At 40.5% G+C, this 106,988-nt stretch overlaps 3 protein-coding genes across 7 annotated transcripts; 2 read left to right on the forward strand and 1 right to left on the reverse strand.

Annotated features, from left to right (window-relative positions):
• Window positions 1-280: 280 nt before the first annotated feature.
• On the forward strand, window positions 281-20,140 carry LGI2 (leucine rich repeat LGI family member 2). Of its 2 annotated transcripts, XM_039551269.1 has the most exons (9): window positions 281-511; window positions 604-675; window positions 3,529-3,600; window positions 6,772-6,843; window positions 7,411-7,482; window positions 8,550-8,719; window positions 9,427-9,468; window positions 13,469-13,633; window positions 16,143-20,140. In XM_039551269.1, the coding sequence occupies exons 1-9, from the start codon at window positions 324-326 to the stop codon at window positions 16,958-16,960; spliced, it is 1,671 nt and encodes a 556-aa protein (XP_039407203.1). In that variant the 5' UTR covers window positions 281-323; the 3' UTR covers window positions 16,961-20,140. The 2 variants fall into 2 exon arrangements, with proteins under 2 accessions (XP_039407203.1, XP_039407204.1); XM_039551270.1 differs by lacking the exon at window positions 9,427-9,468.
• Window positions 20,141-46,265: 26,125 nt separating this feature from the next.
• On the forward strand, window positions 46,266-98,636 carry CCDC149 (coiled-coil domain containing 149). 4 transcript variants are annotated; one of them, XM_039550954.1, is made up of 14 exons: window positions 46,266-46,435; window positions 55,082-55,243; window positions 55,773-55,811; window positions 66,655-66,762; window positions 72,263-72,379; window positions 73,736-73,908; window positions 75,371-75,443; window positions 76,727-76,811; window positions 78,045-78,189; window positions 84,981-85,057; window positions 86,387-86,419; window positions 90,091-90,198; window positions 94,484-95,071; window positions 95,697-98,636. In XM_039550954.1, the coding sequence occupies exons 1-13, from the start codon at window positions 46,388-46,390 to the stop codon at window positions 95,068-95,070; spliced, it is 1,755 nt and encodes a 584-aa protein (XP_039406888.1). In that variant the 5' UTR covers window positions 46,266-46,387; the 3' UTR covers window position 95,071; window positions 95,697-98,636. The 4 variants fall into 4 exon arrangements, with proteins under 4 accessions (XP_039406888.1, XP_039406889.1, XP_039406891.1 ...); XM_039550955.1 differs by having other exon boundaries at window positions 94,487-95,071; XM_010401833.4 differs by lacking the exon at window positions 46,266-46,435 and adding an exon at window positions 50,008-50,968.
• A 683-nt stretch (window positions 98,637-99,319) lies between these two features.
• On the reverse strand, window positions 99,320-100,833 carry SOD3 (superoxide dismutase 3). The gene is made up of 2 exons (XM_010401838.4): window positions 100,686-100,833; window positions 99,320-100,238 (listed from the first exon to the last, which is right to left on the reverse strand). The coding sequence occupies exon 2, from the start codon at window positions 100,219-100,221 to the stop codon at window positions 99,496-99,498; it is 726 nt and encodes a 241-aa protein (XP_010400140.1). The 5' UTR covers window positions 100,222-100,238; window positions 100,686-100,833; the 3' UTR covers window positions 99,320-99,495.
• Between the last annotated feature and the right edge of the window lie 6,155 nt (window positions 100,834-106,988).

The raw sequence follows: 106,988 nt of genomic DNA on the forward strand, positions 1-106,988 counted from the left end.
TCGGAGGACGTGTACTCCGAAACCTTCACCAGCTCCGTTGTCCTCTGGACACGCTTCAGCACCTCAATGATCCCCTCCATTTTTTGGGGCAGCATCACTCTGGAGCGACCAGCGGGAGCCACCCACGCTCTCCGCCTCCCGCGGGGCTTTTGGCTTTTGTCCCGCCGGGAGGCGGAGGGCGAGGTGGCCCCGCCGCGCCTCGCCTCGCCCCGCCCGCCGGGACCCCCCCTCCGCGTCCCGGCGCCGCAGCGGAGGCGGCGCCGCGCTGATGTCAGGGCGCGGGAGGCGGCGGGGAGCGGCCGGCGGGCAGCGGCGGTGCCGGGATGGCGCTCCCGCTGCGGCTCCTGCCCGCGCTCTGCGCCGCCGCCGCCGCCGCCCTGCTGGCGCTGCCGCCCGCCGCCCCGCGCAGGGCCCCGCGCTGCGGGCCGCCCTGCAGCTGCTGGCGGGAGTCGGCGCTGTGCGTGGGGGCGGCGGGGGCGCCGCGCAGCCTGCCCGCCGGCCTGGGCTCCCTGTGAGTGCGGGACCGCGCGGGGCGGGATGAGCAGGAGGGCGCGGAAGGGATGCGGGGCGGTCCCGCCTGATGGGTGGCATCTCTTTTTCCAGGAGCCTGGTCAACGGGACCTTCTCCGAAGTCAAGGACAGGATGTTTTCCCACCTGCCCTCCCTGCAGCTGCTGTAAGTATGGCACTGGGAAGGAGCACGGCCAAGTAGCACTTCGCCCCTTCCTCCTGAATAGAGTCCCTTTAAGCATAGAGCCTCCCAGTTTCTCCTGAATAGAGTTCCCTTTCCCTTGTAGAAAGGGAGAAAACGGGTAAATCCCCAGCTTGCACAGTCCCCCGATGTAGCTGCCGTTTCATAACAGGGGATGCATTTTCTGCTCAGAAACCACTTCATAAAATGTGTATTTAGTTACTAAAGGAGGGCAAAATGTTTTATGATGCCCTAAGTTCCTCTTTTTTAAACTTCAGCTTTAGTAAGTTTAAGGCTAAGTTTTGTCCCCCAGAGTCATGTGGTGGTGGCTCTCATTCCTGTTCACTTTGTGCCCGGCAGTCTGGCACTGGCTTTGTGACGTTGTGGGCACAATAGGGTCAGCAGAGGCTGCCAGGACACACTTCAGAGGGAATCCTCTGTGTGTGGAGAGCTGGTGTTGTCTGCAGCATGACTCCGTGCTTCAGCGTGTGGCTTGGAGGGTGGGCCCTTAGATGCCTTCTGACCCCGCAGTCCTCTGTCCCAGGAGAGAGTGGTCTAGCTCCTAGCACTTTGCAAGCTATCCCTACTTACTGACCCTCGGCAAGCTGCTTGGTCGTGCCCATGTTGCAGTTAGGTATGTTCCTCCTGCTCCAGGAGCTTACCCAAACTTGCTTAATTTAGCTGTCCTGGGAGGCAGCAGGGAAGATACAGACAGAGACTGCGGTACAACCCCCCCGGGGAGCCTGGATACTAATTTCTCTGGTAGTCTGCAGCGAAGCTGAGCAGCAGCCTGCATCCTGCCTCACCCAGTGCAGCCTGTCCTGATACCAACCAGGCCCTCCACCCCATAAGGACTGACTAACCCTCTCCCCAGGAAAAGATACACTGCAAAGAAAAATCCAGCAAAAAGACCCAAGGCCAGCCAGAAACCCAGGCTGCGTGCTTGCCACAGAGCTAGATGTTAAAACTGGTCTTAGCAAGAGGTAGTCTCTAAAGGCATTTGGTAGCTGATGGCCAGGCTCCTCTCCTTGGGCACCCCACCTCCTTTGACTCAAAGGCCTGTCTTCCTACTGGGACGAGCAGCACTCCATGCAAAATGCTGGGGAGAAGTGGGCAAAGCAAGGGGTGGAAGCTCTCACCTGCTTTAATGTGAAACTGGCCCCAAAACCAAGTTTTTGTGAGAGTTGGGGGTCAGTACAGAGCCCCCAGCAGAGGGACGAGGACCTTGCCCACCAATAAATGGCTGCAAACAGCGGACTGGGAAGGAAAGGGAGGAATCCATGGGTGAGAAACTGTGGGTGGAAAATTAGAGATGGGGGAATCTGGCTTGTTTTGGATGGTGGTAGTAGGAAAAGGGAAGAAGACCAGATGAAGGTTGTCCCTTTTCCTTAGCTGTAGTAGATTTCGTGGAGATGCTGGGGTGTGTAGGGTGCTGGGGAAGAGATGGGTTGTTGAGGAAGGCAGAAGTTGCTCATGACACTTTATGTGGTAAGTCAGATGTGGGAGCACCACACCTTGGGCACTGACAAATTCTGTTATTTAGTGTAATTTGTGACTTTTTCCTTAAAACATGAGAAAAAGTAATGATTAAATGACAAAGAGCTGCATGCATAATTCTGCACATGGACACCCCAGGACGATGTTGTCTCTGGCAGTACTCATGGTAAAATAGTAGTGCAAGGATTTTGTTTTGGTGGTCTGCATCTTTGTCAGATTTCTTTGGGATAATTTAAGGAGCATTTGTCTAGTATTAGCATAATATCCAGGGATCACAAGGAAAGTTTGCATTTCATGTTCATTAGTCTTCTAAATTAATTTTAGTAAAATGCCTAAAACCATACAAAAGGAAGATTAATCAGTTGCTCTAATAAAGCAATTCGTGCAGACATATTCATTCATAGGGGAAAATTCTGAGATTTTCCAAAAATTATTTCTTTTGAGTAGTGTTCATTTTTTAGACCAAATAAGAAATTTTGCTATTTTTTTGAAAGGAGATTGCCCTCTCTGCCTTTGAACATCAACATTTTGAGATGTCCACTGTTGTGCTTTGATACAGCAAGGAATGAACTTTGCTGGCAAAGCCTCCTTAACATCCTTCTCCCTGGTGGCCTTGTCCTGGCTCAGGTGACAGCTTCTCTGGTGCAGCTCTAACATGTTTTGTCCCTGAAGTTCACACGCGAGGAGGGCAGGGCAGTGCCTGGAGGAGGCAGCACTGCAGCTCTTCCTCACCACCTGTGGACACAGGGCTTTGCTTTATAAAAGGAGCAGGATTCTATCTTGGTGTTTTGGATATGTCTGCGTTTCCAGCTGACAAACTGGCTGCTGTCCTCCCACACTGCAGGCTGTACCCCATCTGCAGGTCAGGCTTGGAGCATTGCCCTGGGAGCATGGAATGAGTGAGCACTGGCCCACTGTGACTGCATAGATGAGAGCTGGTGCTTGGGAGCTTAGGATTGGTGCTGAGGTGGACTCTTAAAAGTTGTCAGTGCAGCCGGTGGGTGGTGAGCGAATGGGGCCCACACTCAGCAGACCTGCTATCTAATGATGGCTTGTTCTGCTCAGTGGACCACAGAGTTGAGGACCAGGTTACATTTAGCCAAGGTCAATGGCACAGCAAGCATTTTTCCTGGGGAGTAGTGGACATTAACTACCATCATGTAATGCCTTTGATTTTTTTTTCAGTAGACCATTCCACAGTATTTTATGTGTGCTGCATTGGTGGGGCAACATGGGCTCAAGTCAGTAAGATTAGTTTGGTCACGGGCAATAAACAGAACAGGCATAATCCAGTGTGTCAAGTTTTAATATGCTTTCCTAATGCCCGCTCTCCATTTTCAGCTTGCTGAACTCCAACTCCTTCACTGTTATACGAGATGATGCCTTTGCTGGTCTCTTCCATCTAGAATACTTGTAAGTTTGGTATTTTATGTCCTTTATAAATAAAGACGTTTTGATAAGTTGCCACGACTCCTGCTGCAGAGCCTTGGTCTTTACTGTGATTCCTAGGAGCAGGGGAACTGAAGGATTTATGTTCCACTCCTGTGCAAATGTTCTTTACGATGGCTGACGATTTTTCAGGGGTTACAGTGCATTTTTAAAAGATACAGTGAATGCAAGGTGTCTCTGTGCAATTCCAGCACACCAAAAAGGCATTGCTTAGCAAGAGCTTGTCTTGGCTTTCCAGAACAGTGCCATCCCTGTTAAGGGGATTTTAACCTCAGGCAAGAGGTGGGGAAGCCTGTCCTGACCTGTGGGCAGCCTGAGGAGGAATTGCAGAGTGCTGGTATACTGCCCAGAACAACCCTAATTCTTCTTCTCTTTTCCCAACTTTTGTCTCCTACTTTGCCTTTTTTCTGATACACTATTTAATGTTCATAGCATTTATCTTGATGTAATTAATTATAAATACATAAATATATATATACATATATTTCATATAACATAAATTATTGCAATTATTTATATTACTATTTAAATTTATTTAACTCTCCTTTTGTTTACATCATTCACTTAGTTGATTTTTGCAATCCTTTCTTTTTCTGATCCTTATTTTTGTTTATTTTTAGTTCACCCTTTTTTCTTTTAAAAAAAAGTATTAGCCCTGGTACAAGGTTGTCTTCCCTTCACACTCCAAAGGACTGGCATTTCTCTGTGTTACTCAATATGAGCTGGTGTATTTGACCTATGAATAAAGCCTGAAAAAATTCCTCATTCCACCCACCTTTCTGAGCTGAAATGCAGCTGTGGAAAACATTTGTCCTTTTCTATAGGAAGACCAATGCTCATAAAACTGAGTCTTGCTAAAATCTTGAAGGCAAATAGATATTATGGTGGGGTATATTCAGGGTTAATAGTCTGGTACATATGGAGTAGCCAACAATGGAATTTGCAGATAATGGTAAATGGTATACGCTAAAATCCGTGATTCTGCTACATCTGGATTTTTCAGAGATAGCAAGTTATCTAAGCACTCTCTTTTCCTCATATCTACAGGGAAAAATTATTTGCATCATGTTTGTAAAAAGGAAGAAAACCATTTTTTGTTGTATCATTAGTGACCTGCTTTCAGGTGCTGATGAGCTTGTCCCAGCAGCATAGCATACATCGTGGTAGTTGTACTGGTCACTGCAGCCAGACCCCTGTCTGAATTAAACACCCTGCTCTCCTCAGCTGCTCAAAGGGCAAATCTCTGTCCCTGACCACCAGCTGCAAGCCAGGGAGCAGGATGGAGAGTGGTAAACCCTTACAGTTTCAAATTCTTTTAGCAGCTGAACAAGTGGTCTCAGTTAATGGTTGTGGTTGCCTTTCTTGCCAGTTTCCTCTTCCCAGCAAATCACCCCTCCACCTTTTGGGAACTGGCTGTGAGTGGCCTTTCTCTGTGATTTGTTTTTTTGGCCATGCAGCCAGTAAAACCAGTACAGCTTCCATAAGTCATGTCTCTTAGTTACGAGGGATCAGATTTTGTAGAGAAGAAGGAAACCTCACTGACAAACAGGAATGACAAGTGTCTGTGTGTACAAAGCAAAGTCTCTGGCTGAAGAGCAGCTGGGGAGCACCCACAGCTGGTACTTGTATATATGTGTAATATATCTCCAGCTGTGTCCTGCTGCACTTGCAGCACTCATAATAGCATTCAATGCACCCTTAAGCTGACTCTGTGTACAGAGTCTGGGTAAGACAGGTCTGATAAAGACGGGAGCTTTGCTGGTGAACAGACTGGAATTCCTAGGGTAGCATCTGTTGGAGGCCAGGTTTGGTGATTCAAGGATCCAGCAAATTACTGAGTCCCAGCTTTTTGCAGTATGTGCAGTGAAGCCCTGTTTATTTGCATGGACCAGTGAGCTGGTGCTGTGCAGGGATGCCAGGTGCCAGTGAGGGTGCCAGGAGGCAGGGTGGCTTTCTGCTCTTGCAGATTGAATTTGTGGCCCCACACAGCCTGGAAAGGGGCTGATCTGCCTCTGACATCTCCCATGTAGACACAACACTTTCTGATCTGCACCCTTTGCCTGCAGTCAGGGTCCCAGTCACTTCATGAAGGATTTTTTCTACACCTAAACTGCAAAACCAAGACCACTTGTCATCTCCTGCGTTCCCATCTTGACTCTGTTGAGAAGAGACCTTGTCTCATAGCATTTTTCCTCTAACTTCTCTGGAGGGCAGGCAGAGCTGCTTAGGAATAAGGGAGGCACCTTTATCTCACAAACTTTTTATAAAATCAGCATACAGTTGTCTTCATCCAGGTATAGCTGTATCATGCAATATCTTGATGGCCACCTGGCTGCAATCACTTTGCAGGGATGATGGTGTACTTAGGGATGCGTCCTCAAGTGCTCAGGGGTCAAGATGCTCAAATATCAGCTCTTTCTTTAAATGCTGACATGCAGTCAGGAGGAGCAGCATGCTGCTGGAATCGATATGTGCCTGTCATTATTCCCCCAGTGCACGGGGCCGTGACTTGTGTGCAGCCGGCACCCTGCAGAGATGTCCTGGCTGGAGAGAGCTGAACTGTGGCAGCCAGAACCAAACCAAGGCAGCAGTCTTGCCATCTGTGCAGATGTCAAATGTGGGGAGTTCTAGTGTGGGTACGGAGGTGGCACTGTGTGTGTGTGCAGCCACGGGAGCTCCCCATCAGAGCAGGCCTGCAGCCTGGGCTGCCCTGGCACCGCTGTGCTGCCCCTGGTTTGAAAACGCTGGTGATTTGTGAGAGGGGAAGGTAGGACTTTAGCTTCTAAAGTCTGTCTCAGGAGCCTCTCCTATGCAGGTCTCTTGCCTCACACAACACATCCTGAGAGGATTACCAAGAGAGGAATAATTTTTTTTGCCTTGTTCGCTTTGTTCCTTTTCTGCTGGACATTTGTGTCATGTGCCATCCCTTGTGCTGCCAGGTACTTGCATTGTTCCTTGCAGTCCACCCAAGGAAAGGGAAAAAGGAACGTGAGCAGCTCCACTGAGACTTCCCACTTTTCAGTCTGAAGGAGCTGCCCAGAAACATGCTGAATCTGGCAAGCATAGCTTAAAGCACTATGATGTTAATAATAATGTTTCTTAAAGTATTTAAAAATATATTTTTTTTTTGCCTAGATTTATTGAAGGAAACAAAATTGAAACCATTTCAAGAAATGCATTTCGTGGCCTTCGTGACCTGACTCACCTGTAAGTTATTTAACACTTGGTAGAGTGATTTCTACTTGAACAAAACTCTCCTGGGAGACCACTGTTTTTTCTGCTACACAGAAAACTTCTCTTCCCTCTGTGTCAGCTTCCTCCTGATGTCAACAATATGCCTTCTGTAAATTAAAAACCAGCCTTAGAGCAATTCCTGCCTGGGCAGCACTGCCACATGTTGGGCTGCCTGTGTGCAGGCACAGCTGGGACTGGGATGACACTGGTACCCCCAGTGCTCACTGGTACCACCACCACCACGCTGCCTACGCATGATTAACATTCCTCCTGCTTTTCAGCGTGCTCAGTGATTGCTCTGTGGGTTACATTTGCACCTGGGCAAAAAAAAAAAAAAGCTTTAAATATTTTACTTTCATGTGAACTTCAAGCAATCTCCATTCTTGAATGAGAATAATTAATGCCTGTTCCTGGTAACTTCTAAAAGTGCCAGTGGCTGGACAGTACCAGATAATTAACAACCTGTAAGTGAGTTCAGACTTGAGAAGAATTGCAAGATAAGAGGCAGCAATGATATTAAGCTCTAACTTTCTTTTTTAGTTCTTTGGCCAATAACCATCTCAAAGCTCTGCCAAGGGATGTCTTCAGCGATTTAGATTCTCTAATTGAACTGTAAGTAATGAGGATCTTTCTATTGGCCGCCTGCTTCTGTTGCTCTTGCTCTCAGTTTTGGGTTCCGAGTGTGTGGTGCTGTATCTGGTATCTACACAGAAAAAAAAAGTGTATTTTTTTTGTTCTATCTTTTTTTCATTTTGTAATTATTTGCTTGATAGACTCCTTTAAAGTAATTGCTGTTTCTTAAATCACTGTTGCTTCTTGTGATGCTGTACATAGCTTGTGTTATTGTACTTCTTTCTGATGTCTCATGTAAATTGTGTTTTAGGGAAAGGGAGACAATTAATTTTAAAACTACAGTTTCTCTGAACATTTTTCCCTGTTATTATTACATGTATTCCCTGAGATTATTTTAGTAAAAGGGACTAGTTAAAAATTAAGCTATTTTTCCTTGTTTTTGAGCAGTTGTAGTACATTGCTGACATTCTGTCAGTATTTCCTTGTACAATTAGGATTCCCCTATTTTTGGCCTGGCTCTTCCAAACAGCAAAGTAAAATTGTAAGCCACAGAAACTGCCAAAGGATCAAAGAACAAGTACAGTGCTGAAATTGCATATACATTAGTAGGAAGAAGTTAAATTGACTCTTCACCAGCAGCGACTCAAAAAATACAAGTCTTATATCTGTATTTCACATCTGCAAGGTTGCTCTGTCAACCAGCAGTACTGGAACAGTTTAGGGAAGGAACGAGAATTGTCTGTGTCAGCGGTCAATGGTGCAAAGGAGGCTTGCAGCAGACAACCTGAGGGTCAGGATGTATTACATTACAGTCCTCATCCTGTGAAAACTTACCAAAAAAGTAACTTTACACATGGATCGCAGTGCTCCATTACTATGATTATATATGACCACAGACTGCAACCGTTTTCTGAAAAACTTAGTGAAAGAGAGTTCATAATAAAGGAGTCCAAATAAAACTTAAGAAACTTCCCTGTCATCAGATCAGAATAATTCAAGGATACTCATATATTTTGAAATTCAGCATGTCGAGGTAATAACAGTTCTGTAGTACTCATATTGCTATCAACCTTTTCAAATATGTTTATTTCTGTGTGTTTTTTTAGAGATTTAAGGGGAAATAAATTTGAGTGTGACTGCAAAGCCAAGTGGTTGTTTTTGTGGTTAAAGATGACAAATTCCACTGTTTCTGATGTCCTGTGTATTGGTCCAGCAGAATATCAGGATAAGAAGTTAAATGATGTGACAAGTTTTGATTATGAATGCACCACTACAGGTATTCAGAATGTATATTTCTAAGCACACTACAAATGGTTAAATATCAGAAGTTTAGATGATACCCTTTTGCTTCTATGAGCATGACTTGGGGGGAGGAAAGGGTTACTTACATACAAAGCACTTCCAAGTACTAGAACAAGTACAAAATGGGAAAATTACATTTAGAAGCCAAAGTGAGTACTGAGTTTTTATTTGGATTAAGTGATAATGGGAGAAGAGCTCTGACTATTCATATTCCAAAAGACTTGATTATGACTCAATTCGTGGCTTAATTTTCATCACAGAATGCTTTCTATTATCTGGAATGAAACCATATAGTTATGGCAGATGAGCTTCCTAAAACCTCTGTATTTCACAGAAAGCAATGAACATAAGTTCCAAAATGTGGCTATAGCTGTTATCTTTATTTGATAAGTCATGATTTATTAGCCTCAAAGGTGGTGGCAGTAGTGCCAGCAGTTCTTCATGGAACTCCATCAAGTTGAAGAGAAAAGTCCAGTAATATTCTGCCTACTGTCTTGCTTAGGATCTCGATTTTTTTTTTTTTTTTAGGTAATGTAAAGCATGCTGAAGGGAGTGAAGAGGAATTTGCATGTGGTTATGCTTATATTTTATGACCAAACTGCTGCAGTTATGTATCTTTAAATGTAGCCATATAACTGAAAATATCAGCTGCAAGCATTGTTTTTCATCTTTTTTGAATAGGATGTCAGCGCTCTGCCTTTCTTCTAGACAGTAATATCAAAGGTGTGCAAGTTCTCATCTGTCATCAAGTTAGTCATTATTATTAAAAGACAACAGAAAAGTTGATTACTAGTAATGTAAAATGAAATTTCAGTGAAATGAAAAGGAAAAGATATGAAAGGTGCTTCGATGGCAATATGTGAAGGAAAAGAGAATGAACTCAGAATTCAAAATAATGTCAGAAGAGAAGCAGAGGTAAAGTGCAATAATCTGCTGCATAAAAGGATGTCAAACACAGGAGAGCAATGAAGTTTAGAACAGTACCAAAGTTATAGTCTCATGTCTGCTGAATCACCGAGAGGCAGAAATGCAAAGTAAAAGCAGGCTTTATTTCATTGCTATCTGGTTTAAGCAATTGTGTAGCACTAACAGTGCACAAGAGGAAGCCTTACGTGGTCCTCAAACCTATCCTGACCTACCGGCCCTCTGTCACCTTTCTGTACCTAGACACTGTAAAGTTGCTACAGGTAAAATTCACCCTTAACATTGTCCCTTTGTCCGCTATAAGCGAAATCACACCAAGCATAAATCTAATTTCATGCAGAGTTTTTGAGGGCCAAAGGCATTCCATGAGGCAAGGATTGCCCAGCTGAATATTTGTTCAAATGCCCTCAGAGAGGTGCTCCCACAGCACAGCATTTAGCTGTCACACAGTTCTGCATGACCTTGACAGTCTGTGGTGCCAGGCCACTGCTCCTTTCTCCTTCTCTGCCATTGCCTCCCCCAGATCCAAAGGGAGTGTAAATATGCCCATATTGCTTCCTTGAGGATTGATTAGTCACAGGCTTAGAACACATACTGTATTCTGAAGTAAAGCAACATACCCCACAGGTGTATTCTCCTTTCCCAGTCAGTGGTGGGCAGGGCTCTGCAAAACTCTTTCATTTGTGTTAGTTTTTAGTATAGTATTTCCCTCCTTTGCCAGGTGGGATCAGACTTTCCATCATTTCTGGTCTCCAGTACTCTGTGTCGAGCATGACTGGATGCAGGATGTGGTAACAAAGCAGTTTGCTTGGTAAAATGTGTGTCTTGTTGGCCCAGTCAGCTCATTGCCTCAGCTGAACTGCTAACAGTGGTAACAGGAGAGATGGAAAGAGGTGCTGCCAAATTTAAAATAAAAAGGCAAGGAACAAAATGATCCTGTTGGTTCTTCACAGAGAAAGTGATTGACAGTATTGGTGACCTGCACTTTTAACCCTTTTTGTGATAGCATCTGTCTTTTCCATTTCTCAGTGCTTGCATCATGGAAGCAGATTAAGCCATTTCACTTCATTTCTTGTCCTTCTTCCTCAACAGTGTGTGAGGGGCCTGTGCTGTGGTTGTGAGCACCACAGGGGAACATGTAACTCACTTTCAGGAGACTGGAAAACAGGCCTTGGGCTCCCACAGCCGCTGGAAACAGACTGTGTGCATGCCTGGGACCTGCTTTGCCCAGACTTGCAGGAAGGGATCATCTCACTGAGATTTGGAAGCTTGTTTTCCCCTTTCTTTACCTGAAAGAGAGGTAGTCCTCTCTTTCCCCACGGTCTGGAAGGGAGGTAGTTTGCAAATTAATAGATGCTGCTCCATTCTTGCTCCTGTGCTGGAGATCTTCTGCAGTGGGAGAAGGGAAAGGATGGTTAACGCTCACTGCTGGCACAGCCAGGTCCCTTTTACTCTTCACCTGGAGTAGAAGTATCCCTGCAGGGAAGAAGGGATGTGAGGAGAGTGGGGCTGAATTGCAGGATACAGTTTTGGAGCAGCTGCCCAAACAGATCATCACTGGTATTTTTCCTTACCATCCTCCAGTGTTCCCTGCACTCTCCTCCTCTTCTGTGCTGGCATCAGTGCTCCTGTGTGCTGGGATCAGCCAGAGCAAGGGCTCCCAGAAGGAAAATCAGCCCAATAAAATTGTTGGGTCCCTCACCCATGATGCTATGGTGCCAGTTCAACCACAGAGGGAACAGAGGTGGAATAAGTGACTGGAGGACAGGGTGACATCCCCACTCTCAGCCAGCTGAAAACAGCGTGAAAACCACGTGTCTTGAGACAGGGAGAGCAAAACTGTGTGTGGGGTTGGAGGGAGAGAGGGACAGCTCATGCAGCCAGCATGGCAGGTGGAAAGCATGGGCTGTGTCCTCTTCCCTTTCCCATCCAGGGGATCCAGCTTAAAAGAGAAAAATGTTAGAAAAGGGCTCCTCCCCAGTCCTGTATTTACTGTATTAGCTCCTTCTAGCATTACAGCAAGGTACATAGAACTAAATCAAGCCCCCAAGGCCTAAATTTTTTGCAAGCCTGACGTGGCAGCCACTTTTTACTGTGTAACCCTGTTCTACATTACCGTCTGGTATTCCCAGCTGGTGCTAAAATCATCATTTACTGCTTTTTACTGATCACAAATGATTCTCCTACCCATTTTCACGTACAGACTGGTTTGTTTCAATTCACAGATTCCCCCAAAGTGTTTCACAATTCTTCAGATTTCAAGAGATGTCTTTTCAAGATTAGGTTTTTTTGTTTTTTCCTCAATATTTAAAAAAATATTGTTATTTTCTGTGACTCTATCTGCTGTTGCTCCATCCTTTAGCTACCTTTTATAACTGGTCAGTTACTTTTGCTTTCTCCATACTTCAGTGTCAGCCCTTTTAGTTTACCAGTGAGAATGAAGATAACTTTCTTGTTTGCCTACCAGCATTTATGAACCAAGCCCGAGCTCTATTTATAATAGTCCCTCAAAGAATGAAGACTGTCATTTCTTTCACAGCTGTGGAATCTGCTCTGTTTGTTTAATGGTAGTCATCTATCTTTATTCTCCAGAAGTGCAACTCCTCAAGGGCAAGGCTTTCAAGCATGCAGAAACAGAGGGTTCTTCATTCAGAAGCAATTATTTCATAATGCACCAAAATGAGGGACTCGAGTGAGGACTTAATTACCATTTCACCAAAATCCCTGGATGCTCAGGCCCTTCCAATGTAGGAGTGCATGGTGAAGACGTGTAGCAAATGGAGCTTAAAACAGAGCAGTGTGTGGTTCTGCAGAGAAATGCCGTCATAGGGAAGATGCCTTTCCTTTTCTACATATCTGTATCCACATATTCCTTCAATGCAGGCCTCCTGCCACATTTTAGACCTGAGTGCTTTGTCAGCTCTGCTACACCATGTGTTTTTTCTGATAATAGTGATCTTGCACAGCTGTTCTGGTCAAAGATGAAATTCAGACCCAAGTTTCCTCACTTTGCCCCAGACTGGTTCTGTGGTGACTGCTGACTTATCCCAGGGTGAATTTTCAAATCAAGTCTACAAAGGCACTTAACTTTTGAGAAACAAACTCTTAAATTCTAGAGTTACACTCCTAATCTTTAAAGGTTGCTCCAATTCCTCAGTCTGGTTGTCTAGGACAAATTTTCCACTGGATAGTAATTTTCAGGTTGGTTGTATTTTATGCCTAAACTACATTATAATGCCCCATAAAACATTATGTTAACTGAGTTTTTGATTACACCACTTTGTCTATGGTCTAGGCAGAACGGGGTTATCCCCAGGCAAACTTCAGATATCATTTCACTTTCTGCCTGGTTTAGCATAACACAAATTGCTAGTGATTAAATTTGCATGACTTAAGAAGTTATTGGACTTCAGCTGGTAGTTGCTGTCTCTCAGCTTGAATGTGATTCTAGCAAGGCCATTTCACTTGACGGGAAAGCAACTTCCAGCTGTGGGGAAAAAGACTTGTCTCTCTATTTCACTGATAGTAGCCAGCCTAGCTGGAAAATCTGAATTATTTAACTATTTGCATATTTGATCTCCTTGACAAATACATTTCCAGAGGACAGTTCATGATACCTAAAGGAGGAGACGCTTTCCCTGTTGCTGCATGCCTAACATGAGCACTGATACTTCCATTATAGCATTATACAAAATCCAGAGTATTTCACGCATTTTTCAGTGTAAATCATTCTAGTCACACACTTACTCTGTGTTTCCAGCAAGAATGTATCCTAACTGTTGTAAATGTGTGTTTCTAGATTTTGTTGTTCACCAGATTTTGCCCTACCAGTCCGTTTCAGTGGATACGTTCAACTCAAAGAATGATGTGTTTGTAGCCATTGCACAGCCCAGCATGGAGAACTGCATGGTGCTGGAGTGGGATCACATTGAAATGAATTTCAGGAGTTATGACAATATCACAGGTATATGAACACTGGGACTGCAGTCACTGATGAACTGTTGGCATTTCACGAGGATAAGATTTGTAGATGGGACCGGTTTGTTGGGTTTTGTCCTGAATCTTTGTTGAATTTGGCTGATTGAAGTCACTCATGTTTGGACATGAGTGACTCCATGGAGTAATGCATCATTTAACATGTGCATTTAACCTTACTGTAGCTTTTTTTTCCCATTCTTTTTTTGTCCATTCTTGTAAATTGTTCTGAAGGCACAAACACTTGCCATAAATGTCACATCATAGGCCAGCTTAGCGCTCACTGCCTCAATCATACAGCAAGTTAAAGCAGAAGCTGAAGGAGCACATGGTCTTGCCAAACTACCTGCAAAACAGAATATAAAAAGAATCTATTGTATGTAGAAGGAAACAGGTCTGAAGGATGCTTTCAGGGTGAGCTGACCAGGAAGCCAGTTGAAAATGACAGAAATACTTAAACTCTGGTTGTTACCTAAAGAGATGTGCTGTAAAGCTTCCACACTTACTTTCAATTTACAAACATGCTTACTTAACATCTTGGCCTGATCATACAAAGAGCCTGTGTGGATGCCAGATGATGTTCTAATGCTGATTTTCTAGTAACTGTTCTGTCCCTAACCAACACTTGTGGTGCTCAGTCACACCATGACAGCAGAGACAGACTCTTAAGAGTTGTTATCTGCTGCCTGGTTTCCCAGATACTCCAAGCCAGAGGTTTTGAAGACTCAGGAGCTAAATTTATCCATGGAGCATCTTTCCGTCCTGTTGCTTGTTGTGTATTATAGATTATTTTTTACCTTACATTTTGGGAGACATAGAGTATGTTGCATCCTCATCTGATGTTGAATTCTACAAAGGCAGCAAGCACTTACCTCCTCAGATCAGCTGTGTGTGTAACTAATGAAAGTTTACAAGAACCTACCCCTCTGTCAGGAAAATTTGGAAATGAAAAATGTTACTTTTTTAGGTTTCATTGTGTTCTGGTAGATTAGGATAAAATGGGATGTAACCTGAGAAGTCAACAGCCCAGAGAGAGCTAGGTGAGCCCTAGAAAAACTGCAGAAATGAAACTGAGAGTTTGAGTCATTTGCAAAGACAGCTGCCTTTCAGGGTGTCTCACCTTCCTCTGAATGACTTGATTTCTGCCAGGGACTTGTGTCCTAGCTGCAAACCCAGAGTTTGTTCCTGGAAGGTCTGAGCTCGAGCTCTGGACTGAAATGTACGTGAGCCTGAGATTTTTGCCAGAGGACACAGGCACATAAAGAGCCTCCTGCAGAGCCTGAAGAGTGTTTTGTAGAGCTCTGGAGCCAGCTCTACAGAGAATTTCACTACTTACCTGTGCTTGGCATTTGGATATCTAAATTTAGGCTTCTACAACATGGGCTTATGGAGCTGAGCTAGTTGTCAAAGTTGCCTTTACAGTGAACATGCAGAGAAAGGCATTGCTGTCCTCTGCAGAACGAGGCAGGGGACAGGTGAAAGCTCTTCTAGAGTGTGTTTTGACTAAGTTAGATCAGAAGGAGCCTGGATGATCAGCTCAAGCATTCATACTTGTGCTGCAGATACCTTGCTGTACTTGAGAGGAAGGTACGCCCAGCTCTCCTGCCCTGGGAGGGTGGCAGATCATCCCAAGCCAGCTCTGAAAGCCATGGGTAGGGGACCAGCAGAGGAGCCAGGTCAAATCTCCTGTGGTGACTGACCAAGCATGCATTGGGGAACTTGTGCAACTATAGTTCTACTTAAACTGTGCTTCACAGAGGAACTCCTCTCTGCTTCCAACAACACCCATTATAATAGTCTTGTTGTTACTTTTTTGATGTGGTTCTTGTATAGTGTAACTTGACATTCTCAAAACAGATCATAACCTGATCTGATCTATCTGGCAACTGCAGTATTTCTAAATATTTCTAGTTTATGAAATCTCAAGAATACCTAAAAGAAACAAAAGAGTTAGATTTATCTTTTCATCCTGCTGTCAGGTGATATATCCACAAGATGCATCTATATTTCTATGTACAGTAGCAAAAAGCTGACTCTAACCCTTCTGGAGCAAGAAAAATATACTATACTTCATTCTTCTAGTTAAGATGGAAAGATAGACATTACAAGAATAAGAGAATTTCAGATGCCTGATGAATGGCAAGATAAAAATTCTTGTCATTTTAAAATAATAAAATATAGCTTAAATAATTGTTTTGGATATTAGGGGCCATCTGTTTGAACAAACAGAGAAATAGAAAGTATTTTGCATAAAAAGAATTAGCATTTTATGGTACATCATACTTGCACACCTTGCAGGGTGGGACAAGTCATCTCTCCAGTTACTGGGAAGCAAAAGCTTGAAGAGACACTCTGATGGCATGCAGCAGAAGACAAAATTATGAGATGGTGCAGGTTTAAAAAAGGGGGGAGAGGTGATTTGGTAACATCTGTGGTGTAAAGGTGCTTTGTGCTGTGCTAATATATGTGTTGTTTTGTTTTCTTTCTTTGGGCAATAGGTCAGTCTATAGTGGGATGTAAAGCCATTCTTGTTGGTGACCAAGTCTTTGTGGTAGTGGCACAGCTCTTTGGTGGCTCACACATTTACAAGTTTGATGAAAGCTGGACGAAGTTTGTCAAATTCCAGGATATTGAAGTATCTCGCATTTCCAAGCCAAATGATATAGAGCTTTTTGAGATAGACAACGAAATGTTTTTTGTCATAGCAGATAGCTCTAAAGCAGGTTTGTCAACAGTGTATAAGTGGAATAACAAAGGATTTTATTCATATCAGTCTCTCCACGAGTGGTTCAGGGACACTGATGCTGAGTTTCTTGATATAGATGGGAAATCACATTTAATCCTCTCTAGCCGTGCCCAGGTGCCCATTATACTCCAGTGGAACAAAGCCTCCAAAAAGTTTGTCCCACACAGTGAAATCCCCAACATGGAAGATGTCTTGGCTGTGAAGAGTTTCAGGATGCAAGATGACCTTTACATCACTCTCACAAGATTCATTGGTGACTCCAGAGTTATGAAATGGAATAGCAAACAGTTTGTGGAGATACAGGCTCTTCCATCCCGAGGAGCCATGACACTGCAGCCTTTCTCCTTCAAGAACAATTACTACCTAGCCTTGGGAAGTGACTATACCTTCTCCCAGATTTACCAGTGGGATGGTGAAAAGAAGATATTCAGATTATTTAAAGAAATCTACGTGCAAGCACCACGGTCTTTCACAGCTGTGTCAACAGATCGAAGAGATTTTTTCTTTGCCTCTAGTTTTAAAGGAAACACTCAAATATTTGAACATATCAAAATTGACTTGAGTTTATGAAAAGCTGCTGGAGTGAAATTTATGTAGAATGACATTTATACACGAACAAAGCAAAAAGAGACCTTTCCATAAACAGGGTGCACCTATGGAGTATGATGACATTTTCTGAACTTTTCAAACTTGCATATTAATCAGGGACTGCATTTACTTGGTTAATGCATGACATGTCCATTTTATCCTTTTTCAAAGACACTTTGCAATTTGTAGTCATTCAAAGAGGAGTGCAGTGCATTAGGATTAATGTTGACATCTAAGAGAATGATCTAAATTTTATCCAGCAAACTACCTTGAGTTGAACATCTCATAAAGAAAGTGAAGAGTGAGCCATGCAAAACATAAAAATGATCTTGACTCCTAAATGAACAGTAATGTACGTTTTAATATTAGAGCCAGTTCTTCATGGTTGCTGATGAATTGTAAAAGCAAATGGGAACATTCCAGAATACTCTTGAGTTCTCTCTTCAAAATCTGTCTTTCTGGTTCACAGTAAATCCAAGGCATCACTTAAATTCATTGCAGACTGAAGGGAGAGTCAAAATCTATTGCCACTTTTCTTCCATTATTCACTTTTTTCAGCAACAAATTGTGCATAACAAGTAGCCCAGCCCACAGTAACTGGCTAGCCAGGAAAAGAAGTGTGTGTCTTCAGGACTGTGAGATCTTATCAAGTTAACATAGACAGAAAATACCAGAGGTCTGCATGATGCCATGAACAAATCAACTACAAATCCTACCCACTTTCTGTTTTAATAGGTATTCCAGAAATACATCCCATTTTGCCCGAACTCAAAATTTTGCTGATGATTCCCAGTAGATTCTGTGTGTTTAACGTGTTACTCTGTTGTGAACCCTCATTCCAGAAGGCAGAGCTTAAGCTTTGCCTGAAACACATATCTACATCGATGCACTCCATGTTGTAGCTCTGTACGCAATGAGGTGATTTATTGTCTAGCGTTTCCCCTCTAGCACATCTCATAAGCAATAAATTCAGGTTTGGGACATCAAAGTTGTATTTGGGGAATTCTCCTTCTAACTAAAGTCTGTGACTTCAGGATCACTAAGTCATCTGAAACCAAGCAGCTGGAGCTGTTTCAGACTAGAGCTAATCCTGTCTCCAAGAAGGATTTCCACTGGGTGAGTCCAGGCTGTTGCCAGGCTGCCAATCCATTGAAGGCTGAACAGCAGGATGTGGACAGACTGTACTGCATTGGTGTTTTGGGTGGTTACAGACCAAGGCATTCAATCATCCTAAATAGGGCAATCCTGGCATGCAGAGCCTCCCTCCGGGTAACAGCAAGGGACTGTTTTCCTGGAAAGGTTCTTTGCTACCCTTACCCAACAAAATTGTGTATCAGAGCTCCTGTTTGTTCACTTACACAACATATTTCTTTAAGTTTTCATACCACTTATCCTACTAGGTTTTTTATCATGTCTTGCTGCTGCACTGCTGCCTTGGATAATAGGGAGGCTTTGCATAAAGCAGGAGGAGCAAAGGAAACTGTCCTTTATATTTAGGGCTATTTCACCATCCTTCTGCTGAGTGAGTTTCACATTTTTCCCCTGGACATGTGAGACATGGCCTGTGATCACAAACAGAGATGTTCTCATAGGCTTTACAATATCCAGGGTGTGAAGCATGCTGCAGAAGAGGATTATGCATAAGGACTCCTGTGAGGAGTCATAACCTACCAGTGACCTGGCATATCACAGTCTTCCCCAACTTTAACCTCTCTGCTATGAAATGAAGTTATTACTGGCCTGTCAGAGACATAACTCTGATTTTCAACTATGAGTTAGGGTTTTTTTCCCCCCTACAGAAGTGTTCAACCTGGTTTTATTTTTAACTACGCTGGCAACCTGGCCCATCCCACCCTCTGAAGGACTGAGTGCTGCCCTCCAAATCCCAGTGCGGTGTCAGTCCCAGTGGTTCAAGACCAGTAGATGCAAACCAACGTTCTGCAATAGGATTTAGCAATACCTCTCCTAGGATTAAGCTAACAAATCTGACAAAACAAAGAGATTCATGTTTTGCAGTGAATGCAATTTCTTACCATGTTACCAGTTTACTTTTTAAAATGGATATGACTGGCAAGCAACATTTATTTAGCTTGTGTTGGGACTAGCATTTCAAGCATGGAAGTTTAACTAGAATTAGATATTCTGATGAGGGTGGCATTTCTTAGTGCACTGGCACTTTCTTCTAGGGCTCGACTGTGGTGAGTACTGGTCACTCAGGAAGGGGCATGAGTCACAGTGAAAAGCTAGTTTAGAGAGATTGGATCCTTGAAGGGAAGCAAGAGGATGCTGGAAAAAGGCTTGTGTATTGAATACCAGGAGATTGTACTGTTTCAAGAGCCAAGGGGATTTTGAGGCTTGACTATAAAGTTGAATTAAATTAAAATGGTCTCTGCAGAGACAGGCTTAATAAACAGGATTAAGTCATCCACAGGAGTCTAGCTCATTCACATGGGACCAGAAGAAGAGAGTGAAGGAAATGAATTCTGCAGGCAGGCTGCCACTTCTGCTGAGTAGCTGTGTTGGTTGGTCAGAAAGCCCAGCTCAGCATCCCTCCCAGCTTCAGGAAGAGTCTGGAGTCAGACACTGGCCTGCCTGTTCTGCTGAGTTCATGCACTGGAGGTCAAAGCAGCTGTGAGGGAGGACAAAAAGCACCAGTTGATTAAGAAAAGGTTATGGTACTTTTCACAGGATTAAACATAGGCAATATCTCAAAAAGAACCTTGTTCTGTTCTTCCTGCTCCCAAGGAAAAGCAGCAGGATGCAGCCATAAAAACAGAAATCACTAATAATTGAAAATATTTTCTGCCTTTCCAAATGCAACCATGGGTTTGTCTCCATGGCCTATATTCTGTAATAAGAATTGTTTTGAATAGTAAATAAAATACGCATATCCATAATTCATTGCAAATGTTAGACCATCAGGACAGTGAAAAAGGATAACAGAACATGCCACCAATAATTTTTAATGTATTCTAAAATACATAAGTCTGTGTAAAGAACATTAATTTATATAAGCATCGATTTAATATGCACTAGCTACAGCAGGAGCATTTTAAGGTTGTATATACACTGAGCTTTTTTTAGTAAAGAGGAGCTGATGCAATCTATGCTACTGACTTGTATGTACTCTTTCATTGTATGAATAAAATGTAGTTAATGTGACTAATAGTGGTGCGTCATGCTTGTTAAAATATCCATGTTGCAAGGATCCACACTGCCAGAGGAATGGACAGGGTGGGCAAACGGGTCCCTGTCTATTTATGATCGGGTTTGGCTTTTGACAAGGTGGAGAAAGCCATGCTCAGATTAGTTACATCTTCCTTCTGTGCCTGAGATAGTTTGGACCTCCAAGGTTTTGCTGTTCCCTGATTTTCCCCTTCACTCTTTCCTTACACCCCATCTAGTGTTAGCAGGATGTAACGCAGCTACTGCTGTGAGTTTTACTCATGAGTTCGGTTCTTTCTTACCACAAAGTAAAGAGATCTTAATTTTCAAAATAATTAAAAAAAAAAAATTAAGATACTTAAGTGAATTTCTTACATGCTGAGTAAATAGGAACCAAGCCCTAAAATTACTCCCAAGACTTTCAGATCTTTGCTCTGGGGTCTTTTAAGATTTGTTAAATTTTACTGAATCATTGACATTTACCCTGAAATTGAAAAAAATAAATCAATCAGCAGTGAATACACTTTATTTAAAGCAATCCTTGAGTTTTATCCACTGATCCTGCTAGTCACTAACACAGGGAATAATTATTTTGTTTCCTCTTAGTTCTTCAGAAACAGCACAACTCTCTGTAACTAATTACAGGCTTGTGCAATCAAAGACGTGTCTGACATACCATAATGGGATGCAATTGCTGGGATCATTGCTTTCCTTTTGGGTATTCCACCTTTTTATGAGTCACCAGCCCTTGTGGTGTGGTTCACAAACTCCATCATAGCTCAAACATCAGTTGCAAATCAGCACTGTTTCCCCACCTACCTTCCCCTGCTTTCTTTGTCCTTTCTAGGTGAATAATTTTTTTCCACCTATTGCCACATTCTTCAGCTCTTCCTTGGGAAGTATCTATTACTCCTTGAAAGTCATAGCAAGATACCAAGAGAAAAGCATTCCTAAAGAGCAACACGAGATGGTCACTCCTCTGCAAATTTCAAGGGGAAGACAGAGCAGGGTGTTTTTGAAAGGTCAAGCTAAAGGCAGATGTGTAAGAACAGCTGTAAGAGTCCGACTCATCCCCTCAGTCCCACTCACCCTTGGCCCACAGAGATGAGCTGCTACCACTGCTCCCTCTTGGCAGCACTGCTCATAGCCAGCAATTACTGAGACTTCTTTTTCACACCCTATCCCAGAAGCAATGGAGCTGAGCTGCTAACACCAGTTGGGTTTCTTTTTTTACTTCCTAGCAAACCAGGCACTTGACAACTCCTGCATTCCCCACACAGCCTCCTTTTTGAGAAACTTCAGGCTTGGTGATCTAATGGATTTCAAAACTGACCTTCACAGTCTGACAAAACCAGCTGGCCACAAGATGTTAGATCCCCCACAAAATAAGAGACTTGATACTGTGAAAGCAGCTCAAATAGCAACTACAAAAACCCCATCTATTCCCCAGTACCAATTCCCCAATAAGCCAGCGCCATTCTTGCCCCGGAATTGTGTGATGAGGAGTCCAACACGCCCACCCTTAACAGGGACATCTTCAACTACATCAAGTTGCTCAGAGCCCTGTCCAACCTGACCTTGAATGTTTCCAAGAATGGAACATCCATTACCTCTCTGGGCAACCTGGTCCAGTGTTATACCACCCTTATCTTAAAAAATTTCTTCCATCTACTCTGAATTTATGCTCTTTTAGTTTAAGACCATTACCCCTTGTCCTGTTGCTACAGGCCCTTCTAAAAAGTCTGTCCCCATCTTTCCTACAGGCCTCCTTTAGTTACTGAAAGGACACAATGAGGTCTCCCTGCAGCCTTCTCTTCTCCAGGCTGAGCAACACCAACTCTCTCACTGTCTTCATAGGAGAGGTGTTCCATCCCTCTGATCATTTGTGGCCCTCCCTTGGATTTGCTCCAACAGGTCAATGTCCTTCCTGTGCTGGGGACCACATAGCTGGTGAGGTCTCACTGGAACAGAGTGGAGGGGGAGAATCACCTCCCTCAGCCTGCTGGCCACATTTCTTTTGATGCAGCCCAGGATGCAGTTTGCTTTCTAGGCTTCATGTACACACTATTGGCTCATGTCCAGATTTCCAACCTCCAGGAACCCCTAGTCCTCTGCAACGCTGGTTTCAATCCCTCCGTCCCCCAGCCTGTATTTATTCTGGGGGTTGCCATGACCAAGGTGCAGCACCTTGCATTTGGTCTTCAATCTCATGGGATTTCCTTGAGCCTGCATCTTGAGCTCTGCATAGCATTCTGTCCTTCAGTTCTGTCAACAGCACCACTCAGCTTGGTGTTGTTGGCAAATTTGCTGGGGGTGCACTCGATGCTTTAATCTATGTCATTAATGAAGATATTAAACTGTACTGGCCCCAGTATAGACTCCTGAGGGACACCACTTCTCACTGATCTCCATCCAGACATGGAATCATTGTCTGCTACCCTCTGGATGTGACCACACAACCAGCTCCTCATCCACCAAACAAAACAGTCCACTCATCAAATCCATCTCCCTCCAATTTAGAGAGAAGGATGTAGTGGGGAACCATGTCAAAGGCTTTACGGAAGTCCAGATAGATGGCACCTGTAGCTCTTTCTTAGTCCATTGATGGCACCTGTAGCTCTTTCTTAGTCCATTGACACAGTCATTCCATCAGAGAAGGCCACTAGGTTGCTCTTGGAAAGATTGGATGAGAAATTTCTATAGGTATCTTCATATTCCAGTTTTGCCATGTCATTGAGGTAGCCTAGGTAGAATTTGGTGGAAATCAAGGAAAGCAGGTGCCAGAAGTTTAATATAAGTAATATTGAAGTAGAGATTAGAAAACTAGAGATGGTGAGGCTGTAGACAAATGTTTAGTTACCTTGAGGGAAATAAATCACATTTTCTAAGCACAGAGATAAATCAATGTGAGATCAGGGAATCTGAGAGAACAAAAAATATCTTTCTAAATAAAGGAAAGGAATAGGAGTGATGGCATATGAAGTGTGAGTTTACTTAATTGCCGTGCAGAGAAAGTTCTAAGTGCCTTTCCAAGGTCACTCACAGAATGCAATCCACATCATTTTCCTTTCAAGAGTCACCCTAGTTTATGCTTAATTAAACGATGCAAGCTCTGCACACTCTAGAAAATGCCCTTTTTATTACATTGTAGGCAATTTGCATTTCTGAAGGGCATTTGGGGACCATGACATCACCAGAATGAAGGGCTACTGGTAGCATTGCTCCCATTTTTATTCATTTGTAATTGTTGACTTCTCCAAAGTTCATTTCTATTTCCTGTTTGGACATTAGCACTGGATTGTACAAGAATGCTCATTTTCCAACTTCAATGGCTGTTTCAGTTCTTCTGACTCAGCAGCCCCTTGGGGCTGACTCATCCTCCAGTTGCAGGTGTGCCCTGACACTTCATTCTTCATTTTAGTCCCATGAATTAAAGGCCAGTGGGTCAAGAAAGTACTCACTACCCAGAGCTGGTGGGGTCAATGTGGATGGAGCCTGGGCTAGCACATGGAAGGAGAGAGCTGCATGTGGATTAATCTCTCTCTTCCGTTACTTTCTTTTTGGTATTTCCAGTATGGAAAAAAGTTTTTCCAGAGTTTTACAGAAAACAATGAGGCCAGAATGGTGTAGGTTTATTTGGGATGCTTCTGAGAGTAAGCTAGAAATAGACATAGGAAACAGAAGTTAAATCAGCAACCCTGGTTAATAGCATCTGCCTACTATTTGTTTGCAAACCCTGAAGCCCAGGGGTCTCCTTGGATCCCCATTTTCTCCTGGTTCCTGCTGACAGCATTTTCTGACTCTGCTTTGTGCCATTAGCATCTAGGGAGAAAACTGCAGGCCTTTCATTTCAGAGGAAGGTTCATTACAATTATCTGTGCCTCTGTCACCTCAGGATCTGATTATGGTGCTGGGGTTGCACCTTGCGATAGTTACAATTAAGACTTAATGAAGTGAGTAACTACAGAGTCCTGCAGTTACTCCCCACAAACTTACTGCAGCTACCTGTACCTGAGGAATATTTACCACCCAACTTACATGATTTGTAATATTTGGAGCTTGTCCTATAAAACCCCACAGAGCTGGGACTGTGAAAGCCTGGGCAGCTCTCCTTCTCTGTCACAACACAGACTGCATGAGCTCGGAGCGTATTGCTGGCTGAAGATGGGTGCAGGTAGAATAAAAAAACCCCTACAAACAACAACATTCACTGCTTTTTGAGCTGGAAAATGATAAAGACATCCTTGATGACAACTGTGTGGAGAGGGCTGTGCTCACATCTACACTGAATTCCAGTTCCACCCCCTATGATAGAGCAGGTACAGAGGTGCAGGCAGCGGGTGTGCCTGAGCCAGCCCACTCCAGCATTGCAGGAGATACATGGCTCCCACATGGTTTGTTTCAATGTGCATTAAGGATGTACCTGACCTAAGCCAATGGAATAAAGTGAAATAACAGAACAAACTGACACTTTAATACCTTTTTGCCAGCCTTGGCTTAAAACAGAATGCACATATGTTCAGGCACACTTGCCAATCCTGTGCTGCCTTGCTAGTAACAAATAGTGATTGGTCTCTTTGCTTTTCTCAGACACGGATGAAGACAGATTTGGGGGTAAAAAGGAAGGTAATAGAGGGTTTATCTCCTTTCAGTTTTCTTTCTTTGCCTCTGTCTTCATAATTGCTGGGAGATTATTATGTCTGAATCATCAGACTTGAAGAACCATATGCCATTTCCCCTTAAATGACAGCTGAGATATTTATCTTTATTGTTGTAGGGTGTCTGGTAGCAACATCTGCAGGTCAGCTGAGGATAATTTGTCTTTTGATATTTTTGATAGACTATCAATGAGGGCCAGCTGGAGCCAATCATGGCCCTTTGGTGTGGTGGGCAGAGGAGAACAAAGAGGTTCTTGTAGCTTGGCACCAGTTACTTGCTGATGTGCTAACAGCTGTAGGGGTAGAGGGATGAGAATTACCTTTTGAATTTGGGAGTTTATGAAGATGCTGAAAGCTCAAGGCTGCCAAATGGAGCTGTACGTATCTTTGTCATCTGGCCACAGGCACTGGGACTTTTCAGGGGGATCCACTTCAGTGAGCACTGAGAGGGAAGAATCCATTTGCAGTATGTGGACTGTAGAGAGAGCTGTGCAAATCAAAAAGAGCTCTCTGCAGTGAGAAATACCGCACATTTGCTGCAGTCATCAGTAGAGGCACACTAGATTCCTTAGGAAAAAATGCAGGAATTTTCACATTTTCAGCTGCTATTCAATTCCTTACTGGTGTTGTCTTTAGTGTTTGCTTTACTGAGACTCCTCTCCAGGTTTTAGTTAGTGAGCTGAATATTAATTGTGTCTTCTACCTTCGTTGTCCATGTTGGTCAGACCTGTGATAGGAAGGATCATCAGAGACAAGGCATCGTACAGATTAAATCAATTCCATGTCATTTGCAGCACCAAAGTGTTCCTAAGTATAGATTTAGCTTAGTGACCTTGTAGTGAATGTCAGCAGTCAGTTAAGTCACCACTCAGCACTGACACTGGAGCTATTTAGGAAGTAATGAGTTGGCACAGCACACTAACTTCTGGAATTACTGGGAGCTTGCTAATGTCTGATGCATGCCCCACATAGCGGTATAATTTAGGGAAGAGGGTGAGTCACTTGTACTGCTCCCAAGTGCAGCCCAAGGCACGAAGTTTGTCTTCACTAAAAACATCTCAGGTTCATCTATGAGTACCCTGCTGTACTTTGCCTTCACTTGTCTACACTGATAGCTAGCTCAGGATTTATCCTTTAAGCTGAAGAACACCAGCTACCTGTAGTTATCCATGAACACTGACACTGAGGTATACATTGTAGAAATTATCTAGAGTGATAACAACCGTGACAAAATGGTCTTTCACGAGCCCTTTGATCTGAGGTAAGTCATGAGTTGCTGACAGTTTTCTCCCCATGGATGGGCTAAAGAGAAAGCTTATCAGGCTCTCTATTATTAGTACCAGCTTGAGTGATGGGAAAGCTAAACCCTACCCAATCCCAAGGGGAGACAGGGTCTGGATCCCAGTCCTAGTGCTCCCCAGAGCCCACACTTGGAAATGAGAATAGATAAGCAACCCCCGTTTTTTCTTGGAAGCTATGGGTGGTTATTTGACACAGGCAGCATCCAAGGGTTCCCAGGTCTTTGGGGGAAAGACAGAATGTTATAAGCAGTGGATTTAAATTCTTCCAAGCAATAGAAAATTGGAATAGGAACTCCTTGGGGAGCCACTGCTCCCACCTGGGGAGGGCACCAGCATGTGGCAACTGCTCCTCTAGCTTATTTTGTACAAAGCAAATTTCAGTCAGAAACACCTGATTTACATGAACAATTCAGAAAGATAAACTGGGAGGAAGATTGTTCCAGTTGGTGCAAACCCCAAGGGATGGGGTTTGGGCCTTCTCTTCCTTTACGTGGTGAAACCTGGTAATTGTTGTCACCAATAAACCAAGGCACAGCACAGTTACAAACTATTTTGTGTGGGAAAGCAGAAAGGATGCCTGGATGGTCACAGCACCTTTCCACACTCCCTGCTTTTTGCAGCATGATCTTGAGTAGGTACTGAAACGTGCCATCTCGGTGTGCTGGGTGACCCTCCAGTTACAGGCATGACCTCCAGTAGGTATCAATCCTGCATAGTTCTGTATTTTTGTTTTGTGCTCTCAAATCAAAATACAGCTTCAGTCTGAGGTAGCTTCTGAGTAAGACAGACTACTTCTTTCACTGAGTATGTCAACAAATCAAATCTGAATTTGCTCAGTTTAAATATATTTTCAGAAAAATTCACTGTTGGATACATCCTATTACACAAGTGTCTGAAAATCAAAGGAAAAATGATTAGGAAAGGATCCTATCTTCTGGTTTCTTACTGTTTCTTTTCTCTGAAATCTTTCACATGCAGATGCTGATGGTTTGTCAAGCACACAAAAAACAGCTCAGTTTCTGCAGATGCAAGGAAATAGAATATCTAAAGAAATTGCAAAGAGTAGAAGCAAATGAAAGATCTTTTTCAATAATGTGCAAGGTTACAGAAAACAAAGATATTCATGAATCCTCTAAAACTGAATGCGAAGTAGTGAGATTGTATTTAACAAGAGAGCTTTCTTTTGTCTCTTTGTATTTAACCCCAAATTATTTATGTTCTCTCTCATGGTAGCAAATTCAATCCTTTGGAAACATATTTGCCTTTAGCACATAATATCCATCACAATAAAATATATGACATTTGTTGTCAAGACCTGTATGAGTGTTATAGATAGAAATTGAAGGTAAAAAAGAGCTGGTTTATTATACCATGAGTTCAGCACACCAAACTACTTAACCTCTTGTCTTTAGTCTTTCGTTCTTCAGGTCAGCACACTTTTGAAGTGTTGCCAAGATTACATACTCCTTTTGCATGGACTAGAGATTGCCCAGTAGTGGCCTCTGTGCCCAGTTAAAGTCTGGACTGAAAAATGACTGCATGTTGCTAGGGATTTCTGCCTCATCCTGCTTGGCTGCCTACAGAGAAAGACCATGCAGGTAGTGATTACTAACAGGTTGTTAAACACCTTTCAAGAAATCATATGCAAGAACAACTTCAAGTGGTGCACACTGCGGTTGGTTTTCCTCCAGGCTGATGGTTAGGTAGGTAAGACAAGCACCAAGAGCAACACGTTTGATCCATGTGATTGCAACACTGCTGGGGACCAAGAGGATTGGGAGACCAGGGAAATTTGCCTACCTGACAGGGGCTCATGGCTGAGGCAAAGTACTGCATTAACATTTCTGGACTGTTAGATCCTCAGGTCTCCACCCTGCACATGGCTTTTTTGGGCTGGGCATCATTGCACCGCTCACTGATGCAGGTGTGCCACCATGCTTCACTGACTGTAAATTTGGTGTCCTTGGCAGAAGTTTCAAAAGTAAAGAGGTCCTCCTTTTTGCTTTCTGACTCTTTGGGATGAAAAGATTATTTTAAAGATTTTTCCTTCCCTAGTTCTCAGTTCCTCTGTTGGCACTTCAGATTTATGATAAGCAACATGGGGTCATGAGCAGCTCAGGTAGTGGACGGAGCCCTGTTCCAGAGACAGAGGTGGTTTCTGAGCAGGCAGACCACACAGTGTGCTCAGCTGTCTCCACTTCTCTCTTGATGAAGCTCAGACCCAGAGAGAGAGTGGAGTAACCACGCAGATGTGAACCTCTGCAGAGATGGTGCTGGCTGGGCAGGACAGCAGAGCTGGACTTCAGTAAGTTCTCAGCTGTTTAACTTCATAATAAATTGCGTAATTATGGTAGTTCAAGAAGTGACTTGGGGTTCTTCAGGTGGGAAACAGACCTGCAAATACCAAAGGACTACTGCTGCAAATAGTGAGGAGGGAAGAGTGGATGGGGACGGATAGTGGCCTAAGAGCTATTGTCACATGGATGGGAAGGAATCTAAACCAGATATTAAAGAGGGGGAATGGATGTTTTCTTCCTGTGTATTTGTACATGCTTTCCTGCTGAGCTTCTGAGCTTTCTGAGCTTCTGACTCTATTCACTTCTGTCAGGCAAGATATCTGTCTTCGTAAACAGCTTCAGGGAATACAGTCAGATGTTTTGGACACCCACAATGGGTGCATTCAGTCTTCTGGGGCTTCAGGATGCAGGTTTAGCCCATTCTGTTACTCATTTTGTTGCTGTAAGTACCCCAAACCATAACAATCTGACATCATGGCAATGTAGTCAAATATTCCCAAAACAGTAGTGGAATACACAGCAGATTTCAGGCACTGCATCTTTCCACCTAAGACTTACATCTTACCCCCTTGTGTGGTTGAGGATAATGGAAATTTGAGACAATATTTTCAGGCAGTTTCTCTTCTAGTACTGCTGTGCAGTTCTGAAAGGTCTTTCACTCTGAACCCTGAATTATCTATGCCCCCAGAACTGCAAGAAAAATATGCTTAAGAAAACCACAAAAAAGTAAACATTGGACTTTTTCCCTTGTGATTTTCCTCACTATTGGTCTAGTTTATGCTTCCAAAGACCACCCATTTATTTCTTCCTGGCTGTTAAAGCTCCTTTTCTCTTTTATTCCCTCTTCCTACAGGTCTTTCACCCTACAGCTGGTGTGGACAGCTAAGATCAGAGAAAGAAAAAATGAATGGAAGAGAAAAAGGTGAAAGACCTCTACCAGGCATCTCTTGCAAAAGGGAATTTGAGGTACCTCTGTGGTATGAGGGTAAGAAGGTGTTTCAAGAGGTCTTCTTGTCTTTGTCTTTGTTGTCTGTCATAAGTATTACTGCAGGGGAGTGAAGCAAAGTTGAAGAGGTAGTCTGAAATCATTCCTGGGACTACATCTCTCGAGCCTTTATGGGGTAGTAGCATTCAAATGGGGCTGGCTTTTCCCAGTCTCTGGTAGCCCCATTTGAACGGGAACCTCTCATCCCATTCCCAACTGCAGGCTGAGCCACGTGAGCATTTTTCAGCAAAGTAACTCCCATGGGCACTTCTTGCCCCCTCTGTGTTGATTTGATTACTAGGCTGGACTGAGCAACATCATCTTCTCAGAGCAACCTGACATCACTGGGAGGGTGCAGTGGCTGGTTTCCAAACCCTGCAGCAGGGAGCACTGGGGCATAAGAGCTGACTTACAGAATCGTCCTGATACACAGTGACAAAGGAAGCAAGGACATCAGTCACAAAAAGACCAGGGCTTTGACAGTGACAGCTGATGATCTACAGCAGCTGCATTTGGTTTGCAGTCAGTTCATGCTACACTTCAGATGTTTATGTGTCTTTTTGGGATTTTTTCTCTTTTTATCACATCCACGGAATTATGCACATTGTTCCAGTTGCTGTGTATATTCCAGCCTGAAAAATTGTTCTCTTTCAAATCCCTGGTGGCCTGCTAAAGCCCCAAAACAAGCTGCAAGGATTAATTCCTCCCCAGATAAGATTTTCCTAAACCCTAACAGATAATTTATTTGAAGTTTAATTTTAGTCTGTTATTACACGCACGGCCCTTATCTTCATTCAGAGTCGTTAGCAAAATTAAACAAGCCTCTGCAAACAGGAAAGGGAAGCATAAAAGAGCCCTAGCACATAAGTGACACAGAGTTAAAGGCACTAATGGTAGGCTTATGCAGTGCTGGCAAGTCTGAGCCCTCAAGGAACTTGAGATTTGTCATGTTCTTCATGACCCCTGAAGCAGGGATACATCCTGCCCTCTGGGATCTCATGATGCTCAAGTTCCCTCTGCCATGATCCATGATAGGGTACCTAAGCCCTGCCCCTCCTTCTAGTTCACAGGATGCCTCACTCCACGGTTTCCCAACTCTTGTCCTTCTCCCTACATTGCAGCAGCTCTGCGTTTGCTCCCTTAGATGCCAAAGAAATTACAGCAGCTGTGCTCAGCGGAACAAAGAGAAGAAAAAGCAAGGCCACATCACATCTTGTGTAATCCATGAAATGGAATCCTTGAAATGTTCACTGTATCAGTGGTACCACTGGTTGAAGTCTGTCCTAACTGCTTTGCACGGTGGATCCATATCCCCACCAGGGAGCTGAACTCTTCCCTTCTACCCATCATGACACAGGAGCGGGGGGGAAGATCATCTCCCTTTTGCATCACTCTGTAAATAGGATTTGGACCCTCAGTCTCAAGGTATAGAAGGGTGCCTGAACATGTTAGCACTGCAGTGTATTCCTGATCAGGGTGATGTTTAAGGCAGTATCTAGACAGCTGCCACATTTGTGCTATTTCACCTCAGCCAACAATGGCTGAACCAGAGCTTAGCTGAGAATGTTGTACTTCATATATAGTCTTGTCATTACAAAAAGCAATAGTCTTTTCAGGAAGTGCTCTGAAAGTCTCCCTTCTCCAATTGCAGTTGTATAAAAATTCCAGACCTAGAAAGAGAAAAGGGACTGCTATTACTAGTGACTTTAACCAATCTGGAAAAGGAACAATGGTGCTGGTCTCTGTCTTTAAATCAGTTTCTTTCTTCTTTAGCACCACTATGACCACCTAGGTCCCTCTAGAGAGTACATGACTAATTCTGCTGTGCTGGAGCTGAAAGGGTTACTTGGAGCTCTTCAACTTAGGAATATGCTTAGGCCTCAGGACAGGATGCTGAAGACCTGAGTTGCATTTTCTACTCTTCAGCAAGTCCATAGGTCCATGATAAAGTCACTTAGGGCTAGACTGAGAGGAATGTCAGGAGAACTCCAATATGTTCCTTAAGCATGCAGCCAAACAGCCTGAGGGCTGCCCTGACCTCTTCCATGGCTCATAGGTAGAAGCAGGCACCTCAGAAGAGACGAGAAATTGTGGTGGCCATGATCATATTTCCTAATCATCCACACATATCATCAATGTAGTCATCTAATTTAATATTTACCTATGGGTATAAAAAATAATTATGATTAATAGAATTGCTAATTTTTAAAGAAAATACCATAATTCAGACTCTCTTTGTAAATCAGTTCAACAAAAATTAAGCAAGCCAGTCTAGATTAAGCTAGTACCGTAATCTCCCATCCACACACTCTACCTATATGTAATAATATATATCCATTTATAAATGCATTTATAACTGTTAACTAGCTATTTCAGTGGTTACAGGTCTGCCACATATGTTTTAAGGACAAAGTAAAAGAGAGTGAATATCACTAGGTCCTCATATTTCTCATAAACATGAAAAATCTAGTGCATTTCTACCACAGAAATGAAGAATTGTAAATCCTTGTAAAGGCAGCCTTGTGGCATGGGAAATCCTGTATCTGAACGCCAATGTGATGCATCAATAAAAACCATTGAATTCAGCTATTACTTTTGTTGATGGAGAATTGACTGTGTAATTTCATTTAGGGCAGCCTGCAAAAAGAAGCTCTAATAGCCAGAAAATGTCTTCATTTTCCCTGCCTTGTAATATGGATAGGTCTGTGTAGAGTTAGATGGAACAGAGAAAAATATTTCTCCTGATTAAGTATTACACAGCAAAAGAACAAGAGTCAACAGACACAAGTTGCTGTAATGGACATTCTGGTTAGATAGAATCACAGAACACGTAATGTTGGGAGGACCCCATTGGGTCATCACTTTCTTCTATCATCAGGTAAAAGGAAATAAATTCATTCAGTGTGGTGAAACACTGCACCATGTTGCCCAAGGAGGTTGTAGGATCTCTGTCCTTGGAGACTCAGAACTAGACTTTACAAAGCCTTGCTAACCTGACCTAACTTTGACATCACCCGTGCTTTGAGCAAGATGTTGGACCAAATGAGCTCCAGAGGTCATTTTTATAGTTCTATGATTTTATGATAGCCACAAAAGTGCTTTTGACGCATTAGTTGACAAGACTTTTTATATTACCGAGAGGGAACAGCATGTTTTAGCTCATGTACATGAATACACACACTATGCTGGAGGTCTAAAGGCAGCACAAAAAATACCATATGGACTTCAAATACCTACATGCAATTTCACAAATTCAGAGAGCAGCCTCCTGCTGCTCTGTCATGAGTGTGGCTGTTCCCTAGAGGTTAGACCACGTCTTTGTAGAGCATCTCACAGACTGAGTTCTATAGGTACTGGAAGTACCTATAGAAAATTGGAAGTAATTTAATAAGAATTATATTTTCTGGCTTTCTCCTTGCACTAATTTTTAGAGCTTCCCCGCCCCCCCCCCTCCCCCTTTTTTTTCCCCTGGAAAGTATATACTACCGCCAAACAGGCTAGGTAGCATTATGTTCCTCTAAGAGGTCACTGAAATTGGTCCAGTTCTTAAGAGATTATTAGCAGCAGGTCACATTTCCAAATAATTTATTTCCACAATATTTTCCACAAATAATTTGGAGGGTTTTTTCTTTTCATTAACAATATGAGCTATTTTAATAGCAAAACTATTAAGAAATAGTATATATTCAAGTTGTTGTGAAAGCATTACAGCAAATCTACCACTGCATGTGTGTTCCTCCTTAGCTTGCACAGTCATGCCAGCTTGTTTGCTGTAAACAGTAACAGCATGTTGTAACTTCATACTGGGAAAAGGAAAAAAGCATTTTCAACAGCAATCTGAGTAAGACTGTAAACAACATAACAAGCTGTGGAAAGACTAAAGTGTTGCTCTCCTGCTGAACAAAGACCACTAAACACAGATAAGCAAGGTAAGGTACCTGGGTACCAATATGGCTAGTGAAGATAGGGGCTGAGTCTGCATTTCTCTGCTATGGAACTACACATACCCTGTGAGATGCAAAGCATGCCTTTCATAGACTGAAAGACATTCTGATTCAAACTAAACATTGTAACTCATTCTCATTAGAAGCAAGTTAGGTAATTTAGATTAGTCTCAGGTAATTTTAGGTCTCCAAATCCAAGGTTCAAGGGACCAAGGAAAAGTCTTCCTCCATTTCAGCATCTTGCTTTCTTTCATATGCCTCTAAACACTTGGAAAATGTGATCTAGTGGAAACTCAGGATTCAGAGACAAGGAGGCAGAAAACCCTGCAATGTTGTGACTCTGGTAAGCAGATGACAGGGCAGCAGGGAAATACCAGATATTTGGATTGCCAATGATGTTGATACCAAGACTGATTTCTCTTTACTGCAATAACTTTTTATATAATTGAAACCTTTTTTCTTCTTTTTACTTCTGTACTAGTCATTTAGAATCTCAGCTAAGCTGTTAGTTTTTGTGGGGAATCTAGTCCTCATGGTGGTAGCACTGGACAGTCAACTATGTGAAAGCACACTTCAATAAATCTTTATGCCAACAGAGCTCTGGGATCAATCAAAACTTCACATGCTGTCCAAATAAACCATATTTGCAGACCTTTTGGGCTTGATCCAAAAGAAAAACAGTGCTTCAAACACCTCAGACATTTTGGGAGGTAAGTTCAAACTCTCACTCTAACGTGGGGTCACCTTTAACAACTTTATTTTTGGAAAAAAAATTCTCTCTGATCAGGAGCCTGGTCCTGAAATCTATAATGGGATCTGATTTGTGTGGTTTGATTTCATCTGGGGTTTTAAGACTGTTGGTTCTTATTTTCTCATGTGCTATTGATTTGTGTTCCCTGACTGAATAAGCACAAGATTAATTTACATGAATAACCCCTGAGGCTTGAAATGCCCCAATACTCTAACAGAACACCTAATTTTTATTTATTTTTTTGTGGCAGTGTATTTTCCCCCACTGGTTACTAACTGCTCTCATCCTAACATTATGCCAGTGTAAAACCTGGGAGCTGATTTAAATCTCCACCTTAAAAAGAAAAGACAAATGGTAGCTGTACTAGCAAGCATGAACCCAACAGGAGATGCTATAGGGGGGTTCACTTCCACATGGCCTCTTGCTGGTGTGGTACACACGGTCCAGGTCAGACACACCAACACAGCCTCGCTGCCCACAAGATGTCTGTGGGAGAACATCTCAGGTGCAGCCTGAGTGGGACAGGACAGCTCTTTGCCCCTTACGTAGATAAGCCATAGGGTAAATGGTATCCTGCGGACTGCTCAACTTCAAGAAGGTTTTCCATCCTTTCATCATAAATTGCTTTTCCCTGTATCTTCTGCTACTATGCTAAGTTATTGTAAATTTCAGAAAAAGTATGCTATATGTGGAATGGAGCCTTGAACAGGGAATGTTTAATAGAATTGGCAATACTACTGCTGCTCACTCGGAGCCCAAAAATTATGAATCAGACCCCTGAAAAGTCACAAAATCCTGCCATTTTTTACGTACATGTAGGATCATGTAACACCCCTGATTCTGTGCGTTGTTTGCACAGTGTGCAGCTTGCTCTTCTATGCCAGGACCACTCCACATGGGCTGGGAGCTGAGCAGCTTGGTCTCCATCATTCTGAGAATCTCTCTCTCCTCAGCTTTCCTCTGCTGCTTTCTCCTGTTGCTTGTGAGGTGTTTAGTGCCTGTACTCAGACTTGCTTGCTGGCAGGTAATGCCCTAGTGCTTTGACTCTGCCACGGGAACAAGATTTCAGCTCAGCTTGGTGTTGTCCAAGTTGCTTCTGCACCCTTTGTAAGTTATTAAGAGGCTACTTCTTTTACCTGTCAGCCTCTGTTTGGCTGCCTTTTAGTCTCTGAAAGGATTAAAACCACCATTACTCTCCCTCTTGCTCTGCATTGTGCCTGTCCTTCATCACTTGTGCTACTTGGCGAGGAGGCATTCCCTACTGAGCCATTCTGGAGCTGCACACCAGCACCACTGCCTGACCTGCTCTGTGTGCTTGGACTGGCCATGCTTTGTATCACATGCTTGAACACATCTCCTGCTGCTGTGAAAAGAGGGCAGTCCAGCTCCCACAGCCAGAACATAACACACCACCAATAACACACATCCTGGTGTATGAGGGCAAGAACCACCCTCTGGCTTTATCCCAAGTAATAGCTTCCTTTCCTTTTTAGCTTTTTAATTTTCTTTTTTTGTCTCTCGAGGTGGAGCCAGTATTGTCTTCATATGTTAAACTGTTCCCATTGTGTTCTCAGAGGGATGTTCAATGCACTTGGCTTAGCTCAAGCCTATACTTTCCACATCCCTGGCTTTTTATGGTAGGTATTCATCTTGTTTGGTCAATTCTTGCACTGACATTAGCTGACATTTTTTGAAGTCCTGCCTCATACACCCAACCCACACTCATAGGGAGCAGAGTGAATTCTCTGTGAGAGCCACAGATTGATCTGAGGGACCCAGCTCTTGTGTATCGCTCCTGGGAAAGGTGATGGTCCAACAGCACCCTGACAGACCCATGTTTGTCACACACAGCCTGTGCTTGCGCCTCGGTCTGAGCGTGAGGCTCAGGCTGCTGCCAGTAGTTACTTTTGTGGTCTGACTTTATCCTTGGCTTGTGTTACTGGAGGCTCATGTAGGATGTGCTGTAGTGCCTCGCAAGTGCTCTGCAGTGGCTTCTGATCCAGCTGCACATGTAGCTCATGCCCAAAAGAAACCGTCAGACTTACACAAGAGACAATGGTCCTCACTGCCCTCGTTTGCCAATGAGATTGGAACCACAGACTGGCCAGTGGCAGATCTGGGGATTCAGGCAAGGAAAGCCTCTCCAGTCTGGAGTTTTATAGTTACGAACTAGTTCCTCAGTCACACCCTGCTCAAAGGCAGACACATGAAGTCAGATAGAAAAAGGGCCCATCTAGAGTCAAAGAGCAGAAAGAAAAATAGATACAAAGAAGAGGAGAAAGATACAGTGCAACAAAACAAGGGAGATTTAGAGTAGATTCATTGTAAAGAGGAAGAGGATGGGAAAGGGAAGCCGAAATCTAGAAAATTACTCAGTAGGCTAATAAAGAGCATGTTCTCAGATTTCAATTGTCCTTCAGTTCAACTTTTATGCTTTTATTTACAGTTAAGACAAGGAAGGTGGACTTGTCGGCATATAGCAAGCTATTTTTTTGTGCTTTTCTCTTATCTTGCAGATGTAGGGATAATATTTTCTGTATTACTTGTGGGCTATCTCTACTCAATTCTGATGTAACCATGCCACAGAATGCAAAAACTTCAATAACTCCTGTCTCAAAAAGAAGGATTGAAACCTTGGCTAAGGCCAATGAATAACTCTATTTCACTTCAGTGAAAATTCAGGATTTCATCTCAGACATGAAGGTTGTTCAATATTGAGAGTTCTGTGAACTTCAGGTCATCACCAAAGCCAGATCTTGGGATTCAGGTGTTTTTTTCCCTAGAAACTAATGTAAGTTGGCAGGAGTTTCTCCCATTCCTCATAAAGCAGGGAGGCTGTTCCAGGGTTAGTAAAAAATAAGCTGCAATTCTTCTTATTTTGAAGAATTTCTCTGTGTGGTGTAGCAGGGGTAGGTTTCACAAAGGTGATTAGAAAACAAGCATTTGTACACAGGACTTTCAATGAGGACGTTATCTCCTCTAATCCGAGAATTCTCTTTTTTCCTGGCTTGGGGGCGAAGCACTTTATAGACAAACACAAAGGCAAAACAGCCGTGTGCTCTGAATAACTCACATTCAAATTAGACTGACAACATAATGAAAGCTGAATAATGTTATATTTGGAAGTCATTGATAAAAATCATCCTCAGCTCATATCTTGAGAGGATAGTAGGATGAGTGGTTATCTATGCCTCTGCTACTCTGCTTCTTCTTTCACAGTCATTTTCTTTTCTCATCTTGCCTGGCACTCTTCAAAAATAGCCTCTTTAAGATATGAAATTTATCTTCATTTTTAAAAAAAAAAAAATCCTCCTAACTTTCCTGGATGGAGTCTTATAGTGCTCCGATAATGTTTTAGAGTTGGTGTACTCAAATCCTCACTGATTTCCAGGATGGGTCTTAAATCACACATTATATACTCTTATCCACCAATACTCTGCTCTGGATTTACAGTTCCAGTTAAAGTTAGATCTGTGAAGGAAGATGACATCTTGCTGCTCCCCATCCTTTTAAAATACCAAATCAATTTAAGGGTTTAACTTATTGTTATAGTTTATCCTGAACCGTCTGAATCCGTTCATTGAATTTTAGCTGTAGCTATACAAAATTCTATACAGTGAAATTGTTTGGCCATACTGAGAATGTCTACGCCATGATCCATCACTGCCACTGACTGCCAGCAATAAAGAAATCCTCCTTTATTCTCCATTCATTTAAGTGAATCTCTGAAACTACTATTGAACACCAGGCGTACAGCTTACTAGGCTTTAATTTTTTTCTTCTTCTTTTAAGGAGCACTTAATATTTACCTGAAATGCACTTCATTGTTGAGTGTCTTCAGAGCTGTCAAAAAGAGACATTGGGAAGACCCAACGAAATACAGACTTGTAAGACTGACTGTAGTAGTGAGCAGGATAATGGAAACATTTATAAGGCAGATTACAATTCATTTAGGAATGTGATTTAGTAAAGGGAAAGCTGCCTGGTTCTGCTAAAAGAAGATCATGTATGACAAATGTATTAGGGTCATTTCAAGGCATTGCTGAACTGATAAAGAGGAAATCGTTGACATAATTCATCCAGATTTCAGGAAAGTATTTGTTACACGCTGTACAGGAGATCGATTTACAAGGTCAGAAAGCTGAGCATAGGGGACAACTCTTGAAATGGAATACAAATTGGTTGAGGTGCAAGAAACAGATGGCGTCAGTAAAATGAAACCATTCAGGGTGCGATGAGGTACGGATTTGCCTGAACATGAATACCGAATACCACATGATTCAGGTCTCAAGCCATTTGTAGCGCTAGGAATGTGGACATGGGCAGGTCTTCACTGCTTTGGAATGAAGAGACTTGCAAACCACTCTGGGGAGATTGATTGAAAACAACCATGAAAATGCAAATCATAGTGGAGAAACCCATGCAGTAAATGCATTTCTCAAGTCCTCTATGGACAGGAGAAAAATGCCTAAAATTCACAGGTGATTAACCACTTCTACCTGCTTTTAAACACCATCTGTGCACCTTGTTAAATACCAAATTGAAACAGATACAGTTTCCTGGTTTGTCAGAATCTGCCCAACCACTAAAGTTGAAAAAAATGACATTGTGCTGTTAGTGAAACCCATGCACAGTGCAGAATTGGAAGGCTGGAGAGTGCAGAGCACACTCTTCATCAGCAAAATGTCCAAGCAAGTGCCTTAATAACCAGGCTTTGACTTCTTACTGAGTGGATTTTTTTCTCCTTGATTTAGGAATAGACTGAGAAACAGCCTAGAATTGAGTACAAATATGAGTGAGCACAGCAAACTCAGAGGAGGGTCCTAGAAACTAGCAATGTTCCAATAAAGACTCATTCTCTGTGTACACAGATTGGCTCAAACATGAAATGAGGGGCTAGATAACTCAATACACTCTGTTAGATGATACGTTACTGCTTCTTTTAAAGGAGAAAGGCTAGACATCTTAAAGTTTTGATGGGAATTAGGCACCTCATAGCATTTAAAGTTCCACCATGGGACTCAGCTTCTAGCCGTAAAGTTGCTTGAACAGTGTGATGCTTTTGGACCCCACCTCCAATGATGAAAGCATTACTTAATTTTATTTATTCCACCATTTAAATTATGTATTTCTCAAAAACAAAGATACTTCTACTTAACGAGAATATTGATATAAAACCTTGAAGTCTGTGACAGAGAAAACCCTTCATGAAGGAAATATTTCTGGCAAAAACATGTAGAGTTTGACCTATTCAGCTGAGATCTGAGTGTCTTTGTCTCCTTATTTTTCAATACCATACCAAATTGGTAGTACACACCCACAAAACTACCTCTTGTGCTCTGTTGGCAGATGTAAATGTAGATGTAAACCAGATGGCTAAAGAAAGTACCATAGATATGCGTAGCATATACAAATTAATTGAAATCCATTTTTTCATTCATTTCAATATGCTTGGCATAAAATTGCGATTCAGAAGCTGTTTCATAATTTTTATTTGTCCCTACAAGCTGCTTCTGGAGAACAAGGCAAGGGCCAGGGAGAGACACTTCAGCCTGTGATTGCTGCCCACTGCTAAATACAAGTCAGAGCCCTCAGCCATTATCTTATCTAGTTTTATGGAGTTCTTGGTACTGACTGATGCCTCCACCACTTGTCAGAGAGAATAAGTAAACATACCATCCACATACAACCTCTCACTAGGACCAGGAAATTATATTTTAAATTGATTCAGTGACCAACAAGCATGATGAAAAAAAAATCTTTCTCAGTGAAAGGAAAGAGTTTATTTTTAAAATAAAGAGTAACAAACCAAGAATAAAAAGGAAAAAGGTATGAAATTCAAACAAGCAATTATAAATAAATTAAATGTATAGATCTACTTTCACTGGAATAATAACTTAATAAGATCATAATCTAACCAGTTAAATGGATAAACTAAGTGAAATTCTGGAGTAATCTTACAATTTTTAAATAAAAGCTACATCTTGTCCAGAGCAGTTAAAGGAGAAGCATACGCTTGCAAAATGCTCCTAAGCAACCTGGTAGTACTAGGTATAAGAGCAATTATCTGACACTGAACAATTAGAATTCACACAGGAAAAGAAGCAGGTGGTGTCCCCCATACAAGAAAGCAGCAGTGGCAAAGAAAAGAGGCAGTCACTCTAGAACAACATCTACTCCAATGGCTCTTGTGATAATTAGAAGGTTGTGTTTCTTTCCATTTGATTCAAACCTGGAGCATATAAACAGACCCCTTAATTACTTCTGTTAAACCTGCTGTACTTTTATAACTAAGTATTTATGTGAAGAGAGAGAAGTTATACTCTTTCTATTACAGTCTTATCTAGGATGAGAAATAAAGCTTCAGCTCTTTGATTCAACTGCTTTTACTAATTGGACAAGTTTCTAGGGAGACAAGAGAATGCTCGCCAAACTTCACTTAAAAAAGACTGAGGCTGAAGTCTCAAAAGTCTGTGTAATTTGAACATAAAACAGGCAAACTTAGCTCAGTGCCATTGCCATTCTAAAGCATGCAGTCAGGGTTTGATGAGAAATTTCCTCAAGAACCCAGAGAAACTGCACACCAAAGCTGAGAGATTTTGGGTTTTGCCAGACAGATATTTTCAAATGAAAAATTATTTTGCTATGATATTCTCAATAAGTTTTGTGTCAATCCCATTTTTTTCTCTTTGACAGTGGGTTTTCTTTCTTTATTCTCTCTAAATTGACTAGAAAGAACAGGATCAAGCCAGCTGTACTTTATGTATCCCATCTTGTTCTTTGCTTACAGTCTGCTGAGTATTGACCACAGATGTAAAGTGATGGTCTTTGTGCTGAAGAGTCTGGTATGGTCACAGCAATAAACATCTCTGCAATGGTCTGCCAGTTTTCAGGGATTTGACATACCCCACCCGTTGAAAATTGAACCTACAAGTCTGAAAAATCACTCATATGTCAAATTTGATGGCAGTACTGGGTCACTCTTCAATTTCATAGTAGCAGAAAGTAGTGTGAATTTCCCAGCTGGATTTTTAGTAAAATGAACTATTTTTTATATTTTTCTAGTGCACTCAGAGGAACATAAAATGCAGTACATGTTTCCTTAGTATCCATCAGTTGTGCCTGTCTGAGTCACTTGACAAAATAGTTTCTCTGATCTTATACTTGAGTTTTAGTTACATCAATAACAAGAAAATTTTAAGGAAAATAATAATAATGCAGGAGGGCAGTGAGAGACCTTCACGTCTCTCGAGAGACTGTCTTGACAGGAGGAATTTGATGCCTCTGGGAAAACAGAATTCATTTACACTAACTCTATTCAACTGTAATGACAAGCCGTAAAACAGGCTCTGAGATGTTGTGCTTGGTTTTTTTACTGCTATCTTTTTAGTTCCTACTGAGTTTTTCCTTATTCTTAGGGTGTGGGAAGAGCCACAAATTCTGCTGGTGAACATAACTTGTTATTAATCCCTACATGGTTATTTCCTATCACTAGGAAAGACAAGAGTGCCAAACTTTTCCAATACAGTCTAGATCAAACCTATTAATTTTACAGATGCTTTTAGAGAACTTAGACCCTTCTTGTCCAAGTTGAGTTTGAACTGCCACCAGCATCTTGCAGAGCCTCATCCACAGCCTGGCGTTCCTGGGGGACTTCACTGAAGACCATACTTGGTGCCAAGCTAAGTATGTCCACAAAAGAGAGTGCTTGAACGGAACAGTTCTGTATAATGGGTGTTTGCTAGTGATATCTAGGGGCTGGTTACCTGCTCTAACACCTGTGTCTACCATCCAACACATTTTTTGAGCATTTCAGCCCTAAGCAAACTAGAAAGAAGCCAATCATCTGATTTCCAGTGAAGACTTTGGTAGTTGGAGGCCAAAGGTTTCCCTAGACAGAAGTGTGCCTAAGAGTTAGATGCTGCAACATCATCGGGCTTTGGAGAAACCAGGCTTTAAAACAAAATTATTTAAAGCACTTGCACATGAACTTATGCATAATATATTACTCCTAGAAAATCTATACCACAGAACACTCTTGACTTTGGATTTTAATTCACTCAGAAAATCTCAGAGTTAGGACAGTTCTCTTGGTTATATGTGTTCGTTCATTTCCAAAATAATTTTTGTTTTCAAGCTTGCAGTCTCTCCTCTGCCCCACCATCTTACAGCTTTCCCCTCCATTCTTTCCATGAGCATCCCACCCACTGCCTGCACTCCCTGCTCTTAACTGCTGCTTTGACTTGGTTTTCCCCCCTTCTTGGCCAGACCTCACCACCAAGCTTCATCCTAGAGTTGGTTTGTGCAGATCGTAGTCTGTTCCTGTCTCTTCCCCAAAATTCTCTTTTTTCCACTCTCTCTGTAGAAGAGAGAGATTCTCTGCTCTGAACTCCAGTATTCAGTTGCACCAACTAAGTCATAAGATAGCTCAAAAAAAGCAAAAAATAAGAAGAAAATAAAGACTGCCTCCAATTTTAATGTTACAGGAAGCATCTAACACACAAAGGAAAACAACATATTGAAGGTCTGAAACCATTGAAAAGGAAAAGAGAAACACCATCACCTAGCAATCTTTGTTGTTTGCCTAAGATGTGTCCTTCACGGACTTGACTGGCCACGAAAGGATTCAACACAAATTAATAACTGCTAAACTGCTTCTGATCTGCAGGTCATATTGTCCTACTGACAGATCATGCATGTGAAGTAGAAGAGCTGATACAGAATAGTGAAACCAGCAATGAACCTGAGAAAATCGAGAAGGTGCAGCTGGAATATAAATGGACAAAAAGTAGCCTTTAAAAAAGGAAAGGCAAAAGTAAAGGAAAAAAAACAATTATGGGAACAGACAAAAGCTAGAGGTAACGGTAACCCCAACAAACACAGTATACTTCCTCCAAAATGTGTGCATGAGGTTTTGAGCACGTGGTTATCATCAGATTAGCAAGAACATGAAATAGAATAACGCCAGTATAGAATACCAAGAGTACTAAAATGAATGTTTTTATCTTTGATAGGTTATATCCTCATTCAGAGGTATTTAAACCCTGATTAAATGGAACCCTGAAACATCCATGGAGAGTCAGATTGAATCATCCTTCAGGAGACAAACACTACATGTTTTCATTGTATTTCAATTATGTAGACTATCCAGATCTTAAGGATTTACATTGGGTTTTTATTCATATATTTCCTTAGAGTTGGACATAGATATAATGATGATGTTAGTGCAGCACACAAATGTTGACAAAAAGAGGCAGCAAAATTTGAAGCAATCCATTTATTGGTTTACCTATGGATACAAACCCAGGCAATTTTCTTTCTTAATTTATGACAAAGACACTGATTTCTGAAAGCTGTGTTTTAGAAATGTTGATTAAATCTACAAATGAAAACTGTTGTTTAAATCTCCTACATGTTTACCTGAGTACTTGTATCAATGAGCCACAGTAGCTTAGATCTGATTCTGAATGTGTAATTTTTCCAGGCCAAAAAAAAGTTTTTTAGAAAGTTTGGAGCTTTCTTAATGAAATGTAGAAAATGCTTAGAGAAGTGGAGGGTAATCTGGTAAAAAGACAGATGAAATCAAGATACTAAGGGAAAGATTGATCACAAAGCAGAATTGCAGAGAAAGAAGATGAAACACTAGAAGCAGATAAGTTTATCTAGTGAATGTATAGAGGAAGAAAGCAGAGAAGATAACAGATCTAGAGACAAAGACATCAGGATGGTAGCTGAAGAGGAAGGTTGAGAGATGATTTTTTGTCTCAGGCATTCACTGTGTTCTTCTGATACTGGCAAGGCAATGGTACAAAAGCAGTTACTGCAGCAGGTAGGAAAAGAACCAAGACACCCTGTTAGTTTTGCAATTAAAACAGCCAACACAAAATCTGCAGTTTTCTTCCCGGTTATGTTTGAAACTTCAGTTTTCTTGGGCAAGGCAGTCACTACTCTCTTCAGTTTCCTATTTATAAACTAGGGTGATAGTATTTCTCTTCTGCCATCTTCTTCTTTACTTGGTTGTCTGAGTTATGACAGGAGCTGTATCTCAATCTGTTCCTGCCTAGATGCTGGCAAAGCAGCCTGGTTCCGACTGGGATGGCTACATAGGGGTTTTGCAGTAACCATGGGTAAGTAAGGCAGAGAAGAACAGGAAAGCCAAAGAAACTGACAAAAGCCTTGATATGAGGAACTAAGAGTGATTACTTAAAAATACATATTTGGGTTCTTTTATTTTCTTCCTGATCCTATCAAATGCACTCAAGGCAAATTTCAGCTTATTTTTTATTTATTCCTTTGAATCTTACTTTTACTTCAAAAGAAAGTGGTTATTCGCATACAAGAGCTTGGGCTTTCTGAAAAACACCAGTTCTCATCAGCCTTTTGATAAAATCATGGGAGCTGAAAACATTGAGAGTTCCTTTTGTTTTAATAACCTCTCTTTCATGAATATTTACTTCTCATTTGAATACTTATCATCAATAAAAATTAAAACCTTATGTTTGTGAGGAGTGTGAGTACATTTGGGATTAAAATGAGCGACATCCTTCAAAACTGAGGGCTTTTGAAGGGTTATCTTTCTTAAAGCAGAGCTCTTTCTGCAACAGTATTCTGAGTCCAGCATGCTACACAAGAAAACAAAGGAGAGAAATTCTGTAAATGAGAAGCGGAACTGGGAAAAAGATTCTGTTTGGTTCATCGGGACTAGCAGTTGTATAACTTTAACTATTAACAACACAAGAAAATGATTGAGTTTCTAATATAATTAACAATTCTTTTAAGCAGTGGTTTAAATTATAGTTCTTGTTAATTTAATTTTCATTATTTGCTATTTGCCTGTGCAAATAAGGTGTTGTTTTCAGAAACAGTTTGCTGAGAAGCCTGCAAGGAGATGGAGGATGTACACGACAATGTAAACCACAGAAAAATATGAATAAAGACAAATGTACCCTCTACAGCATTAAAGTTGCAGAATGCCTAGAGATGAGAAACAGCTAATATAGGAGAAAATGGATTAAAAATTGGAGAAAATGTCTAAGTTTGCTTTATAATTTGCAGGTGAAATGTGTGAACTTTGTAACTATCCAACTAAAGTTCCACACTAAAGCTAGCTGCTCTACTGGACTTTTTTTTTTTTTTTTTTAACATGGAGATAACCACAGGCTTTTATTAAAATTTATAATCTTCCATTCAAAGAGAGTTCCTGCTGAGTTTAGATATGGCCTATGTTTCTTTCCATATAAGCCATTAATTAAGCACCTGGAACAGAAATGTTGTCAGTGGCAAGGCTAAGGCATCACCTGCTCAGAGGGAGGTGAAGTTGTCAAACGGGGCTCTCTAACCATTTTAGAGAACAGAAGGACATTGTGCCTAGATGCCAAACCACAAACAAATCTTAACAATGGGTAAATTGTGGTAAGGAATGAGGCATGCATATTTTATCATGTTGTCTTGTACTGTTTGTGGTGTTATTTAAAACAAAGAGTACCTGTGGGTTAAACTGCTTAAATACTCCACGTAGTTACGCTTGGACTCGGCCTGGAAAATGTAAGTCCTGGGGACACTCGCCGTGTTAGGAGTACAACAAAGATCGCACATGATGTGCCTCATGATAGACCTGGTCTATGGAGACGTGTGCCCATGGGAGCCGCGGAGGGTATGGCTGGAGCAGAGGTGTCAAGGAAAGGTGAGCAGCGCTGTGTGGGTGCCGTGCTTGGGTTTCAGTGCTGATGGAGGAGCGTCTGTGCCAAGGGGGAAATGAAGCCAGACCAAGTCCTGGGTCATTAGGTTATTTACACCTCCGTGAATAGGGTAACAGCGGAGATCTATGCCCAAAGTGGGCAGTGTTCCACTACCGTGTTCAGAGAAAATGGTTGCTTTGTCCTCCCGCTGCGTCTTACATTACACACACAACACAAGCGTGTACATAATTTTGTTACACAAATATATAATACCAAAGTCTCCCTGATACTGCTCCCCAGAGCCTGGGATGGCAGCAGTGCCAAGCTGTTATGCAGGAGGCGCACGTACAGAGAGGAGGACCCTTCTCTGGGACACGCACCCCGGACACTCCCGCACAGCCCTCGGCAGGTGCCGCTCGGGCCCCAGCGCTCTGCCCTCCGGCCCGGCCCTCCTGCCCCGGCTCCGCGGCCCAGCCCTGCCGGCAGCTCGGCCGTGCGGCCGGGCCTGAAGGCGCTCGGGGAGCAGGGCGGGCCGGCAGCGGTGGCCGCAGTCCCCGCCTCTCCCGCGGGCTGCTCGGCGAAGGCCGGGCCGGGAGGAGCCGCTCACCGGCGCTGCGGCCCGCCGGAGCCATGAGCTCCCACCGCAGCGAGACCGACTGGCAGGGGTTGCTGAGCGAGGTGAGGCGGCGGGGTGGCCGCGGGGCTGGGGCGCCGGGCACCGAGGCAGAGCGCCGGGCGGGCCCGGCTGCTCCCCGCGCCCCGAGGAAATGCCGGGGAGAGGGGCACAGCCGCCGGCAGGAACCCGGCCCGCGGCCGAGCGGGCGGCAGCGGCGGGCGGGGGGCGCCGAGCTGTGCCGGTCACGGCTGAGCTTTGCAGTCACGTCTGCCGATGGCCCTCCCCTCGTCGGGCTGCCGCCCCAGCGCGCGCGGCTGCGGAGCACCGGCGACAAGGGCCTGCGAACCTCTCCGTGGGTTTTCCGCCCTGGGGCTGCAGAGAGCAGGTTGTAGGCGCTGCTGCGGCTGGTTTGAAACCGCCGAGGATTCCCTGAGCCGCGAGTATGGCCGAGGCCTCGGGCCCGGGGGAGCGGAGCAGCGCAGCGCAGCTGCGGAACCGGCCTGGGTGACCGGGCTGCCCCTGTGCCGTATGCCTTGTGTACTTACTTCCCTTGAATCACACATGAAAGGGTTTTGAGACCCATGGTGACATTTATGCTATGGGAGAAAAGAATGTAATAGTACCATGCACATGAGCCTCAACAGGTGGAGGATTTTCCAATTACATGAATAGAAAGTTAATTGTCCACTGCATCCCCATTAAAAGATCCAGTGTTTACAGGTACACGTTTTCACATAGGGTAAGTTACCAAACTCACACCAACTTGAGGTCAGTATAACTTAAAGGAGTGTTATTGAAGTCAAATCTGTTTATTAGCCAAACTCATGAAGTAAGCTGGCATGCTGATTTTTACATTGCATTACTATAAAAAATAGTATTTTTATGCTTACAGCTAGCAGATAAAACTTCTTTGCAAACAGCATGGGCCTGGATAAACCTGGCTGAGTCTATTGTCCTCCACTATGACGCACACAGGTGAATTCCCCTGTTTTCAGGAGGGCTTTGCCTCCATTATGTTAACTGAGTGTAAGGCCTAAGGCTCTGACCTGTCAAATAGATATTTGAGTTTAGGATGTTGAACCTGTCACTGCTCCTGTTGATTTCAGTGGGAGTTTGTATGGCCGCAGATCTTTGCTAGTACAGTACATCCAGAATTGGGGCCTATCTATGCACACAGTGTTTGCAAAGACACAAAATGATCCCGGAGAAAGTGAACAGTGCGCTTTCAGTAGTATCCTGTTTATGCAGTGTTAAATCTAACATCTCATTTCTCAATTGGAGTTTTATTTGGGGTGGGGATGGTTTCAGATGGAAGGGAAGGGTTAGAGATGAGAGACAAGTCATGAGGTGTGTTCAGAGGAAATGTTGCTATACTGTGCTTTAAAAAGTAATTTAGAATTACTATGGAACTTTTTTACTTTTTATATAGTTTAACCTAAAATCTTGGTCCTGAAATTGAACACTGACTTCAGTTTAGGGGCTTCTTGATTGTAGTGAAGTTTAGTGACTGTGCTAAGCTACATTTTTGTAGATACTTAAATATACATATAATTTCTTTTTTTCAGGAAAAATTAGAGGCATAGTGACTTATATTTCCCCTTTCCTCCCTTTCTCTCTGTTTCTACAGCAGGCTTACAGCCTGTTTTTCTGGGTGAAGTCTGTAGTATGTGCTGTCAAGATACAGGTTTTCCTCTTTTGCCTTCTTCTTCCTTTGGCTGTTGTAATTCACTCCATGTGATTTACTCATTAACTCCAACATCCTAATTGGTATGTGAGAAAGTGGCTCAGACTTCTGAAGTAACTTGTAATAAGGTTTTTGAATTTATCATATCCCTCAGTGGTACAGATTTTCTCAAGGCCTTCTAGCTTCGGTGTCTGCTAGGTAATTTTTTTCCCCTGTCCATTTCATAAACATCTTGAAATGCTTTCAAAATACAAGGTAACAAAAGCAAGAAAAGACATGGTAGCTGTAAACAAACACTGTCCCATTGCTGATGGTAGACAGTTAAAACATAAGATGGGGTTAAAAATCTTGGTGTAAAAGACCAGAAGTTGGTGGGTTCAGATCTGTGGTGACATACTTTCTCATTTGCATAAGCCCAATCCTCCAAATTTGAAAGGTAGGAGTAATTGAAATACTTGTCAAAGCAACTGTAATTTTTAAAACTGTGGTACTACAGGTGTTAAGTGAAGTAGTAGGATGCGCATTTGGTCCTTATGCACAAACACTTGTACACACAGTGTATTTTTGTAGGTTGTCTTTTCATTTTTCTGTAGAGAAGAAGAAATTCTTTTGTCAGTTTCAGTCTTTTTCTATATTTATTCTTCTTTTCCTTTTGACATTTGTTCCATTTTGGTGCCGTTTGCTCTGTACCCTTTCACATATCTTTCTCTGCTTTTATTATGCTCACCACTAACTTTTTGCTTGTTCTTTTGCCTCCCTGTTTATGTATATTTCCACTTATTTTACAGCCGCACACATTTCAGGCCTAGTGTGCACCTGGTACTCTGAACAATCTTTGCACCACCTGTACCTTGAGCATTCTTTAAACTAAATGAATAGGATGACGTGGGTAGGAATACTGGGACACAGCCAACTTAGCAAATACTGAAGGAGTGTAAAAGAGTCATTATTTCCATTGATAATCTCACAAACTGGATACAGAAGAACTCACTTCAGGAGCAAGAATCCACACAAATTTTACCTGTTCTCTAGCTAAGTTCATGTATTGGTGATGGATGCATATATATATATAAGATTTATTACTCTCTTGGGTTACCATGTAATTTTTCTGCCTGGACTCTTGGTTTTTATCTAACGTTTATGTCACTCAATGACCCATGTTTAGAGTATTTAAAAGTCAGTGTAAACTTGTAAGGTGAAGACCTGATCAATAATCAATAATCTTGCTTATTTGACACAAGAGACTGAGCTGTAGCAAGAACTTTCTTGCTGGTGGCCTAAGTCCTCCATAAAACAGTGATCTTCATAAATCTTAAAATACTATCCCAAGAGTACATTCCATTCCTCTTCCGCATCCCTGGAGTTGTTCAAGGCCAGTTTGGATGGGAGTCTGAGCAACTTGGTCTAGTTGAAGGTGTCCCTGCCCATGGCAGCAGGGTTAGAACTAGATGATCTTCAAGGTCCCTCAGATTTGCCAACTTGTAGAATTAAATCCAATGTCAAAATGCTTCTCTTTCGCTTGCACCTCCCACACGTTAGAGTGTTTAGTGTATGCTATTTGCAGCAACTCACATGTGGCGCTGCCTCCTAAAGTTAGTTTGAAGAAATGTAGTTTCTGTTTAATTTGTCATTCACAAGAGGCTATTTCTTGGTTATTGGCTGTGTGTGGTCTTCAGCGGCAAAGAAGGAGGTGATATGCTTGTCTCTTGAGCTCCCTTGCTGAGTAATTTTGGAGCAGTAGTTCTAGTTGAAATAGCTAGATTTCAACATGATTTCAAGACATGAGTTCTGAAGAGTGAGATACCTAGCGTGCTTGTAATTGGCAGAGCGTACCTTTCCCATTGGTTGCACAATTTTTTATGTGGACAAGAGAGAAGAAAAAGGAAAACTGGTGAGATTTTCATGTTCATAATATCTCTATTACATTCTGTCATGTTTTCTTTTCAGACAAAGCGTGAAATGTAATTCACCAAACCTCTATGAGGGGCCAACAGGCTTTGGAGCCACTAGTTTCACAGCTTTTCTTAATGTGGACAAATGCAGTGGCTGTAGGGAAGAACAAAGTGGAGCAGATACTCTGAGGTCCCTGGTTGGTTGGGTTGGCATTGTAACAACTTTGACATTTGGAAAATGAAATGAGAATGCTAAAAGAGCTGGCACTGTGATTTACTGTGCTCCAAAATTCTCAGGAGCTGTGGGAGAGTGCTATGAAGACCTGCATGCTGGACTTCTGGGCAACAAAACAAGTGTTGCTTTTCATGTTTCCTTGTTTCAGGTTGGACTAAGAGACCCACAGGGATGTTGTGAAACAGAGAGAAATTAATAATGTAATTGGAGGCACAGCATACAAAACTTTTAAGGGCTGGGCCACATTGCACAGAAGTGTTAACTACTAAATTGTGGTATTCCTAAATAGCCAATGAAGAGGATGTGGTGTAGTATGGTCATCAAGACAAGACATGATGTTCTGAGGAGCTGCTTATATCACTTCTGTCATCACTGAATGATACCAGCCTGCTTTGTGTTTCAGCAGCCAAGAAGCAGCCAGTGAAGCAAGAACTGGGCAGCAGGAAAAGCAGGGTTGATATGGTGGAATAAAACCAAGGTCACTGCATTGTTTCCGGTTTTATCAGAGAAAAATCACATCAGGAAGGGAGATGGCAAGCAAATGGCCAGTAATTGTGTATTTCTCTGGATCTGAGTGCTTGACTCTTTCAGATAAGTTAACAGTTTAATCTGAAGTCGAGGGGAGCAACGTTATAGAAACACAGTCAACAAATATTCCAAACAGTGAGATTGCAATGCATTTTGGGACCCTTCAGTTTCGACAACAAAATTGTCTCCAAGAGTACAGTTGGGAGAAATTTGATAAAGGCAGTTCAGTAGCAGTTGGATCTCTTATTAAAAGATGGTGAGTAGAGTCCATGGTTTTTCAGAGAGCATGGTAGATGATAGGTGTCAAGGCCCAATGTGATGCCCTTCAGCATTTGAGGACACAAGGCCCTGGAGTGTCAAGAGGAGACAGAATATGATCCACAGTGTTTCCAAAGCACAGATTGGAGATGGTATCTCTGCTTCTACTCTCAGGAAATTAGATGTTTTCCTTGACATTAATTGCCATTAAGTACCAAAATACAGGCCAGTAATTTGTACAAATTAAAAAAAAAAAAAAATCTGATAGGAATTCAGTGTGTTTGTTGGTTTAAAAAAAGAAAGTCTGAAACCTTGACCATGTCCCAGCTTCATCAGATTATTAGACCATGTCTACAGCGTCATTAATGAGATCTACCCAGATTTGTCACTAAAAATAGCAATGGACAAATAGTAAGTGTTTGATGTAGAGGGTCACCTTGGAGCAGTTACACTCTACTGTAATGTCAGTCTCTTTTTACTCAATTTCACTAAAGTAGTCATCTGGCTGTAAAGCAGTTCAGGCAGAAATATAGGATGTCATATTCCTTTAATTACTACGATCTTCCTTGTAGCAATTATAATTTGCTTTATTGCAGATAACAGCACATTGGTAGATAAAAGTCACTAGACAGATATGAAAAGTTGTACATTGTAGCTTTTAGATTGAATGTATAGCAGCTGGTTCTCGTTTAACTTTGTTTTTTAAATTAATAGATTATTTTGTACCAATAATTAAAAACAAAAGACAACAAGAATATTTCATAGTAACTATAGTGCATAATAGAATTCACTTGTTTGTCTCACTGATAGAGAGTACCTGAGATATAGGCTTTCCTTGAGTTGCAGGGGAAGAAATCTCTATATGAGTGAATGCCAGAAGCATCTATTGAATACTTTTTTTCAGACTGTTTGAGAAAATTTGCCTTATTGCTTTCATTGTTCCAAAAAGACTTGTCACACGCCTATGTTCTTTTTGACAGCATACCAATTTTATTGCACTTATTTGTCCATATAAGGGAAATCACTGATGGGACTCAGTTATTTCCCTGTGTAGAACCCATTTCTGGTGTACAGTTGTTGGGTCAGTTTATGGCCATTATTGCTACATTGGCTTTTAACATTCAGAAACATATATATTGAATAACCTCTTTGAGGTCTGTCTTCGTGAAATTTGGTTTTCCTTCAGTAATGGTAATGGGAACTGCAAACAGAGCTCTGTTGAATAATCAGATTCCACAGAAATGCTCTGGCTTTATTGTTTCTTGTACCATAAGCCCATGGAAACAAATTATGATGTTATTACTGGTTTTATTCCATTTATTTGGGAAAGTCAGTGTGTGTAAAAGGCAAAAATTACTCCAAAAAGTCTTTTATGTGGTCATTTTTATAGTAAAATCCAAACAGTGCACTGGGGAGAGATGCCAGCATCATCAGTATATAGTTCATCTAGTTCAAACAGATTTTAAACAAGGAGGCCATCATTATTCCTTTTCATTTAGACCCTGAACATTACCGTCCCCACAATCTGTTTATGGTTCGTTACCCTCAGGCTAATAGGTAGCTGAGAATTCCCCAGCCCCTGCCAGTGCTGCTGTAAAAGGTGAAGCCTGCTCGTGTGCTGAGTGTGTCCTTTGTAGAGGGCTGTGACTCATGGCAGACGCAAGGTTTGTTTGGTGCTAGGTCTGTATTTCCTCCTGGGTAAGTACTGGGTTTTACAGTCTAATCCACATGCTCCGGTTCACTTCTGCCTCTCATACACCGTTCCATCCAGCAGCACTCGAGGCAAGGCTCACCTGCAGATGCTGTGGGTGTATAAGGCAAGATGTTTGGCTTCTTTCCATTCCCACTGTGTGCATGGTATAGGCTGCGCTGCTCCACACAGGTGTTGGCTGGATGGGCCAGCTTCATGCTTCCTGGGATTCTTCCTGTTAAAGAAACAGGACAGGCTCCTTGGTTCAGGGCTTTAGGCTGTTGAGGTTTTTTTAAAGTGATTGTGAGGTTTGCTTTTACTCATTTTTGTTTGCAATTACTCTATCAGATTGTTAATATTTAAAAACAATTTAGCGAAGGCATATTTTAGAATTACTTAGGGGATGAAACAGGGAAAAAAAGAAGAGAGATTGACAAACATTTCACTGTAAGTGAAGGAATTACTTTATCAAGTTTGAAGAAGTTTACCATGTCATTATAATCACTTGCTGACAATATTAAAGTTTAGCTTCTCATACCTTTCAGTCCTTTATCAAGGGATTTGACATTTGTGTAAGGTATCAGTAAGGACATAAGTACATAGGTACACTTGCGTTTGTTGATGCCAAGGCATCATAATCCAGAAAATTTATGGCAGGATTTCAACTTTAGTATTGCCAGAAATAAAATTAATCCAAGGTGGAAGTGTCCTTTTTGAGAGTTCAAATCCTTCTTGGAACTGCTTTTCTCATTCCCTTCCCACTTTTTTGCAACTAAGCATTTACCATTTTTGGAAAAGGTTGGCTGTACTAATATACCAAACTCATTTTTCCCTTTCTCATTGACTTGAAATTGAGGTTAACAATTAAAGTTAATTCCAAGCAAGTAGTACATACAAAGAATGATTTTTGTCCCGAAGAACAGCACTGACTTGAGCGGTATGGAAGTGCTGATGTTCTTGCTTTGTGCAAGAGCCCATAATGACAAAGTATTCTTGTCAGAGGATATAATGAAACTATAAATTGTTTTCATGACTGCTGTGGTATTTGGTCTCTTGTAGAGCATATTCAGAAAGTATTTAGAGCCATGTCTTATGCCAGTAACATCAGAAATAGAAATATATACTTTAGCATGAGCAGTGTCAAGTGATGGGTAATAAGAATCTGCTGATCGAACATCATGTTAAGTGAAAAAAGTTACTTGAAAGTTCTGATAGGTAACATTGAGGATGACATACACGTTACTCTTCCTGTCAATGGGGAAAGGCAATGAAGCAGATCAGACCAATGCAGAACAGCTAAGATTTGCAAGTTCTGCTTTGCTTAGTGCATGAGCCCTTCACATGAGAGGTGGTGGCTGCAGGGGAAGGCTCATCTCTGCCTTCCCTCTCCTTTTAGGTGTTCACAGCATTCCTGCATTATTTCCCATTCTTTTGCCTCAAACGAGCATGTGCTATTACTGCAGTCCTAGGCCCTATCACCGTGTCCTGCAGCCGTAGGGAGGAGGAGAGAAGATCCAGGAGGCAGGAATTGTGCAGCAAGATTGATTTATTTAATTATTTTATAAACTCTTTTATAGACTTTTTTCTTCATAGTCTAATTGGACAAAGGATCAGCCATCCCTTGGGGTGATTGGCTAAAATCCTAAAACATCCATTGTCAAAATATTTTTCTACTATACTATAAACAAGACTTTTCAAGGCTGCAGGTGTTTGGTTGTTTACATAACTCTGCTGCCTCTTCTGTGAGAGAGAAAAGTCTCTCATGGGCTTAGAAAATAGCAAGAAAATCCTTGCTAGCAGCATTTTTGTATCTACAATGTGCCTGTAGTATCACAGAGTAATTTAAGTTTCTTTTACCTGTGCTGTAAGGGCATCACACTAATTGTTTCAGAGTCAAGGTAAATTTTGGTTATCATTCATGCTATGCCTTCTGCTGTAGCATGGTCCCATTTCAGTGTCCAGTTGGGAGGCTGAGCCCAGAGGACATTGCTGGTAGAAGGATGGCAGTGGGAAGCGAAGCAGGAATGATTGGTTGCTACCTGGAAGCTGGATATTTTGAACACATGTAGAAAAGGGAGTTTGCAAATGCTTCTTCCTTCTAGCAGCCTTCCCAGGGATGCTGGGCAAATTGCAAGGTTCCTCATGCTATTGTATATGAGGAAAAGAATGAGAAACTCAAATTGCTAATTTTTCAAAGTCACAGTGGTCAGGTGAACATGTGGCCATATGGATGGATTTCAAGCTTTCTATATGAGATGTCTTCCCTGTGATTGTTATTAATAAGCTAAGATGACTTGTGGCAGACTTTGATCTTGTGCAGTCTTCCTTCAACTTTTCAGAGCAGAACTTGAGACTCTTGTATCCAGTACTGGCTTGGGTAGAAATGGCTTGTTACATGTATGGGTTTTTTCTTTTCTGCAGTATCTGGTGTGCAAAAGGAAGCTCGAAAGTAAAAAGGAGGCATTGCTAATCCTTTCCAAAGAGCTGGACACTTGTCAACAAGAAAGAGACCAGTACAAACTTATGGCCAACCAGCTGCGGGAACGACACCAGTCTCTGAAAAAGAAGTATCGGGAGCTGATTGTAGGTTGTTCTTTATGAAGACTGTTTAACTGGGGGACAAAGGTGAACCTCAAAAAAAAATTAGAAAGAAGTCCATAATGGCTGCTGTAAAAATGTCTAGGTACTTGTTTGCAGGAGTCTGCAGTTGTACAGCCCTGATCATGTTATTACTCATTTGTTCTGCATTGATGAGGCAGTGCCTGTTATATAGGACACAGAAACAGTGCATGCTCTGAGGAAATTAGTTTCAGTGATAATTCCATTTAAAATCTGACTGTGGTATTATTATTCCTCAGCAACTTAATGTACCAGTATGAAAATTAATGCAACACAAATTTGTAATGACCTGCTGTTCTAGAAATGTAAACAAATCCTCAACTTTAAAATTTTTTTTAGGTTGAAGTTAGTATTACTGATATTAATCATTACTATTTAAAAAAATAATTTTATAACAGTTAAAATACATGTTCTGCAATTAGATTCACAGAAGTTAATACAGTTTTTGGTTTCAGAAATAAGCTGCCAATAAAATATGTCTGTTTATTTGTAGGATGGGGATCCATCGCTTCCACCTGAAAAGAGGAAACAGGTAGGATTTATTTTTCATTCTTTGTTATTTATCTGCTACAAGAGTACTTTGCAAAAGAATAAAAATATTAATTAAGAAATCTGATAAAAAAGCAAGCGTTTCGGAATATTAAAGAGCTCAGTCTTTAAACTGTGACTTCTGCTTTGGTCTACACATTTCACTCTGAAATACCTGAACTATCATTATTTAGAATATATGGCTATTGCTTTCCTTTTCACCTGAGACTGAAATTGGTCAGTGTACAGAGACTTGAGATTGTTCTCTTTGTTGTTTATTCTTCTGTATTGAGTCTTAAAATGGATTTGTGACAGGACTTCTCATACTTAGAAGTAAACTGGGAATGCATTGTCTGCATTCCATAATTGTTAATTTATTGTTGTGAGTGCTGTTTTCCATTAAGTATTCTCCCAGGCCACTTGGACTCTATGAGTTATAAATGGTAAAACAATGATAATTGCATTTTATGGTTCCCCTGAAAAACTTTTTGCCTGCTCGCATGCATTTTTGTTCCTAGATATCTACATAGTGTGTCCCTGTTGTGGAATGTTGGTTGTCACATCCTAAAATTACCTTAATTTTTAGAAAAAATGGTACTCAAAACACAATATGTGGAGCAGGGAGATGAGGACAGCCTAAAAGAACAAAAATCATTGCTGTAATTGCTAGTTTTGGAAGTCTTTTAACTATGTTTAAAACATGGTTATTAACATTCTCTTAATGGATCAGAAGTTTTACTCATCACCCTTTCCCTGAGAGTTTGCATGTAGTTCTTGCTATTTGCTTAAAATTTTATGGCTTAGGGTTTTGGTTGCTTTAAACTAAACTTCCAGGGGCAATATAATTACTCCTTCAGGCACTTAAACAAATAGCTGCCAAGAAGTCAGTGGCTCAGTGTAGAATCATTTAACTTCCTCATTATTTAGCATAATTTATTTGCAATTCTGTTATTTCAACAGAATTCTAATAGAAGTTTATGACCAGATACAAGTTTGTGCATTCTGAGTGTTGCTGAGGAATATCCAGTTGAAAAAAAAAAACAAGGCAGTATATGGATCATTACAGAGATAAGTAGGAAGGGAGATTTCCCATCCCATAGCTATTCTAATTCATCTTTCATCTTTCAAAACAAATAAAACTGACACTTGTTTCTAAAATACTAGCCAAATTCAGTCTAAATTCAGAAGCTGTGATGATATTAAGTTTGGCAATTTGTCTTACCAGGGCAAGTGCCTGGAAAACCTTTAATAATCTACCTAGGAGTCTTTTTTTTTTTCCTGAGGAAGCTATGTATTCATGCTAGGTAGCAGTGAAAGAAAGAAAATCTTGTCTTCAAATGGGGTCGTTGATGGGTTCCCCCCAAGAACAATATATACCTTACGTTGTACAGTAATAGACTGTTAGTGTACTTTCTTGAGTTTTCGTTTTCCTGAGAAATGTGTCTGTAACATACAAGGTGGATAACCTAGAGCAGTTAGTGCAACCTTTCTGAAGAAGAGTATAGTTTTGCTTTGAGAAATGCATCAGAGAATAATAAAAGAAAGTAATGAATATCTTTCCGTTATTACCTTACATACATTTTTTAGCATTTTCTCATCTAAGAAAGAGTGAAGTTCTCTTTCCCTTTTGTGCTTCTTCTATTCGCTTTTTTCCTGGAACCCCAGATGCCTGCTGGGAGAAGTTTGTGACCTCAGTCACTTTATAAAAAGAGACCCCAATCCTCCAATGAATTCTGCATGACACAAAAGTGCATACTGTTTTCATGGTCAGAAATGAGATGAAAACATGATATGCTCAACAATTTGCTATCTGTTGCATTGGTTTGCCACAACTGAACAATTATTGCTTATTATTGAAATTTCAATGTAGAACCTTAAATGTAATAGGTTGGTTGGAATTGCTGTCTTCTTCTTCGTGTCTTCATTTCCCCCTTTATTATCAATTATGTTTTGTGACTGCTTAAAATGTCTTGCTTTCCACCATGCCTTCTCATGCTATTTTGTAGCACAGAATTTTCATGGTTTTTATGGAAATGTCATGTAACCAGGTGTTTTCTGTCAGCAGTCAGCTAACTCAAAATCCGTTTTTGTAAAACTGGTACTTAAAGGTATCTTTACATGCAGTGGTAGTGTTTTCCCTCTCAAAGCTGTGTTTGCATCTTGGATCTTTTCCAAACGAAACTATAATTCTGTGATACTATGATGATTCTATCCAAAGATTGTTCTGTGTGTATCGCCTTCTGCCAATCAGCAGAAGCAGGAAATGAGAAACTGTGCTACTGAAATCTCTTTTTCTACTGTAGGTGTTTCACCAGAACTGTTGTTATCATAGCTTGTGAGCTGTCAGTGCTTTCTTTCCTGGCCCATCATGCCTAACACTCTCAAATGGTGTGATTGAAGGTAGTTTTATAATGTCTTATGCTGTCAGGTGTAGAGTAATTTTTGGATAAGTAATGGAGTAGTGAAATGTTTCAGGACAATAGGAATTAGGAAGAGTGTGTTTTATGTTAAAATTCATTCAGACGTGGTTGTAGTGGTTTAATCCCAGCCAGCAGCCAAGGCCCACGCAGCCACTCACTCAACTGCCTCACCAGGGCAATCAGAGAGTGAATTGGAAGGATAAAAGCTAGGGAACTTTTGGGTTGAGATAAAGTCAGTTTTATAGGAAAAGCGAAAGTGGCTCACACAAGCAAAACAAAGCAAGAAATTCAATGCTTCCCATGGGCAGGCAGGTGTTCAGCCACCCCTGGGAGAGCAGGGCCCCAGCACGCATAACGGTGACTTGGGAAGACAAATACCATCACTCCAAATGCCCCACGCTTCCTTCCTCCTTCTTCCCCCACTTTACACACTGACCATGGTGTTGCATGGTCTGGAATATCCCTTTGGTCAGTTTGGGTCACCTGTCCTGACTTTGTCTCCTCCCAGCTTCCCATGTTCCTTGCCAGCACGGCAGTACAAAAAGCAGAAAAGGCCTTGGCTCTGTGTGAGCCCTGCTCAGCAATAACAAAAACATCGCTATATTATATTATTAACTCTACCTTAGCTGAAACCAGCACAATGGTAAACAATAGACACTCCCCATTTTGAAAGACATGTTAAAATATTTCTCTGACTACATAGCCTCTGTTGAGCATCCTATATAAATAGAAATTCTACTGTTCTACAGTTCTGCAATGATATATATTTATATGCATTAACTGTGATACAGGACATTTTAATGGAAGCTTACTAGGTATCTGTTGTCCAGTGTTGCTGCACTGGGAAACTTAAAGAAAAAAACAGAGATGGGATTTCTAACTTGATATATGTTGCCTGTTATTTTCATCTACACTGTTTAAATTTTCAGTATACCTTCAGTTTGGGAGAAGCTTTGCTATTAGAATAACAAATCAGTGAATCCTTCGACCTTCTATATGAAATGGAAGTTCTTTTAATTCAAATGAGATCCTTTGAATAAACAAAGATGAAGTAAAATGCATGGTTAGGAAAATGACTGTATTGAGCCACAGTCCTAAATATGCTTTGCTTAATTTGATCTCAGTGAGACCACTCAGTTGGAGATAATGGGTTTGCGCTGGGGCTGTATGTCAAGAATAAAGCTGCAATGCATATGTCACTGGTGAGGCCTTAGGTTTGTGTTTTAAATGTATAAGGAATCAAATTAAATGGAACTGAACATCACAAGACCACAGAATAGTTGAGGTAGGAACACAGCTCTTGAGGTCAACTAGTCCAGTCTTCTTGCTCAAACATGACCACCTAGAGCAGGTTGCCCAGGGACGATTTTCAGCATGGTGTTGATTGTCTGCAAGTCCGCAGCCTCTCTGGGCAACCTGTTCCAGTGTTTGAGTGCTCTCACAGAAAAAAGGGTGAGGGGGCAAGACCCTTCCTCACCTTCTTGCTGTCCTTTCTAAGGAGCCAGTATCCCTTCATCATAGCGCTCCAGTTGTGTGAGCTATCCCACTGATTCTCCATGATCCCAAAGAGATTGTAACCCTGTAACTGCACACAGTCTTCAAACTCCTCCTGTTTATCCCCCCTGCTGCATGCATTAGAGACCTTGGAGTGGATTCCGAGTGTGCTGGTTCTGTGATACAGGCTTGAGAGCTTTCCTTCAAGACTGTTCTATTGGAACCTCCTTCTCTACCTGCCTATGGTCAAAGGAATTACTCTTCAGCTCAGTTGCTTTGTGAATTGCTATGTCCTGTCTCTTCCCATCATCCCAGCCTCTTGCGTTGCCTACCCTATCCTAAGATTCCTCATTCCCTCCCACATAATTTCAAGAGTAAAGCTCTCCTTTTGAAGTTCTCCAGTCTACTGGCAAAGATACTTTTGCCTCATGTAGTCAAGTGGATCTTGTGTCTTCCAAGCAGCTGTTGAGCCTTAGAGAGGATCCCATGATCATAGAACCATCTTTGAGGTGTCCAATACTGAGTCCCATAATGTAATGATGGCATAGTCCTAGTACAGAAACAGCTTGATGGTTAATCCTTCCTACCAGCCAAAAAGTCCCCTGAGAGAACATAAAGGTCACGGCCCTTAATGCTGTTACAGTTATCCATACGTATCCCAAGGTGATTCATTCAAACCAAGATTCTGACTGCTTCGAGGGTCATTGGTATCGCAGCACCATGATACTCACTCACTGAGATGTTGGTCAGACAGCTTGTCTCCTGCTAATGAATATGTCCATGAGCATGACTTTTTGGAGCAGGCAAAACATCAGAAGGACCAGAGGTTCCAGACAGAATTATGCTGTGACATACCACAAATGGACCCATTTTGATCCTTTCCACTTCTAGCTTCCAGCTCAATGTACTCAGCTATCACAATTCACTTCTGAAACAAATTTCAGGGATTACCTTATGACTGTTCTTGACATCATCATAAATAATAACTAATGTGGTTATTATTTGTTAGTGAATGAATTCAGGAAGTTTTGCTAGCCTTGTGCTAAGGTGCAAAAGCTGTATTCAGAGTCCTGTGAAATAAAATCTGCAGATAAAATACACTACAGGGTAAGCAATAATTTTGTATTATCTCACAGTGGTGCTGTGAAGATTAATGTGATTTCTTCCTCTCTTCAAAGGGTTTGAGGATGAAAAACATTATGCATGTGCCAAACATAGACCAGTGCACTTTGCTTTGGTTTGTAGGTGCATGTGTTTGACTTCCATAGCGTGAGGTAGCAGTTGGAAAACAGTGACGTTGTTTGCCCTTGCAACACATAGAAAGCAATACTCCCATGGATTTCAAAGTGTGCCTGCTCCAAGAACAGAGCCAGTAGACAGATTTTTGTTTCTGAACACTGAAATCTTCTATTCCATTGCTCAGAGCAGGTGGTAGTATGTAAAACTTAGAACTTTTTAGCCACACTAGGAGTCATACTTTGTGAAGTGACACAGTTGTTTCTTCAACAAATAGGTTTTGCTCTAACAAAGAATCATAGAATCATTTAGATTGCAAGAGATCTGTAAGACCGTCGAGTCCAACCATTAACCTAATGCTGCCAAGTCCACCACTGAAGTCTAGGAGAGAAGAAACACTCATCATAATAGATGTGATAGTCCCTCAGGCCTGTTGTGTACAACAACTTCTTTTCCAGTTGCTGTGTCTTACCTTATGGAATAGAGAGACACTTGTGCACACCTCTGCACCTGAGTACTCTCGATAAATAGTCCTTCAATTAATTACAACACTCAAAATATTTAAGGAATTTTGATTTTTTTTGTGCATTATCTCAAAGTTTAAGATGTCTTTAGGAGCTCAGAATATTTAGGAGAGGATTTTCTTCTCCTGTTTTATGTCAAGTGACTGCTTGGCAAAGCTTTGATTTTTGCTGTTGTTTTTCTGCATGAAAATACAACCCATATTAAGTGTATTTTGTTTTGCATACCCAGGATCTGTTTTTTCTGTCTTCTCTGTTTTTTCAACTTAAAGAGAAAAATACAATAATTTTGGAATTTTATTGCAAAGAAGCTAGTGTTAAGGGAGATCATCAGTTCTTCTATCTTGGGAGTGAGCAGTGGTAGTTGATAAGTAAAACAGGTTTTTCTGTATTAATTCAGCCATTGCAATCATGTGAATGCGTTGAAGGAGAAACTGCACTTAAATTTGTGATCAGTCACACCCATCAAGTGTGCTTAGTGTTTCATCAAACTTTTTTCTGTCAGCCCTATAATTCAGTGTTCTTCTCTGTTTGAAGGTGTGGCTGGAACAAACATAAAAGACTGTAAATTGCAATATAGGAATGTTTGTATTTAAAAATACTTTTAAACTGTAAAGGTATGTTGGAAGTCTCCCTCTCTTCCCCCTTCCCAAATTACTTTTTCAGGTAGTACCCTAAGGGCAAAAAGTTCTTTTTTTTTTTTACGTGTCGGATAAGATTTATGTGCAAGAGAATTGAGAACTATATTAAAGACTGTTACTATCCATCATTTTTAAAGTGCTGTGAGGAAAAATAACACAGTGTGTATGTGTAGCTACATTTGCAAAATTGTTAGAGGAGCCAAACTCAAGAGTAGTGCATGATGCCGGGGATGACTATTTGGAGTTACATTACTTTTTTTTACTCATCAGGCCATTGGTCACTAGTGAGCAAAGATCTGTTGCTGCCTGCCAGGTATTTACTGGCTTATATTAATAAGTATTTATAGATATTTTTGTCAGTATTTTTTGACACTCATCTGTAGCTAAAAGTGAAGTTCTTTTCCACCTTCTATCCCAAAAAATGTTCTTGCAAATTTTAACAAAGCCTAAGTGGAAAAGGAGGAGGACTGTGATCCCATCCCATTGAATCTTTCACTCTCTGGTCTCTTCTGATCGATCATGCTTTTTTTCCTTTATGTAATAATGGTAGGCACTTCCCACTCAGCACTCTCAGGTCTGTCTTTTTCTCCTTTCGTCTTAGCTTCTGATGGGATTGTTGGCTGTGGTTGCACTTGCATTTGGTCAGAGGAAAAAGGAGTATGGGGACAGTGTCATATGTCTGGCTTCAGTGGGGTTTAGGCTGTGCTCAGATGATGCTCCACTGAGAAGGTGGTTGGGCACTTGAACAGGCCTTTCCAGGGAAGTGGCCGCAGCACCCAGCCTGCCAGAGTTCAGGCAGCATCTGGACAACACTCTTAGTCCTATGGCTTCGTTTTGGGGTAGTCCTGTGAGGTGGAGGGAGTTGGACTTGATGATCTCTGAGTCCCTTCCAGCTATTCTGTGAGTCTATGATACATGCAGGCTTCCCATAACAGATGCATATAAAACAAATAGCTTGTCGTGCTGCAGAGGCTCCAGAGAACCCGCCAGAAACGGAATGTGGATAGGGCTCTGGAAGCTTCTCTGATAATGGCCAGTTACAGAGATGGGGCTGAAGCAATACTTGTTATTTAGTGTTAGAAACAGTTGCATTGAGAGAGGGTAGGAGAAACAGTTTCCACTACTGTAGGTTGTTGTGGAGGGAAGACAAGATGAGGCAGCAGAAAGGTATAGACCTCTACATCTCTCCCTTCTTTATTCATGGCTCAGAAACCTGTCTTCATCAGTACTTTAAAGTTAGTTCTGTATAATGTGAGTGAAAGAAGTAAAGTCTTTCACAGTTTCAGAAGTCTTCTTAAGGCTTCACCTAAAATCAAAAGAAACTGTCGAAGAAATGGAATCTAGAGAAGCTGAATTTGGCTAATTTACACACGTTGTTCTCTGTTGCATGGGTAAATGATATGAGCTTTATTGTCTGTTGAAGTAACTTGTCTTGGATTTTTGAGTGAATTCTGTGTTTGTTCTATGAATATTGAAAAGAAGTTGCCAAATGTAAAAATGAATTGCCTTTGCCCTTGCATAGATTTCTCCCCTTTCCTCGAAAAATACACGCTTGCAGGTACACGAAGGCAGTGCTCCATTGTTAGTTTTATCATCTTTCAACCATATGGTATGTTTTCTTCTATATGCCAAAGAAATGGTACCAAGTCCAGGTGTCATTCAACATGTCCTCTTGGCTGGCTCTCCTTAAACCTAGTAGAGCACTTTTGAAACTCAAATATTTCTCCTTCTGTCCACATTTAACCATGAGCTTTAATAAGGTCTTGCCAAGACCTTTGAAACTTGTAACAGTCTAAATTATACATTGTGTGGCTAAGCCAGGGAAATGAGTAATTGCTGGAGATTACTTCTGTGACATAGCTTGGTTGTTTCAGTTTAACAGAAGTATAATACAAGGCTTGCAGTAAGGAGCAAATCTATACTTAGCTCATTGTAATGCTCTTGGCATGGTCAAACAAGGCTGGTTTATTTTCGTGTCTAAAATTCTTTGTTTCAAGTTTCTTCCAATATCTCTGTCATGAATATAAAGGTTTTTATCACGTTAAGTCGTTTATATGACTGACAAATAAAATTCAGCATAGAATTGCAATCCCAGAGAAATGGTTTTAAAGGAAATAAATCTGAGCAGGAAGATTTAGTATAGGCATGGTAATAATGCCTTTCCTGCCACTACTGGGAGCCAGGTTTTAACTACAGACTGCTGAAATCCTGGTGTTACGGTTGTAAACACTGATTAGTGAAATTGAGTTCTTTCCAGGTGTTGAAATTACATGTGCTATTGCAGTGTTAGGAGTTGTTCCAATTCATCATAAAAAGGAACTTTATAAATAGAGGTGTTTCAGAGAGATTTGTGCAAATCATGTTCCTTTTAACTAACGCAGGCTTTATTGAAAGTCAGCTTTCTTTAAAAAAAATTAAAAATTGCATCTGAGCAGTAGCCATAGATACTTCAGTTTAAATACAATTTCCTGCAAACATGGATTCTTTGTTTTCTTTCTTTTAAACAGCCATTTAGAAGTACTTCTCAAAACCATTGATTGAATGTGTTCTGAAGCTCCTTGGTTCATTCATTATATGAATGACTATTACACTGTTTGTTTAAGATGTAGGAAAAAAAAAATCAGTCCACCAAAGCATAGATGAGGAGTCTTTTGCATTACTTGAATGGTTCTTGTCTTGAAAATAAAATTAGAAGCAGCTTAATTTTAGTCCTGTAATTGGCTACTTACAGGGTTCTTTTGCTATTACACTCTTCCCCCAAATTATTTATTTTCAGTCTTCAGGTTTGTCAGTAGTTTAAAAAATGCTTTAATCTCTTCCAAAACTGTGTGAAATTTACCTTGCTTTCTTCTGAAATTTTGGTCTCAAAGCATCAGAAATACAGAAGGTGTAGCAGTGACTTAGGCTTTGTGTTCATCAAGTAGGATGTTGTCAGTTTCTCGAGTTATTTTTCCTGTTTAAAAGTTCAAAGTTATTGCTAATTAAGAGCAATTGGAATTTGGAGTTACCTTCTTCAATAGTAATGTACAAAAGTTCTAGTTGATGGTTGCTTAATAGTCTAATACTGCAAATGGTTGTATGCATGCATAGCTATGTTCATGTTACTATTCACATTTATACATTTCTCTTAATAGTTCTCTTAAATGCAAAGCAGGACATGTAGAAATGGCAGTTGTTAGTGAACAAGGAGCAAGATTGCAGTAATGGCTATCAGATACCATGTTGGTTTGATAGTGTATGAGTTGTAAAGATAAAATTAATGAAAACATCCTATGAGACTCAAGTGGTAGTAGAATCACTGGGTAAAAGAGATTGAAAAAGAGAGATGTCAGAATAGAGAAATGGGGGAGTTGAAAGAGAAGCACAGCAAGTAGAGAAACTAAACCTAAAATACCAAGAGAGAACTAGGAACAGTCACTTGATGAATTACAGTCAGTTGATGCATTGGCCTCAAATCCAGGGAGTATGTGTAAGCGTGGCTCAGAGATACTGACTCATGAGGCTTTACTAAGTCATGCTTAGAAGATCCAAAAATTCTTTTTTCATTTCTTTTCATACTCTTGAGATTTATGACAATGGATGACACACCGAGCTGTCCACAGGCAATGTCTTGAAAGGCTGCACCTTAGTCACTGTGATTCTAACTCTCTTAGAAAAGCTGACACTGGTAGGCTTTTCCTGTGTTGAGTCAATGTTTGTGTATTCATGAGACATTTTTAGGGTAAAAATGGAATAAATTTGCCTGTAGTATTTGCTCATTTTCAGATAGCATATATAGAAAAAGAGGAGATTGCATTTATTTTTTGGTTAGTGTTCAAGCGGATGGAATTTAATTGTAAGATTATAGACCAGACTACTTGCCCTGCTAATTTAGCAGGTTAATGTGAATGACTACTTTTGATGTGGATTATTGAGTGGGGAATGGAGTGGTTTGGTTTTAAACTCCAGCTTTCACCTCAATTTTTCCAGAATCTAGGTGATACCTAACAACACAAATCAGGTCATGTTTGAAGTTTTGTGCTAGTAGATATCCATGGTATAGCTCCATATGGGGACATGAACTTTGGCTGACGACCTCTTTACTGGCTGGAAATCTGCTCTAAACACTATTAAGGACTTTAATTGTATCATAATTATTTCTCAGCTGTGCCTTTTGGCTAGTTATATGCAAGTTTAAAACTATTATTTTGGCAGCTTTCTATAAATATTGTCAAAGTATTCTGGACTTAATTCTTCCCACCAGCCACGATACTGGAACTAGTGTAGATGTTTTCACTTTCTCTTGTTTGGGGTTTGTGTGCTTTTCTAGGAGTCTGTATGCACACGTGCTGTATGTATTTTCTACTGTGAAAGATAAAGGAACTCAGGTGACTTTTCTTGTTATCTCTCTAGTGAAGCATGAAGTCTGGGTACCACCAACAATAAAAGTAAAGATCGTTGGCAGATAAGGAGTAATTCAAGGGTTTCTTTTCAATCACTACTTACATTTCTCTCCACAGACACTGACTTCTGGCTGATATTTACTCCTTTTCTAGGCAAATCTTGCTCAACTGCTGAGTGAGGCTCAAGATCGAAATAAACATCTTGGAGAAGAGATTGGAGAGCTCCAACAGAGACTGGGAGAAGTACAAGGGGACAATAAGGTATTACAGACTGCCAGTAAATTGCATGGAATGTGTAAACTGGGCTAGAGTTTTGCATTACTTCTTAAGAAAACAACTAAAATAATGGCTTAAAGAACTTCTAGAATACTTCAATTGCAATAAATGCTTAGAACAGTAGAACTACAGAAGCTGTAAAGGATACCAGTAAGTGCAGCTTATTATATATTTTTGTATGCTGCTTTTGCTCTGATGTCCTTAACTATGTATTTTGTATTTAGCCTTGCTTTAATGCTCTCAGACTTTCTATGTTCCTTTCTTTTTTAAAAAAACCCCATATTTTATTAGTGGTATTTCCTCTTACAAATAAGTACAGATAAGCATGTCTTCTTCATGTGATAATTTTTAGGTTTTTGCACTGAAAAGCAAAACTTTAGTAGATGTCGGAGGAGCATAATTTTTCCTTAAAAAATATGGAGTAGTTGATCAGAAATGTGTATAGTGAGCTTTGTATTAAACCCTCATCCCATTACCCTTACATAACCAATTTATTTCATTGCTAAATTTAGCAAGTTATATGGAACATTGCTCAAAATCTGCCATTTGGTATTAATCAAACTCCTGTTGTCTCCATTAATTGAAATATTTAAACTCAAGCCAAATGTGTGTAACATTCACAGCTGGAGCTTTATGCAAAAGTACATTCAGAGATCAAACTAGTGAGAGGTTGAATTGGAGAGTCGAGGTGGTTAACAAAGTAAAAAATTGAAACAAATAATGATAACTTCCCTCCCTCAACTGCAGTTTTGAAATGATGGGATTTTAAAATGTGAATAAAAATGACATGGCTTTTAATTATTCGGATGGGGTTTGTTTCTTTCAATTTAAGTTTATTTTATTTATTTTCTTTTAAACATAAGTATATTGTGATAATGCAGGTTTTTTCACAGTTTGTCACAAAGACCTCCCTTGAAGGTGTTCAGAGAGCTGGGAAAGGGTCAAGTGAAACCTGAATTTGTAGTATTCATAGCATTCAGCATAACTTGCTCAAGTCTTCAAAGACCAGGTTTCCCACTGTTCATTTTCATTTGCATGTTTCTGTTTGAGCTATATTACAGTGTAGAAGTCAGTGCCTTGCAGTTCTCCAGTACCAATATTATGCCATACAGCCTTTTCCAAGCCAGTCCTGAACAGATAGCAAGGGTTTGTAAGTACAAACAGAAAACAAGGGTAGTAAAACTACAACACGTTTAAATATCAAGGTCATGTACCTATTCTAGTTGCTTATGACAATATATGATCTTGGTAACACAGAGCCTACTTTTTTGTGCTTGAATTGGCACTGTTCAGGTTCACCTTTGTGGGTTAACTTGGTATTAACTGGTCATCTTCGTGACATCTCAGCATGAATTTAAATATGTGCTCCTCAAAATGAATGGAAAAGTACAAAAGGAGTTATTCTGCCCAGTGTGCCTCTCTCTGAAAGGTGCAAAATAGTGCATCACTAAATAAAAAGTGGGAGGAAAGAGCTGCATCAGACATGGATTAATTTAGACTAGGATTTTCATTTTTGGAACACATTCTTCACTTTCCTAGTAAATGAGAAATAGAGCTTATTTTAGAGTCAGGTTGCTGGTTTTCAAAGTGCCTAAAAAAGCATTGCCATCTCTCTGAGGGATTTAGCACTCTCTTCCTGTGTCAGATTTCTCTCCCTACAAGCTTCAGTGATAAAATTCTAGGCTTGTTCACAAAGCCATTCTCTTCTGCTCATCAGTTCTCCTGTACTGGCAGCTGGGCTACCTCAGGCACTGGAGTCCAGACAATGCATGGTATATACAAAACAAAAAACTGTAATAATTTGCTTGTTCTTACATTTTTTCCCTGCATTCTTCTCACTGCTTTTTCCAAAGTGAGGGAGGGCATCCTGCCCAGCTGGTCTACGTCAGCCTTACTTCTGGCAAGAGATGAACAAACAGCTGCTTTTGCAGCAAGTGAAGCTGCTTACGGATGAACAATTCTGCCTGTGTCTGAGCAGGGGTGACTCATGCAGGCTTTGTCACTGAGTGGCAAGAGCTTTGCAGGACTAAAAAAGAAAAAAAAATCTCTTTAAATATCACACATTAGCTCTATTGATAAAGAAGTGTTTTGATGGCTTGACTTGTTTTTCACCACTTTAATGTTTGCTCCAAGTAGGATAAAGTCACTTGGATTAGCAAGAAGACCTTGAACTGGAGATGTTTTACTTGTTGAAATCATGTTAAACATATCATCAGTTAGGCAATAACAAATTACTTGCATTTGGTTTAACTGGAATAATTTTTTCCTCTCATTTCAAGTAGAATTTTGTTGGCACAAATAATAAAACTTCTTCATACAGTCTCTGGAAGGATTTGTTGCTGCAGTTTGAAAAACACAGCAGTAGTTAGACTGCAGCATTCCAGCAACAGATATCTAAGGCTATTTATTTTTATGATTGATCACAGTCTCACAAGTTCTGATACATGAAAGCTCTTCTATGTTTATGGTAGTTACTTGTAAATCTTTTTCCTTCCTAATGTTTTGGCAGCAATGCTTGGAAACAATTACTAAAACATAGAAGGATATAGTTAAGAAATCTAATTCTCTCATGTAAAAGGGTAAAAATGGAAAGCTTAAGACAAACTGGAGACTTCTGCAAGACAAGATGACTCAGTTGCCTTCACCTGAACCCCTACCCACGCAAAGAATTGCTTTTGTAAGCTGCCAAGGGAAGTGCTGAGCGAGAGGAAGGTGCATGGGGAACAATGGCTGCTGTGTTACTGTCGGTTCCTTATTGCCAGGCAGACAATCATTCATGCAGCAACAGGGAGAAGTGTTAAATGTGGCATGTGTGTTTTGGCAGAGCTGGGACTTCAAGTAGCATATTTGCATAGTTCTGGTCCACATTTTAAGATTTTGTAGATAATATGTGAAGGCAGTTGCTGTGACTGTGGCTGAATATGATGGTTTCTGCCTTCCATGAAGAATTGGTTGTGCTTGTTTCCCTTTTCCTTCTGTGTGTTTTATTGATAATCAGGAGTGTCCAGCTTTGGTGCAGGCATTGTCTATGAACTCCTAGCCTGCACAGCAGCTATCCCAGTGATGCTGTTTTTAGGCATTGTGGGGCTGATACACTGTTGCTACTTTGTAAATAATTATCTTAGCTGAAAGTGATACAGGAAAAAGCTGTGATATTAAAATAAAAAGACAGTGCTTGCAGCACTGGATTGTTTTGGTTAACAATTTATGGGTTCTTGACAAACAGGAGTTTTCTCTGGTGAGGTGCCATTAGTTTAAATCCATTCAGCTGTGAATGCTGTCCACAGAATTCTGAGGAGTAGTGTTAACCTATTCTCTAGATGCAAAATGAATTTGAGTGGTCTTTTCCTTAGTGATTTCTGAATGACAGAAACAAAAATACAGCATCTAGAGGGCAAGTGTATAAAGTTTATAACAAAGCACTAATATGTAAGATAAACCCTTAAACCTCTGGCATAACAATGTCTCTTTGGGTCACAGCATTTTCAGGGAAGAATTTTGTAGCAGGTGGTGCTGCCTCATGAGACATTCACAATGCAGAATTAAACGACTTGGCCTGTTCTGCCCTGTCAACTCTCTGATTGGCCAACTGTCTGGAAGAAGCACTCTGTTGTTTTATGGATTGGTATTTTACTGTATTTTGTGTATGTTAATAATGCTGCTTTTACTGGATGAATTTGGATTTCTGAAGCATTCTTTTCATAAGACTCTTCAGGGTTTTGGGGTTTTTTTTTCCTCAAAATTAGTAGTAAATAAAGAGTTCTCCTTTTATTGACAGACTGTTTGACCTTGCAAGTTATAATTGCTTGCAGTTATATCTTATGCCTCACCCCCTCCTGGGCTGGAGGAGAGTTGGTCATAGTGCACAGGTGACAGCTTTGGTCCCGTTCCCAGCCTTGTGCCAAGCGTTATGCAGAAGTTTTGCTCTGCTGCAGGCATTGGAAGCATTAATAAAGTGTGATGCCTCTTTCCATTTCCAGTTTTTTTTGAACAAGATTGAAACCTCAAAATGTTATTACATTTGTTTTGTGTGGTCTTTGTCACTAGAGAGAGATTCTAGAAATTAAATTAATCTGAGTTAAATGACATGACCACCTTTTGTTCATCAGCACTTTAGCATTTTAAAAAAATCCAATAGCTATGAAGCCATTCTAGGATTTGCTAGTTGCCTTTTTGACTTACTTGTTTTGATAAAGAAATTAATAGGAGTTATATCTCTTAGTTTCCACTCAGCCTTACTAACTGTGCAGTGGTTTGCACTTTCCCTGTGGGGATAGGGAAATGTAGTTTGCCAAAACCAGTTGCTTTTGCAGCCACAGCTTCCCCTGAACAAGTGAACTTCTTATCAGCACACATTGTACTAGCTTCAGTGACTTGCACTGAACTGGAGCTGAAATAAGTGGGGAGGATGATTTTGGTAGTCTGTCTTGCATCAGCAGGATTTTAACTGGCACATTGTAGCTATGGTGACAGGCATCCCATAAATACCAAAGATAGATTTTAATGTACAATCTTCTACTTCAGAAGATTGATTTTTTTTTTTTTTCCTAACTCTGCACTATAATAATGTACATTAATTCCTTGGTGCAGTCAAAGATACAGGAAAGTCAGGCTGGTTATTGTGGTGGTTTTCCCTGGTCTGTGGAGCTCCTAAAGATGAGGCCCAGTTGTACTGAGTATAAACAACTGTAAATGCTGAATGCATTATAGATTGGTACTTAATACTCCATGGTCCTTGAAAGGTTGTTGCTTTTTGCTTTGGATATTGAATGGAAATGTGTATTAATTCAAGTCAGACTGTTTTCAGCAATCACAAGCTCTGGAGTTCTTTAGCTGCTTGAGCATTTTGGCTGAGTATTTCTGTTGTTGGCCCATTTCTTTGGTTTTGACATGAATTAGCTTTTGTGAGTAGACTGAAAAAATAATACATAAGCAAATGTATTAGCAGCTGTTAATACAAATTCTGCACTGATGTAGCATGGGGGGGGTTTATGTAGTGTCACTAAAATTAAGCTGGACAAGCCACTTCATTCCTTTTTATTAACTAGGAAGAGTTCTCTGCTGCAGAGAATTTTAATATTTACATATTGACAAAAAGGTTTTCTGATAATTCTCTAGTTTTAGTCTGAGTGGAATTAGTTCCTGTCACTCCTAAAAAACATTGACCATGTCTGTCGTCTTGATCTTTCATCATTTGTATGCTCTGGTGACTGTTGTTGCAGGGTCTGATTCAATTCCTGTGGATGCTTTGACTGTTCAACTGGATTTTTTCACTTAGAACAGGATTGAACCCTCAGCTCAGAAGACTCCCTCTGGTTTAAATAATACCAGCTGGTATTATTTAATAATAATAAATATTATTATTAAATAATAATGGCCTGGAAGAGCTGAAATCTATGACAGCTTTACTCTTTCTAATACAGATGTACTCTGCTGCTACAGCCTATGTTCTCTTGCTTATTGAATTCTGTTTTTGTCATGGCAGCTCCTTCGAATGACCATAGCAAAGCAAAGACTGGGAGATGATGAAGTTGGGGCTCGCCACTTTGCAGCACATGAACGGGAGGACCTTGTTCAACAGTTGGAGAAGGCTCGAGAACAGGTAATAATTAAATGGGCATATAGTGTCATGTTTTACAGAGCTATTGTAGTAGTAAGTAAATAACTTCAGTTCTGTTTGAAGGGCTGGTAGCTGATTGACATTGGAAGTAGTGATTAGAATGAATTCTTAATCTCAGGAATTTCTCCTTTAGATTATTGATTCTCCTTTTCTTTTTAATGTCCAGCAACAACTTGTGACAATTGAATATTATCAGTGAATGTCAATGAAAGGTACTCTTTAGTGAAGGCTGTTACAAGTATTCAACATGGTGTACAGTGGCTGATGTACCTCCTAAAGATACCCTCTGAATCAAATTTTCTGTAGAAGCATTGTTAGTGTCCTCTTCCTCCTGCCTCCAAGCTATTTCTTCTCCTCTTCTGAAAAATTCTCACATCAGACCTATTTCCCCTTCCTCAAGTCTGTTATGAGTGCTCTTTACCATGAAGCATCAGACTTTCTCCCTAATACTGATACATAAATTTCTGGACAGTTTTGCGGGTCTGTGTTCTCAGTTTTTCCCACACTGATTCCTACCCGTGTCAGTTCCAACCTGAATGAACCATTCTGTGATACAGGAGAGGTGTGTATTTCTGGTTTTTCAGTCTTCCTTCAATTGTAGCACCACTGTACTTTACCAGAAAGGCTGTTGGAGTTCTTCCAGTGTGATCCTCTCTGCTAACTCTGTTCCCAAGCTTGTGTTCTTTCTGTTCATCACCTGGCCTCTTTTAAATGGTGGTCTGTTGCCCTTCCTGCCTTATCCATGTTTTCTGGGGTGTGTGTGGAGTCTGTCACTGCAGACTTTTCTCAAACTCAGTTTGATCTCCTTGGAAGTTTGAAGCTCTTTGTCCTTGAGTATCTTTCACACTGGACTTCTTCACTCTTTTGCTTAATAGCAAAGCTCATCCTGTTGCTTCTGTGTTGGCTTATTTTGCACTTTTTCAGTTCTTATTCTGTGGAACTTCATTACTCAAGTCCCATGATTAATATCAATTCCCACTTACAGGCTTTTTGAGAAGTTCTTATTCAGTTGACTTAATTCTTGGAGTCCTAGAAATTATATGATAAAACCACCTTAATATGTTTGCAGCAGAATTACAGTAGGTTTCTTTTGCTGTTACATTTTAGTTGTTTTCTAGAAATTTTGTCAAACAAATCTAACTGGTAAAGTTACTTAACTCCAAATTAATGAAATATTACCAAAATTGAGTAAAAATACCTGCAGTTATGAGCTTTGAAAAGATTTCTAACTGTCCAAAATCAATACTGTTCAAACATGTGCATGTTACTGTTTTCAGGCTGGATGCTATGGTAGCTCTTGTTTAAACTTGTACTGATACAACTCTCCTTTCTTCTCAGATTGAGACTCTGAGATATGATCTTCAGGCTGCACTGGATGAGTTACAGGATGTGAAAGAGGAACGCTCTGTTTACCAAGATAAGTCTGACAGACTAAACCAAGAGTTGAATCATGTCTTAGGAGGGCATGAAAACCGTATCATCGACATAGATGCTCTGTGTATGGAGAACAGGTGAGTGCATTACTGTTTCCCTAAAAAAACCCAGTGTGGTGTTGTAATAGGAGTATCAGGAAGTCTGTCACAACAAAACTTCAAAGGAAATATATCCAAGAATAAAAGCTAAGAGGTTTCAGTAATTTGTTTTGTCTGTTTTGTTTATACTGTAACTAAGCATTAAATAATATTGAGAAAGCTAGGGTGCAGGAAATTACCAGTGTTGTATTTGGCTACATGTCAGTGATGTTCCCAAATCAAGATAAACAAGGAGAAGGAAGAGAAGTGAAGACCTTTTTATTCCCATCACTGTATGGCACCAGAAGCAGGAATATTAAAAATTTGTGTATTCAGAAACTCCCAGAGAGCTGTCTTGGACTAATCTCGAATTGGAAACAGGGACTTTGAGTATCCTGAGTTAACAGTTTCAGACATAATTTTCTCCACAGGGAGAGGTTGTCAGCATGGCGTGATTTGCCAACAAAAGTTGCTGGTGAAATCACCCATGTGGATATTCTTGCTGGTTTCTTGGAAAAAGAATGTGTTTTATGGTCTCCACTAAGGATGACAGAGAGGAGTCACTGATAGGGCCATAGCAGGTATCTCCCTTAATGTCAACAATTACCTTCAAGTGAAATAAAACTTGAAAGACACTATCCATTTACAAAAACTTATGCTTCAGGCAAGAAAGTGTAATACCAAAGGCATTACTTCTTCCCAGCATCTTCAGGGTTTTTTTGTGTTTTGTGGGCCTTCAGAGTTCTGTATCAATTTAAGCCCCTGCTCCCCGACAGTGATGTGAATTTTTCCTGTGAAATAATTAAATTGTCACAAACCCTAATACAGCTGCAGTTGTACTACATGAAAAAGGATATTTTATAAACCCTTTATACATAAAAAAGGTATTTTCCTATTTGGAAATAACTGCCTCATTCAAGTGCATAAACTCTATTAGGAAGAACTGTACTGTTTCATTTAACTGTATATCATTTTTCAACTATACTGTTAAATTTTCTACTTTGTGATTGCTAATGAGAAGTGCCAAGTAAGTGATGGATATTGCAATGCAAAAGTTCTGCATAGTTGAGTCTTGTGTTGACATATATACAAATCTTCATGTGTCCATCTCACAGACCTTCAAGTACAGAGGACACGCGTAAATGCTTCCTATTTCCTCTAGACATAAATATATCCTTTTAGCTTTCTTCCCCAGAAACCAGACGACCAATACAAAATAGTTGTGCAGCATGCTTGACAAATCTAACAGGAGGGCAGCCTCCTGTTCTGATGCAATTTGTTTCCCTACTTAAAGTTTTATGGGGTCAAGAGCAGTAAAATTTTGTTATTTCATCCCTCACAGAGCTGCAGAGGGAAAAGAACTCTCAGTAGTTCAAAGAGAGGACATGCCAAATAGTAAAGAAGACCGCTTGAAGCAGTACTTGAAGGTAACATGAAGTAAAGGATTACATTTCTTTTTCAGGTATCTTCAAGAGAGATTAAAACAACTTCAAGAGGAAGTCAACCTTCTGAAGTCTAGTATTACTAAATATAAGGTAAGATCCTCTCAGTGTATCATCTAAAGTGTGCTTCTTTGTTCATGAAAGTTACTGTTCATTTTCATGTTAAATGTGTTTAAAGAACAAATTTTTTCTTTCAAGAAAAATCCACCATTGACATTCTGACAATATTAGATTGTTTACATGTTGCATGCCCATTCTTCCTAGGCTTCTTAGCTGAGGGATACCTGTTAAGAGTATTTTGAAAAATTAATGAAATACCTTTCTTAAGTTCTATGGGGGAACCATCATCCTGATGGGGGGCAGGTGATCAGCCTTCCAGACAGCTTTTAGGTGAAAAGTAGCAGATCGTGCAGTGGTGAATGACTGCAGCTGTGTTGCCGTCACAAAAAGATCTTGTCTCCCTGTTCTCTGGAGGCTGTGCTATTTCTTCATGTAGCTTAATGATCACTAAGCTTTCGTTGTTCTTCCATTCCTGAGTTAAGGTATTCCTGAGTTATGTTTTACATGAAACCTTCAGGAGTGATATTTGCCCTCCCCAGAAACGGTGCACTCTTATTTCTTTCTGCAAGTGATTTTGGGAAGTGGGAGGGGAGGGCTGCTTGTCAGACCATGAGGAGAGTAATCTTAGGATTGTCAATAGGACTTCTTCATTTAGGTCGCTATAAAGTAGTCACAGCACTGATTGTTTTTTGTGCATGAGCAAAGCTCGTCAAAGTACCAACTTCATTTCAGTGTCTGTTCCTGCTTGCAACTTGGGTCTCTTGGAGTGTGAGTTAGTTTAGTGGTGAGAACTGAGCATCTTGGTGGTCTGGTGGGTTTCACAGAACTGTAATTGAAAGAGCTGAACTTCTGTAGCAGGATCATTCTGCATCTAATTCCTGAAAGTCAGTATTTGTTACTAAAAGGGCTGCTAGAAACTCTGATAGAGGAGTTGGAACTTTCCCTCTGAAACCTATCCAAAGAAATGCTGGGAAAAGTTTGTTTCCAACAGATGTTGTCTACAGGATACTGCAGTATCTTTACTGGCAGTCAGAAGATTATTAAAAAATAGGCAAGTCTTAAATATGCTTTTGGGGTAGTGGGTGGGAGTAAAGTGATTGCAATGAGACAGATGAGTCTTTGTAACATTGCAAAGACTTTAGGCTGGAGAATAATAATCTAGGAGAGTTACACCCTGTAGTTTACTATGGGTGTAAGGTCCACGCCCTGCAGAGTTGCTCTGCAGATTCTTCTCCTAATGTTCCAGATTCTTTCCTCCTAATGACAGGATTTGTTGGCTACTGTTTTTCTAAATAAGATATTTGTTGTTTCCCTAGAATGCACTAGAGAGACGAAAAAATTCAAAGACTCATAGTAGATCCAGTAGCAGTGCTCTGACTGGAGTCCTTTCTGCAAAGCAAGGTATTGCATAAATGCAGCATGGTGTTGCATATCTCATTTAATTCTTTTCATCTAACATCTTAATTTCAGTAACCCTTTCCTTACCAGCCAAACCAAAAGCTCTCTTCTCTTTCCCTGTTCATTATTATATACTAATTCTGTCCTCTTCTCAGTTGACTTGACAATATAAAAGTTGCCTCTGGATTACTGCTTCTTCTTTTGTTAATTCCTTTGCCATTCATTCTCTCCCCCATTAGTTTTATCAAATATTTCCTTACTCTCTAGACCCTGACAAATCACTTCTTTATTCATCTCTTTGCTCTGCTAACAATGGCAGTCACAATTCACATTCCAATGAAAAATAGACTGGGTGGTGGAGGAGGGGCACTAGGTTTTCTGCTACTGTTCTTGGAAGCTTTTACATTCAGATGTTTTACAAGAAATCTTTGTGTCCCATGTTTCTTCATGGGTAGCAAAATGGAATAATCTCTTTTCCCCATTTCAAAGAAAATATCAAGATTAGGAAAGAAAGGGAATGATAAAATTCTTTGAAGCAAGCAGTATACCTTGCCACCCTACTGTTTAAATGTAGGTATATTCATACATGCACATGAGATCAGTAGTAAGTGTCATGGTAAGTTGAAATTAATTTTTCTGGTTTTGATTTCTCTTTTACCCTCTTCTCCATGTACTTGCATACATGTACATATCTATCTATATATATTTAAAGAAGCAGAGCCAGGTTCTAGTTACAAATTTTAATGATACTACTGAACTTCCTAATTTGGCTGAAAGGTACAGACTCTAAGTTGCAGAGGAAGAGTTCGTGGGTGACTGTATTTTCACATCAGTCTTAAATAACCTGAAGGATATAATGGTTCTAAAAATCAATATAAAATATTCCTTGGAGGCTTTGGTTTTAATGACCAGTTTTTACCAAATTTTAGGCCTGTAGAAGAATGATTTTGTATCCTTCTGAGCACAAAGAATTTTCCAAAAGAAGAATCAAGTTAATATAAGATGCATCTGCCTAGACTTGTTCTGGCTATTACTGTGGAATAACAATCAGCTTGGAAAGCCTCCATCTTTATGCCAACTAGAGATTACAGTTCTGGTCTTTTGGATTTGTTTGTTAATTGAAGAAAAAATATATGTATTCATTCAAGTAACTGGAATATTTCCTTAATGCTAAGTGTTTGTGTTGCATCTCTGTGCATGAGAAGCCAGAACTCATTTGTGTTTTTAACATTATAGTCCAAGAGTTGTTGTCGGAGGATCATGGATGTAGCCTACCAGCCACACCACAGTCCATTTCAGATCTCAAATCACTGGCCACTGCATTACTGGAAACCATCCATGAAAAAAACATGGTCATACAACACCAAAGGCAAACCAACAAGTAGGTGGCATGACTTGTAAGTAAAATATCAAGCTATGGAAAAGCTAGTTGGAGAAAATTTAAGGGAAATGGAAAGGAAGATTCATTTTCACAGAAAATTCATTGTCATGGTTAAGTGGTGGATTCTTTAGCTTTTAAGACCAGATATGTGATCTGAGAAAAATTACACTTTTATCTTAAATTCTGGGGTTGACAGAGACCTGTCTGCCTCTGCTAGGCAAGGATTGGTTTGCTGCTCAGGTTTAAGACAAACTCTAATAACACAGAGTGACTTCTAGCAGGAAATCTGTAGGGACAGCTAAAGAAAAGCTGCTGGGAGGAAGGACACCCTTGAACTGGAGAGAATTGGGTGTCAGTGTAGGAATATTCTAATGAACACTCGTGGGGTTAGTGTTGCTCCTAGGAAAGAGTCTGAAAGGGTTAATGTAACATTTGACACACACTCAGTGGCCTGTGTCATACAGGTGATACCTGTTGTTTTTGTAGTTACTTTGGTAAAAATTGAAGGAGATAAACACAGTTGGATTGCTACTGTATAGTTTTTTTATAAAATCTGAACTGAACTTCAAAGGCGAATTTGCTTACTCTTAGCTGTTCTGCTTATCAGTAGAATTCTTTGTGGCTTGTACAGTTCCTATCATGGCAGAATATAAAAATTTTTGACACATTTTCTGACATTCTGATATTATTGTCCTTATACAGTATATAAAAATCAGAGCTAGGAAGTGTTCCTTGATTTTGTGCTCTGTTTCACCTCCTCTCTTTTTTTGTTGGTGGGTTTTTTGTTTTTTGGGTTTTTTAACACTGAGTCACTACTGGTAATCAGAGGTTATTCAGGCTTCTCAAAAACACATCAGGACCAGATGCCAGCAACAGCCAGACATCTTTCCTGAAAAGGTGTAGTACTGAAGTAAACCATATTACACTAGAATGGATGATTCATTTTGAAAATTGATAACTGAGATACTGGGCAGACACCATTGCATAATTCTTAGTGATGTAGCAACAGACGCGGAGGAGCAGTTTATAGCCACTCTTAATACTCTTGAGACAACGAATGCCTAATCTGCTAAAGGGAGAATAAAGTGGTGAAAATGTAGCCCAGATCTAACCTGATGGCAGCTCAGTCAGTTCTTGTCCTATGGTGCAAGAGGAGTTGCTGCACAGAGCAGTGGTAAGGAAGGGCTAACACCTGCTTACTTCCTTCTTATTGCTAATGTAACATCAGAAGGAAAACATCCAGAGAAAAACTTGTTGTTCCAGGTGTAACCAATCTTTGCCGTTTACATCCTGATGCTGTATCACTACCCAGTGTTTTATTTTGCATAATCTTTCTTTTTTTGCAAATTTCTTTCTTAATTTTGTATTTCTCTTTGGTGATATGCAGTCTCTTGCAGCTCTCAAATATCATTGCAATGATTGCTTCATTTTCTGATACTACACTTTCTGCTTTCAACTACAGAGTATGGTTGTCTTGAGATAACCCACACGTTAGCAGATTCTTATCTGATGGCATCTGCATGCCCAACTGGTCACATACAGCCATCAGAGTAGAGATTAAATATATGCAAAAACTACTATTCTTTGGCCAACAGAAGATCAGGTTTTAGAGGGAAATGACAGTCCATACCAGTCCAAGGTCAGGAGTGTTCTCAGAGCTGTAGAGGTGTGTTGCTGTGACCCAGCCCACTGTGGGGCTGGGTCAGCGTGATGCCAATCAATCCCAGCCCATCCCCTGGATCGAAGAGGCAGACTCAGAGGGTGGGTCGAGGGGCGGCTCAGAAGCCTGAGCTGCACCCCCTGGGCGGGTACAAGCCGCCTCCCCCTGTTCGGGAAAATTCTGGGTTACTCGGTTGTTCACTGGTTCTTTGTTGTACCACTTCTCGGTTTCCCCCCGTGGTTCTTGCTAAATTGTATCCTCCCCCTGGCTTTTAACTCATTGGTTGTTTTCCCCTTTCACCGCGGTTTTCAAATTCCCTATAAAACTGAGGACAAGCCTCGGGGAAGCATCCCATCGCATTCCATCCCTTCCCGAGCTTGTTTGGGTTGCGAAACTTCTACTCTATTCCTTTGTCTCCGAGCTAACGTGAGCCGATCCCATCGGCTCCTGCCGTGTTCCCTCTGCAATGAAGCCAGCTAGCGAGCTCAGCCAGCAGCTCCCTTCCTGATGCCGGAGTCGCTTCTGCGACGCACAGAAGTAACGCAGCTGGACTCGCTCTGACCTGGGGCGCGCCAGAGCTTGTGCCTCGAGCTCAAGTACTGTGTTAGGTTGGCGCTGAGGTGTATACAGTTCAGGATGGTTCAGGGGGAAAAGAAAAGAAAGATAAATCCTGATCAAGTTGAGTGAAGAGCCTCAAAAACATTCCTATGTAGTATTCTCATTCTTTTTGTCACTTTTGGCTTTAGGTGAATTAAAGAAGCTGTTAAGGAGCTAGGAGGAATGGGAACCACTACAAGTGGAACACTAAGACATAAAAATTTAAAGTGAAAAAGGGAAATGCAGGTAGGACATCAAGGGAAAACATCCTTTATTTGAGATGCAAATAAATAGGGGCACTTATTTGCCATGTAAAAGGTCTGCTGACTTGTGAAAATGGGGAAGAAACTGCCCACCTGTTGGAGATGGTTAAGTGTGAGAGTATGGTCAGCACACAAGTTAAATGGACTGGTTCATAAACTGCTACTAGTAGATGATGCATTCTTTTGTTGAAGACATTTCTCCATTCAAAATAGGAAGTTGAGAAGGATGTGAGGCTAGAGAAAATTGTAGTGACAAAACGTTTTACTTAAATCGCAAGGTAGAAGTCTTTCCCTGTGCAAAGAGCATGTTTGGAGGACACATTTACCCTTTCAGATTGTTGTTTGAAGAAAGCGAGATTTATTGGGTAAAAAAGATGAGATTTTGGGGTGATTGTTTCATTTCATGGAGGAAATTCTGCATTTAATATTTGATAGGTGAATGACCTAGTAGTGATTCTCTCACTATCAGTAAATGAGATTTTTCAGACCATATGAACTTGCTTTCCTCCATACAGTTAACCTACTCTAAGGTCTAGACCTCTTTGGTTGCTTGCAGATTGAGAATTGACTGTATAAGTTTACAGTAGCAGAATGGTGGATTTGCTTTCTGAATAACTGAAGCAATGACAAGACAATGGATTTTTTTAATGTAGATTAGAATTTGGATATTCTGTTGAAGTTGACTTTCTGTTGTTACACTTGTTAAAAACATCCATTGCCACTTGTTCTTGGAAAAGACACACTACTATTATTGCTACTCTTCTAAAGATGGGCATGATAAAAGGAACTGTGGGAGTATGTGCCCAGGAACAAGTAGGGTAAATCCAGCCTTTATTTTTTTAGCCCTAGTTTTCAGAAAAAAAGAATCGGTTAGGGAAGAAAACAGATCATTTTCCAAGGTGGTTGGTAGCTAGTAATGCTAACTTCAAGTAATGTCCTGTGGTTTTCCTTACAAGCCTGTTAGCTTAATTTGAAAAGGCAGTTGCAAATTAATTCTGTATGCTGTAATGTGTTGCAAGATTAAACAGTTACATAAATGCAAAACCAAATGGTCCTAACTCTCTTAGCAAATGGATAAACCCCCCTTTTTTATTCTACCACCAATAAACCATTTATTAGGTGTTCTTTTTAGTGCAATTTGTTCCTGCAATTGCCAGCACCTGTGCAAGTTGGATCAGCGTAAAAGCTGCTCTGGTGGTTAGACATGTTGCACTAATTTTAACATTTCTTACTTGGGCAAGTTCAGTCATGTTCAAAATTACAAAAATGATTGTGTCAGTCTGTAACTTGAGCACATATTTCCATGTGACATGTAGAGCTAGATATGGGACTGTGACAGACCTATTTACAGGCATTTAGGTGATGGTATCTGTATGAGGGTGTGTGTCTTCTGTAGCAATATCTAAATTAAAGTAAGGCAAAGGGAGCTCAGGTGCTGTAAATCACCACAGCTCCCTTCAGATTATGGCCATGTATGTTGAAAAGCACGAGAGAGCCAGAAAGAAGCTTCTGAAGTCAGGTGGGAGCATTGCTGCTGTTACATGAACAACAGATTTCTGTAAAACCTTTTCCTGGATGGAGGTTTATACTAGCTCCCTTGTTGCATTAGACAGGACCAGAGAACAATGGAAATAACTATCAGCACCTATGTCTGTGACATGATCCTTCTATTTTAGTTGAATGATCTGGTCCACTGTGTGTAGAGATAAAAAAAAGAGATTAGGGAGCTGCATGCTACCAACATGTGCAGCCCCTTTAAAAATACCTACCCGGGTAGGCCTACCCAGGCCACCACAGCTCAGTCTTCCCACAACGTGTGGAGGTGGCAAATTATCTGGAGGTCTCAGGGGAAAGCAAGAAATGTGATAAACCACGTTGTGTTCAGAATAGCTTATGCATTTAATCTTGCAAAAATTATTTCTAACAGAAGTTGCAGCTTTATTTAGGGTTTATTTCTCCCATACCTGTCTTGAAATAATGGGGTTTTTTAAGCAAACTAGACTCATACTCAGCACTGAATATATTTTGGTCTCTTCCTGAATTAAAGGAGTGGGGTTAAATATTGCCCTCTGCTATTGCCAACCATTGTTCCGAGATGCAAAATGATCCCTCTATATGAGAACCTGCAACAAAGGTTAAAAAATAACTCAGTGCCTCTTCTGAGGATTCAGTAGGTATTATCTGGATATATTCCCTCCAAAACCTTTAGAAATAGTGTGAGACAGCTGATAAATAAATTATAAAATTTAAGAGAAGCAAGAGAAAAGTGACTTTGCTTTATTACCTGAATAAAAGGAGCAGTAGCAATAACTGGATACAAAGGGTTGAGTTTTCTTCTGTGGTATGGCTAGCTGGCAGGGAGGGCAGCATCCTTCCCCTGTTTTCTGCCCTGGAACTACTGGTGAACTACTTACGAGAAAAATAAGGATTGGAAGTGCTAAACTTCTGACTCCTTTGTGGTGACATTAGCCAAATCAATATTGTTTTGTCAGTTCCCTGCCAGAATTAACATGATGTGGAAGAAGTCTTACATCATGTCTCTCTTTTCCCTGCCCCTCTAAGCCTGGGGAATTCCATGTTCTTTAGCTGACCCTTGGTGAGGCCCTAGGCAGGAAGGTGGGAATAAGCTCCCAGTGTGCAAGGCGGAGTTTCCTGAAAGCTGCTCTGTGCCTTTTGCTGTCGGCTGTTGTGTTGTACTGCAGAGTGCAATTGCTGGGTGTCAGGGTTATGAAAATAGAGCTATTAAGGCTGTGCTTCTCATACCAGATGGAAACTTTCTGAAAGTGAAATCTAGACTTGAATAATTTTGCTTTTAATTGGAGAAGACAGTAGTAGATCCATCTTAACCTTTTTAACCTACTGGGTTACTGAGTTTCAATGGGGAAATAAACATAACTGCTTTAGAATGTCTTTTCTCCTCTGCTTTTGAATGTGATGGACTGTTCTTTTTAGTTGACACACACCCCTGTAGCTCTCAGTGCTTTCTTTGATATTTATTATAAGCTTTCTCTTTCTGTTTTACATTCTGTCTCTCATCTTGATATTTTTGTAATCTTTAAAATACTTACAGGCTTTTATTGTGTCATAGCAAAGCCTTCACAGTAGAGATTTCAAAAATACTTAGTCCTTGTTAATCAATTTTTCTAGCCCCTTTGATATTTGCTGGGTATGCTATTCTTCACGTCCTTCCCAGAATCTGCCATCTTGTCAGTAATGACATTCCCAGTGTGCTCAAATGTCTGCACATAAAGCCCTTGCTGGAGAGCTCGCAGTGCAGTATTACACAGCTCTGGTGTGCATGGGAAGATCCTATTGCCCTGCTGGGGTGGAATATGCTGCTTCTCAGCATTCAGTTCAAATTTAACTGACTTATCCTGTTGCTGTAATTTGATGAGTAAAACTTGCTGTCTATAATCTCTGCTGTCATGTTTAGAATTGCTGCCTTGTCTAGGTTTCTCACTCTACTGAGTATTGTTTGGGATTTATTTAAAGACTTTTGACTCTAGCAGACTTGCTGTGCCTGTGAAACACTTACAAAAATTCATTGGAGAAAAGAGCTTTCTTTGCAAGATAGAAATCATCTCTCATTTGATCCGGGGAGAGAATTAAGACCAAAAGTTAAATCCTGCAGGAGAGCTAACTGCAAATAGTATTTGTGTATGAAATCAGATACAAAAGAAGAGATGACTGAAGAAATGCAGTGAAAACTAAGAGTGGGTGATAAAGGCACTAAAGACCTTGAAGCTTTTTAGTTAAGTAGAAAGCAGTTCAATGCTTAAAAAGAAAAGGTGTAGTAGAAAAAATATTCTTTGCCATTTTAAGCAATTTTAGTGATAGAGAAAACTCCCTGAATAAAGGACTAGCAAAAATTGTGTCTTGGAACTTCAAAATCAATCTAGATGCTGTCTTGAGTTTTCCATATTTTGTCTTTGTAGCTTTTACTTTCTGGTTTTAGCTATGAAGAAAGTAAAGTGGTATTTGCAGGCAAGAAGATAGAAATATTGTGAGTTGCTTTTCTTTGTCTTTACTGCAAAGGTTGAATGTCCAGTACATCTTAGGCCTTTTGCTTTTTTAAAAGCATGGGATAGATTAGGCAAATATATTTAATTTTCTTTTAACTCTGGGGGAGGTTGTCCATTGTTGTTAGTGAAAAGAGATGACTGTACACAGCTTTACTGCACTAGTTAAGTAACAATTTAAAAATTCAACTGCAGTCATATAAGCAATTGGGCTTTGGTTACCTTGGTATAACAACTATTCTTTTTCCAAAGAATTCTAGGTAATCGAGTGGCCGAACTAGAAAAGAAATTAAGAACTTTGGAAATCGCTGGCTTATGGAGTCTTCCAGGTTAGTAAAAATTCAAGAGAATAGCTTGCATTATTTTGTTTCCAAAGAGAAATTTGGCTGTAATTTTTTTTAATGACAGTTATTTTGTGAATGTTCTATTCAGCACATTTGCAAAATTAGAAAGATCTAATAAATGTTAAGTGGAAAGCAAAAATCACTAGACTTTGTAAACTCTTAAGTCAAATATATGTTGAAAATAACATGAGAAGTGCTGAAAAAGAAATGTTTAAATATTGAAGTAATCAAATTATTTCCATAGACAGCAGGCAAAAAAAAAAGTGAACTATTTTATTTAAACATTGCATAAAATTATGCACAGGTTATTGGCCATTATGTTTTTCAACGAATTTTATTTACTAATTTTGTACTTCTTGTAACTTCCTTTTTTTTTTTTTTAGTGTTTTTAAAATGCTTTTCGGTAGAATCATAAACTCCTAGAAACTGGAAATGTGAAGGGTCCTAAATTTTTTAGTCCATCTGTCCAGAACAGGCTTGTTCCCTGTAGTGTCTTAAGTACTGTATTTGGTCTTGAATTACTCAAGTAATGGGAGATTAATCTGCTTCCTAATAGACGTTGTCATTAGGAAAATGTGCAATATTTAATTTACATTAATTCTTTGCTTTTTTTCTTCCCATTGCACCTAATAGTGTCTTCTGTAACCACTGTAAATTATGCTACTTTGTTGGTGGTGTTTGCATCATTAGGCTTTGTTGTTTCCAGGTTCCTATGAGTGCTAGTAAGAGTGGGAGAAAGTGGTTTAGGCTTCTACTTTTTCGGCTCTGTTTTTTCCACCTAACCTTTACATGTAGAAGAAAACATTTGACAGGGCTGAAGAGCCCTTGTAACAAAGCTATGCTGTTCAGCTGTTTGGGCTGATGTGGTGTGTTTCCACTTCAGCTTGCCTGCTTGGGCACTGTCAGTCCTGCTTGACTCTTTCCAGAACCAGAGGTCCAAATCTGTTTCCATGGATTATTCCACAGTTAGTCACCTAATGTGTAGTGTACTTAGTGCATTTGTCGCTGCCCATGGTCTCCAAGAGATGAAGGTGAAATGTTTGTCTAAGACCTTGCTAATCCAGTTTAGTACATTACTACAAACATGTCTCTCAAACTCACCAGTTCAAGGTACTGTAGGGGTTTGTTTGTTTTGTTTTGTTTTTCAAAACTAGTGTTCCATTAAAATGCAGCATTTCTCATGTTTGCAAAATGTATTTTAAAAAATGGAAATGGGAACTTCTTGCACCGTATTGACCTGTGTAGGTAAAACATCGAATTAATGTTTATACAATAACAACTGTCTCTTTCCTTCCTTTCTTTTGCTGCCTGAAGGCCTGAGCTACAATGTCTCAGTGGGATTTGGGAGTAGGTTCTGCTTAATGTATATTTTTAGTAACTGATCTTAGCAGTATGTTAAATATTATCATTGCATGTAAATAAATGGAAATGTCATCTGAACATTTTTGTATCCAGCAGAATAAGATGTTCAGTCGAATGAGTTAGATGATCACAGGAGAAATAGAGGCTGCTCTACATGAAAGTTCATTTGCATTAAGGGAAATAGTAAGAGAGGATGATCTTTAATATTCCTAAAGGAATTTTACACTGGATTGTGAGTCCTGTTGAGCCCTGAGGTTTTGTTGATTTTTTTCCTTGCCTTTTAAATCAAGAGTGCACTTTGTTTCCAAAGGCACTCTAATCCTGAGGTGGTCAAAAAGAGCCTTGCAACACCTGGTGGGTCACCAGTTTTCTTTTCAGAGCGTGTAAAGCTTCCGCTCCATAAAACAGCAGTGTGGAACAGTGTGGGAATACCACAATGGATTCTGCAGCTGAATGTTGGCTTGGGTGAGGAGCAGAACACGGAGAGTATCTCATCTAGTCAGTCTTAAATCCAGAGTGAAAAGATATTATTTGGTTGTGAGTGGAATTTTTAGTCATTGGAAAAAAAAATGCAGATAAAAGCTGATGTTCATTCTAGCAGTGAAGGAAATGCACATTATAAATTGCAGGGTTTTAATCTGAAGTTAATGTTCCTACTTAGTCATCATTGTTTATATAACATTTATAACATCCACTGTCACCATGATAATAATATCTTCCAAATGCTGTTAATATACTTGATCCTATTGAAGAAAGATCTTGAATGCCTGTGGTTTTTTGCTAGGTGACATATTTGTCATCTACTTTTTGAGAAAGCCAGGAATGAACTAATCAAGAGGAAGTGTGTATTTAGATTTTGAAAAGGTGAAATCAGTAACATAATTCATTTTCTGTGGAAGTTCTGCCTACCAGATTTTATATTGCCCTGCTTAGGAAATGGGCTTTAGTTAAATGAATCTCTTGAGAGATTCGTTTTCATTGCTGAAAAGAAAGCAAGTTTGGGCATAGATTTGACTTTTGAATTTCTTCTTATGATCCTACTTCCCTTGAGAAGGAAGCAGGGAATGTGATGTTCACAAAAGTATTTAATTCTTTGCTTTGTTTTGGCTACATTGTGGTTGAAATATGCACACAAGTTAAATGTATTCAATCATAGTACATAATTAAACACCATCTTATTCTTTTTGCAATTTTATGTCACTAGACATTCAGATAAGTAATTCTGTATTATTTTTAAATCTATCATTTCCTGAAAATTCCAGATTTCCACAGAAAACGTCCAAGAAAGAGCCAACCATGACTCAGCCTTTTTCTGTGTGGGATGATAAGAGAGTTTCGGTGCTGCCTCTTGCCCTGAAGTAATCAGCATGGAGCAGAGGCAAGGCAGAATTAATGGGCTCTGCAGCTGCTGTGGCTGTAGCCAGTTACAGTGGCATAGGGTGCAGCAGAGGTTATAAGAGAATACCCAACCCTGGAGAAGAAAATGAAAAATTTACTACTGAAAATTTATATGTTTTTTGAGATCTGTATACTTTTCACTATAGTCCTTGAAAAATTCATTAGAGGAACATGAAGCTATGTAAGTTATGAAATTGAGCTTACACAGCAGCTAGTTGAAGTTCATTGTGTGTAATCCAGCTTCAGATCACGATTCACATAATGTAGTGCAGCAGTACCCCTATGTGCCTCCTTCATGAATGGATGTGAATCACTGGTAATAAATAAATATACATCAGACTCTTTGGGCCACATCTATTGTTAAGATGTGTGGATACTGAGCTTAGCTTTATTTTCTGTAACCAGGCTGGTTTTCAGAGAAAAATGTGAAAGTAAATGTGTTTACCGTGTAAATGCTGGCTGGAAGTCAAGAAGTATCTATTTTGAAGCTTGTCTTGCAATCTTCAGGGACTTCAGCTCAGGCTTTACTTTTTTTATTAAATAAATAAAAAAGCCTCTGCTTTCTACTTTCATATTAAAACCTCTACCCAATTTTTTTATTCATCATCTTTTTACTTCCTCTGTTGGATTCTTTTGTATCTTTTTGGATATGTGGCTGCTTCTGACTGTGTGTTGGGTGTTTTCACAACATCTGTTGGGTGTTTTCATACCACGAGTCCCCTGTATGATTTAGTTCTTCCAACACAAAATTCCTTCACTGTTACAGGAAAGTACATTCATCTAGGAGCTTTTGCATTTTGAAATACTGGTTGGATTTTTTTATTTTGAAATACTGGTTGTTTTGCCTTTTTTTATGTTTTTAATTAATTTTGTCTTATAGTGGTAGGGTTGTCCTCTGCTGTTAGTTAATACTGGTTTTTGTTACCGGTCTGGCAAAGGCAGAATTCTGATGCTTACTTGACAGGGGGATCAAAGTTTGACAAAATCCATGCTTCAAAAGCATTAATTGCATTCATATTGCTGCAGTGTATTGCCCAACATGGCAAGGGTATAAACACATCATTACTACCTTCAGGATCAAGGTATTTGCAGCCAGTGCCTTTAAAAGGAGTTAGGGATTGGAGTAGTCCAGTTAAACTCCATGGGAACAGCTTGACTTTCATTATTCCTTAGTTTGCACCAGAACTTTCTCAGAGTCAGATTTATTTCGGGTATCTTCTGACCTGGTGCTCTCTTGAAAGTCTTTGTCTTGGATGGGTGATTGGATTTAGGATGTTGCCTTAAGGTGAAACATACAAACAGATTTAGCGGGGCGAAGCAGTTGTTACATAAATGTCGGTTCTCATGGAGATAAATAGAGCAGTATCTTGCTGCCTCCCCAGCCATTACTTATCAGTTGGCACTTGTTCTGGAGGCCACACAAACACCACGCTTAGCTGATCTTGCACATTTCCTGCCGTTTCCACTCTAGGTTTAAGGTAGTGTCAGTCGCTAAAAACATGAGCATCCTGAATAGTGGAGGACTTCCTAAAGGATCTGCAGGTGTTGCTTTCTGCATTGCTTAAATATGTAAAGACTAAGCATCGTACAGCAGAGTCCTCAGATGAAGGGTTTCTTGTACTGTTTTGTCTGCAAAAGAGTTGGAAAATTGCCTTTTTCCATTTGGTTTAAAATGAAAATGTTCAGAAATGTTTTTGGAATTTTCAGATTAAAATCTCTCCTGTTCCCCAGCAATGTGTACTTGTTTGCTCCCTCAGCTCTTAGTTATGCTAAGTTTTTAGGTTTTTTTTAAGGAAGCATTGCAGGATAATATGTAAGTCTGAAGTGTAAAGCTACATAATGATGAACCTGCTTGTATCACATGAGACAGAATAATAGAGAGTAAAGAGTTACTGCTGAACACTTGCTGGTAATAGTATGCAAGTGATCCATTACTTTGGTATGATCTGATTGTTAATATTTTTAATTGTACACTAATTGCTAATACAATTTGCTGCATACAGCACCTGGTCTTTCAAAATCTGGCCTTTACTCAGTACTGCAGATAAAAACATACACCTTTTCTGCCTTTGCCTTGCATATTCTGGCTCCAGTACAGAGTATTTTTTTCCGTGCTGTGAAAGGATCATTTGTGATGCTTTTCCTGTTCTGTACTTTTCAATAACATTGTTAAAAATTTGTAGGGTATGTTTGAATATCATTGGTGCACAATGGTTGTAACTGGTGAACTAGCAGCTCTAACACTGTGATTGTTCCAGGTGGGAAGGATACGATAACATTCAGTGACCCAACCCTGCCTGTGATACAGCGGTCCAGGTCACCGTTGTTAGCGTTCGCTGATAAGCCACAGAGAACTGAAGTACAAGGTGAGCACCTGGAATGTAAGAACATGATGAGAGCTGAGCACTCATTTCTTTCCAAATAAAATGTAATAAATTTTCGTGCTGGGATAGCAGAAGGCAAAGTTTCAGTGGTCACAGAGATTGAATACATCATCCACAAGTAAAACAGATAGATGGTCCCAGTACAAATAGCAAAGAAACAACTGAAAAGTTACTATTGAATAGATTGCACAGGGCTAGGGATCAGGTCTTACACCTCAAAGAATTTTCCTGCCAGATAACTTGATACTCTGAGAAGTTATTCATGCCATCTGTGTTACAGTTAACGGATTCCTGCACTTTTCCCTTCAGTTAAAATGCACAGTAGGAAGCAGTCTGTGGAACTGGTTTAGCACTTTCCTGCATTATAGGTGATGTCTAGATGAATGGCTTCCTGATTGCACAAGATAAATTGAAATACCCAACTCATTTTCCCAGAGAAATTGACTGGTTTTTTTATAGTCTTACATGTGTTTTGTTAAAAATCCTTCTCCAATAGCAAGTGTTAACATCTCTTCAAAGTCAAGCTTAACTTTATTTGACAATTGCTGATAACCTTGATGTTTTTTTCCTTAGTTTTTCATAATGGATGGGAGATGGATTATTTGCTTATTGGCATTTGGATAAGGTTTTAATGGGCATAACATTATGATATGCCTAGATCTTTCTCAGCTAACCATCAAGCATCATAAACAATTTATTTTTTAGTCCTGAAACTAAATAGATTGTGGCTTAATTTTGACTTTATAGTCCATGTCATTTTCTGATAATATGTGACAGCCAGACTGATCTTTTTTATAATCTTGATCAGCTGATATTTTTGCTAAAAATAAGAAGTGAAACTGTAATGAATAGTTCTCTGGTGAGTAATAATAACTCATAAATATTCATTCTTTTACCTACTTAATTGTTGATTTTTAATTAAATCTGCAGTTACTGAAAGTATTTACTCGGTGGCATTATGCTTTTTTGTTTCCATATTTGTCCTAGGTGAGGCTGGTATTACAGTTGTGATTACAGGCTCATCAGACAGGCAGCCTGATCTGCCTGTCACATCTCATCAGACCCTGTTGCTGTTGCGTTGTAACACTGCCAAACCTTAGCTCTCCATGCTGTGTTTTCTACGTCAGCTGAATTTTTTTTTAAGACAGCCAAATAACTTCTTTTTTGTGTTAAATACTGATGACCACGTGGGGTTCTTGGTGGACTTTTTTTGTCTTTTTTATGTTTTAATTTTTTTTGGTTTTTTTTCAAATATGCAAGCATTTACTCTCTAGGAATTTGAAATCTAGGGAAAAGGTTTCCAGCCTGAGGAAACAGTATGGAGTTTCCACCTCATTCTACATGATTCACTTACAAATTATCTACTAAAAACAAACCAATGATTCACAGCCACCAGTGCTGGTAAAACTCTGTATGCACCATTCCTTCGAGATAAAGTAAACTTAGCAGGAACAAAATGTGGAGCAGAGAGGAAAGAAAGGCCAAGATCAGGACTCTCAAGTGGTGGGAACACTAGAGTAGATGGGGATTGACAGAGTCAATGGAAGTCTGAGTGGGAAGGGACCTTCATGTGGCTGAGCAGAGGTCAGAGCACAGGAGTGAGGAATCGGAATGCTGGCAGTGAAAGCAAGATGTGATTAAAAAATATTGAAAGGTGGATGAGAAATGGGCACAGTGAGTGTAGGGACTGGTTAAATAAAGGGATGTAGAGCAGGAGCAGAAAGATAGGCAGGGGAAGAGAAGAGCAGAACAGCCTTGGATAGGGAAAAACAGACAAGGATTAGACTTGTGGCAGTCATAGGAAGAATCAGCTCTCAGAAGGTCATCTCCTCCTTTCCTCCTCTGTCCCATGACCATAATGAGAACCAAGGTTAATCACAGAAATTCTGTCGTTAAACTGGAGTAGGCAAAGAAATTACTGTTCTGCCTGCACAAACAGCTTGGGTTTTCCCTTGTCTGTGTCCCAATATATCTGATAACCTGCAGTGAAAACTGAGACAAAAGTTACCTCTGTGATAATTAAACTGGGCCAACTTTTTGGTGATAGAGATGAGCACATATTTATGATGAGCTGTGCAGGGGATACCATAGTTTCTAGCAGTAGGTGAAGCAACAATAACCTGTTCTGCTGCTCCAGATGCTTTTTCTGAAGGATCTTTGAGGCTGCCATCTTGCCTTCAAAGCCTGGAAAGGAAGCAGTGTGTTTTCAGCTGTGGGGCATATCCCTGTGCTTGAAGTCATACAACTTCTCTGCAGTTGGCATCTGTATGAGAATGATACACTTGTGCCTTTTGTACCGCTCTACACAGAGAATAACTGCTGTTGAGCTTTAGGAACTTGCTGCATACTGCAATTTTTCATCTATACACTATGTACCTCCAAAATCTGGGGGACCTTGGCAACTGGAAAGAACATAGGAGTGTGTTCATCTGCCTTCATTCATCAAACAAGTATGCTCTTGGTTTAAAGTATTACTGAAATAAAAGCAAAAACACTCTTACTTTCCTATTAATTGAATGATCAGTTGAGTGAAAACAGTTGATAATCAGAATAGAAATGAAATTCTTACTTATTGTTATATATTAGGCCTCATGTCACATTGGTCAGTTATGGTCTTAAAGAGTAGTACTGATATTTGGTGCCTGTTTGACCCAAGAAATCTTTTTAGCTTTTAAATGAACATTTATTCTTCATCAGAACTTTTTATAATGCATCAAGTGTTGCTCTATCTAGATCTGTAGACAGTAAGAGGGCTTTTTCAGGCTTTTTTTTATCCAGTCTATCTGCTTACCTTGGTCTCATCAAAGCCTCCTTTAATCTGTACTTGTTATCATTGTTTCAGTTAAGCTGGATGGTGGATGTTTGTAGGATCTACTGCGCAGTTCCTGTGTGAACATGCATAATGACAGAGTACAATCATAGGAATTAAAGCCTGTCTTGTGCCACCAAATCTCACTTTATCCGATGCACAGGGCGGATAGTGTCGTGGAATGGATTCTGCTTGAGCATCACAGCTGCTAATGAACAGCTATTCGGGGTTTTTCTGCTCCATTGTTGAATGCCTTGTCCCTGCTGTATTGCCTGGGAGCTGTTTCAGGCATTCCCTGAAGAAAACAGTGCTGTTCTTCTATGAACTTTTCTCTGGTTATATAGTGCTTTGAGACAATTTATCTTCAGAACATTGCAGCAAGGTTGGAGGTATCCTACTTTAAGAGGGAGGAAACTGAGGCATGCAAAGAGTAACACAGAGTCCCTGCTAATTTCGAGTGCTAGTTTGAGGTACATACATTTTGGCTCATTTGGAGCACTTTGATGTACAGCACAAGCAGAGCAGTACTGCACATCAAGCTCCTAGTTTTCCAGCTGACTTCTTAGATAATGAGTCTTAGATCCAGTGGGTGATCACCTTTTGAAAGTTAATTTTTCCCTGCCTTTTCCACAGACTTAAATTCCAGCTCTTCAGAGTTGAATTCCTAGCTTCATTGATAGCAGTAAAAGTGCCTGTTCCCTTCATGGCAACCCTGCTCTCATTCACTCAGTACCTTCCAAATTCTAAATTATGCAGGTCTGATAGAGACAGTAGGCTGGTCCTCTGCAGCCAGGCAGTCCCATCCTTGTGTGAGGCAGGATTCCTGTGAGAGAATGGAGTAAATTCTTATATACTAAAAGGTAACACATCTGCATGACAAGAGTCATTTTAAGCTTTCAAGGCAGACTTATTTTTAGCATTTCCTAAGTTTTCTTACTTCACTTCGCAAGCTTATTTTCAATTCAAATAATCTTCTATGTTTGGAGAAGTGTTGCAGGACCAATAACAAAACTTCATTATTGGATGAAAGCCTGTGAAAAGCTCCAAATAGATGGAGCTCGTGTTAACCCCTGAAACTGGTAGTGATGGGGGGATTAATGGTAAACCGTGCCAAAAATTTCCATAGCTAAGTACCTTGCTTGGAGTTGATATTCCTCTGAAAAAGTTTGCCTGACCTTGCTGTTCTACAAGCAACTGTACGGTATTGTCTGACTCTTAAAGTTATTGGTATTAGGAAAAGACAGGATCCAAAATAGGGCCAGATCCAGCAAGAAACTTAGTGTTGATTGTTTATTGTCTAAGAAATAGGCCTGGGAGGGATAGGGAAGCACTCTTAAAAATTCCTTATTGAAATAAACATCTCTGTGGTCTAGCACTGGTAGTAATATTCTTCAGACCAGATATTTAACAAATGCCTCCAACTGACTCAAGTATCTTGCTGTTCCATTTCTCTTTCAGCAGAACAGAAGGGAGAACGTGATGAAACTTATGCTGTTGCAAGTGAGTCCCTGGCTCCAGAGGGAACAAACTTAAATAACAGAAACCAAAATAAACATTTTTACCCTTCATTACCCCAGCTACCTTCTGAGGAAGAAGACATAAACAAGCTTGGAAGTCAGATAATTAAACTGGCAGTTGCAGAACTGGAAGGGAAAAGAGAAGGCGCTCCTGTGAGGGAGCAGAATGTGGGAGTTGGAGCAGAGCTTAATGATTCATCAGAGGTAGAGTTCCCACTTTCCAGCCCTGATCCATCTGACCCCACAGATCCCTCAAACTCTGAGAATGAACGAACAGGTGAAACTGAGGCCCTTAAAGACAATGACAAAACCTCAGAGAGAGATTGTGAAACTCCAAATGAAAGAGGGGATCAAAATAACAGCACCATGGATGTGGTGGTGTGTACTGAGGACGCTGGAAGGCACGGAGGGCTCAGTCTTACAACTGCAGACACAAATAACAGCTTTGAGGAGCTTTCTGAATCTGAAAACAAGAAACCATCTGATGCTGCTGAAAACCGTGAATATTTGGATAACAGTTTGGCTTGAGGTATGAAATCCAGGCCCTTGAGCATCTCACTGTAATCCTTGTGCAGTGTCTGTGCTGTTGCAGATATGATCAGTGAAATAGTGTGCTGTAGGGTTGATTATTTTACACTGAAGTGTTAATAATTCTTTAAAAAAGATGGGTTTTTGTTAGTTCTGACTGTAGTGTACCAAAATTGTAAATTACCCAGGGGAAAGAATTAGTGATGCAGTTTAGTGGTGTTGGTTTTTTGTAATGATTTGAAGTTTCTATATGGATTGATGTAATTTACATTAGTGTAGTAAAGAGGCCAGTGATAATGATCTATCTTGTTATCACTAGGCTCCTGTAACATGTATGGTCCTAGTGCTAGACTGTATTGTATTGGTAATAAGTGTCTCTCAAGGATGAAAAATTTGGAGTGATAAATTGAGAAGCATCTTAAGGCTGCAAGCTTTTTCTTCTTTCTCAGACTGTGTTCTGTTTCTCTTTACATATAGTGACTGTAAGTATATCCTTAGAATAAGATCACTATTCCCTTACAGGAAGTTTCTGAAAATCATCCCTGCGTGTATATAGTTCTCTTATTACAAACATTTATACCTTCATATTTTGTCAACTGGACAAAATTTTTCCTTTCCTCTCCCAGCTCATCTCATGAAAATGAAGGGAGTTATTTCACCAGATGCTGAGAGCCCAATTTAATGAAGCTCTGAAGGAAACACCATCAGAGAAGCCAGAAGTCTTACCGTGAGAAACAGCAATGCTGTTCCAAATCAAGGAAAACAGCAAGAGGAGAACCAGTGATGTCCTCACCAGCTACTTGGCTCTGTCAATTTCTGGAATTGCATTCCTCTTCTTACAGGAGTTGGAACGGGCCCTTGGGCTTAGTTAATGGGTGATAGATTTTAGCCTACCCCATCTGTGCTCTCCTTTCTAAAGGAATTTTGTGTCTTTTTTATTTTCTTATTGTTTGGAATTAGGCATAACTCTTCCTTTCCTCCTCATTTCACCAGTCTATGGTATGATAGAGGGATTATTTGCATTGTTGCCACTTTGTTAAACTTCTTCTCTTGAAGAGGTTTCATCACAGAAAAATGTTCCTATAATAACTGGGGAAAAGGGAGCTTCTGTGTCATTCCCTAGCTTGGTCCTGATGCTGGAGCTGTGCCACTCTGCTTCTAGGAAGGCAGCAACGAGGGAATACTTAATGTTGAAGTTAGCAGCTGTTGGGGAAGAGGAGGCAGGTCTTTCCTCTCCTGTTTGTAGCATAAGGAATAGTCTCTGCAGCTGTGAAGCTTCTATGGGCCAGCAGCCGTCAAGGCAATTTTTCTGCTGGCTTGGGACCTAATTGTCTGTAAATGTTCATTTCTCACTCCTAGAACTTAAAACCAATCAGAGAAAATTAAAGCAAATTTAATAAAATACTACTAATAAAAAGGAAAATCTCTCCCAGATTGAGTACTTCTTTGACAAATAACTGCCAGCTGCAAGTTTTTACAGCCCACTTGTCAGCTACTGAATAAAGAGAGTTTATATTACCAGTACTGACAAACTCTCCTGTATGTGTAAGATGAGCTAGCATGTGCTGCCATAATCAAGGTGTTAGAGTCCATGGAGGGTTTGTATTCAGCAGAAGAAAGGCTGTATGTAAATTACTACATAAAAATATAAGCAATGATAGTTGGAAGGTGAAAAGTGTGGCTTGTCTCTGTTCTCGTGTGTTTTCCCTAGCAGGTGCATTCGTGTAACCCTTTTAGTGTCTGTCTGCAGGATATAAAGCCATACTTACAGTGCTCCTCAAATATGTTTACTTTGTGTTTACGGGTAATTGGACATTGCAGCATTCCACTAATGTTAAGCAGCAGTCCTTAGGAATGAAAGCTCTATAAATATTTAAGCATATTAGGGACATGAAGCAGTGAAAAGTTTTTATTTTGTTATCCTGATCACTGTTAAAATTCCTCATTACCTGAAAAAAAACCAAGAAGAGTTTAAGTGTTTGAAAGAGTGTTAAGCTGTTCCCAGTAATTGCAACTGACTGCATTACTGACTCATTTTTGTGACAGTCAGAAGAAAAATAGCTGTAGGAACTAAAATCTCCAGGAGAATGCGCAGGACTTTTTCCCTCTAATGCCTAAATGTCACATGAAGTAGCATTTTATTTGAGATGTATTTTTTCCGTCTTTCACAGACTGATCCTGCACAGAGCTAAATATCAATGCAGTCAGAACTGAGGCAAGCAAGTTAGAAGGTCAAGATTTCATATAGTTGAGCTCAGAAATGTTGAGGGTCTTTTACTATTTCCCTGTCCCGTCTTTCCTGACGCAGAGATGTGCAAATGAGCATTTTTCTCATGCTCCCTTAACAGCCAGTTAATGCTATTAGTTAATGAAGAGCATGGTGTAAGGTTGAAGCATTGCTGCATCATCACCTGTTTAGTGCCTCATTTGCTGATTGTTTTCAGTGTATCTTTTCTGTGAGAGCATACTGATGTACAATCCAACAATTAGGGCATCTTAGTAATTGTCCTCACACCATTCTCCCTCTTAGATGCCATTCTTAAATCTTTGCAATTGCTAAAGTCCAGTAAGATACACAGATCTCAGAAAACGTCATTTCCAGTGTGATGCCACTGCTGCAATACTGCCCCTCTCCTTTCTGCTCTAGCAAATGTGTATCCTAGCTACATTTTTAGCCTTCTCCCAGGAACACAAGACTTCAAAGCAAGGAGACTTGTAAAAGTAAGACATTGTTGCTGCACTAGGTAATAAGTAATTAAATATTGTTGTCAGTATCTTCCTCGGATATTGCTTTAATTGATATTGTTGAGCTATTATAGCAATGATTATTTTTTTCCCAGTAAATTTAACTAGTGGATTTTTGTGGATTCAACACAAACTTAGATTTGGAGGGGTGGTGTTTTTTGTCTTGTGTTTTGTTTTGTTTTTTTTAAAGACCTGTGTTCCCTTTTACTACTACTTTGCCAGTGCAGAAATCACAACCAGACATGCAAGCCATGTTGGTGTTGGGCTTTGGGGAAGCAAACTGGGAAGGGAATTTTGTGGCAGGAGTATGGAGAAGCTGCATTTCACAAACTGATTTTAAGGAGGTTGTCTTACATGAAAGTGAAGTCATGCATTATCTGTGAGAAGGACTTCATTTGAAAGTATGATGTTGTGGTTATTGGAAAAACGATGTTCACTGAATTTGTAAAATAAGTGTGTGAAAATGACAGATTAAGAAGCAGCTTTTAGAATGCTGCTTCTTTTCTAAGTGAGACTATTTTTAAGCATATGGGAATTTGTGTAGGAAAGACAGTGGAAGTTCTTTAATCCCTATGAGCTCAGGAATGTATTTCAAAATCTTAACTGAGATTAAGTTGAAAATCTGCTACATTTCTAAAAGATAGCATTTTGTTTACCAGCTTCTGTTTTGTAGTTTGCTTTCTAAATTATGCAGTTTAATTTATTTGCAAACCACTTTTTTGTTGCTGCCTGGATTAACAGCACAACAGCACAACATGGTTAAACGATATTAATAAATTTTGTCATCTTTAATAAAAACATTTCCTGATATACTTATTCTACCTGCTTGTTTCCTTTTCTCTTCTTAGTATCAGATGAATGATAGCCATGGGGTGGTATTTTAATATTCCCACTGAGATGTGTTAAATTTAAAAAGTAAAGCCTTATTAAGTGAGAATTTTAAGTCTGAAAATAATCTTATTTAAATCTTTTCACTGTCACTTTTCCCAGCCTAAGCTGACTGATTTACTTCCTACAGTTTTGTATGAAATAACACACCCAGTATTTTTTTGCTTTGAAAATATTTCTCTCTGATCTGCTAACTTTACCATCATTGTCTAAGCAGCATTGTAACTGTTGTATATAACTTTGTTACTGACAAGCACAAACTGGAGACTTACACAAGTAGAATAACATAATGGATCTGAAGTTCAACACAGGAATTTCTGTACTTTCCCTTATTTCTAGGGGAAGTCCACTACCAAGGTCTTGCAACACCACACCCAACACCATTAACAGCATAGAGACCTTTCTGCTTTTCAAGTTGGTGCCTAACTACAGAATAGGGTCTAATGAGAGGCAAATTCTTACTTTTTTTCCTTTAGTATCTAATGATCCCTTAAGAGGCCCTTGCAGCACACAGATTCTTTAGCCCATATACCCTATCCATCCGCACTCCTACATGCATTCAACTCCCAAACTGCATAAAAGGGAATCTTTTTTCTTCAAGAAAACACTCATAATGTTGAGTTGATGCTGGTTTTATTGATGGGCTTACAGAAAGAAAGCTCTACAAAAGTGATATGGATTTCATACAGGAGCAAGCAAATGGAAATCCTTTAGCCATATATCTTAGTGGGCAATTGCACAGCCTGAGTTACTTTGGGCTGCGCAGGCTGTAGCTGGTGTTTTGGACTTCACCTAAGCCTGGCTGTATGTTCTTTTGTTGAGCCCTCTCTTCTTCTTGTCCATAACCTCGGGCAGTTTCTCTTCCCACAAGTTCTTGTTGCTTATCCCAATCACACAGCAAGCCAGACGTTTCCCAGCATTTCCATTTTCCAAACTGGCCTTATTATTCCCCTTGCCCATGTCATCTTCCTGCTCATGGATCACAACAGATCTGCCCATGATGGAATATGGACCAAAGATTGTGGCAAACAGGTTTGTTTTGTATTTTCTGATTTTGCCTTCTTTAGGAAGAAAGTTGCCAAAATCTCCTGGGTGACGGGGGTGGTTCACTCTGAAAGGGTTATAGTGTCCTCCTGTAGAATCACAGCCATTGCTGAGGTCTCCAAGCTCGTGGATGTGTATAGCTCTACTAGATTGATTGTTATCCAATGGAAACCCATCCAAGTAAAAAATGGCTTCCAATCTTCCGTATGAGTAATGCTGCTTGAATAAGACTTGTCCACTCACTTGTGGCTTGTCAGTATCTATTTTGGAGCTGGGCTTCATTTCACAAGTAGCATAAATCATCCCATCAGTGTCGTTACCACGTGTTACTGGGTAGAGCAAATTCTGCCAGAGGTCGTTCACTTGTTTCTGTATTTCATGCAATGACTCCTGCCGTGGATCAGTTTCCTTGTCTGTCATGACACCAGAGGCAGAAAGGGCAAGCCCAGTGACCAGAGAAAGAATCAGAAGCATCTTGGCAATTTTAGAGTCTGCAAAAGATACAGGAAAGTACAAAGAATTCAGGGCATTTTGCAGCAGTATGGCTGGAGAGAACGACACACAGCCGGTGGGGAGCTGAGTGAAACAGCTGGGACATGGTCCCAGTGGACTGCTGCGTGCTAAACCTGTCTAATGTATGAACTGAAACTAAATCAGAATGCATGTGTGTATTTAAACACGCACAACTGGCACCCAAGACTAAAATTTTAGTGATTATGTATTTTAAATTAGATCTTGATCTTAAAAACTGCCTCTGTTTCCCTGCAGGAAGCAAGCAAGCCAAAATGTTTTTAAATCTATTTCTGAGTTTGTACTGAGGCTTTTCTACTTCAACAAATTCCAGCAAGACAGTTTGCCAGGAGTTTTTTCTTGGTCCATCTACTTAACCACTAGTTAGCCATTACAAACAAAAAGTAAAAATCCAACAAGTTGATTACCTTGCAGAACCCCTCAGTAGTAGCTCTTCACCTCTGCTCCCCTAAACCAAGATGTGATCAGACAGAAAGCCAGAGCTGCTTGAAGGTGATGCTTATAGAAACTGCGTGTTTGTGTAGAAATTAGGTAACGCTGGCTCAGGGGAGGCGGGAGAACTGTGGGAGGGGAGAGAGGCGGGGACAGAGGGAAGAAGGAAGGGGGGGAGAAGCTTCCAGGCATTTTTGTTTTGGGCAGGGTGAGCGCTTTATCCTTTCTTGGTGAGTTTGTTAGTCTGGCTCTCGGTCCTTACGAGCATTTCAAAAAAGGGGGGAAAAAAAGGGAAAAGGCTGTGAAGCTTTGAAATTAATCTGCCTTTTGATGACTTCATGTTCTCATCTAAAACAAGTGAACTTCAGCAGGCAGGGAGGGGAGAAGAAGAAGCTTTTATTAAGGCACAGTTGGGCAGTTTGCTCGCTTGTGTGCTGGTTGTGTGGAGCTGGTTTGCATTTTTATGCATTAATCAAAATGGAAACTGGTCCTTGAGCAACATAAACTGTTCTATCTACATGGATGCATACAAAAGTGGATTTGTGGATTTAGAAACTGAGTTTAAACTGTAGATGTTGAGGTATGTGTCAATGATGCTGCTCTGAAGTTTTAGGGTTAGTTAGTATCTGCTGCTTTACTCACCAAGATACCTGCTCCTCTGCAGCCCTTCTGCTTCTTTTCTTTTCCTTTTTTCTTTTTTTTTTTGAAACTAGCAGTGATTTCTTTCCTAAGGGAGCAGTAAGCAGTACTGAGGCAGCACAACATCAGACAGAGGTGCAGAGGAATTGCTCAAAAGCTGTTTGGAGCATGGAGAGTTCACATGTGTTTCATCATCCCATGAACTAAGAAATGCTCTCCTCTCAGGGGCATTGTCCTCCCTACAGCACTTCCCACTGTCGTAGCTGAAATGTGGATTTGTGTGTCACAAGATCAATTTAACAGGGTGAGATTTCTGTAGAGAGAAAAGACTAGCTCTTATTACTCTGGAACAATTCTCAATGCAAGAAAATCCCTTTCCCCTGTTCAAGTCTTCTGCCAGCTGAGTAAGGAATGGGACTGTCAGCTTCTGCAGTGGTAAAATTGTGTGTGTTAATCTTACCAGTGTCATATACTACATCAGATCCAAGATACTCAGTTATGTGAGAGAGACAATTTTTGTTCTTTATGTATGAGGGAGAGTAGAGCTAAAGGAGTATCAGCTACTCAGATCATTAGCCAGGAAGAGGAAATACAGAATTATCTAACTTCATTTTTGAATATTGGGATATTGAATGTGCTACTTTAGCTCTGGGCTTCAGTTCCTAATCTATGAAACAGGACAACTGGTATTTCTTCAGGGTATTTACAAATTTCTGGGATCACTGAGGTCCTGGGCGCCGTGCAGCGTTCAGGGGGAGCTGAACTCTCAGAGAGGCCAAGCGCCAGGATTGCCCATCACCCAGCCTAATGCTGCTGCCTTTGCAGGTCTTCCCAACTTCATTCGCTGGCAGCCTCTAAGCTGGGAAAAGCCATACTTGCAGTGTGGTAATATTATGAGATTGCTTGGGTTTAAAGCATTTGGAAGTTTTATAAATAGACACAAAAAATGTTGAGCTTAGACTAGCCAAATGCAAAGGGGACTGGTTCAAGTTTGTAAAATACAGGAAGAAAACATCCTGTCTAGGTACTATTAGAAAAATTATTTCTTAGCAGCATAAGCCATTTTTTATGGGGTCACAACAAATGGAAGGAAGAAAGGAGCATCATTCATTGTTTACTCTCTGAGTCACAAAGTAGTGAACTGCAGTTGAGTTTAACACTTTTACAAGGAAATTCCTGAGCCAGCAGTCAGTACTCCAAGAAGAGAATTGTAAAGCTTTAATTGAAGTATAAGGCATTTTGAACAGAATTTTAGCTAGCATAGGTACAGCAATGTTTCTGACTTCAGTGGCATTTGTGCTGCCTACACCAGCTGGGATTCTGTCCTTGGAAAAACCTACTTGCTGCTCTTTTTTGATGTTCTGCACATGAGGGAGGGAAGCAGAAATGCAGAAGGTGTAAAGGAGATGATCAAAGGGACATAAAGGACTGCAGCAAAGCGAAATGATGTATTTGTAGTGCTCTGCACTTCAGAGAATGAAAAGGAAATAGTAGCTGTGGGCTGCTGTCAGGAAGATGTATTTTAAAAAGGAGAAGGGCTGATAACTACAAGGAATACAATTGCCAGGGTGATTTGGCATTCATTTTGAGTCTGAAAGATGGTCCTAAGTACGAACCAGGTGTGTCATTAAAGTCTGTTGTTACCCACTGCCTGTGTTTTAATTTTCTGGTTACAAAGAGGTGCCAATAATGGGCTTGACAGCCTTTAAAGCAGACAGCAGTTACTGGGAAGAAAGCCTACAGTGACCTGACCATGCACTTGTGTTACAATCGCTGCTCTAAAAAAACCAGACCTCTGCTTTTGTTCCAGTTCTACAAGATCTCTTGTATCCTGAGTTTCAAGCAATGTCCTAAAGTTTCCTGGGCTATACAAGACTGATTAGTCAAAACAATTTCTGGAAGGCTCTCTAGACCATGTAGGAAGAATTTTGTTTTACAGTGAACTTTATACCAGACTCTGCTCACAAGCTCCCAATCCGTGCTGTAACCTTCAGGGTTGGTTGTTTGGTGGGCTTCTTCTGCAATGACACTGTTCCTATTGCATTACCCTGCTGTTTGACTTAATGTTGTTTGATTTGTCCAGCACAGAGTTAAATACAATGAGGAAAACACTACATGGGAGAGAATCATTTGTAGCAAGCTGTAGCCTTTTTCATGTCTCCAGCACTTTGATCTGCTCTCTGTGGTTTTTTGATAGAATGGTTCTCCATAAAAACAACACCCAGGGAAGAAACTTTTATGTCTTTGGGAGTGAGTGATGGAACTGACTGCTTTTCTTCACATATGGCGGAGGCTGGAGCAGGTGAAAGAAAGGGGACGTTTGAAGTCTGAGGGAAACAGTCAAGATCCTTGGCCTCTGATATGCTCCTTTGGTTTTGGGCACTTCTTGCCATTTCAAGCCTGCAGCATTGGCTTTCAGCTGTAGTGATACAAGCAATGTGGCCAGGGAGGGCAGGACATGGAAAGCAGCAGTGCTGTCAGGGAGGGCAGGACACAGAGGCAGCAGTGCTGTCAGGGAGGGCAGGACATGGAAAGCAGCAGTGCTGTCAGGGAGGGCAGGACACAAAGGCAGCAGTGCTGTCAGGGAGGGCAGGACACAGAGGCAGCAGTGCTGTCAGGGAGGGCAGGACACAGAGGCAGCAGTGCTGTCAGGGTGTCCATGAAGGCGCAATGGCTTTGGCTATTCACTGCCCGTCATGTTGTCCAACACAGCCTGTGAACGTCTCATGGAGCTCTGGTGCTTACGAGGGGAGCTCTGCCCTGGGCTGAGCTGTTTTAGCCTTTTCACCTGCATGGGGAAGATGTGGCTGGCACTGGGCTGTGGGCAGCACCACATCCCACAGGAATTATGATGGAGCAAGTGGTTTGCAATTCCTATGGAGAAAAAAAAGAAAAGAAAATGAAACATTTTGCTGTAGCAAATGGAAAATCTGTTGCTGGTCATGACTTATTCTTCCTGTTTAATCCTGTTCCTTGACTTGGTATTTCTATTTAAAGAAATAAAAATATTTACTGCCTGAGAAAAGCATCCATTTATAATATTCTTGCAAAAGAGCTATAAGCATTTCCAACTTTTCAGAGCATTACCCATAACAAAACTCAAGTTAAATAAATAAATAAACAAAAGGGAAACAGCACTGTTCTCTCTAGGGAATAACTTCTCTTGAAAATAGAAGCTCATGCAACTGTCAAACTACTCTGCATCAGCCAATTTGAAAAATTCTTGAAATTCTTCCTCTTTAATAGCTTGTGAAGAAATCATTTCATGAGAGTGAGGGAGAGATGATCTGTAAGTAAGCTTTTAGAAAAAGCTGCATTCAGAAACTCATTCTGTCAACCTAATTTAACAGAATTTAATCTTCACATGTGAATATAAAATACAAATATGTAATGTAAAAAGTAGGGATGGAGCCCAGCTATTAGATAATTTAGGTTATTATTTGTGTTTGTATTTATTACCTGATCTTTTATAAAAAGTTTATCCTTTCCTTTGTGTAGCATTAATCTGATGAGAGGTTTGCTGTCTGAAAGGAGACAAGAAATAAACAAGAGACTTTTGTCAAGCTCAGTGCCCAATGGCCACAAATGGAATATCTTGGGGTTTTTAAATTTCGAAGTGCACATTGCACACATTGTGCATATTTGCACAACTTCCGCTCTGTGCGGAGCTTCAGGTTGCAGCTTGGGAGCTGTAGGAACGCTGGACCATTAGGTCAGGGGTATGAGCAGTGGTTACCTAAAATAACCAGATACAAATAAATTTCTCTTTTTATGACACTTAGTAGCAGCTGTCTCAATATTGTAATGATCATCACAGGTGAACTGAGCATGGTTTTCAGATATTTCTGTCCTTAGTGTACTATAAAGACACAACCATTGATAACAGGCCGTGCCCTGCCTTCTGCTTGCACGTGTCATCCCCCTTTGGTTTGTGTCTCTGCTGTGGTCTGAAAGGGATTTATGGACACCAGACCAAACCTTACCAATGTAAATCAAGACTTAAGCTTCTCTATCCTGTTTTTAAAACTTACCATTGCTGAAGAATCTGCCATCAACTGTGCTTGACTGTCCTTTCTCTTAGGGGTTTACCAGCTCTGCAGCGTGGTTCTCACTGCAGATTGGAAACACTGTGTTGGTTGTACCCACTCTGAACATGGGGGGACAGATTATTTTCCTCTTTGCAACAGCCTCATTCAGACCTGAAGGTTTAACTCTGTACCGATGGATATTCTATCTTTCAGCTAAACATTTCCAATTCTTTTAAGCTTTCTTCCTAAATTTTGTAGGCTCCTGTGTTGAGTAGACCACCTTTTCCTATGGACTGTGCACCTCTTCCTGGAAGAGAAGTCACAAACACCCCAGTGTGCCAGACAAACAGCAAGAACTGCCATCATGCTTGTCATGCAGACTGTCTTATTCTCTACATCATAATGTGATCTTTGCCTGATCCTTTCCTGCAGAACTGCTGCCTATGCAATTATTTCCATTTTATATTACAGTAGTTGCTATTTCTGCCATGTATTGGATTTTACCATTGTCTTAATAGAGTTACTGCCTTCATTTTATTTTCCCCACCCCTTATTGTTTCTCCAGCTTGTCACAAACATTTTGAATTCTAATCCTTCCCCACAGTGTATTTACAGTCCTTCCAGATTGGTGTCAGCTGTGAATTTAATCAGTTTACTTTTTGTTCCATCATTCACGTCATTAACAGGAGGGCTAAATAAAGCTAAATAGACAAACTTCTGCACTCGAGGCAGGTTGCTCTCCCTGTTGGGAACTAACTGGTTTCCAAACTGGGAACAGATTTCCCACCATCCCCATACCTGCTTTATAAGAGTGTGATCAAGACCCTTTTTTCCCCATGCTTCTGCATAAGAATGTCATGTGAGATAGTAGTTAAGATATTTAGCAAAGTTTGTTCAGATAACCACCTACTTCTTTTCTATATGCAAGACTGATTATTCTGCTGTAGAAAGGAAGTAAAAAATTCCTGATGTCTTTTATCCATTTCCCTTTCTGACATTCTATCCATTCCCCTTCTGGTGAATACAATAAGTTTGCCTCTTTTAGTGTTTTTTCTGTGGCTGTGACTCCTGGATTAAGCCACACCTGTCATTACAGAATTTTCAGATATCATAGGAACCAAAATAATTTACTGGCCCTATCTCAAAGTATTTACAGTACTATTATTACCCTGGGAGAAGTAAAGTGTCTTTGAAGAGCTGCCTGGCGCTAAGTGGTGTCTGAAACCTTAAGCATACAAAAACTAACAAAAAACCACCATTTAAGTGCACATCCCCACATTGCTTTCTCCCTTCTGCCAAAAGAGCCAATGGAACCCATTGGATTTTAATATTACATCAGCTATGGAAGCAAGGAATAGGTTAATTCATGCTAGCTAGACTAAATAAATTTCCAGAGGTTCCCATTTCTGACCCTCTTATTTCTCGCAAGCAGCAGCTGTTTGTGAAAGTCTCCCAGTTAATCCATGTTCCCCACCACTTCATTACAATTGCCAGTACTGAAGGCACACCTTGCCGAAACTAGGAAAGTTTTGCTAAAACCAGGAAGGTTAAACCCATTCCTAAGTTTGCATTTTAACGTAGAATCACAGGTGCTTCTCAAGTCACTAAGTA

This window comes from Corvus cornix, chromosome 4 (assembly GCF_000738735.6).
Source record: "Corvus cornix cornix isolate S_Up_H32 chromosome 4, ASM73873v5, whole genome shotgun sequence".
NCBI lineage: Eukaryota > Metazoa > Chordata > Aves > Passeriformes > Corvidae > Corvus > Corvus cornix.

Excerpts from the sequence above, each read along its gene's own strand:
- LGI2 (XM_039551269.1), top strand. The coding sequence starts at position 324 with ATGGCGCTCCCGCTGCGGCTCCTGCCCGCGCTCTGCGCCGCCGCCGCC. Across the intron at positions 3,601-6,771 it reads CTCTTCCATCTAGAATACTT|ATTTATTGAAGGAAACAAAA; the intron begins GTAAGTTTGGTA and ends TTTTTTGCCTAG. Across the intron at positions 6,844-7,410 it reads CTTCGTGACCTGACTCACCT|TTCTTTGGCCAATAACCATC; the intron begins GTAAGTTATTTA and ends TTTCTTTTTTAG.
- CCDC149 (XM_039550954.1), top strand. The coding sequence starts at position 46,388 with ATGAGCTCCCACCGCAGCGAGACCGACTGGCAGGGGTTGCTGAGCGAG. Across the intron at positions 76,812-78,044 it reads AGTCCTTTCTGCAAAGCAAG|TCCAAGAGTTGTTGTCGGAG; the intron begins GTATTGCATAAA and ends TTAACATTATAG. Across the intron at positions 85,058-86,386 it reads TGGCTTATGGAGTCTTCCAG|GCCTGAGCTACAATGTCTCA; the intron begins GTTAGTAAAAAT and ends TGCTGCCTGAAG.
- SOD3 (XM_010401838.4), bottom strand. The coding sequence starts at position 100,221 with ATGCTTCTGATTCTTTCTCTGGTCACTGGGCTTGCCCTTTCTGCCTCT.